The sequence below is a fragment of the Ornithorhynchus anatinus genome, chromosome 4 (genome assembly GCF_004115215.2).
Source record: "Ornithorhynchus anatinus isolate Pmale09 chromosome 4, mOrnAna1.pri.v4, whole genome shotgun sequence".
In the NCBI taxonomy this organism is placed as follows: domain Eukaryota; kingdom Metazoa; phylum Chordata; class Mammalia; order Monotremata; family Ornithorhynchidae; genus Ornithorhynchus; species Ornithorhynchus anatinus.
In genome coordinates this window covers 2,684,935-2,807,034 of record NC_041731.1, presented here as the reverse complement: position 1 = coordinate 2,807,034, position 122,100 = coordinate 2,684,935, and the positions used below count along the sequence as shown (strand labels likewise).

The following is a 122,100-nucleotide window of genomic DNA, read 5'->3' as shown; positions in this document are numbered from 1 at the left end:
GGGTATCGCTACGGGGAAAAAGGTATTTCTCGGCCGCTCCCCGGCCACCCCTCTAAGATTAAGCAATCAACAAGGAATTAATCTTAGAGGGAGCTCTACCCACGTCTTGTGACAGATTTTCAAGGTGTTGAAAAGATCCCTGAGCCAGTAACTAAAGAAGTCGCTGAACTGCGGAGGCAGCTAAATTTAGAAATGCACGATGCAGATGTCTATGAGGCAACTGCATCTCATTAGGACTGTTGCCCAATGATGAGCCTTATCAAATTTTGGCGTCATTGCCAGATGCCAAAATAAATGGAGAAGCTGTGGTTTCTCTACCACCAGCGAAGTTTTAGGCATTTAAAGGTTTCTGCAGCAATTTCTAACAAAAGTGGATGAATTTATAAATATGATTAATGAAGAAAACCCTGAGGGAGAGAAGGAATACATCTCCTGTGAGGTTCTCCAAGGAGAAAAGAAAGCTGATATTTCCTCTAAATTGGACACATTCTTCACTGAAATTTAAAACCACTTGCCCGCTGTGTGACTTAGGGCAGGTCACAGAACTTCTCTGGGTCTCAGTTACCACATCTGTAAAATGGGTATTAGGACTACGAGCCTCAAGAGGGACACGAACTGTAAACAACTTGACTAGCTTGTACCTACCCCAGGACTTAGTATAATGCCCGGCACATCGTAAGCACTTAAATTTTATATATGTATAGACGCACACACCAGTAAACAGAACAAGCTTCTCTTTCAATAGAGACTCCTAATCATATCTCAAGCAGTGGCATTTATTGAGCACTAACTGGGTGCAAAGCCCTGTACTAAGGGTCTAGGGGACTATAATAGAGTAACTTGAATATCTCCTCATTTATTTTAAATTGCGAAGCTACGTTTTGAGTTCCTCTCTGGCATTTACCATTCCGCCATATAGCATGTAGAGGAATTTCTTCTTACTTTTTCAGCAGTTCTGAAACAGATGCTAGTTCCTAACATATTCAATCTAGGGGGAAACCGACCCCATGGTGTAACCATTCAAAGCATCTCCACATTGTCAAGGAACATAACGCTGCTCTGTCCCGAGCCACTCCTGCCGTAGTATTTCTTATGGTTCTCAACCTTGGATACCTGTTAGTAGTCAGGAAAGACCTGAATTGCTGTAGCACAAACAGGAAGACAGGGAAAACTTCGGCCCTGGCTGGTCAAACCACTTCACTCTCCCTGTCCTAATCCTACGCTTTCTTCTCCCCATCTCCTTCACCTAACCTCCTTCTCCTCCTCCAGGAAACTTGGAGATATTTTGGGAAGGTAATTTTAGAAAACAGGTTATTGAATTGCATTTCATCTGGCAATTCTGATGGGCTCCGTGAGTCAGCAGAGTTGAAACGAGGAGCCTGCCGAAGAGCAAATAGGATAGAAGGGAAGTCATTGCCGGGAGGCAAGCGGGCATAGGCAAAAGGGCTGAGAAATCAGGAAAGGGATGAATTAAGGGCAAAGAATAAACAAGATGCCCTTCTGGAGACAGTGCCCACAGAGCGATGGAGAAAGAAACACGGTATTTCCCAATTCTCTCGGGTAAGTGCCAAAGGCTCCCTCTGCCCAAACTTACCTTGAGCAAATAGGACCGAGGCCTTCTGCCACACACCTCTAGACGTCTAACAAGCTCCAGGGAAACCAACTTCCAGATTGTAAATTCCCTGAAGGCAGGGACCTTGTCTACTACTGTGCTCTCCCAAACACTTGGTATAGTGCTCTGCATAGGGTAGGCACTCCAACCCCAGGACTTAAATAGCACACAGAGAAAGAGGATGGTCTACTGGTTAGAACACTGGCCCGGGAGTCAGAGGGACGTGGGTTCTAACCCCACACGTTTCGCTCCTCTAGTGCTAACCTTCTCAGTGTGCCTTGATCTCGCTCTCTCGCTCTCCACTTCCTGCCTCTGGCCCGAAACGCCCTCCCTCCTCAAATCCAACAGACGGTGACTCTCCCCACCTTCAAAACCTTACTGAAGGCACATCTCCTCCAAGAGGCCTTCCCTGACTAAACTCTCATTTCCTCTTTTTCCACTCCCTTCTGCATCATCCCGACTTGCTCCCTTTGCTCTTTCCCCCTCCCAGCCCTACAGCACTTTTGTACACATCTGTCATTTTACTTATTTGTACCGATTCCTGTCTCCCACCCTCTAGACTTGAAGCTCGTGTGGGCAGGGAATGTCTGTTTATTGTTGTATTGTACTCTCCCAAGCTCTTAGTACAATGCTCTGCACATAGTAAGCGCTCAATAAACGATGGAATGAATGAATCCTACCTCCACCACCGGTCTGCTGTGTGATCTGGGGCAAGTCACTTTACTTCTGTCCTCAGTTAACTCATCTGTAAAATGTGGAATAAGATTGTCAGCCCAATATGGGACATGGACACACCCTGATGAGCTTGTATCTACCTCAGTGCTTAGTACAGTGCCTAGTACAGAGTAAGAGCTTAACAAATACCATAAAAAATATGGTTGATAATTGATTGCCTTTGAGTAAAAGGTACATTAACTTTGTTATGGCTTCGTACCTTTGCCCCGGTTGTATATGCTAGCGACATATTAGAACCAAAATCATTAGGAACAAATAAGTATCCATAACCACACCAATAACCCCAATCTTCAAAACTGGAACTGAAGGTGCATATATTTATTGCCACAGAAACAAAACAACTCTCATGACAGCCAAACCATCAGTTTAACGGGTAGAAAAATCAAAGGGACATTGAGAATTTGCAAGCCAGTATTCCACTCTCACTCTGTTCAAGTCCAACAGTCGTCCGAAGTGATCCATTTGCAGAGAGAAGCAAGAATCAGTGACTGCTTAAAATGACCTTTCCAGAATTTCCAACCCTACAATACTATACAGAGGTGTTTATTTTAGCCTGTTCACATACTTGCTTTCATTCTGGCATATAGAGTAAAAGACTGAGAATTGACTGCAGCATTTTGAAAGTGCTTGCAAAGAAACTCTTCTTATCTAAGCATCTACATGTAAGATTTACATATTCGACTTGCCCTGGTACTTGTGTAGACCTTTGTTTGGAGACGGTAAAAGGACTTCATTCTAAGAAATATAAAGAGGGAACTCTCAATTGTTCATTTTAATAGAATGCCCAGAAATCTAAGGAGGATCTAAAAGCCACATTTCACTCCCTAATTGCAACTCTTTCTCCGGCTAAACATTTCCCTTTCAACCAAAGCGGCTAGCAAGTAGTATAGTGACAAAATTGAATTTCACCTCCTCTCCGGGCACACTCTCCTCGGGGTGGGGTAGGGTCGCAGAACAACCTGTCAGTCAGCAGAAGGACAGAGAAAGAGAGAAGGGAAGAGGTACTTAAGAAAACCCCGCACTGAAAAATTAGCAACTTGATTAGCAAGAGCTGGGATCCAGCAATGTTCTCTCCGGCTGGAAATGAGTAGGGGTGGGTGGGGGATATCAGCAAGATCCTCCATTCAATCAATCATATTTACTGAGCAGTACTTGATGCAGGGCACTGTACTAAGAACTTGAGTAAAGAAAGTGCCAGGCTGGTGCAGGTCAAGGAGAAATGGTAGCTATTGTCACTGAGTCCAGCTCTATGAGAGCGAGGCCTAGTAGAAAGAACATGGGCCTGGGAGTCACAGGATTTGGGTTCTAATTGCAGTTCTCCCAAGTACCTGCTGTGTGATTCTGAGCAAGTCACTTAACTTCTCTGTGCCCCAGTTCCCTCATCTGCAAAATAGGGATTCAATACCTGTTCTCCCTTCTACTTAAACTAGGAGCCACAGGTGGGACCTAACTATGTTGTATCTATGTGCTTGGCACATAGTAAGCACTTAAATACTACTCATTTCTCACACAATGAGGAATGTGCAAGAGAGAACAGCTAGAAGCAAACCACCAACATGGCCTAGTGGAAAGAGCACGGGCCTAGGCTCTAATCTCGGTTCTTCCAATTGCTTGCTGGGTGACCTTGGGCAAGTCACTTAACTTCTCTGTCCCTCGGTTACCTCATCTGTAGAACAGGGATTAAACTTCCTCCCTCCAATTTAGACCGCGAGCCCCATGTGAGATAGGGACTGTGTCCAACACGATAAATTTGCAACCAGTCCAGCACTTAGAACAGTGCTTGACACGTAAGGGCTTAACAAATACCCTGAAGCAAAAAGTAGGCACAAGAGGCCCAGCTGGGGCCCCGCTCAGCAAGTCTTAGAGGAGGGGAAAACCCCACTTGATAGTCTTACACAGGACTCTGAACCAAGGGACTTTGAGAAGAGGAAGAGAGACCTGGGTATCCCCAGGAGGAGATTTCTCAACTAGTCTCTTAGGTCCTGGACTAGGGGAACGAATGAGAAGTTGGGGTACAGTGGGGAAGGGAGGGACTAATCCTACCTTAGAGTGTCCCCAGGGCAGGATGTGTGTTGGACTCCCCAGTGGTCTTTCAGCAACTCAGGGACATAAGCAGGGAGGTCTGGTGGAAAGAGAACAGGACTGAGTGTCGGGACACCCTGGTTCTGATCCCATCTCCACCACTTCCCTGCTGTGGGACCTTAGCAAGTCATTTAAATTCTCTGGGCCTCAGTTTCTTCAAGGGGGGATTAAATACCTCCTTCTCCCTCCCCCTGGACTATGAGACCCACTTGGTATAGGGATGATGTCTGATTTGATCATCTTGATCTATACCAGCACTTAACACAGTGCTTAGCACCTAATAAGCACTTAACAAATACTAAAGTTATGAAGGTCTAGATTAAGAGAGGCATTTTAGAGCTGTAGTCCAATGCCTTGGACTAAATGATGAGAGGCTCCCGGCCATATCAGCTGTAGTACCCAGCTGAAGGAGCCTTTTTATTTAAAAAGCCGAAGGGGCCTGCTTTTTAGCCTTCCCTAGGGAGCCCCCAAAATCAAATCACTCTGGGGTCCGAGAAAATGTTGTTCCAGACCTGCAAAGGTCACCAGATCATAGGCTCCTCCTTGCACTCAGGATCCTCCCGGCTCCTAACTGCCCCCCTGCAATGGAATCTTAATTCATGCCCCTTCACCAGCAACTCCAGATTTAACCGTCCATCTCACTAGCCGCAATCACTTGGCAATCTGGTCTCAGGGAGCACTGTTTTCTTAAGTGCGATCAGCTGGAGGCCAGGCAGACCTGCAGTCTAAGGCAGAAAGCCTTTGCCTCCCTGTTAATGGTATGTCCTACAAAGTGAGCAAACCAGGGGCCTGAAAGCTGATTTAAAATTAAAAAAAAAATCTGCCTAAGAGAATGTGCAGGAGCTTTTAAAATCATATTGTTGTGTTGTGATTACACAGTGTTTCTGCCTTGCGTTTGCTGTAACTAAGGGATGGGAGCTTAGTAATTCAGCTGTTCTATCAGCTGGGAGCTATTCATACTCACAATTCTCATGCGTTGCTAAGACAGTACCTTAGGCAAAGTTATTTTCCACAAATGCACGTGATTGGAATCAGGGTGCCTGAAAGACTGATCAGACACAGCTTCCTTTCCTTTATAACTTTTAGGAAACCCTAAGCTTCTCCCTCAGACAATCTACTGAGGCTCCTGGTATTTCCCTCCAGGTGATTCCATGCAGAGTTTTCCCAAATGTCATAATTTGAAGAGTGTAGTTAAGTGATAAAGGGTTACTTGGCTGAATTTCAGTGCATAGGTCTGAGGGAGCTTGGGGCCTTCCAGGTTTTGTCAGGTTGGGGGTTTGGGAAGCGCCAGGTATGGTGACGATGATAATGGCAGACTTGGAGACACATGGCTGATCCAGCTTTCTCCTCCACCTCTTGGGCCCCACCCCTCCATGGCTTCCCTTCTAACCTTGGGAGACGCAGTACGCACTGAATAGTTTAGTGGAAATGCATGGGCCTGGGAGTCAGGGGGCCCTCTTCTAATATCAGCTCTGCCTATTCATCTGCTGTGCTGCCTTAGGCAACTTAACCTCTCTGAGCCTCAGTCTTATCTGTAAATGGGGGATTCTACCTCGTTTTTCTTAGATTGCGAGGCCCATGTGGGACAGGGACTGAGTCCGATTACATTATCTTCGGTCCACGTCAGTGCTTAACATAATACTATGTGCATAATAATAGTTGCAATTCAGAGAGGAAGAGTCGCTCGGTCGACTGATCAGTCCACCCACCAGAGGCATTTACTGAGCGCCGACCGAGTGCTCGCCATCCTCCTAAGCTCTTGGGAGGGTACCACAGTAGCAAGGCACACACTCGTTGCCCACAAGGAGCTGACAACCTAATGGGGGAGACACACGGAAGTTCTCCGGAGAAAGTGAAAGCCAGAGGAACAAAAAGGAAAAGCAACAAGCAAAACAAACCCATCAATATGAAACAGTGGAAAAAAAATTGTGTGTACAGATAAATATGTAGCTAACACATAAACGAAGAAATCATAATATGCATGTTTATGTGAGTGCTGAGGATATGATAGGAGTACATAGATAATAATAATAATAGGGTTGGTATTTCTTAAGCGCTTATTATATGCCAAGCACTATTCTAAGTAGTGGGGTAGAGACAAGGTAATCAGGTTGTCCCCCGTGGAGCTCTCAGTTTTTATCCCCATTTTCAGATGAGGTAACTGAGGCACAGAGAAGTGAAGTGACTTGCCCAAGGTCACACAGCTGACAAGTGGAAGAGCTGGGATTAGAACCCATCAGCTTTGACTCCCAAGCCTGGGCTCTTTCCACTAGGCCACACAGATTGTCACATGAGAAGGTACATGAGAAGCAGCATGACCTAGTGGAAAGGGCATGGACCTGAGAGTCAGAAGACCTGAGTTCTAATCCCGGCTCCGCTGAATGCTTGCTGTGTGACCTTAAGCCAGTCACTTAACTTCTCCGTACCTCATTTCTCCATTTCTCCGTAGACTCTGGGCTCCAAGCAGGTCAGGGACTGTGTTCAACCTAATTTACCGGCATCTACCCCAGAACAAGGTTTGACACCTAGTAAGAAATTACAAGTACCACGAAAAAAAAAAGTGCCAAAGGAAGGGGTCGGTCTGATGCGACTGAATTAATCAGGGAAAGCTTCCCAAAATAGATGGGAATTTAGGAGGGCCTTAAAGGCCGGGAGACCTGTAGCTGATATGGGAGCAGACACTTGGATAGTTTCTCAAATAAATCCAGCAAGAAAACCCCCCAAAATACTGGAAGAATTAAATACCTCACCATGGCAACAACTGAAATCCGAATCCGAAATGTAGGCTGGTGAGTGGCTTCCCTGCAGAATCTTCTGGAAAGTAAATGCATTGACTTTGGAACTCTGACTTTCCACCTGCCCTCCTCTGACTTCTCCCCAACTTCATTTTAATCATCACACCGCACTAGCCCACCACCACCTCTTAGAACAGGGCCTTACTTTCAGTTGCATTTACTGAGTGCTTAGTTTTGGCAGAGTACTGTACTAAGCGCTTGGGAGAGTACAAAATAACAAATAAACTGACACATTCCCTGCCCACAATGAGTTTACAATAGGAAGGACAATGGATCCAGATAGCTGCAGGTGAGGTGTTCAAACAAGGGTAACAATTGAGAGACTGGAGTTGGATCCTGAGCTGTTCGCCTCAGTGCCCAAAATGACAGTTATTTTCCTTCTCAGGAAAATCATTTATTCCTTTCTTTAGGGGTAAACAATCAGAATTGATGGCTTGAGGACATATTCAGTTGTTGCTCACTCTGTCTTTGAAATCCGAAGAGACTCTGGGGAAATGGTTGGCCGTGTTGGAAGTCAAACCCTCCCTATCGAGGAGATGGTCTCTTCCACTCTCGGCCTTTATTAATTTGGTTCTTTGGCCCCTCTGGGCCCAAACCAATTCTAGGCTGGAGAGTCCCAGGCCTTGGTCGTTTGGCCTTCCAATCCACCGTTTAGTCAACAAATACTTTCTGAGCTCCCAGAGGGTAAAACAGTGTTGAAGCACTGGGGCATTGGTGAAATAAACACCCGTTCCTTGGGGCCGAAATATCTGGCTGCATTAGCAGCTGTCACATCCTGGGACTCAGAGCTGGACCGAGTCCCCAAGTCCCTCCCTCTTCTAATCTTACTACGGGCGACAATTATCCTGCTGGCTTGGAGCCAAAGCCCTGAGGTTAGCATCTTGACTCTTGCGGAAAGCGACAGAGGCTCTTGAAAATATTCAATTTTCCATCCCTCAAGATATCGAGGACCCCTTGGGCACCCCACGCCCCTCAAGGCAGTGGAAAGATAGCAGCCCCGAAAGTAGCTTTTCTTAAAATGTAATAAGAAGGAGTTTCCTGCAGAGAAAATCCTCTGCTCCGAATGTGTGCAAGTAAATCGACCCCAAGGTTCTCCATTTTTTCCATAGCTGATGATTCTGATATTGCTATATTTACTTCTCCGAATCCTTACCTCCTACAGCTGGTGTATGAGTAGAGATTGTTCCCCCTACACACTGTTCATTTTTCCTATTTATTTCTTTGTTGTGTGAGAGAGGTAAATTTTTTTTTCCATCAGGAAATATTTTTCATCTCCCTCAGACCTCAAAATATTAGGGGTCGATTTAATTGTCTTATACCGGTGACTGGGCTGAGAGCTTAGTGACCTATTGGATGTCCTCTCTCTCCTGAGTATCAGAATGACAAAGATTATCAAGGCCTCTGGGCGGAAACTTGCTTATCTTCTCCCCTCTGAATGAAAGCCCCAATCACTTGATACTCTGCAGGTTTCACCTTATAGATATACGGGAATAACTACTTTTCTCTCTCTCTCTGTGTCTCCTAATTAAAGTGCAGGAACAATAGAGACCATCCATTTTCAAACAACTGATTAGTTTCTTTTCCTTTTGCTCTTCAGGAATAAGAAGCAGTGTGTCCTAGTGCAAAGAGCATGGGTCTGGGAGTCAGAGGACCTGGGTTCTAATCCTGGCCCTGCCTCTTGTCTGCTGTGTCTGCTGTGATTTGGGGAAGTCACTTAACTTCTCTGTGACTTAGTTTTCTCATCTGTAAAACGGGGATTAAATCCTTCTCTCTCTCTGATTTAGATTGGGAGTCCCACGAGGGTCAGGGACTATGTCCAACCTGGTTTCGTATCTACCCCAGTGCTTGGCAAATAGTAAGTGCTTAACAAGTATCATTAGAAAAAGAAAAGGGGGAATACATGGTTCTTTTCAACATTGCCGGAATAATTTGCTTTTTCACTTTTTTTGGAGAAGTATAACACTGCAGCCAGAAAAGCACATGCACTTTGAAGACTTCATGTCTCCATCTCACTGCGAAGATATAATCTGGGCTCACCAGACTGACTGAATCCCTATGGCATACAGAGGCATTTTCAATAGGTCGACTGTTTGAAAAATTGTGAATTTTCTCTTAGAGATTTCTGAAGGACTTTCCTGGGTACAAAGAGCGCAGCTCAGAGAACACTGTAAGCAAAGACTGAACGCATATCTTTTATCTCAGGAGCCTCTGAGAAAACCATCAGGTTGCATCATACGAGCTCTCAGCTTCAATTAGTCACTGTTCGATTAGATCAATGCTCCCACTCTCCTTTGCCTCTGGGCTAACATGTAACTACATTGCAAAATTACCCACAGTTCATAAAGGTACTCCAGCCCACCAAAATTAATGACAACAAGCTCCAAGGATGTTAGACCATAGGTTAAGGATATTTCAAAGGAAAGGGTCCTTCCCCAAAGTCACCTTGCCTCACAACCTGCCACAGTCAGTAAGCATGAGAGGCCCAATCCCCCTCCCTGCCTTTTTTTAAATGGTATTTGTTGAGCGCTTACTATGTGCCGGGCACTGTTCTAAGCACTCAGATAGAGACAAGCTAATCAGGTGGGACACAGTCCCTGTCCCATATGGGGCTCACAGTCTTAATCTCCATTTTACAGATGAAGTAACTGAGGCACAGAGAAGTTAAGTGACTTGCCCAAGGTCAGGCAGCAGACAAGTGGCAGAACCAGGATTAGAACCCAGGTCTTCTGATTCCCAGGCCCGAACTCTATCCAATAGGCCGTGCAGCTTCTCTCTGTGTTTTCCCTGGTGTCCGTTTCGGGGAAGGATCCCAAACTCGGCATTGCTGTTCAACGCTGGACTGATCCATATCTCGTCGAATAAAAGCTTTGGAGTCAGGGCTCATGAGTTCGAATCCCAGCTCTGCCACTTGTCAGCTGTGTGACTGTGGGCAAGTCACTTCACTTCTCTGTGCCTCAATTCCCTCATCTGTAAAATGGGGATTAAGACTGTGAGCCCTACGTGGGACAACCTGATTCCCCTGTGTCTACCCCAGCGCTTAGAACAGTGCTCTGCACATAGTAAGCGCTTAACAAATACCAACATTATTATTATTATTATTATTAAAAGCGTCAGGCACGGGCCTCCATCAGAGGGCCAGGGACACGGCGACCCCTTCTAGAGAAGGTGGTCCTAACTATCATTAAAATAAAAATATCCAGAAAAACAGAGACTACCTTTCATCCCGACTAAAGTGAAATATAATTTGAATCTTTCTTATTACAAATATTTTCTTCTAGTTTTTTCCCGGGGCAAGTGCCTTGAGGGTACGGATCATTCATTCATTCAATCGTATTTATCGAGCGCTTACTGTGTGCCCTGGACTACGTGTTCGGGAGAGTACAATACGGCAGTAAACAGACACACTCCCTGGCCACAAACTCTGTTTTACTTCCAATGTTCTGCAGAGCACATCGTCAATTAATACTGCCATCGATGGATGGATTATTTAGGATAACACAGGGGCTGCCCCTCCGATTGGCCCTGAGCATGTGCTCTAATAATTATTCATCTTCCCCCAACTAAAAAGGTAGAAACCATACTCGGCTAAGAGTTTAGTTAGAGCACAAGGATAAAAATACTTTTAACTCCCCGCAACAAAACATTTTTATCAGTCTCAGAAGGAGGGGAAGCGGCTAAGAGTTGAAAGAACAGGCTCAGATCCTCCCACTCCCAATCCTCTTTACTCCTTCTGGCTCACTGAAATGGAGGTGGGTACAAGCGGTTCAGAGGAGAATAAAAGATCCATGATCCTCTGCCCTGAAAAATGCGTAAGTAAGATGGCTCGGGGAGACAAGGTGGTAGCCTACTTTCATTCTCAAGGGCCTGTCAGACTCAAAAGCTTATTGTGAAAGTCACTGCTGCTGTATATTTGATATCCTGTGAGAGGAAACTGATGGAAAACACAATTCTTTAGTGCTTTGTCTGCGAAATAAACGTGCTGCACGGGGACACGGTATGAATACGACAGTTCTTCTGGGCAGCATTTCGAGGTCTCTCGTTTCTGTACTATTTCTCCCACACTCAACACCTCTCGCAGTGCGTGTAATCACATTACATTTGCTCCACATTCTGTTCTCTCCTTTAAAGTTGCCTGAAGGACCCAGTTTCTAGAAGCTCACATCCGAGCATTTCAGCCCGCTAGCTACTACAGCAAACATCAGGATAACCATGCACCCAGATGGACCGTTTCCGGGTCCGGTACCGATCCTCCTCAGTTTCCCTCTGCCTCAGCCCCCGCCGTCCAATTCCTTGGCTCAGAAACGGCGCCTGTGTTTTCAGCGCCTCGAGGGGAGAATGGTACGTCTCTGGACCAATGGAGGGGGTCGGGATTTTCCCCAAGGGACACCCCACTAGGTTCTGCAGATGTCTGCAAAGAAGCCTTCTTACGTGTCCTCATGGATCGGGACTAGAGCGGGGACTGTTTGGCCCCAGACCCTCTCTACCCTATTCTCCCTCCTTTCTGCATCACCTTATGCCCTTGGATCCGTACTCAGTTTACCTTGGCTAAATTTATCGAATTTCCCATCTGAAAAGCCCCTAGGCCATAACGCTTGTGCCTGGGATTATAAGAAGGTAGAAGATTTATAAGCAAGATTTGTGCTGCTAACCATATTTATTCTTTGTCTTCTTTTCAGACACTGAAAAGCGGACCAGCCAATAACATTTGAGTTAAATCATGTTTCTTATCCTCTTTTCCAGTGTTCCAACATCTGTCACTTTTGCATCATGCCTCAATCCCATCTCTGGGCTGGAGTCCAGTTTGTTCAGAAGATTTTTATTTCTGGAAAAGCCCTAATAGTTACAAATCATCCTAACAGGTCTAATTCAACAGCTGGCCTGGCTACACACACACGAGCTTTTAAAAAATACCAACATTGAGTTATTCTCATGCCTAGGACTAGAGATACTCATTTGTCCTTGGTTCGTGCTTTTTTTAAAAATAAACTCTGGAATAATATATTCAATATATTTGGTTATCCAACCAGGCAAAAACATACAGAGCTCAGCAGGCCAAACGAAAAACGGAGCACCACAAAACAGTGACTTGCAAGTGGCAGCCGATCGATAAACGACGTTTACTGAGCGTCAACTGTGGATGGAGCTCCGTATTAACTGCTTGAGAGAATACGATAGATTTAGGAGACACGTTTCCTCCCCTCGGGAAGTTTAGACCCTAGCAGGGGTTACCAAAGGACCCGTGGCCTAGTGGATAGAACATGGACCTGGGAGTCAGAAGGGACTGAGTTCTAATTCCAGCTTCGCCTCTCATCTGCTGTGTGCCCTTGGGCAAGTCGCTTCACTTCTCTGTGCTTCAGGTATTCGTTCATTCAATAGTACTTACTGAGCGCTTACTATGTGCGGAGCACCGTACTAAGCGCTTGGAATCTACAAGTCGGCAACAGATAGAGCCAATCCCTGCCCAAAGACGGGCTCACAGTCTAAACGATGTCATCTGTAAAATGGGGATTAAGACTGTGAGCCTCTTGTGGGATAGGGACTGCGTCCAACCTGATTAACTCGCTTCAACTCCGTTGCTTAGTGTTTGTCACAGAGTAAGCACTTAACAAGGACTATCGCTGTTATTCAGAAGATGGGCGGCATAGCTCTGTCTGAACACCTCTGAGACGAGGAGAAGGAAGTCACTCAAGGAAGCAAACTGCACGTGTGAGAGCAAAACAAGACTTTCCTGGTCCCAGGGCACAGGAATCAACTAATGATATTGGGAAACTGCAGTCAGTCTAGTCCAGTCCCCCGATTGCACCCTTCCTCCTGCCTGGAACTCCCTCTCTCTTCATATATCCAACAGGCCACCGCTGTCTCCAACTTCAAAGCCCATCTCCTCCAGGGAGCCTTCCCTGACTAACGTCTCCCCAGGCCTCTTTATTTTTCTCTCCCTCTCTTTCTCGCTACCCACCCCGACCGTTCTCCCTCCTCTCTGTGTCCCAAGCACTTGGGTCTGTACTACTTTAGCACTCTGAAACTCACTCCATCCCAGTCCCACCGTGCTTCCGTGGATAGCCTCATCCTCTATCTGTAATTTATTTGAATGGCGGTCTGCCTCACAAGATTATAACTTCCTGAGGCCGGGGATCATGTCTATCAACTCTATTATAATCTCCCAAGTGTTTAGAACAGTGCTCTGCACCCAGTAAACATTCAATAAACAGCATCAATTGATTTCAAGACAGGGCTGCACTTAACCAAACGAAATTAAGCATAACTTCCATGCCGATTCTTAAAATCTTCCAAGGAAGATTTGACTGCTTCCCGTGATAATGCTCTTCCCAACTCTTTCATTGTTTTGTTTTGCTGTCTCCCCCTTTTAGATTGTGAGCTCGTTGTTGGGCAGGGATGGTCCCTCTCTGTTGCGGAACTGTACATTCCAAGCGCTTAGTTCAGTGCTCTGCACACAATAAGCGCTCAATAAATATGACTGAATGAATGAATGAACTCTTTCAAGTAAAGAGTTTCTATTAGAATTTAACCACCTTCAACTCTTTGGCGACAATCTAAACCCAGTCCCTTTCGCTCAATCCTCCCTCTTCATCATCACTGGAGCTGTTGCTGTTGTTAAATATTAATTAACAATTAATATCTGTTAAACAACCACCGATGCTTGAAGTCCGGACTAAGTTCTCCCTCAGTCTTCCCTTCTCTACGATGTTAACCTTGTTTTTTTTTGTCGTTCTGATTTGAGAATTCCCCTAAGTACTGTATCCCAGAATAAGATCCCACACTGTACTTCTAGACATTGGAAGGGCTGGTTAGAATGGGGAAAAGGAAAGCAAGACTCATTCACAAAAAAAATCTTGCGTCCACTCTCTCAACCTAATGCTTTTCAGCCTTTCTGTGCTGACCGAAACGATCAACGGCACACTCCCTACTTTTGGACAGAGGGAGAAACCACTGGGACCATTAAGGCAATGAAATTGAGGGAAATTATTTTCAATTTTCCACTGTAAGCTCTTCTGCTACACCGGAAGCCCTTTGAGACCGGGATCTTGTCTACTAAGTTATGTAACTCTTTCGTAAGCATTTAGTACAGTGCCCTGAATCCAGTGAGTGCTCAATAAGAATACGGATTGATTGAGGATTGTCCCACGCTGACCCGCTCATAAACTCCAAGTTTTCTAACTGCTGTTTAACCATCTGGACCTTGTGACTTCCCAGTCTGGAAGGTAGAGGAAGTAACGGAAAATGGGGGAATCTAGTAGCCATGAAGGGCAGTAAAGAGGTTTTTTTCAGTTTTAAAGTACAAGATGAGTTTTAATGTTCCTGAGAATAGGCAGCACTAAATCAAAAAAACCCAAACACCCTTTCGTGCAAAGTCACAAACAAACCAAAAACATTCCATTTGAAGGTGCTCAGCAAAAACTTATTTAGGGACTGGCATATTCAGTGAAACAGATGTTTCAGAGACAGCCATATTCTTTTAAATCATTATCAGCAGTAAAATCTGCTTGAAAATAGCTGTCCCTTCAGGGAATACGTTTCTCATTCTGTAGTTTTAGGAATGCAAAGAAAAATTAACATTCTGTCTTTCATTTGGAAACTAGATTTTCTTCCTGAAATGACTGGCAGGGAAAAAAAAATATAGGCTACATTTAAGCATTCTCTGAGCACGCACAATTTGGGTCGCCACATACTGCAATGGTGGAGTTCCAGTGAGGGAATGCTGGACAGACTTTCATTCATTCATTCGATCGTATTTACTGAGCGCTTACCGTGTGCGGAACGCTTGGGAGAGTACGATGTAACGATAAGCAGACACATTTCCCGCCCACAGTGAGCTCACAAATCTAGAGGGGGAGACAGACACGAAGATAAACTACAATTATTACAATAAAAACTTATTACAGTAAAAATTACAATAATAAACTTCAATCATGAAGCTTCGGAATTGTGAACCCGTCCAGAGGAACTGATTGTAGCGTAGTGATGCGAGCCATTCCTCTCCTATTCTCTCTTTTCTGCCGGTTTTATTCCCACTGGGGCACAGGTGGTAACGAACAGGTAGGCAAGCAGGAGTGGAGTACGTTATGAAGGGCGCTCGAAGAAATTTTACCCGAAAAGGCCTAAACGAAGCCAGCGCGGTGCTAACGTTGGGCTATGTGACCCAGCCGACGGCGGCCTCGGTAGAACCCGCGGTCTTCACCTCCCTCGGGATTCCTGCTGGCCTATCCACCTCGTGGACTGCCACGTGGGATTCTTCGATCAGAAAACTTTACCCCGGCGGGCACTTGCCTACTTTCGGAACTGGGGCTAGAGGCCCGTGCCTCTGATTCCCAGAGCCAATCAGTCAGTCGGTCGTATTTATTGATCCCTTACTGTGTGCAGAGCACTGTACTAAGCGCTTGGGAGAATGCAGCGATAACAGTAAAATGGTAAAAGTAAAAATAAAGCAATAAAAATAAAAGATTCCCTGCCCACAAAGACCTTACGGTCTAGAGTGTTCTTTCCACTGGAATAACAGCGGGGCTGCTCTAGAAAGGACAAGGCCCTAAGTCCAATCTCTGGTCAAGGGACCAACCCAAAATCCTAGAGGAAATGTTCAGGTAGACAAGTTAGATTAAACAGCTCAGAAAAAAAAAAAAAAATAACGGTACCTGTTAAGTACCGACCACGTGCCGTGCACTGTTTTAACCTTTGGGGTAGATACGAGATGATCGGGTTCGACACAGTCCTTGTCCTGAATGGGGCTCACAGTCTAAGTCAGAGAGAGGAGGATTTAATGCCCATTTTACAGATGAGAAAACTGAGGGATGAGAAATAAAGTCCAAAGTCACGCAGCAGACAAGCGGAGAGCCCACTCGTTTCACTGACCCCCAGGCCCACGATCTTTCCGCTGGGCCACACCGCTTCCCTAGGGAAGCGAGAAGGAGGATGGGTGGATGGCCTGACTTTCTCTCTCCATTTCCAAAGAGAGAATTATGACGGACTAGCAGCTTCCTTCCAAATAAGTCTACGTATCTGTCACCGGTTAGTCCCTTTGACATTCCTACCGACCCCCACAAACCCCAATTTAAAGGTAGGAAGACTATAACGTGCAATGCCTTCAAAGTCACACAAGTCTGGGGAAAGCCAAAAATGGAATGAGTTTCTAGTTTCCTGATTTCAAATCTTTCTTCTAACCTTCCTCCGAGGTTACACTTTACAAATAAATGAGGGATTATGCCCAGTAGTTAGAAGAACCGGTCAATAAATAATTTCCTTACTCAGTGGAAGAGTTAGCCAATGGGAGCTGATTCTGGTGACGTAAGAGTTTCAGTTTAAGTAGGTTGTTCGGTTTTCCTTTGGGGGTGGAGTGTCTACAAGATCTCGCAGAACTGGTTTTTTGGTTCTTGTGCCCTCATTTAACTCATTTCAGTACAGCTTCTCCGAAACAAAACACAACAAAACAAAAAACGAAACCGCATCAGTGTATCTGACTTCTAAATGATCCACTGTCCCTCTAAAAAAATACGCCTCTCGGCCGGGTTATCCAGAAGAGCTAGCCATCAGTGGTATTTATCCACTGCGGGCAGGGCACCGTACTAAGCGCTTGGGAGAGAACAATACAACCGTGTTGGCAGACAGGAGATCTGGCCCCAACAAGCCCTTTGAATCACCTTCCCCCAAAATACAGGCTACATTCAAGCCAAATTTAAAGGGTAAAGTAGAGCAAAAATTCAAAATAAAAAAAAAAATCTCGTCTTTTTTTTAACTTGTGGTAATCCCATCTAAACGTTTCCCAGTCCAGCTAATAAAGGGTCCCTTTTCATTTTGGCCTGAGCGATTTTTGAACCTTGGAGGATTGCATGTGAAAACGCTTGGATCTATAATTAGAAAACGGAGAGAGCAATTTGGTGCTGTCTCTCATTTTGAGGAAAGCACCCAGGTCTGGGTTTAACCAACTGCAGCCACGGATATCTTCGCTCGCGGCTTTACAGGCGCAAACACTTGCAAATATTAAAAACGGAAAACCCGTGAGGAATCCGTGCCGAAAACGTGCACTCGACGTGATTATCCGCAGTGTCTTTTGATGCCGTTTCGATCATCTTCCTGCCAAACCCCGAGCGTAAAAACGGTTTCAAGATAAAAATGTCTCACGCTAGCAAGTCGGGAGGGGAAGGAGAATCTTCCCGAAAATCGAGTGAGCCATTTATAGACGGCCCTTCCGGAGCGTCCAGTACTGTGTTTGTGGAACACCTCCGTAAGGGTTCTAAAGAACTTCAAAATGAGCCCGGGAGGAGACGGTCTGCCCTTCTGGAGAAGACGGAGCGTCTGTCTCTGAAGAGTTTGTAAGAAATGAGGGATGTAGCAAACGGCCACCAGCCTTCTCTGCTGAGCAGGAGCACGGTGAAAAAGAGCCCACTGATCCTCAAGAAAGGAACGAACATATTTTCGGTGACGTACGTCTGACCGATTTAATCGATCGGGCTGACAGGTCCCAAAATAAACCACGACTGGCTGTGCCTGCTCAAACACACCTAGCAAACGTATTAAGCACGATTTTAAGGATGCCTCACTGAAGACCGGGTCAAAGGTCGGAAACAGATTACCACGCTATTTTAGCATTCCCTGTGACACAACAGGGTGGCCACCCGTCCGTATACGTGAGAGGAAACGGGTTTTCTGTAAAACCTGTAAAAAACACTTCAGGGTTCGTGAATCCGAGGGACCGCCTCTCTGGGATAAAAGGAGGATCTCTGGAGTTTCATCACTCCCACCACCTCCGCTGCCGCTTCCTCGCCGGGAAGAGGCGGCTAGCGGATAGAGCACGGGCCCGGGAGTCAGAAGGAGCTGGGTTCTAATCCCGGCTCTGCCGCTTGCCTGCGGTGTGACTTTGGGCAAGTCGCTTCACTTCTCCGGGCCTCAGTTTCCTCTTCGGTTTCAATACCCGCTATCCCTGTTAGAATGTGAGCCCCTTATGGCACAGGGACTGTGTCCAACGAGGTCATCTGTATCTACCTGGGTCCTTATTAAGGTTCTTGGCACGTAGTAAGCCCTTAATAAATACCACCGTCATTTTCACTCGAAGCAGCGGATGCCTGGAGGCGGGATTTATCGTCAGTCTAAGCCAGCCCCCAAACTGCATTTTCACAGCATTTCATTCACTATTTTTAAAGAACTTCCCGGTACTTTAAGATCACTTCTAGTAACGATTCCTCCAAACAAATATACGAGTCATGTGAGTAATGCAAAACCCTTATCTTCTGGGACTTTTCCGCGGCCCGCCCGTCTTTTAAAATTAGACTCGAGTCTCTTGGAAAGGGCCGGCGTCTCTTTCCATATTGCGTACAGCACGAAGCACATTGCTAGCGCTCGAAAAATAACAAATAATAACACGGACCCTCTCCAAGGTCATTCAGTGAGAGCGGCAGTGAAATCGAGAACACCAGGGCACTGCTCATTTATTGCTCAGATTAGACCTCTGGCCACGCTGTGGGCATGAATTGAATACTGGACGACCTCTTTTTGGCCTGCTGCCCACATACCTGCAGCCTGAGTGACGTCGTATTGTCCAGGAGTTTCCAAATTCAGAACCGATACGGGCCGCACCACGGAACACTTGCAGAATACGGACAATCGCGCTTACTTGGAGTAAACTCCCCGCGGTGCCTCGTTCTCGCCCGTCCCGCCGTCGACCCCCGGCCCGCTTCCCACCTCTGTCCCGGAACGCCCTCCCTCCTCCGGCAATCACACTTCCCCTACTCCGAAGCCCCACCGAAGGCTCACCTCCTCCGAGAGGCCTTCCCAGACTAAACACCCCTTTTCCTCAGCTCCCCCATCCCTCCCCGTCGCCCCGACCCGCTCCCTTCGCTCCACCCCCCTCCCCGCCCCACAGCACTTGTGTATATATTTCTCTATCTATAATTCTATTTATTTGTATCGATGCCCGTTTACTTGGTTTGATGTGTATATATCGGTAATTCCATTTATTTATATTGCTGCCTGTTTATCTGTTTCGATGTCTGCCTCCCCCCTCCTAGACTGTCAGCCCGGTGTGGGCAGGGATTGTCTCTCTTTATTGCTGACCTGAACTTTCCAAGCGCTCAGTACAGTGTTCTGCACACAGTAAGCGCTCAGTCGAATACGATGGGAGGAACGAACGAATGAACTGACTGGAGTTAGGACCACATCGGTGAGGAAGTCAGCCTCGCAAGACTTCCCGATGAAACTCAACGTGAAGTAGGAGCCAGAACCTTCAGTACTAACGGGGGAAGTGTAAGGCTGCTATAAGGGTCAGAATAAAAATGAAAATGACAGCAATTATTTAGCAGTGCAGCCTATTGGAAAGAGCCTAGGCCTGGGAGCCAGAGGACCTGGGATCTAACGCTGGCTCTGCTAGTCGATTGCTGCGTGACCTTGGGCAAGTCATTTAACTTCTCAGTGCCTCAGTTATCCCCTCTGCAAAATGGGGATTAACTCCTAACTCCTACTCCCTCCTAGCTAGACCTGGAGCCCGCTGGGGGATAGGGACGGTGTCCAACCCGAGTAACTTGAATCTACTCCAGCGCTCAGGACGGTGCTCGACGCGTAGTAAGCGCTTAACAGATGACACGATAATAATCATCATCATAATACTTTAGGCTAAGCATGACACTAAGCACTGAGGTAGATAGAGGATAATGGGATCGGACACGATCCTTGCCCCACCCAGGATAATGATAATTATCGTGCTAGTTGTTAGGTGCACGTTACGCGCTAAGCACTGGGGTAGATAAAGGATCATGAGGAGGGATGCTGTTCCTTTATCACAAGGACTCAGAGTCTAAGAGGGAGAAAAAAAAAAACCAGAACCTTATCCCCGTCTTACAGATGAGGAACCTGAGGCCTAGAGAGGTTATGACGACGACAGAAGATTTGGGACAGGAAAGGAGAAAAGGCAGAGTCAGAAGCAAATACCGAGTCGGGGACTAAGTGGTTCTGACTCAGATGAGGAAAATCCAAATTGCAACCGAATCTCTTTTTAAACACACTTACTCGTACCTCCTTAAAGGACGGCATTAATCTCTATCAGGAGCCGGACTGATATTATCTTCCTCGATACTGTGATCATTCCTTAGTCTCTCAAAGTACTTAACATGCCACATTTACTATGACTACAACAAATATCATTTAGGGTCAAAATCCAACTGCAAAAACGAAAACTCCCTGAAAACATCCCCACATCCATCCCTGGATCTTGTAAGCGGTTCTGTCTCCCCGGCAACTCGACGGCAGTCTGGGGTTTTTGGTTTTTTTTGTTGGTATTTGTTAAATGCTTACTATTTAAGAGCTATTACTATTTAAGTGCTATTAAATAGTACTTACTATTTAATCACTAAGCGCCCAGGTGGACACGAGCTGATTACTTTGGACGCAGTCCCCGTCCCGCATGGGCCTCACGGCATCGATTCCCATTTTGCAGATGAGGCAACCGAGGCACGGAGAAGTTAAACGATCCGCCCGAGGTCACACCCGGCAGACGGGGAACGGGGCCGGGATTAGAACCCCGCCCCTTCTGACTCTCAAGCCCACGTGCTAACCGTTAGGCGCGCCGCCCCTTCTTTCTCGGCCTCGGCGTGTCCGAAGCAACAAGAAGGAGACCGGGGAAAGGCAGAGGAGAGCCAAGCGTGTCTGCGGTATAAAGGGGAAACAAGGCCCGGGGGCCAAGATGTGAACCTTGGCCCTTCAGAATGGCGTTTCTGTGCCTTCACAGGGATCGGGGCCCCGGCGCTGACAGTTCCAGGAGGTCCCAAGTTAACTAAACCCAGCATTAAATGGCACAGTTTGACCCACCCTAGGGAGAAAGACGTGGCCAGAAAAAGAACGCCTTCAGGCCAAAGACACCAAGAGTAAACGGGCCTAACTCTACCTCTTCCCACCTTCTTTCTCTTTCTCTTTCAACGGTATCCGTCAAGCACTCGCTCTACGCCGGTCACCGTACCGAGCGCCGGTCACCGTACCGTACACAAGCTAGTCGGGTCGGACACAGTCCGCGTCCGGCGTGGACCTCGCGGTCTTGCTCCCCATTTTACGGATGAGGTCGCCGAGGCCCAGAGGAACGAAGCGACCCGTCCAAGGTCACGCGACAGGGACGGACCCGGGATCAATAATAACGTCGGCATCTGTTAAGCGCTCGCCGTGCGCAGAGCACCGTTCTAAGCGCCGGGGCAGACACGGGGCGGTCGGGTCGTCCCACGCGGGGCTCACGGTCTTAATCCCCGTTTTACAGACGAGGGAACCGAGGCCCGGAGGAGCGAAGTGACTCGCCCACAGTCACACGGCCGACGCGTGGCAGAGCCGGGATCTGATGAACCCATGACCTCTGACTCCCCGGCCCGGGCTCTTTCCACTGAGCCCAGAGGGCACATCCTTCCGACTCCCAGGCCCGGGGTGGAGCCCCCCGACACCACCCTGCTTCTCGTGAACATCTGGGGGGGCGAGGGGGGAGGAGAACCTGCGGTGGAGACCAGGGCCGACTCCGGCAGCCCCCAGAGCGGAGCGTAGGCCAGAGAGGGGACCCGGAGGACGTGAGCCGATAACCTCTCCCTCGGTGGCGTTCTGTGCCAGGGGACAGTCTCACATGTCAGCAGACACCTCGAGGACCCTTAGGCGGATAAACTATGTCGGCTAGGGGAGACGGGGGGGGGGGGGGGGGGGAAGGGAGGGAGAGAGACGGAGGGAGGGAGGGAGGGTTTGCAGTGGGGGGGGGGGGGATGTGGGGCAAGAGGGAAGGTTTGTAGTTGGGGGGGGGGGGGATATGGGGGAAGGGAGAGAGAGAGATGGAGGGAGGGTTTGCAGCTGGGGGGGATATGGGGGGAGGGAGAGAGAGATGGAGGGAGGGAGGGTGTGCAGTCGGGGGGGGATGGGGGAGGGGAAGGGAGAGATGGAGGGAGGGTGCGCAGTTGGGGGGATGTGGGGGAAGGGAGAGAGAGATGGTTTGCAGTTGGGGGGGATACGGGGGAAGGGAGAGACAGAGATGGAGGGAGGGAGGGTTTGCAGTTGGGGGGGATACGGGGGAAGGGAGAGAGAGATGGAGGGAGGGAGGGAGGGAGGGTTTGCAGTTGGGGGGGATGGGGGAAAGGAGAGAGAGATGGAGGGAGAGAGGGAGGGTGTGCAGTTGGGGGGGATGTGGGGGAAGAGAGAGAGAGAGAGACGGTTGGCAGGTGGGGGGATACGGGGGAAGGGAGAGAGAGAGATGGAGGGAGGGTTTGCAGTTGGGGGTCTGGAGAGGGTCGTTCCGCTCCCCCACCCAGTGACCACACTGCCTCTCCAGCCTCCTCCTCCCTCTTCTTTCCCCGGGCCTCCGGCCGAGATCCGAAGGGATGGAGGGAGAGGGGAAAGGAAAAAGAAAGGGGGGGGGGCGCTGAGCCGCAGCTGCTTCTGGGGCCAGAGGGCGGGCCGGGCAGGAGGAGGAGGAGGAGGAGGAGGAGGAGGAGGAGGAGGAGGAGGAGGAGGAGGAGGAGGACCTCGCAGCCCGGTTTAAGGTTTCCACCGAGGCGGGATTGTGCAACGGCCGAGGCGGAGAGAGCGGGGGGGGGGGGGGGGGAAGGGGAGGGAGGAGGGGGGAGGAGGGGGGAGGAGGAGGGAGGAGGAGGGAGGAGGAGGGAGGAGGAGCAGCCAACCAAAGCGGGCGAGCCCGTCAACAAAGCCACGTGGCCCCGAGCCGCCGGCTCTTCCGGCAACAAAGCGCCGCGGGGCCGGATAAAGCCCGCAGCCTCCGCCGCCCCGCGCCCAGTCCCAGGCCCGGACAAGGACCGGCTCGGCTCGGCTCGCCCAGGGCCCGCTCGCTCCCGGACACGAGGCCTTCGCGGCCTTCCTCTGCGCCACGCCGACGCCCAACCGATCCACCGATCCACCGATCCACCCACCCACCCACCCCTCCCTCCATCCCTCCCTCCCTCCCTCCCTCCACCCCTCCACCCCTCCACCCACCCGGGCCCCGGTCCTCCTCCCGGCCCCCTCCGGGCCCGAGCGATGCCTTTCCTCGGGCAGGACTGGCGGTCCCCCGGGCAAAACTGGGTGAAGACGGCCGACGGCTGGAAGCGGTTCCTGGACGAGAAGAGCGGGGGCTACGTCGACGATATGGACGGGTGAGGGCTGGGGGGGCGGGGCGGGGACCCTCCGGCCTCTCCGTCCTCCCCCTCCTTCATCCTCTCCCTCCCGCCTCCCCACCCTCGTCCGTCCCCACCCTCGTCCGTCCTCTCCCACCGTCCCCTCCCTCCTCCTCCCCAGACCCCCCGCCCTCCCTCCCCGGCGAGTCTCCGGCTGGGGGAGGGTGGCCCCGAACCCCCGAGCCCCGAACGCGGGGATGGCGATCTGTCGCTTCTGGGGGCCCTCCCGAGGCGCCCGGGCCCCGGGCGCTCGGTAAATACCGTCGTCGATGGACACGATCGGGAGCTGGAGCGTTGGCGCGGGGCGGGACGGTGGGCCGGGGGAGGGGGAGTCGATGTCCCGGCGACGTTGGGGAACCGTCCCCGATAGTGCCCGGCCCGGCCCGGCCCGGCCGAACGATCCCTCCGGAACGGGGAGGGCGGGCGTGGGAATCCCCTGGGCATCGTGGCACCCCAGAGGAGGGGGCGGGGGGATTCGTCTGGCCGGGAGGTCCCCGGGGCTCCGTGGACCTTCCTCTGGCCCGGACGCCCCTCGGGCCTTTCCTCGCGGCTGCCGTCGCCTCGGCCCAGACCCGGCTCCAATCGGGCCCACCTCCAGGCGAGGAGACCCTCCCGCCGTCGGCCCTCCACGCCGTGAGCTCGACGTGGGGTCACTGCGCTTTCCCGAGCGCTCGCTTCGGCGCCCGGTGAGCGCCCGATAAAGACGAGCGGATGAGCGAGCGGGAGGACCAACGGACGGGGCCTCGGGTCCCGCCCGGGCCGCGGCCCCGTCTGGGGCGTGAGGGACGGTCTGCGGGAGCGGACCCCGGGCCCGGGGAACGCCGTCCGGGACCCGGGGGGTGATGCGAGTCCCCGACCCTGTCCCGACCCGGCCCCGGATCTCCCCGTCCACCAGCCCCCTCCCGGGCCCGGTCCCGGCCGTGTCCCCGTACCGCCGTCCTCGTTGGGACGGGAGGGTTGGCGGTGCCGACCGGGCCCTCGGGGCACCGTGCCCGAGGCCGGGTAGGGGACGACGCGACCGGGCCGGCGGACGCGTCCCCCCCGCCCTCGTCTCCCCGGGGCCGCCCGCTCGGGTCCGTGGGGTCGCCTAGGCCCGGGCGGGAGCCCGGCTTCCCCGTCGTCGGGCCCTTTGAAGTGGCTCTCGGGATGGCCGCCGGTTCGCCGCCGGCGAGCCGGCCCTCGGGGAGATGGGGTCGTTTGGAAGGCTCGACCTCCGGGGCGCTCCGTCCGTTCGTTGCTCGCGGTGGAGCGGCCTGCCTCCGTCTTCCGATGACGGGGGGCGAGTTATTCGACGCCGGGGTTGGTCGGGAGGAGAGGGAGACGGGCGCTACGGTTGTCCGTGGGTTTGGGGGGCGAGAGGACACCGTGACGGCCCCGTGAAGGGAGTTCGGGTGGGAAGACTAGAAAGGAGCCCGTCTCGATGAAGATCCGACCGCATTTAATCGCGGGGAAACGGTCGTGACCCGGGTCCTTTTTCCCGCGTTCCCCGAATGGGTCTTCCGGGAGTCCGCGACGAAACGCGGGTGAATGCCGAAGACCGACCGACTGGAAGTTCCCCTTGACCCCGAGGAACTTCCCTGCTTTAGAATCTGCCCATCTGCGTGGTTTGGGGGCTCTGACTGTTTTGGGGTCGGCGAGGGATCGTTCGAGAGGGGGCGGTTTTGAATGTCGCAGAAATGAAACGGGAGGAAACGGCCCGTTTCGGCTCGTCGGTGCCAGCTCTCGTGCCCCGGGTTTCTAGGATCGATTGCGTTTTTCGGAAGTAGACGCTGTGGTCTCTCCCACCTCCCCCTCCTCCCCCCCAGACCCGTTCTCGTGAAATGCTTGCGCCGTACTGGCTCGGAGGGATAGGTTGGCGTCGGGCTCCGTTGGAAAACAGTGGGGCCTCTTTTACAGATCGACCGGTGGGGTGGCACGGGAGTAGGGCGGTTTTAATTTACCCGAGAAGACTCAGATGGAGCCGCTGACCTCCCCGCATCTCCCCCTCATCTTTTTCTCCCCTCCTCCCGGAGGTTGTCTTACAAGAATTGAGGCCAGAGGCGATCCAGTGACTTGCGTGGGGTCGCTTACTGATTCTGTTGCCTGGTTCCTTCTGGTCACCTGAATCTAAGCCTCCTGCGGGTGCCCGTTCCTTTGGGCTGGCCGTTTTTGTCTTGGTCTTTTACGCGCGATAGGCGTGTCCGCTTCGGATGGAGAGGCTGCCGGTCGGGATTAACGCTCTTTAAGCCTTGGTTTTGGCATCTCGAGGGTCACTGCTGTTTTCAGTCTTGGTGACGTGGCCATCTACGGTGTCGTGCTTGGGCCGAGTGCCCGAGTAGGTGATGTTGCGGGCATCGTTCCCTAAAGAGAGGTCGCAGAAGGTGAGCCCTCTCGTGAGAATGGAGCGGCGGGGAGGTGTTCGGTGGTGGGCAGGTGAGCCTGAGTGTTCTCCTTACGGCCCCCCCCGCCGTCCAAGCGAAAACAACGAGGTGGATGACTTTTAAATGTGCCGCCGTCCCTCGGACAGACAGCCTGCCGAACCCCGGCCCGCGATTTTGACAACCGGCCGATCTCTCTTCGGCCGCAGGATATCCCGTCGGGTCGGGTCGGGGAGGCTGGGCTCACGAGGCCGAGAGATTTGAAGCACCTGAGCTGACCCTTTTCGCTGAGAGTTAATCCTCGAACTACTTTGCTTGGTTTCAGGGGCCAGACTCAGAGACGGTTTCATCTTTCCTCAGACCGAACCAGCCCGGAAGTGTGGGAAGATCGGGCTATTTCGGTCGGCGTGACGATCGGCGGGTCGCCGGACGGAAACGGTCCGTCATCCTATTCGCGGCCCTCTTTGTGATTGGCCAGGGTTCCGTGCGTCGTGGTTCAGGAAGTCAGTTCTCTTTTGGGGACCCCCTTGGGGACCCGAGGCTCATAAGCCACAGTCGTGCCTCAGCGGTTTCCGAGTCAGGCACGTTTCCCTCCTGCCGAGGCTTTCAGAGATCCTTAAGTGGGAAGGTAGGCTTCCTTACCCTTTCCTGATGGTTCCTTACCCTTTCCCGAGGTTTCCCGAGCGAATCCCGTGGCGAGGAAGAGTCGGTCACGTTCGGTCTAGCTGACTGCTTGCCGGGGTTGGCGTTGGCCGATGCTGCCTGCAAAATAATAATCGTGGTATTGGTTAAGCGCCCACTATGTGCCCGGGCACGTGGACCGAGCGCTGGGGTAGGTACGGGGTAATCGGGTCGAACACGGTAGTCCCTGTCCCGCACTGGGCTCACGGTCTTCATCCCCGTTTTTCAGATGAGGTCACTGAGGCACAGAGAAGTCAAGTGACTTCCCCGAGGTCACACGGGAGACAAGTGGCAGAGCTGGGATTAGAACCCGGGACCTTCTGGCTCCCGGGCCCGTGCTCTTTCCAGTAGGCCACAAAATAACTACCTTGCTGCAGTTCCTGAATCACTGTGGGGGAGAATGCCGCTTACATTTGGAACTGCAGATTTCAAATTGTTTTAAAAACATCAAATCAAATGATGTGGTTCCCGAAGAAGAGAGACCTTTCCTTTGAAGGCTGTTGTGACTTTTCCATTGGTTTCGAGTTCGTTCGAAAAGAACGTCACTGGGCTTTTGAAATAACATTCATCTGAATATATTAGCGATTGAAAGGGAACGCGTCACCAAACGAGACAAACGATCCCTGAAGCCATTCTCAATGCCATCCTTCTCCTCCCCCCCCCCCCCCCCCCCCCCCGGACTCTGGAAATTAACACTAGATTAAAGTTGTGGGGGTTCTTTTTGGTTAAATCGTCAACATCTGGCAATGGGTGATCACATCAGTTATCGAAAAGTCCTTCTTAAAACTTGCTTTTGTAATGAGTCACTCGAACTGAGCGGATCGGTGCATTTTGTAGGGGTAGACGGAGTATTCCCGTTCCTTTTGGAAATGAGTTGGAAAAGAACCGAAATGAGCACATAGACATTTAAAATTTCTATAGACTAGTTCACGACTCCCCAGATTGCACGAGGAATATTTTGCGTTGTGCAGTCAGGACTATCCGTTCCAGTGGAAAGAGCATGGACCTGGGAGTCGGAAGACTTGGGTCCTAATCCCAGCTTCCCCGCTCGTCTCCCGGAGTGACTTCGGGCAAGTCACTTGACTTCTCTGTGCCTCAGCGACCCCATCTGTGAAATGGGGATTAAGACCGGGAGCCCCCTCCGGGACATGGACTGTGTCCAACCCGATGAACTCCTGCCTATCCAAGCAATCGGTGCAGGGCCCGGCACCTTGTAAGTACTTAGTAAATACCATAAAAAAGGCCTTTTCAGGAGCACTCACCCCCTTAGGTAAACCTCCCCGTCAGTGGGATCATCTTCAAATCCAAAAGATTACGCACATCACAACGATAGCGTTTATTAAGCGCCTTCTCTTTGCCAAGTGACGGGGTAAATACAGTATAATCAGAGAGGACGGGGGTCACCGTCCCACACGGGGCTCGCTGTCTTAAGAAATAAGGGAGAGGGGGTAGTATCCCCCCTTTGACAGATGAGGAAACTGAGACCCAGAGAAAAGTGACTGGCCCAGAGTCACACGGCAGGGGAGTGACGAAGCTGGGACTAGACCATGGGTCTCTTGAACCCCTCCACTTCCATGCTCTTGTCACTAAGCCTCAAAGGAGAGAGGCCTGCTTAATTTGTCTTCGGAAGAGAAGGAGGAGGAGGAGGAGGAGGGGTGCGTATCTCCTTGTGTGTGTGTCTGTGCGCGCGAAAACATGCTCGGGAGGGTGTTGGTGAGAAGGGGTGGCATTTGTCCTTTAGACGTTCTCATTGTACTTTCTCCTTGCCCAACCAACTGGTCTGTCTTTTCCATTTCTCGTCTAACTTTCAATCTCCTCCCAGAGACCTTAGCGTATATTCCAGCTCCGGTACTGTGATTCTACTGGAGCCTAAAAATAACATCTGCTTCCTACACAAAGGAGAGCAGCCTGTACAGACCTTAATGCAGCGTACCGGCCTTAATACTGCATTTCAGAATCTCCGTCCAAAGGCAAATGAACACCGCTTTTCCGCCTGCTGCTAGGACAGGAAAGCAGTACCAGGCTGGGGGGGGGGGGGGGGGGGGGCCTGTTGCAGGATACAACGGGCGAGAGAATGAGTTTCTGTTGTAACGGTGGAGCGAAAGAAATGACTGTGGGAGCAGGAACACTTCGCTGTCTCCTCTTCAACGCCCGGGGCCTGGGGTCGCAGTCAGAGATGGCATTCTCCTCGAGGACGTCCTCCGAAATAGCCCACCCTCACCCCGTCTCTGCAGTTACCGGATGAGGTAACTGAGGCCCAGAGAAGCGAAGCGACTTGCCCGAGGTCACGCAGCCGACAGGGATTGGAGCCCGTGACCTCTGACTCCCAAGCCCTTGCTCTTTCCACTAAGCCGCGCCGCTCGTGCCTTCGGTACGGTGCCCGGCCCATAGCGAGAGCTTAACTGATACCATAAAAAGGGTCTAATCCCTGATCCGTAGCCTTTGCTGCTAACAGAAATAAACAGACTCGGCCTCGGTTAAAACTGCTAGCCTGCAGGATGTACAGTGAGTGGTTCAGAATGTTCTCTCTCTCTCTCTTTCTCTCTTCCCCCTCCCCCAACCTTTATGGTCGTTTCTGTTGGTTAGGAGCCCAGATCCTTCAACCGAAGCTAGATGCCCCGTTTCACTGCAGTGCCCCCCCCCCCCCCCGTCATCCCCTAGAGTTATTAGGATCCACCCTTCGAAAGAGGAAAGAATCAAACACAAAAATCGTAACAAAAGAAAATGTGTTTCTCCGCTCACTGATAAGACTCCCCCCCCCCCCCGCCCCCCGCCCCCGCCGCCCCTTTCACTTTTCAGGGAGAAACGGTAAATATAAACAGGGAAGAGAAATGGCATTTGGTGAAGAAGCAATCATTACGCTGCTCAGAAGCAATGGCTATGTCTACTCAAAGGACTCATAACCTCTTGCTTCTGTCATTCCCAGCTTCTGCAGCAAGGACACGTACAACAAGGAGAACCTTTTCACCAGCCTGAACTACGACGTTGCAGCCAAGAAGAGGAAGAAGGACCTGCTCAATAGTAAAACAAAAATTCAATGTAAGCCGTCTTCAGTGGATGTAAGCAGAAAATGTTTCCACAGAAGTTGGGAAAACGCTTCGAGAGCCAGTCAGACTAAGACCAGTGAACAGCCGCTCGAGTGTTTACCGGGTCATTTGCTGAGGGTGGTTCTTTGAATATTTGGACTATTATCATTAATATCATTATGGTTGTTGGCTCCGGGATTAGAACCCGGGTCTTCGGACTCCCGGGCCCATGTTCTTTCTACTTATGCCATGCAGCTAAGTAAGCTTCTTAATGATTTAAGAGAAGCAGCGTGGCTCAGTGGAAAGAGCACGGGCTTTGGAGTCAGAGGTCAGGGGTTCGAATCCCGGCTCGGCCACTCGTCAGCTGTGTGACTTTGGGCGGGTCACTTAACTTCTCGGTGCCTCGGTTCCCTCATCTGTAAACTGGGGATGAAGACTGTGAGCCCCACGTGGGACAACCCGATTCCCCCGTGTCTACCCCAGCGCTTAGAACAGTGCTCGGCACATAGTAAGCGCTTAACGGATACCAACATTTAAGAGGTTAAGAACACCCCCCCCCCCCCAACCCTCAATAAATCTCCTCTCCAAGTCCCCTCGATTGACCTTTCTTCCCCTTCCTCCCCAATCCCCCACCCTTGTCATTGGTCTCTGGTTTAGCTGGAATCCTTTTTTCCTGTGGCCCATTCGAACCAACCAGTTCCATGAGTGTTTTTGTTTGGGTTTGTGGTTTAGGAGTTTTTGTCCCTTTCCCTTTATTTATATAACTTCTATGTACATTCCTGGGAGACATATGTGAATTTTAGGGGAAACAGCATAGTGACATCTTATCCTGAACATGAAATAGAAAATCTAATTTAAATTATACAGTGTAAATTGTTTAGAGCCATCATTTTTTTAAGCACTCAGCAGTTTTCAGATTTGGCGTTTACTACAAACGAGAGAGAGATGTGGGGTTTTTCTGGAATCACAGTTCTGCCATTTAGTGTGCTGAATTTGGGTAATCAGACAAACTTGATTGTCCGATTCGGCAACCAATGTAAATTGTGCTCATCTTTCCCCTCCTTTCTATTCCTCCCTCCTCCTCCTCATCAGAAATTATTGAGCACCACTAGTGCGGAGAGCTCTGTACTAGGTGTTTGGTAAGGTCTAGTAGAAGTAAAATACCTGTAAGCTCCTTGAGGGGAGGGATCGTGTCTACCAACTCTACTGTGCTCTCCCGAGCACTGAATACGGTGCTCTGTACACGGTAAGCGCTCAGTAAATACCAGTGATCGATTTCATCTAGGAGCTTTCAGTCGACTGGGGGAGACAAGAGGCACTCTTGGTCCTCTCGTTTTGTGAGTGTTTAGGTAACAGTCACATGAAAAACAAAAGTATATCACTAGATAAATGAAAAAGAAAATGAACAGATTTACCCATGAGTACTTCGGGTGACTGATGGGAGGAAATGACCGAGAAGGTGGAGTTTGTTGAGAGAATAGAGGAATGCCTCCCAGAGGGGGATTTTTCTTTGTATTTTATGGCACGGTTTGAAGGCGGAGAGGAATTAGTTTGACAGATTTGAGCGGGGAAGAGGGTCTGTGCAGGGGGAAAGACAAGCCCAATGAGACGAAGGACGGGGAGAGTCAAGAGTGGGGTAGAGTTGGGAGGTTAGCTTGGGAGAAGCCTCGAGTGCCACCTGGGATGTAAAGTGAGAAGAGAGGGGAAATGGAGAGGGGAGGCAGTTGGTGGAAAGCCTCGAAGCCAATGGTCAGGAGTTTCCATTCGACACAGGGAAACGTGGGGAGCTGTTGGAGGTTTCTGGAGAGGTGAGTGATAGTTTCCGACTGGTGTTTTTGGAAGATGATCCCGGCAGCTGTCTGAGGCTAGGCTGAAGAGAGGAAAGGCCAGAGGCAGGGAGACCAGGAAGGAGGCTGATGCAGTCATCCCGCCGAAAGGTGACAAGGGCTTGAATCAGGACGTTTACCAAAAAGGAGGAGAGGAAGGGGCGGGTAGGAGGTAGACTAGGAAGGGAAAACTGGCAAGGTTTAGAGACCTACCGAGCGAGCGGAGAACCGTCAGAGATGATATTAGGGTTGTGGGCTTCTGGGAGGGAAGGAATGGCGATAATGAGTAGGTTGAGGAGCAGAGAGGAGGAGTTCATTTTTCATCATTTTGAGATGGAGTTTTAGGGGCCTGAGGGACGTTCACGTGGAGATGTCCCGGAGGTAGGAGGGAACGCGAGATTGGGAAGCAGGCGAGAGGTCAGGGCTGGTGAAGTTGGCCAGTCAATCGATGTTATTTATTGAGCACTTAGTCCGTGCAGACCAGTGCAGACGCTTGGGAGAATACGTCGGCAGGCACGATCCCTGCCCACAGGGAGCTTACCGTCTAATCGGGGAGCTGGACATTGAAATAAATTACAGGTAGGCGAAGCGACAAAGTATAAGGATATGTACGTACGTACGTGCTGTGGGATGGCGGTGAGGTAAGAATTTAAGTGCTTAGGGGATAGGACTAAGTGCAAGGGTGCGGCGCTAAGGAGGGGAAACAGAGAGCTTAGTCAAGGGAGGCTTCCTGGAGGAGTTATGTCAGCCGAGACCAAGTGAGTGGATGAGCTCCTTCGGAGCATGGGGTCTGTGAGACACTTCCTATGCGCTAAGCGCTGGGGTGGATGCAGGATAATCAGCTGAGTCACAGTCCCTGTCCTGCAAGGGTCTCACAATGTAAGCAGGGGACCACGGGCCCTCGAACGCAGCCTTGAGGGATGCCCACAGATATAGGCTGAAGGGAGGACGAAAAGGCAGCAAGAGACCGAAAGAGCGTTGAGTGAGACAGGAAGAGAACCGTGAGCCTAGTCTTAATTGAGAGGCAGCACGGCCCAGTGGATCGAGCACAAGCCTGGGAGTCGGAATGATCTCGTTCTACCGCTCGTCTGCTGTGTGACCTTGGGCAAGTCTCTTAACTTCTCTGAACCTCAGTCACCTCATCCGGAAGATGGGGATTAAGACTGTGAGGCTCATGGACGTGGACCGCCTTCAACCTGACTAGCTTATATCTACCCCCGGCGTTTAGTACGGTGAATGGCATGTAGTAGGTGCTTAACACGGGCCATTAAAAAAAAAAAAAAAGTGAAAAAAGCGAAAAACAGGTACCAGAGAGTGGTAAGAGAGTTGGAGAAGAAGGAGAGGAAGAGGCTATACGCAGTCTATTCAAGGAGTTTGGACGGAAACTGGGGCAGGGAAGTGGGTTTCAGCGTGAAGATCAAGAGAAGGTTTCTTAGATTGGAGGAGACTTGAGCCTGTTTGGAGGGAGCCAGAGGAGAACGAGAGGATGAAGATAGCAGTAAGAGGGGAGATGGAGAAGGTATTTTTAATCAGCGAGAGGGAGCGGGGCCCACGGAAAATTTACACATTTGATTTTTAAGAGCAGCCTGCAGATCTCCTTTGGGTTGACAGCTGGAAAGGAGGAGAAATATGGGAGTAGGAGAATTTTGAAGAGGCCAGGGTGTCCTCGGTACGTTTAAAAACTGTAGAGATGAAATGCTCACATCGCTGTACCGATTCGACCTAGAGCAATCCGGCTGTCTTTCCAAACTTCGAATGTGGGAACAGATGCGAAAAAAATACCGTGTGACTAATGCAGCAGGTTTGTTACAAGTAATTAAGAGGAATGTCTCTCTCCTTTACAGATTTCCATCAAGAAAAATGGATCTACGTTCACAAAGGAAGTACCAAAGAGGTGAGTGGATCGATTTGACAAAACAGTCAGCTCTTAATCACCCTAGTTGGGAGTTCTGAATTTTCTCCCCATTGGATCTGGTCAAACATCAGACAGCGGTACCACAGACCTCTACTCTTAGTTATAGGAAAACTGAGACGGAATAGTAAGTTGATATAGCAGTTTTTGGGTCAGGGGAAGGGAGGAAGTGGGGGTCTTGAGGATAAGCCAAACCAGGAAACCTCGTAAGTGTTCTCTGGCTTCAAACGCAACTTGTTTACTTTGATTGATATGACTCTAGGAAACCCAATCGGGCTAATGGATGTGGAATTGCAATAGGCTAATTTTCTGCCCAGGAGCCTATTACCACTTCATGTTCTTGGTCTGTAGGCCTTGAAGTTTTGATTAATTTCTACTGAAAATAACCCCTGTACCATCAAAGTAACCCAGTTCTCCCCCTCTCTCTTGCTCCCTCTCCCCTCCTCTCTCTGCTTCTCTCTCTCTCTCTCTCTCTGTGTCTCATCCCACCCTTCATTTGTCTCCCTTTCTCCCTCTTCAGCGCCACGGCTACTGCACCTTGGGTGAAGCTTTCAACAGGCTCGATTTCTCAAGCGCCATTTTGGATTCGAGACGGTTCAACTATGTTGTGCGGGTAAGGCCGAGGAGGATAAGATCTTGTTGAATTTCCTTCCAACTGGGCCAAGCGACTGCAGTGTCCTCTGACAGTGTCACCAGAGCCCTGGGGTGTCTGAGAAGCTGTATGGAAACTTGGAAGTCATGACTAAAAATAGAACTGCTTTTAGGCAGGTTCTGGTAGCCCGTTGCTCAGTCTTGGCCTCAACGGGCTCACTCAGACACAAAACCGCTCTTTCCGTTGAAGGGGCAGTGTGGGTTTTTTCTCGGATGTCATGTTTCAAAAACCCCTGCAAGGCGGAGAGTATGCTTCAGATTAGTTCTACCTAAGAGAACTAAAAAAAAAACCAAAACAATGCGATGAGGCCTAAGGAAAAGATCAGGGGACTCTGAGTCAGGAGATCTGACCTGCTGTGTGACCTTGAGTAAGTCACTGACTGGGCCTCAGTTTCCTCATCTGCAGAAGGAGGATGTAATGTCTGCTTTCCCCGCCCTCTTAAGTTGTGAACCCTGTTTGGAACAGAGACTGTCCAAGCTGGTTAGCGTTTATCTGCCCCCAGCGCTTAGCACATAGTCAACACTTCCCTTGGACTTTAAGTTCCACGGGGGACAGGGCCTGTGTCTGACCTGATTATATTGTATCTAAGTCAGCACTTAGTTCAGTGGTTGGTCCACAGTAAATCCTTAACAAATACCCCATTTATGACAACATCTTTATCATTATAACTAATAGAAGTAACTCGATTGACGGGTGCTTAAGAAGGGGTTTAAGTTCGAGTCCCTCTGGGAGTATCCTCTGTTCAAAACCACGTGTTTTAATTTGGGTTCTGAAAACCCTTCTGAGAATTTACTACCTGCTCATTCAACTGAAGGCCTAGAGATGGAACAGTTCTCCAAAACCAACATCTCTTCCTTTCCTGCGTCGATGGAACCAACAACAATTGAGTGTTTCATTTTAATAGATTATCGCGGCAGAGAAGTGGGAGTGATAGCTAATTTTTTAAGTTACCGTTCGGAAGATTTTGATCAATCCGTGGCATTTATTGAGCGCTTACTGTGTGCAGAGCGCACAGCACGGTTGCAAATGCCGTAAGACACAGTTGGGAGACGCATTCCTGTCCACAGTGAGCTTAGAGTGCAGAGGATGCGGCTGGAGTTTCCCAGCGGGAACAGAAAAGGAGGGGAGGTCAGGAGATTGAAGGACCTGAGCAGAGAGGAATTAATGCTAATTCCAGTGACCGTCATAGCAGTGTTCTCACTCTGACTCATCTTTTCTAGATGGCATAAGAATGATAATAATAATAACTGTGGAATTTGTTAAATGTTTACTACAGCCAGGCACTGTTCAAAGCACTGGGGTGGATACAAGCAAATCGGGGTGGACGCATTTTACCGCTGAGGTGACTGAGGCCCAGAGCAGTGAAGTGACTCGCTCAGGGACACACAGCAGACGGGTGGCAGAGCCGGAATTAGAACCCAGATCTTTCTGACTCCCAGGCCCGTGCAGCGCGGCTCAGTGGAAAGGGCCCGGGCTTGGGAGTCAGAGGTCATGGGTTTGAATCCTGGCTCTGCCACTTGGCAGCTGTGTGACTGTGGGCAAGACGCTTCACTTCTCTGTGCCTCAGTGACCTCGTCTGTAAAATGGGAATTAACTGCGAGCCTCCCGTGGGACAACCCGATGACCCTGTATCTACCCCAGCGCTTAGAACGGTGCTCTGCACACAGTAAGCGCTTAACAAATACCAACATTATTATTATTACTATTATTATTAGGCCACGCCTTCCAACAGAAGCTGTGAGCGTGTAGGCGGGCCAGGGTGGAACACATAGCAGAGTACGTGCCCGGTCTTCGCCCCCGTTAGCCAACTAAGATAAGAGCTGGGCTGAGAACCCCGGTCTCTTGATTCCCAGAGCGGTGCTCCGTCCCCTGAACCTGACTCGGGGCTCGGATTTTCCCCCAGAGCTGACGGTCTAGAAGAAGGGATCGTTGGGGGAGTAGAAAATAAAGAGGTCATACAATGGTTGTGAAGCCCTTTCCAAACTCCTTTTTCATCCAGCACCTATTACTGCTCTCTCCATCCTTCTCCCCGCTTAACTTCAGCTGAACTTTCAGCTGACCCGAACGCATTCTTGGCTCCGGCTTCAGAACTCTATTAGCGTTCAGAGCATTTGAGTGTGGTTGTTTTGCTCAGCATGTGATACGCTAGCAATCTGCCGTTGGAAAACTACCTGTTCGCAGCTGCTGTCTGGGATTTTAAAGCCCTTTCGATTTCTTGATTTGAAATCTGTAGTACGGTTATAAACCGTAAAACAGAATGGGGGGAAAAGCAATGGAACGCAAGACCCTTGGACCGTAACTTTCAAGATGGGCCTAGATTTTGGGTTTGGTTTTTTTTTTTTTCCTTCGGTGATGGTGGTGGTGGTTTATCTTTTATTTTTTTCCCAGAAAATCCTGTTGGGCATTTTTGTCAGTGGTTAGGAAGCAAACAGCTGTTTGGGCTTCTGGTCCCGAAATGGGAGCGTTTGCCGAACTGTCAAGCTTTCCAGTGCGGTTTCCCTGAACCAAACGATCCCGAAGATCTGGCCGAAGAGGCGACGTCCAGGGGAGTTTAGCCCCAGCTCACTCAGCTGCTGTCTAGGCAGCGGTGGACCGAGCATCTGAAACCCATCTGACCACCATCCCACCTCTGAGTTGGGTAGGGAATTGTACTAAACCTTTATTAACCTCATGAGTGTCTTCATACACTCTTAATTTAGCCTCCTGTCCGGTTGAGGCCTCGGGCCTTGCGCTTAGACGTCGTTAAACAGGAGAGTTCCCCAGCCTCGAGCGGTTGTAATGTTAAGGATGAAGGATCCAGAGAGTCTTATTTTGCCAAACCTGACCCCCGTCCCCCCTCATCGGGTGTGCCGGGGATGGAAGGGACGTAGCGGACAGCTCTATAGATTTTTTTTTTTTAGCTTGGCCTTTGGCCAGGAAAGTGTTAGAGAGCTTCCCCCAACCAAAATGTTTTTTGTAGGAGATGGGCACAAACCACCGATTCAGCTTGTGGGGACCACTCAGGTTGAGCCCAAACTATAAAACTAGATAATCATAATAACAGCCTTAAGCTCCTCGAAGGCAGGGATCATGTATACTGATTCAATCAATCGTATTTATTGAGCGCTTACTGGGTGCAGAGCACTGTACTAAGCGCTTTTGCTATTGTACGAGTACCGAATAGACTAAGCCCTCAATCAATGCTATGATCATGTGCCAAGCACTGTGTTCAGTGCTGGGGTAACTTGAGGGGCACAGAGATGTATCTAGCTGTGGTGAGAAGAGGATGAAAATCTCAGAAAGAGGGAGAGGGAGGGAGAAAGAGAGCGCCAACATCCCCAGGCTACCTGGGTCCTTCTTCACTTCAAGAGCAGTTGTGGTCTCGGGAGAGCACTCACCAGGCGGGAGAGTTGTCCACGGCATAAAGCAGCCTCCCTTGTTTAGGATGCCGAAAGGACATCCCACTCGGCTCCGATTTCTGCCCCGACCGCCGCCAGGCCCTCAGTTAAGTTGAGAAATTGCACTGCTGGAGTCGGACGGGAACGAGAGGCAAAACAGAGCACGGTTACGGGCGGGCGGGCCAACCTCCCTACTTTCTCCTGAAGGGGAATTATTACTCACCTTCAAGGACTAGCAAGGGAACAAAACTAAACTTTCCCAGGAAAGATAATAATAGTAATCGTTATTTGTTACGCGCTTACCGTGTGTCGGGCCCCGAGGTAGAGCCAAGTATCGTCGGATCAGACACGGTCGCCGCACCATAAGAGACGCACGGGCTAAGGGAGAGGGAAAACGGGCTTTTGACCCCCATTTTGCAGATGAAGGAAATGAGTCCCAGAGAAGTCAAGGGTCTCGGGCAAAGTGACAGAGCAGGCGAGCGGCAGTCGGGATTAGAACCCAGGCCTGCGTTTCTCTCCACGGGACCAATCCTGAGAGCGGAGGGGCAGTTGTTTCAAATCGTTTCTCTAGGTCCTTCCTGAAATATCCTAAATTAGCCTCTAGCATCTCAGAGAGGCCAACACTTCATAGCAGCCCTGACCCAGGTGCCAAAGAATCCAGGTGGCCCAGGAATGTCCACTGCCAACCTCGGAGTCACCCCAACCACAAGCTTTTGCGCCCAGAGAGAGATGCAGCATCCTTTTTTTTTTTTAATGGTATCTATTTAGCACCCACTGTGTGCCGGGCACCGTGCTAAAGGCTGGGCGAGATATAAGCTAATCAGGTTGGACCCAGTCCCTGTCCCACATGGGATTCCCAGTCTTCATCCCCATTTTACAGATGAGGTGACTGAGAAGTGAAGTGACTTGCCCACAGTCACACAGCTGACAAGTAGAGGAGCTAGGACCATTATTGTTATTATTCTTTCCTAATGCCGGTAAATCTAAAGAGAAAACAGAAATGAATCAGGATGGGAAAGTCAAGGATCATCTTCCAATAAGCTCCCAGGTCCCGCTGATTCCCGGGCCCGTGCTCCGTCCACGAGGCCAGCTCCTCCACTCGTTTTCCGGACCCCCCGCCAAAGCCCAGCGGAGTCTCTTCGGCAACCTTGGGCACACGTCCCCTAAGAATGCGTTCGAAACACGAGCTGTTTTAACTCAACTGGCGGTTTGGCAGATGAAATGCCGAAACCCGGTGCCGTGATTCAGATCTTAACCCGACGCCTTCAATTAAAAAGGAGTCCTCGGGCCAAGTCCCCGGGGGGATGGTGGCTTCCAACTGCAGCTTGGCTCCCCAGGCAGGTACTTACTCGGCGGTGAGGTTCTGGCCGACTTGGCATGGCTCTTCGCTCTTCCTGAGGGTGGTCTCTCTGGACCTCGGGCGACCGGGATTTAAACTTGGGAGGAGGCTCTTTGAGGGGAAGAGGGGTCGGGATGGCGAAATACGATGCCCTGAACTGGAAACGCTGGTGGGAGCAGGGGGACATCTCGGTCGCTTTGGGAGGTTGGGATAATTAAAGCCACATCCTCACTGGAACCCAGTAGATGGGCTTCGGGTTAAGCAGGAGAAATGTATACTGATAAATTGCTCGGTAGCCACTATGGCCTATAAGTCTCTAGACTGTAATCGCCCCGCTAGACCGTAAACTACTTGTGCGCGGGGATGCGTCCGTCAGTCAGTCGGTCGGATTTATCGTGAGCACTTGGGGAGAGTGCGACGCGACGATCGTTGTCACCGTTTATTGTCGTGTTGTGCTTTCCCCAGGGGTCAGGACAGTGCACTGCACACAGTGAGCGCTCAGTGAATACGACTGAATGAACAATAAAGCAGACACATTCCTTGCCCACGTACAGCTTACGCTTTAGAGGGGGAGACAGATATTAATATAAATAAATTCTGGATATGTACATAAGCGCTCGTCACGGGCAGGGAACGTGTCTGTCGTTACAGTGTACTCTCCCAAGGGCTTAGCACGGTGCTCTACACACGGTAAGCGTTCAATAAATACAATCCATTCCATCGTATTTGTTCAATCGTATCTATTGAGCGCTTTCTGAGCGCAGAGCGCCGTACTGAGCGCTTGGAAAGCGCGGTTGAACGAATAAGTGCTGTGGAGCTGGGGGGGGGGGGGGCGAATAAAGGGAGCAGGTCAGGGTGAGGCAGAAGGGAGCGATATAACCAACTCGGTTAATATCGTACTCCCCCGAGCGCTTGGCACAGTTCTTTGCCCCCACTAAGCTCTCAATCGATAGGATCGATCGATTTCAGATGAGCGTATCGCCCGTGTAGGAGACGCCTCGACTTAGCGATAGATAATCTTATGGAGGGGTCCGTGAGCCGATCCTGGGTCTGGACTAATTTGCCAGGAGGGTAGAAGCGAGCAAGACCGCCGACGCTGGAAAATACAATTCCCGACTCCAGTCTTGGCTCTTCTTTTAAAAAATAACTGAAGGGCTGTTTTACTTGCAAATAATATTTACCTAGTTTTGACACGCACCGGGTTTATTAATGTAGTTTAAAATAAGCCTCGTCCAACCTGGCAGGGGTTAAGGCTCAAAGTCAAAGCAGAACTTTCCAGATTTTTAATTTGTGTTATCCACTGAGTAAATAAGAGGCTTGGAAGCACACGGAGCTTAATGTAGGAGAGCGCTGTGAAATATAAACCACAGTTTGTTATGAAAGCCAAAGGCTTCTTGACTGTGCTTAACTCTGGTACTGATAAAATTTGGAAATGTGGGAAATCACATATAGTAAAATGCGGCTTCTCAAAGCCGTGACCGTTTCAAACTTCTGATAACACTGGAATGTCTCTAATCAGGCCTGCACTCTAGGCTGCAAAATCTCACCGTCCTATAGGTTCTGGAGGAATTTGGAATATACTGTGCCTCAGAGAATTTTTGTGAGGACAGAATATGCTTTCGATCTATGGTTTCGCCGAGTCTTACCTCCACATAGCCGTGGAAACTCAAAGCTCTCTTAAATAATATCCTAATCGTGGTTATTTGCTGAGCGCTTCCTTGGTGCCGAGGAAGGTGTTGAGTGCTGAGGTAACGTCAGTCGGATCAGACATGATCCCAACTCCACATGGGGCTTGGAGTCGGAGTGGGAGGAGAAACGGGTGCCCAATCCTCATTTCAGATGAGGTAATTGAGGCACAGAGGGGTTAAGTAATAATAACGTTGGTATTTGTTAAGCGCTTACTACGTGCCGAGCACTGTTCTAAGCGCTGGGGTAGACACAGGGGAATCAGGATGTCCCACGTGGGGCTCACGGTCTCCATCCCCATTTTACAGATGAGGTAACTGAGGCCCAGAGAAGTGAAGTGACTCGCCCACAGTCACACAGCTGACAAGTGGCAGAGCCGGGATGCGAACCCATGACCTCTGACTCCAAAGCCCGGGCTCTTTCCACTGAGCCACGCTGCTTAAGTGCCAGGTCCAAGGTCACGCAGCAGAGGAGCAGGGGAGTTTCGATTAGAGCCGGGGCTCCCGACCCCCCCCAGGCCCAAGCTTGTTCCGCTAGACACGGACGTATGTAGTGGAACGTAGTCTCGTTCCGCCAGACGTAGGTCTGGATGCCCTACCGCCGCTAAAGATCCTGTAAAACGTTTTCATTTCAGATTTCACTGCACATATGGGATCACCGTGTCAAAACGAAATGGTAGAATGTAGCATTCATTGATGGAAAGGAGAAAGGAGGAATCATCTGCAAGAGGGCAGAGGGGTGGATATCACTCACACGGTCAACTTCTAGACCCCCCCCGCCTTGTCCCCTCAATTTACTGTCCTGGTTCCAATCTGAATTTCGGTGCGTGGATGGAGGGAGGCTAATCTTATTGAGAAATCTCTGAAGGAAGAGCCGGAAGCCACTCTGAAGGACCAGGAATCAAGGGCAGGATGACGTCCTGTGATTGGTGTTTCTTAAGGACTTACACCGTGTCATGTGGTATATGGATACCAGATATCAGGGCGGGCACATCTGTGCTCACAGTGTTCCCTCACCTTCAAAAGCATTTATGCTAGTATAAAACATCTGTCATGTAGAGGGGGTTTTTTTAATGGTATTTGATAACCGCTAATTCTGTTCCAGGCGCTGTTCTAAGCGCTGGGGTAGATACAGGGTAATCAGGTCCACATGGGGCTCCCAATCTTAATCCCCATTTCACAGATGAGGTAACTGAGGCACCGAGAAGTGAAGCGACTTACCCAAGGTCACCCAGCAAGCAGTTGGCAGAGCCGGGATTAGAGCCCAGGTCCTCCGACTCCCAGCCCCGTGCTGGATCCACTGAGCCACGCTGCTTATTGCGGAAGTCACCCGAGTCGTGGGCTCAGAACAGAAAATCACAGAGAGGTGACTTGGTTAGATTTCTTTTCGAATGGTGAAAATTTCTGGTTTGGCTTCTTGTCTCTTTCCTTTGTGTTTCTCTAATATCGCAGAAGGTTACGGACACTGACCCCCTCAGAAACCGTCCTCTCTGTGTCAGGTCCGCGTCGTGGGACCGCGTTCCGCAATCCGATACCCTGAGTGCTCTTCACAACCTAGCATTCGTATAGAATTTCCGACTTTACATATCCGTTCTTTCGGAGTAAACAATTAGCCTCGCTACTATTTTCAGAAGGTAAATTGATCCTGGATAAGGATTCAGAAAAGACCTGACCTTACTTCAACCTCATGTTCACATTCACCGTTCTCTGGACTCGAGAGCCAGACCGTTAGCCCTTGAGGTCTCAAAATACCATTTGAGCGCTTTTACTGTTTCCCCTATTCCTCATCTCTTTTAACGTCCGTCCCCCTCTTTAGACTGTAAACTTTTCCACAAGGAAAAGGGAGGAATCATGTCCACCAACTCTGGGGCATTGTACTTTTTTCCCAGGTGCTTAGTTCGGGGCTGAACGTACAGAAAGCGCTCAATAAATACGACGGATCTGGGCGCTCGATAATGATAATGTTGCTATTTGTTAAGCGCTTCCTATGTGCCGAGCTGGGGTAGGTCCAGGGTAATCAGATTGTCCCACATGGGGCTCCCCATTTTACAGATGAGGGAACTGAGGCACAGAGAAGTCAAGTGACTCTGCCCCAAGTCACACAGCTGACATGTGAGGGAGCGGGGATTCGAACCCGTGACCTCTGACTCCCAAGCCCGGGCTCTTACCACTGAGCCACGCTGCTAAGATTGAGTCTCTGTTACCTTTTCCCCCTCTGGTTTGCACCCGCGTGGCCATTAAGAGATTTTTCTTCTCCTCCTTCGCAGCATTCTTAGAGACCGTTCGACCCGGCACCCTCAGGGGACAGTAGTCGAAATGGAATCTTGCTTTTATGTAGATTTCTCCATCAGACTCTGTCTCGGGTCTGGTGGTTTTTCTGTTTTGTTTCGTCTTTTTTCTGTTGAGTCATACGCTGCCCTTCTCGGGAACGACTCTGGGATTTTGTTCTCTTTCATCTTCACGCTAGTCATGGGAGCCGCCGGCTATTATTAGAACATCGGCTCGGCCGTCTGAGTCGTCTTGCCGGGAGGGCGGATCCGTCACCCTCCTCGCTTGACAGTCACATGTCGGTGACGGCGTTGAGCAAAACAGACAAGTGGCAGAAATAATATCCCGTGCGTGAGCTCGCTGATCGTGGATCGGGCCACCACTTACATTTACAGATCCCCGCTGCCCTTAGCCAGGAAGACCATCCGGATCACGACTTCTGAACTCCTGGTCACCGACAGTCTTGGCTAGTCGGATGCCGCAGCCTCTCGTTTCGTGGCCGTGCCTGTTGCCGGAAAGAAGGTTCCCCCCTTAAATGTCACCGATTAAAGCCAAACCGGCCATCTGAAGAGGAGAGTCCGTAAGGGTAAACTTGGGATGTGAGACCTCGTTCGAACGGCGAAGGTTAAAAACGTCCCAACTGGTGGAAGGCCACGCAGTGTCCACCTGTCGGCCCCCGAGAGGGCTGGGGGAGAACACCGTAACAGTGTAGGTAATACAGCAGTCGATCGATCGATCGCATTCGCTTCTCTGTCGCCGTCCTTCTCGCTGTACCTCCGTCTCGTCCATCTGGCCGCCGACCTCTCGCCCGCAGCCTGCCTCTAGCCTGGAACGCCCTCCCTCTTGGTGTCCGACGGACGCTCCCCCTCCCCATCTTCAAAACCTTATTTGAAGGCCCACCTCCTCCAAGAGGCCCTCCCTGACTAAGCCCTCCTTTCCTCTTCTCCCACTCCTTTCTGCGGCGACTCGACTTGCTCCCTTTACTCATCTCTCCCTCCCCGCCCCGCGGCGCTGATGCACCCGTGTCGTTTTATTTCTATTAACGTCTGCCTCCCCCTCTAGACCGGAAACCCAGCGCGGGCAGGAATGCGTCTCTTATTTTGTTAGAGCGACCTGTCCCAAGTGCTCGGTACAGTGCTCCGCACCCAATGAGTGCTCAACGAACAGGACTGGCCGCCTGACTGGTGGTATTTACTGAGTGCCTGCCGGGTGCGGGGCTCTGTACTGAGTGCTCGGGGGAGTACGACAGAGGTGGTAGACACGTTCCCGGCGCACGACGTGGCTAAGCGAGGCGGGTGACGGGTGGAGGGGAGGGAAGGGCCGACAACCGGTCTGATTGCTCTTTCCTCCAGAGGGAGGCAGCCGGGCTTAGTGGAAAAAGCACGAGTCCAGGGGCTCGGGTCTGAGACCCGGCTCTGCGACCCTTGGGCAAGTCCCTTCACTCCTCCGCCTCAGTGCCCTCATCTGCAGAATGGGGATCCAATATCCGTTCTCCCCCCTACGTAGGCCGTGAGCCCCACGTGAGACCCGATTCTCTTGTATTTATTACCACGGTCCTTGGCGTATAGTAAGTGCTTTGAAAATACCGCAGTAATTATTATTAATATAGGGTGCTCACTTGAAGGCGAAGGAACGCTCCGACACCGAAGTGAAAAGGTTGTCTGTTCCTCCCAAATGCATCATTCTGACCGTTAATCCGAAGAGGTTGGATCTGAATTTAGAGGCAGAAACTTTTCATTTTCAAAGTTGGCATTTCACCATTCAGCTCCCTTCACTTGGGGTCTTAATTAGTCCGACCGGCTTTCATTTTCGGCATCTGGTTCTCGTCGCGGCTTTGCCTACCGTTTAGCTCTTCGGCGGTAAACATGTATCCCTGCTGACTTTCCCGCCTCACGTGATTAAAAGTGCAGATTAGAAAAATAGCTCTGTACTCTAAGGCTGGCAACTTCTATTTTTAACTACAGCTGTTGGAGCTGATATCCAAGTCGCAGCTCACGTCCTTGAGTGGCATAGCCCAGAAGAACTTCATGAACATTTTGGAAAAAGTCGTCTTGAAAGGTAAAGATCCGTTTCCCTTGATGAAGAGGGAAGGGGGAGAGGTCTGCCCACTTGGGAACTTGGTCCGGTTAGAGTTGAAGGCGTGGTCGGGGAGGGAAACCGGACGGGCAGAAAACCACCGGCCCTCGAACGGTTTTTGTCACTCACGCCTTTGGAGTCAGGTGGCTGAATTTTGCGATCCCTCGGGGCCTCTCCAGCTCTCCGAATAATTGTAGGCACGAAACTGGAAACCTTTCCGGTGGTTGGAGTCGACCCAGGTCCGGTCCACCGAATTACGCAACACGTCCTGTCGTAGGGTTGGAAGGGACCATCGCCCTGCCCTTAGGCGGGGTGAGCATTTATCCCGGGCCGCCGTCGAGTCCCCCGTTGTCCTATTTTCCGCCGTCCGAGGTTCTAACCGGTCGGACGAGGTTTTCCTCATACCGGTATTACGAAGCAGGGCTCGAGTCCTCCTTGGAAAAATCCCCGGCCAGTTCACGGGAGGAGATGTGTGAAATGCTTATTAAATGGGTAATAACAGCTGTGTTTGTGCGGCGGGCTTTTTTTTTCTTTTTCTTTTTCTCCTTTCCACCCTAGTCCTGGAAGACCAGCAGAACATTAGGCTAATAAGGGATTTGCTCCAGACCCTCTACACCTCCTTATGTACCCTGGTTCAAAGGGTGGGCAAGTCGGTACTGGTCGGAAACATAAATATGTGGGTTTACCGGATGGAGACGATTCTACACTGGCAGCAGCAGCTGAACAATATCCAAATCACCAGGGTAAGCCGGAACGTCGACCCTTATCCCTTACGGGAAAAGGGTCCTTATCCCCTGCCCGGCGTCTTATCGGAACGCCGGTGCTCGAGCGGTTGACAGACGGAGACTCTGCGGCGGATGGCCCGGGGAAGAGAAGGATCTCGACTGTTACAACCCGATGCCTAAGAGGGATTCGACGTAGTTCGTCCCAGCAGAGCAGGTTTAGATAGGGGTAGAGGCGTGGGGTCGAAAGGGTGAGAGCGTGATGGAAAACTGCATTTTCTCTGAGTGTCTGACACGAGGCACCGACTCTACAGCTGACGCGTTTTACCGGGGTTCTCTGTGCCCTGACCTTTCACCCTCTCCTGCTCTTCCCAACTCCCTGCTTAACAGGTTTTTCTTCACGTCCAAGACAGTGTCTCGGGTATCTGACGTAGTGGGAGGGCAGCGTAGTGAGAAGCAGCGTGGCCCAGTGGACCGAGCGCGGGCACGGGAGTCAGAGAATCTGGGTTCTTATCTCGGCTCAGCCACTTACCTGCTCTGTGACCTTGGGCGAGTCGCTTCAGTTCTCCGTGCCTCGATTTCCTCATCGGCAAAATGGGGATTCAGTACCCATTCTCCCTCCCACTTGGACTGTAAGCCCCACGTGGGGCCTGATGATCTTGAATCTACTCCAGCGCTTAGTACGACGCTTGGCACATAGTACGCACGTGGTATTTAATGTAATTCAATCACTCACCTTGCGTCCGGCACTGTTCTAAGCGCCGATCAGACCGGACACGGTCCCTGTCCCACACGGGGTCATGGCCTAAGTAGGAGGGAGAGCAAGTGTTTAATCCCCATTTCACAGATGAGTCGACTGAGTCACAGAGAAGTTAAATGACTTCTCCAAGGTCACACGGTAAGCACCTGGCAGTACCGGGATTAGAACCCATGCCCTGCGGCTCCCAGGCCTGTGCCCTTTCCACGAGGCCGTGCGCAGAATAGGAGCGGAGTACTTAATAAGCGGCACAGACTTTGTTGCCGACTAACTTATTTTCCTCCGAAATCTATTTTTGACACCAGCCATCAGGTTTCGCCTCCGCTGGACGGCGGATGGTGAGTGGAGCCTCTAAAAGCCAGGAGGAAAGAGTTCATGGGGCCACTTGGGTTACTCTAGTGGACAGATAAATACTGGTGATCCTCTTGGTCATCTTATCGTTAGACCGAGAAGGATCGGCAGTTTTCCCAACAGAATTGTTAGGGCTTCCGTTCGCGCGCTGTCGGTCGGAGCTAATACGGACAAACATGCCTGTCTCCGCTACCTTTTTCGGCAAAGATAACTGAACGTTTCAGAAGCTGTCATGAACGGCCAATGCTCTGTCGCATAAAACCCTCTTGGGTGTCAGTATTATCTCCTCAATCTCTCGGCTCACTCACAGAGCGGATACGTGATTTTCTCACTCTGGCCGACCGTTTACCCCGTTGAACTGTGTGACCTCTTTTGCTCTCTTCCTAGTGCCCCGTAAACATAATTTTAGGTCACCAGAAAATCCCCAGGCCGATGCATTCTGGTTTCTTCCTCCCCTCCAGGAAATATCCGCGGTGGTGCGTCTTCTTGGACGCCCGGCTCCATCTTCCTCCTTTCCTTCCGTCCACTCCTGCACCTTCCCACTGCAGCTCTGAGAGGAACTGTTTTAGAAAAATTAGCAATCCAGCAGCGGCCCCATCTCTGCCCCCCACAAGTCTTCGTGGTTTGAGGAAAGGGTAGGAGGAAGGGGAGAAAGAGTTCTAACTGATTTCAATGGTTAAGGTGGAAACAGGTGTGAATGAGCCTTTGAGAACCAAAGCACAAGAAGTCGTCGGATCAAAACTTGGATCAGTCAGATTAATCAGTGATATTTATTGAGTGCTTGTTGCGTGCTTGGGAGAGAACAATAATTGAATTAGTAGACATGATCCCTTCCCTTAAGGAGCTGACAGTATACGGAGCACTGTAGCGGACACTTAAGAGAATGCATCAGAAGAGGCAGACACGATCCCTGCCCTCGGGAAGCGAACAGTTGAGCTCCGAGGTTGAGCTCCGGCGTTTTTTACAATTCGGCCACGGCCGCGTTTGGGCCTTTGAGGGTAAAAGGAGGGTCAGAGTAAACCTCGGGCCTGATCCGGAGTGATACTTCTGCGCAGTTTTCCTATCCAGTTTTTTATCCGTTCGGATGGTTACAGAGGGTGAATGGAGAAATAAACAGGGGTTGTGTTTGCTTTTATACTTTGAACAAGTAAACCCAACATTCTTAGGATGTGCAAGGCAAGTGTTCTGGAGCTCGAGTGCTCTGTGGAAAAAAAACAAAAACGTAGTCTGATGGATCGTAGCCAAGCCCTGGTTTAAAATAAAAAGCGGAGACCTTGTTTCTGCCTAGTGTGTTTATACTGAAAGAAGTCAGGCGAGCGTTTAGCCATTTCTAGGGAATCTTAAGCGTTCGAGAGACTTGGCCGGGGGTCGAGGCAAAGATTAGGGAAAAAGTCAGCTTGGAAAGGCTGACCGAGTACCCTCTGCCCCATCTGCCCTCTTTTGAACGAGAATTAATGTCATAATCAGCTCTTGGGTTTTATCCCAAAAGAAAATAATCAATTCTTTGAAGTCCACCGGAGAAGAAAGAAAGAAATATCATGTGGCTGTTGTAATAGCTCATGTGGCTGCTAGAGCCTAAACGCTTTTAAATTGTAAAATAAATCATTGCATCTGTTAAGCACTTACCCTGTGCCGAGCACTGTACTAAGCGCTGGGGTAGATAGGAGATATTCGGGTCCCACGTGGGGCGCCCAGTCCGAGTAGGAGGGACGACAGCAGTCAGCCAAGCAGTTGGCCGAGCTGCCCCTTGGGTACGACCCAAGTCCGTAAGATCTACGGCAGTAAGAAGTACGGTGTCTGAATTAACTCATGCAGGAACCCAGAGGTGTTCTCGGGCGAATCCTTCCCAGGATCAGATTTCGACGATTCGCGTTGGGTTCGGACGAGTGGGTCTCCGTCCCCGTACGATGAGTTACCTGGAAGGGTCGGGGGCCGAGCCTGGCCTTTGGAGGAGACCATCGAGCTGGGTTTCATTTCCTTTTTCCTCTCTGTATTAAAGTGCATCCTTTTTCCCTTCCAGCCCGCTTTTAAAGGCCTGACCTTCACGGACCTGCCTCTGTGCTTACAAATGAACATCGTGCAGAGGTTGACAGATGGCAGAGACCTCGTCAGCCTGGGCCAAGTAGCGCCAGACCTCCAGATCCTCAGTGAAGATCGACTGCTGTGGAAGAAGCTCTGTCAGTACCATTTCACGGAGCGACAGGTAGTTGGGCGGATTTCTGTTTTTACCCCTCTCCCCTGACCTCGGCATTAAATGCTCAAAGCCTTCTCCCTCGCGCTTCCGTCGTGACGTAATCGATTGATAGTATTTATTGAGTTCCTCTGGGCGGCACATGGATTACCAGAGAGTTATTAGTCGTGACAGTCGAACATGGGCGACTTACTAGATCAGGCCGGGCCTTGGCTTTCTAGCTTCAAGAATCTTTCGGTCTTGACAAAGGATTGCCTTATCTTCATTGCGTCAGAGCAGCTACGATAATGGAGGGGTGCTTGTGAAGTCACCCCTGCAGGTCCGCCTGCGAGGTCACCTCATAGTGACAGAACGACGTGGCGGAGGGTGACTCCAGTTCTTTGGAAAAATCAAGATTATTAAATAAAAGGTTTTGTGTCCTTGGGAATTATACTGATCCCTCTGCACTGTAACCCTTCCTGTGAGCAGGGCAAGTGTCTTCCAACTCTTCTATTGTACTTATATTCTCCCAAGGGCTTAGTACAGCACGCGGCGAGCGCTCGATAAATACCACTGATTGACTGATGAAAGAGGTCAGCTTTAAAGCCGTTGAAAGTTAACGGTCTATAAACGAAACGCATCAGGAGGGTAGGGATCGCGTCTGCTGATTCCATCGCATTCTCCCAAACGCTTACCACGGCGCTGTTCACACGGTAAATGTTCAGGTAACACTGATTGGTCTGGTGGTTAGCGTCACGAGTCTATCACCTAACCGCTCTGAGAACTGGCAAGAGACGCAGGTCGGTTGAGATAGGGAAGAGGGAGGGACTTTGAGGGGAAAGTAATACTTCAGTAGAACAGAAGACCTCAAAGGCTGGCCTCGACTTATTTCTTTGCACCCGCTTCATTCCTTTTAGATCCGCAAGCGCCTAATCTTATCCGATAAGGGCCAGCTGGATTGGAAAAAGATGTATTTTAAGCTTGTACGGTGTTACCCAAAGAAAGAGCAGTACGGAGACACTCTTCAGCTCTGCAGACATTGCCATATACTGTCCTGGAAGGTATGTGTTGGAGGAGACCTTGAAAAGCCCACTCCCGCTCACCCTGCCCTAGCAGCTGCATGGAGAGTGACATAAACTTAACCCCCCGTGACTTCATCTCCGGCACAAGCCAAGGCTGAACTCTGGGCAACTCGCGTAGCTCGGCCCCTGCGGAGAAGCAGCGTGGCCTAGGGGATAGAGCACAGGAGTCAGGACATCTGGGTCCCGCCGTGCGACCTGGGGCGAGTCACTTGACTTCCCCGAGCCTCACTCCCCCCCTCCGTACAATGGGGATTCGATAGCCGCTCTCCCTCCCGATGCGGTCATCTGCCCTGTCTGGGCCCAGGGGCCGTGTCCGATACGATTACCCGGCACCTACCCCAGTGCTTGACGCATAGTGAGTGCTTAACGCATGCCACAATTATTATTATTCGTACTAGATTTAACAGTGAGCACTGGTAAAACCTCTGAAGATTCCTTTCCCACACTCGCGTCCCTTCTCTTCTGCCCTCCGTATTGAACGTCCCAAATTCCAGTACGCAGGGCACTCGGTTAACCCAAGCAGTAAAAGTATCGATCGGGCTCTCAGTGCACGCAAAGCAATGAACTAGAAGCTGGGAAGAAGTTCCCGGTTGAGAATTAGGCCTGGCCCGGGCCGTGGCCCCGCAGGGGTTCACAAGTCCTTCGACTCACAAATCCCCTTCTAGACTTTAAGCTCCTTGTGGGTAGAAATTGTGTCTACCAATTCTATTAAATTGGACTCTCCCAATCACCTGGTACGGTGCCCTGCACGCAGTAAACGCTCAGCGCCTGACGTTGATGGATCGCCTGATTGACGACAGACCCGTAGAACGCTTTGCCTTGGAAGTGGGGTGCTTTCTCTATAGCAGGGGAACTTGGAGACGTTTACCTAGATGTGACGTTCCTCTTTCCAGGGCATCGACCATCCCTGTACGGCCAACAACCCCGAGAGCTGCTCCGTCTCTCTTTCACCCCAAGACTTTATCAACCTCTTCAAGTTCTGACCACGCTTCGGACTGTCTAGTTCTCGGCGGACTCTAGGTTACTGATCTCGGACGCTTCGGTTGTAAATAGTGTACATTTTCGACGTTGGTGTGAAACCTCAGCATCCGGCTAGCAGTGCGGACCTGGGAGCCGCCTCCCGACTCTGTAGGAACGAGGACGTTTTGTGTTCCAAGTGGTGAGGAAGAGCGGTAGCGTTCTGTAAATAGGCGTTGTTTTTTTTTCACGATTAGCCCGCAAGATGACAGGAGGAGAAACCGTGTTTTAGAAGTCAAAACCGAATCCGCTCTGTGCTCTCTACGGACCTTGCCTTGGGTTTCTAAAAATCGGAAAGACATAAAGCGTCAGCATGAACTTCCTTGACCTGTTTACGACTCGGAAATTTAAAAGAAACTAAACATCAGAGATCCCTGTAAAAATCATGGAAAATTCACGCGATGGATTTGGATGTTTCTTAAACTTACGTATAGGGCTTATTTTGTAAAGCCACAACACCACACTACTTTCTACCTCTGAGATCAAACAGTACCTTTTTCTGACACACGAAGTAAGTTATCCAGGGTGCACTGTTCATTTTTATACTTTCGACGGCGATAAGAAAGGAAGACCGTTCAGCGTAGGCAGACCTCTTCCTGGTTCGGCCTTACTCTGGTGAACAGAACGGTCTTTTGAGTTGCCGCTCCTATAAAACACTAGTGGGAAATGCTTTTCCTTTCACGTCTCCAGCTGGGGAAGCAACGGCAAGATTACCGAAGAGTCAGTTCCGTGGCCGTGAGGAGACGTTCCTATTTGATTTCCATGCACGTAGGTACCACCTTAGTCTGACTTCCGTTCAAGAGTTGGGATCATTTCTACTTATCAGACGGGTACAGTAAGGTGGGTGTACTTAATGAAGTCTTGAAAATAAGTACAGGATACATTGTACCATGCAACATCTCTTCCAGCCCTCCTGCCCCACGGAAGTATACCAGTGGAGAAAATGGAGATTTCGTTCCTACTGCTTATTACTTTAACATAAATTGTTATCCTGGGTAATACGTGTGAAAATACTTCCAAGGCTGGCTTAAAATATGCAAACAATTACAGCATAGTTCTAAAAGGAGAAGGAAACCACTCCCTGTAGCCCCTGTAACCGAATGTACAGTTCAAATTCAAGGATTTATCTTCAATCCTGGACAATTGTGTGGCTATGCATTTCTGACGAAGTAATGAGGGGATAGGAAAGCTCAACTTAGTCAACTGTTAATGGGTCCTGGTTCTGTGTGTATGTGTGTATGTGTGGTGTTTTAAGTTTTATAAACTCTTCCATTTCTGCAACTGTGTACTTTTGCCCCCTGTGTTTGCATTTTTGCAATTCAAATCACCCTGGCACGCCTTGGGAAAAATATGTAAAATAAAATGACAAACTTAGATTTGTCATAAACGCTAAGGAGCAGACATCCTAGAGGAAAAGTCCTTCTAGTGCGCAGCGCTCGGCAGAGATCAGCACGGTGCCCTAAAGTGGGAGGTGTGAAAAACTGGACAAGGAAGCTTCTCTTTGTTAACCTTTCCCTTCCGTCGTGCCTAAGTGTCATCCCAGGCGGGGAGGTGAATCTTTCTCCACTTGCCCGCTGGGTGACCTTGGGCAAGTCACTTAACTTCTCTGTGCCTCAGTTCCTTCATCTGCAAAATGGGGATTCGATACCTATTCTCCCTCCTAGTGAGATTGTGAGCCCCATGTGGGACCTGATTCTCTTTTATCTACCCCAGCGCTTGGTTTAGGGCCTGGCACTTTCTAAGCGCGAAACAAATACCACACTTATTATTATCATTGTTTCTATTCATTGGAATATTCATGGGTGAGTCACCGCTGCCCTGACTGATGAAAAGTGCTCTTCCATAAACTCTTGCTCCCTGCTGCTCTCTCCGCAGTTTCTCATGGGAAGCATCTCTATTTCATCAGCCCGTCACGTTGAATTGGGTGCTTGGGTTTCCTTCCCTTTTTCCCATCTTACTTTCTCTCTTTCATGCATTTACCAGCTGCACCATTTCTCATTTCCTGTCTTGTTAGGGATTAGCAAGCAACAGTATTGACTGAGCATTTATTCTGTGTGGAGGATGGTACTGAGCGCTTGGGAGAGAAGTAGTAGACCCAATCCTTTCCTGCAAGGAGCTTACAGTTTAGTGGGGAAGATGCTGAATATTCTTATCGACAATTTAGGAATCCACTTTCTCTAAATCCATCTCAGTGATTTAATCGATTTTATTGAGCGGTTACTGTGGGCAAAGCACTTATCTAGCTAGCGGGTCACGTTGCCAACCTGAGGTCTCAAAGCGAGTTAATGCGAACCTGGTGTCTCTTTAGAGTCGTCAAGGAATTTTCTCAAAGTGTATTTGAGAAAAGTGTATTTGTATTTGAGGTCAGAAGGTGCTGGGGACAGGAGAAAGACGAAGGGAATGTACTGAAGGAGAAAGGGCTGGTAGGAACTTAAGGTCAACGGGAGGCCTATAGATAGATGGTAATAAGCAAATCAGTTGGATAAATATTTATGGTATTAAGCAGCCCTGCTAGGACTGGTGCTGGGGCGAAACAGGTAGACTGAAGAAGGTACCCGCCCTCAAATAATTTAAATTCTGTAGGGAGGCAATACATCTTAACGTGCATAGACCCGGTAATTACAAAAATGAATTGAAGGGCAGGGGATGATCATGAACTATGCTGGTGGGTTGAAAAAGAAATGAAGTTAACCAGGGAAAGCCTCCTGGAAGAGGTGGCCTCAGGCTGTGATTTAAAGGAGGGGAGAGATGGGGACATCAGGGAACAGAGAACAAGTCCAAGAATACAAAAGGGTTGGCAAATCTACCCACGCCGATTGACATTTACTGGATTGCACTCTGTTTGCCTTCTACTACATGATAACTTAAAGCAAGGGTTTACCGTGTCAGGTGCCCAAGAAAGCATCCTTGACAGAAAATGGCCGGGAACCACTGGTCCGACACCTGTTCCCTAACGGGAAGTTGAGGAAGAAATGGGGGTCCATTTCTTACTCCCATCCCTTCCTATACATTATTCTATATGCGATATGAATCGATTACTTAGCCCAACGGAATGAGGCGGTCAGAGAGGCTCCCGCGATCATCTCGGACGGTCGGCCGCTTAGGCCGCGTGTCCGAGGCTAACGTCTCGTGCCGTCCTCTCCTCGTATCGCTCTCTCCCGAGCGCCTGATATAGCGCTCTGCACACAGTAGGCTCTCAGGAAGTGCTACTGGTCGATGTTCAGAGACATAACTAGGTAAAAGAAACCCCTTGTTAGGACAAATCAAGATCCTTCACCTCGCGTCGGTGATGAAACTGGGACGTTATACTGTAAGAAGACTGAATTTCCAACAGGCCAGACCAGGTTCACTGATTGCTATCTTCTGAGAGAGCGGGGGTTTCCGGTCCTATTCCTTTCATTTCCTGCCTCTTCTCAATTATAACAGGAGGTGAAAAGAGTGCAAGATTCAGGGCAGTGAAGAAAAGACTTCAGGGAGATCTGGGGGGAGAAGACTTCAGTCTGGCCAATGCTGAAGCGGGGGTAGATCTCGTTGGGGTTCGTATTTCCACCGTAAAACTATTTTAAGAGAGTGGGCTACATTTATGAATGGAAGTACCCCGCAGGGGCTCTAAATATATACCAACAACTACTAGTTCCTCCGAATACTCGGAATGTTTCCTATGAGGTAGTCTCACAGGGACTCCTTGGGTGGAAGAGGACGGATTTGCTTTTCTTTTGATAACCTGTTAAAACCTCTCTTCTTCTCCCAACAAGAGAGAGGATTTCCAAGTAGAAGTTAGTTTTCGCGAGGATAATGTTGGTTATAAATGCACACCTGCGTTTGTTTTTTTATCTGCTATTCTCTAAAGTCCACACCAGGTATGTTTCTCCACATTTTTCTGTTTTGTTAACCTTCTATTTCCGAGCTTTGGCATCAGTAAACACATCCTCACTAAGCTGCTTGCTAACGTTTCTGTGATACTCTAATTATTCCACTTCTTGAACTCCCAGGCAAGGGCAAAGAGATTTCTCTTCACTATATCTTTGGCCCTTAACATCTCGAACCGAAAAAGGACCAGAAGTACATTCGATTCCGTGAAGTCTCTATACATAGTCTGTGCTATAAGCTTGATGTTGGCCAAAATAAACCCTTCCAATCAGTTCCGCAAAGAGGGAAAGGAGAAAATTAGTAATCCTCCGTCTGGCCAACGACTTCTCGCCGCTAACTTTTCCGATCCTTTTCAGTTCCCTCTCCGTGCTGTCTAGCAGCCGGAATCACTGTGAATAGATTACCAGCACCTAGACCTTATTAGATTTTGAGCAGATTAGGTTCTACGCGTTTGACTTGCTTTAGCTACTTGTTCTGACAAGCCTGTTTTAGACCTATTTAATCCTTTTTTAATTAAAAAAAAAATGGCAAAGATGAGCAACCAGGAAGCTTCTTAAAACGGGCTTGTCCTCACAGCCTTAAATGCACCACCCCCAACCCCAGAGTTATATCCCAAAACTACCAGATACCCTCCCTCCCACCAAAATAAAACGCTGGACCTTTCTAATTTAAGAAGCTGAATCAGTATTAAGGGCCTCCTTATTTTGAGAGGTCTCAACTCACCCCATTCTTCCCTCCCTTCGGTAGTAAGATAACTACATGACATGTAATACTAGTCAGACACCTGCATGGTGGTTTTTTGTCGGTTTTTTTTCCCACTCGCTCTGCTATTATCAGATAGGGGAGGTAATGGCAGGGTTTCTGAACTCTTTCCACCAACGAGAGTTCCCAGCGGCATTAGTTGTGAAGTCCCGAGCTCCTGCCACACAAACGTTCGGAGTGGATTGGCCCGTAGATGCCGACTACGAAAAGGGGGCAGGGATTTTAAGCGGGGTGAGAGCTGAGCTGAGTAAGGCTCAGCTAGACTGTAAGCTCACTGCGGGCAGGGAAGGTGTCCGTTTACTGTTACGTTGTGCCCTCCCAAGCGCTTAGCTCCGGGCTCTGCACACAGTAAGAGCTCAATAAATACGACTGAATCAAATGAATGAATAAGGCTGGAAATCTGCAGCTGTACGATGATCACCCCCATCGCGCTTCCCATGAAGTAGCAGCTGAGGGTGAGATCTGGATGCGGCCGGTTCTATTTTCCAGAGGGAAAAGAAGTCTATTTCAGCCGTGACGTGCATCCTAAATTCAGGAATCACTCGACACCTAGCCAATAAGCCATCTTGGGAGCCTGGCTGCTTTGAGGGAATGTACTAAGCAAGGAAGTTATTCCACAGGGTTAAAAAAAAAGTATGCGTATTTATAATGTGGAGGTCCGTGGGGGGCGGTGAAAAATAATAAACTATGAGGGGTTTCCCACGGAACTTCTATAAGGACTTGTACTGTATCTAATATTTCTGTGTGACCTGAATTCTCCCTTTATAGATTTGCACTCCTTCCTTGCATGGAGAACTGATCTGTACAGCTGTTTGTACTGAATGGTGGCATATTTTTGTAAAGTTTTTTTTTTTTGGACACCAAATTGCAATAAATACTGTTCCGACTATATGAATTCGTGCTTTCATTGAGATGCCCCAATTAGGGTCTTTTAGAAACAAATGTTGATCCAACTGCCAGTAAAGTCCTATTTACTGATCACAGAAAGCACCGTGCAAAGCACTTGAGAAGGTATAACAGAAGCAGAAGACGCTTACCCACAAGCAGATTATAATCCAATAATAATAATGTTGGTATTCGTTAAGCGCTTACTATGTGCAGAGCACTGTTCTGAGCGCTGGGATAGATACAGGGTAATCCGATCGTCCCCCGTGAGGCTCACAGTCTTAATCCCCATTTTACAGATGAGGTAACTGAGGCACAGAGAAGTGAAGTGACTTGCCCACGGTCGCACAGCTGACACGTGCCCGGCTAGACTACCGTGTCAGCCTTCTCTCTGACCTCCCTTCCTCCTCTCTCGCCCCGCTCCGGTCTATCCTTCACTCCGCCGCCCGGCTCATCTTCCCGCAGAAACGATCTGGGCCTGTCACTCCCCTTCTTAAACACCTCCAGTGGTCGCCTGTCGACCTCCGCTCCGAACGAAAACTCCTCACTCTAGGCTTCGAGGCTCTCCGTCACCTCGCCCCGTCCTACCTCTCCTCCCTTCTCTCTCTCCACCGCCCACCCCGCACGCTCCGCTCCTCCGCCGCCCGCCTCCTCGCCGTCCCCCGGTCTCGCCCGTCCCGCCGTCGACCCGGAAGGCCCTCCCTCCTCACCTCCGCCAAACTGATTCTCTTCCCCTCTTCGAAACCCTACTTAAAACTCACCTCCTCCGAGAGGCCTTCCCAGACCGAGCTCCTCTTCTCCCTCTGCCACCCCCCCTTCACCTCTCCGCAGCTAAACCCTCTTTTCCCCCTTTCCCTCCGCTCCTCCCCCTCTCCCTTCCCCTCCCCTCGGCACCGTACTCGTCCGCTCGACTGTATATATTTCCGTTACCCTATTTATTTGGTTAACGAATTGTACATCGCCTCGATTCTATTTAGTCGCCATCGGTTTTTACGAGACGCCCTTCCCCTCGACTCTATCTATCGCCATCGTTCTCGTCCGTCCGTCTCCCCCGATCGGACCGTGAGCCCGTCAGACGGCGGGGACCGTCTCTATCTGTTGCCGACTTGTTCGTCCCAAGCGCTTAGTACAGTGCTCTGCACATCGTAAGCGCTCAATAAATACTACTGAATGAATGAATGAACGTGGTGAAGCTGGAATTCGAACCCATGACCTCTGACTCCCAAGCCCGGGCTCTTTCCACTGAGCCACGCTGCTTCTCTAATGGGGAGGGAGGGACAAGATATTTATAAACAGAGGGAGAACGAGGAACAGAACAAAGTTGTAGATCGAACACTCCAAGTCCGCAAAGACCGTACCTAGGGAATGTGTCGCCCGACTCCGTTATATTAGGGTCTCCCAAGTGCTTAGTACAGTGCTCTGCGCGCAGTAAGCACTCCATAAATACACTCGGTCCATTTCCCCGCACTTTCTAATGTAGCTCTCCGCTGGTTCTTTTCACGCCCAAATAACAGACGTGAAAGTTAAGTTTGTAGATTTTCGAACACTATAATTTCTTGTAAGTCATCTTCCTGGCTCCGAGCAACCAGAGTCCGAACTGCCGCGGGAGGGATTCATTTCAGAATGGCCAGCGACCTCCGAGATTGAAATGACACCAGGGAAGGTGGGTTTAAATTGTATACGCTCTGTGGACATCGACTTGGCCCGTCCCTACTAATGTGGCGGTCACCGGACTGATTAAGCACTTGTGTGTGCTGCGCACTGCGTTATAAGCACTGGGAAATAATTCATGGGGGCGAAACACACACGGTCTCTGCTATCGAGAAAGGGGGACTGCAGGGTGAAAAACATCCATTTGGATGGTGGTAAGATAGGGCGGGAGGAGAAGGCAATTTGCTAAAAATCACTCAAAAGCCATCTGTCATCGCACCTTTTATTCGCCACTCCCCCGGCCCCACAGCGCTGATGTAACTGCTAAGTACGTCGATTAGTACGGTATACTGTATATTACTATAGTAGTAATTTCTTAGTATAAATCAGTATTGCTTATACTAATGAGGATGATGGCATTTGTTAAGCGCTTACTATGTGCCAAGCACTGTTCTAAGCGCCGGGGAGGATACGAGGTCTTCCCAGTCTTCCCCCCCATTTTACAGATGAGGGAACTGAGGCCCAGAGAAGTGAAGTGACTTGCCCAAGGTCACACAGCTGACAAGTGACAGAGCTGGGATTCGAACCCATGACCTCTGACTCTTAAGCCCGGGCTCTATCCATTGAGCCACGCTGCTTCTCACTAAACGTCTGGCTCCCCCTCTGGACTGTAAACTCGTCGGGGTCAGGGGGTGTGCCTATTTGTTGTATTCTCCCAAGGATCTGGTACAGTGTTCCGCACACAGTAAGAGCTCAATAAGTACACTGCCTGGCCTGATCAGGAACTACCCCATCAGCTATAATAATAATAATCCTAATGTTGGTACTAGTTAAGCACTTACTGCGCGCAGAGCACCGTTCTAAGCGCTGGGGTGGATACAGGGTCATCAGGTCGTCCCACGTGGGGCTCACAGTCTTCATCCCCACTTTACAGATGAGGTCACTGAGGCACCGAGAAGCGAAGCGACTTACCCACGGTCGCGGAGCTCCGCTTACCTGCCCTGCCACCAAACAGCCCACACTGGGCGAGAAAGTCCCAATTTGGGCTGCGGCCCCGTCAGGCGTTCAATTACAGCCAGAGGGGCCAGCGGGGAGCCCGCAGCCGTGACCCGGGGTGGCCCGGCAGGAGGGTGGAGGACAAAGGGAAGGAGGAGGAGGAGGGGGAAGATCGGGAGAAGGAGACGGAGAAGAAGGAACATGAAGAAAGGAGAAAGGAATGGAGAAGCAAGGGAGGAGGAGGAGTAGGAGGGGCGGAAGAAATGGAAAAGGAAGAGAGAGAGGTGGAGGAAGAGAAGGAAATGGAGGAGGAAGGAAAAGGAAGAAAAAGGAATGGAAGGAGGTGGCTCTCACCCTTCGGCAGGAAGGAGCACTGAATTTGGTTCACGGCTGCTCCTGCCCTGATGGACTTTAAACCGTGAGCTCCACGTGGGACAGGGACTGTGTCCAACTTGGTTTGCTTCTCTCTCCCCCGGTAGGCCCTGTAGTGTTTGGTACAGAGTAAGTGCTTCATAGATAATATTCTTCTCATCCCATTAGAGTAGGATCGTTATCATCATGAGAGGCAGCGTGGCTTAGTGGAAAGAGCCCGGGCTTGGGAGTCAGAGGTCGTGGCTTCTAACCCCGGCTCTGCCACTTGTCGGCTGTGTGACTCTGGGCCAGTCACTTAGCTTCTCTGTGCCACGGTGATCTCATCTGTAAAATGGGGATGAAGACTGTGAGCCCCACGTGGGACAACCCGCTTGCCTTGTATCTACCGCAGCCATTAGAACGGTGCTGGGAACGGAGTGAGCGCGTAACAGATGCCATACTTATTATTATAGTGGACTGTAGACTGGATATCCTAGACCGTGAACTCACTGTGGGCTGGAAACGTGTCCGCTAACTCTTTCGTATTGTACTCTCCCAAGCCCTTAGTACAGTGAAAAGCACTCGATAAATACCATTCATTGATTATTACTGATATAAGCCTATACTATCAATCAGTTTTTCCACTTGGTCGGGTTTGGTTTCCCTAGTCGTCTACTAATTTTAATAACATCACACCGGTGGAACGTTCTGCTGTTCTAGAGGATTCTCTGCGGGGATTATCTTGCACCTACCCCAGTGCTTAACACACAGTAGGTGCTTAGCAAGTACTATTAATAATTATAATAATAATAATAATAATAAAAAAGGCTTTTTTCACCGATTTTCTCTGAATGACGCTCCCAGGAAATGCTCACTGAGCCTTGAAGGTGGAAGGTTCAAAACAAATCAAGGGAGTATATTTCCTCCCGGCGAGGGGGTAAGGGGAACGGATTTGGTTACGGTGGGAAATGGTGCACGGAGGGAAAATCAGGGGGTTCAGGTCAGCGTATCTACCCACGGAGGAGTAGTCTGCAATGGGTTACTAGGACATTAGGGGTGGAGAGGGGAAAAGCAAGGCACGTCAGACGGTTCGACCCTCCACGCGAAGCCAAGGCCAGGAGGCAGGGACCACAGGGTTTCCTCTATCCATCATTCACTCAGTCGATAGTATTTACTGAGTGGCGTCTACAGAGAGCAGAGCACCGTACTAAAGACTTAGGGGAGTCCAGGGGCGTCAGTAGACGTGATTCCCTGCCCTCAGGAAGCTTACGGTCTAACAAGGGAGGCAAGCACTAACCTATGTGAGATCTTCTAGACCGCGAGCCCACCGCTGGGTAGGGACCGTCTCTATCTTTTGCCGAACTGTACTTTCCGAGCGCTTAGTACAGCGCTCTGCGCACAGTCAATGCGATCGAACGAGTGAATGCGTACACCGTGAGCTCTCTGAGAGCCCGGTCCTAACCCGACAGCACTTACGTACACGTCCTCCGTGACCTCCCCGATGGGGGATCGATTTTAGCGTCTGTCTCCCGCACTAGATCGTAAGCTCCTCCAGGACGGGGATCGTGAGTACCAACTCTGTTGTATTCTTCCAAGTAAACCGTCAACGAACGTCATTAATTTGCACGGACGGGGAGAAAGGAGAAGGGGGTATGTACACGTACCCAGAATCTCTTGCCTTGGGTTCCTTCACGGCCCGCATCTATCACTGCTGCACTACCAAGAGAGGAGAGTAAAACTATCCCTCCCGGGTGGCTCTATTTATTTAGCAGTTGCTTTTCTGCAAGTCGTCTTTATTCTCCGTAGAGGCCGTATTATTCCGATCCCCTTAAACTCTCAAATTCTCTGGAGAGGAGTAATTTTTCAATTAGGCCCAGATAGCGACCAGAAGACAAAAGGTTAAATCATCCTACTTTACGACGGTGCGACTCATTTCCCCGTTTTCCTCAACCGTCCAGACGATAATCTAGCTCCCGTTAGCCCCGAAAGCCCACCGCGGGGTTAAAAATAGAAGGTTTAAATGTGGAGAGTGGGTGGGGGAGGAAAAATAGAAGATTTCTACCTTCTCCCGAGAAATGACCATTTAGGGATTCGAGCGTTCTAGCCATCTCCCTGGGAAGAGAGCAGCTCGGCAGAGGAACTATTTCAATAGGAGGAGGTCGGGCGGTACGAGGAAGAGTTATCCGGGAATAGCTCAGGTTAGAGTCTCTCGGTCAGGTTAAACAGGCTAGACTGTAAGCAGTTAAGGCCGCATACCTGGCAAGGGTCAGTCGGGAAGCCGGTGACTCGTTCCGCGCTTCGATCCACAGTACTGATTGTCTGCAGGGCGCCGTACTGAGCGTTCGGCTCCCTGGGGGTTCAAACAGTCATATTTTCGTTCGAATAGTAATAGTCCCAGCCGTGCCCTGCCGATCTCGAGCGAACGGCCCCAGGGAGCTGGGGGCGCGTGGGGCCGAAACTCCCGGATTTGACGTCCCTCCAGACTATACTGTGGGCAAGGCGCTTAACTTCTCTGTGCCTCGGTTACCTCATCTGTAAAATGGGCACTAAAAACTGTGAGCCCCACGTGGGACAACCTGATCACCTTGTATCCCCCCCAGCGCTTAGGGCGGCGCTTTGCACACAGTAAGAGCTTAAGAAATACCACCATTATTATTATTATACGTCGTAAGATGCCCGACGCCGGCCTCCCTACTCCTCCGATCCGCGACCCTCCCCCCGTTGAGTCGGATATTTCGACTGGGGGGCAGGTACGGGGTCGAAGGGGAAGGGGCGGGGAGGGAGGAAAGGCTGCCGGGTGCCCCCCGCCCCTACCCCCCCGAGTCTAACTCAGGCCACCCCAGATTACCCGATGGGTATTCTCGGCTACGCTGTTTTCGCACCGGGGAGCGGCGGGAGAGGGGCAACAATCGGAGAACGGCTCTCCGCTTGTTGAGGATGTACGTGATAACGATGATAACGTTGGTATCTGTGAAGCGCCTACTCTGTGCAGAGCGCTGTTCTAAGCACCGGGGTGGGTACGGGGTGATCGGGTCGTCCCCACGGGAGGCTCACAGCCTCGATCCCCATTTTACAGATGAGGTCACCGAGGCCCAGAGAAGCGAAGTGACCCGCCCACGGTCACCCGGCCGACGGGCGGCGGAGCCGGGATGCGAACCCACGACCTCCGACTCCCAAGCCCGGGCTCTCCCCACTGAGCCCCGGTGCTTCTCTGAGCAGGTAGCCAGATTTGAAGAGAAATATTTAATTGCGTTCTTCCGTTCGTTGTTTCTTTTTTCAGCCGCGCGCCCGGTGACGGAAGGCTTCTGAAGCGATGTGGCCCAGCGGAAAGACGAGGGAGTCCGCGGACCCGGGTTCTAATCCCGGCTCCGCCACGTGTCCGCCCTGGGACCGTGGGCAATTCCCTTGACTTCGCGGTGCCTCAGTTCCCTCGCCCGTAAAACGGGGATTCAACACCACTCCCCCCAACTTAGACTCCGAGCTTCCCGTGGGTCGGGGCCCGCGTCCGACCTGATTATTTCGCGTGGACCCCGGCACTTGGCACGGAGTTAGCGCTTAACGGGCGGCACGGTTATGGTCGCGACTGCCGTCGCGGTCGCCGAATCCAAGAGCGACGTTAAATAGGGACCGGCGGCGAGCGACAGCGTCTCCTCTTTCCCTTTCCCCTCTGAAAACGACCCCGCGAGGATTTCCCTTCCGACTCGGGAAAAAGGAAGTGCCGGAAACGAGGGCTTCCCTCGCTGTAAATCCCCGACATTCGGTCTGGTAATTTCGGAATCTAAGACCCCAGAGAGCGGGGACGGAGCAGCTGATCCTAAACCCTCGAGAGAGGAATTCGCCGGCGAGAGGCCTCTTGGGTGGCCCGGGACGGAGAGGCCCCGTGTGGGGTCTTCACGGCTCGCTCGTCCGCGACACGAACCCGGCCCGCCCGACGCAACCCGACGATCAGAACTCGAGCCCGCCTCCCCTCCCGCCGCTCTCTCCGCCGCGGCCCGCCGAGCGAAGGGCCCTGCCCGCCGTGGGAACGTGCTAAGTGTCATCACCGGACTTAAGGGAAATGGCTCAGGCAAGGACGGTCGGCGGGCACATCGCGACTCCGCGCTGGATCTCGGAGGCAGCGCGACCTACTAGAAAGAGCCCGGGACTGCGCTCCGCTCTCAGTGAAAGCTGGGCCATCCTGGGGAGGACAGAAGCAGCGCGGCTGGAGAAGCGGCGTGGCTCGGTGGAAAGAGCCCGGGCTTGGGAGTCGGGGGTCACGGGTCCGAATGCCGGCTCTGCCGCCTGTCAGCCGGGTGACTGCGGGCGAGTCGCTTCGCTTCTCTGGGCCTCAGTTCCCTCATCTGGCAGATGGGGATTAACCGGGAGCCTCACGTGGGACGAGCCGATTCCCCCGTATCTACCCCAGCGCTTGGAACGGTGCTCGGCACCTGGTAAGCGCTTAACAGATACCGACATTATCATCAGCCTCTCTGCGCTTCGATTTCCTCAGCTGTCAAACGGGGAGCCTTTTAGACTGAGGGCCCTGAGGGGAACGGGGACCGCGTCCCATCCGACTGTCTCGCGTTGATCCCCCCAGTCGGGGGTATTCATCGAGTGCTCACCGTCGGAAGAGCACTGTACTGAGCGCTTAGGGGAGCACGACACAACGGTAACACCGACACATTCCCGGCCCACGACGAGCTTACAGGCCAGAGCTTACCGCCCGCTGAACGTGGCACATGAGCGCTCAATCGATACTGTGATTACGGCGTACGTAGGATCGAACCTCCTCTTTCCTCCTCCGATCGACGGATAGGAATGATGACGTTGGCATCTGTTAAGCGCTCACTACGTGCCGAGCGCCGTTCTCAGCGCTGGGGTAGACACGGGGGAATCGGGTTGTCCCACGTGGGGCTCACGGTCTCAGTCTCCATTTTTACGGATGAGGTAACTGGGGCACCGAGAGGTTAAGCGACTCGCCCCGAGTCGCACGGCTGACAAGTGGCCGAGCCGGGATTCGAACCCACGGCCGCCGACTCCCAAGCCGGGGCTCTCTCCACCGAGCCGCGCTGCTTCTCCACATGATCGCGCTGAATATTGAATCAATTAAGTGGTTACTGTGTGTCGAGCGCTGTCCTAAGCGCCGGGGTAGACGCAGGCTGATCAGGCTGAACTCGGTCCCCGTCCCACCCGGGGCTGGCGGTTTTAATCGCCGGGTTACAGATGAGGTGACCGAGGCACAGAGAAGCAAAGTGAGCGCCCGGGCTCGCACGGCAGACGAGCGGCGGAGTCGGAACTAGAACCCGCGTCCTTCTGATTCCCGGGCCCGCGCTCTGGCCACTGGGCCGTGCCGCTTCCCCGTCATACCTCTGCCAGAATCGGGGGGTCTCTAGCGAGATCGAGTCAAAGACGGGTTTTAAAACTTGTCCTTCTCTGCGAAGGGTTAGCGGAGTCGGTGGTGGGCACCGAATAATAATGGTATTTGTTAAGCGCTCACTATGTGCCGAGCGCCGTTCTGAGCGCCGGGGGAGTTACAGGGTCATCGGGTCGTCCCGCGTGAGGCTCCCGGTTAATCCCCATTTTCCAGATGAGGGAACCGAGGCCCGGAGAAGCGAAGCGACTCGCCCACGGTCACCCGGCTGACAAGCGGCAGGGCCGGGAGTCGAACCCGTGGCCTCTGACTCCGAAGCCCGGGCTCCTTCCGCTGAGCCGCGCCGCTGTGGCCGCCAACTCTGTTGAACCGTACTCCCCCAAGCGCGGCCTACGGTGCTCCGCACGTAGCGAGCACTCAACGAATGCTCAGTGGAAAGAGCCCGGGCTTGGGAGTCGGAGGCCGTGGGTTCGCATCCCCGCTCCGCCACCTGTCAACCGTGTGACCGTGGGCAAGCCATTTGACTTCTCTGGGCCTCAGTTACCTCGTCTGTAAAACGGGCATTAAAGACTACGTGAGCCTCATATGGGACCACCCGATTACCCCGTGCCTACCCCAGCGCTTAGAACGGCGCTCCGCACGTAGCGAGCGCTTAACAGATACCGACATCGTCACTGTCGTTTTCGTCCGGCTCCCCCCATCAGACTGTAAGCCCGTCGTTGGGCAGGGATCGTCTCTGTGGCCGAACTGTATATTCCAAGCGCTTGGCGCAGTGCTCCGCGCACAGTAAGCGCCCGACGAACGCTACTGAACGAATGAACGAGTATCATCATCGATCATCACTGACACGTACGCAAGACACGCGCCTAGAGAGATGTCCTTTACACTCGAGACCTGGTGTGACCCGTGGGATGGCTGGGGACAAGTCACTTCCTGGGCCTCGGTTTCCCGCTCTGTTAAACGGGAGCAGTAACGCTGACCGCCTCCCCACGGAGGGGAACCGACCCCAACATCTCACAACCGCAGCGCTCTGCCTAGGAGGTGAGCGGGTGCACCTCTGCCGCGCGTCGCCGTCCGCCTAACGCAACCCGGCCCGCACGCTTCCCACCTCTAACGCCGACCCCCTCGCCGTACCTCCACCTCCTCCGTCTCGCCGCCGACGTCTCGTCCTCGACCCGCCTCCGGCCCGGAACGCCCTCCCTCCTCCAATCCCACGGACGATGACTCTCCCCGCTTTCGGACCCTTTTTGAAGGCACATTTCCATCGGCCCTCCTTTTCTCTTCTCCCACTCCCTCGCGCATCGCCCCGACCTGCTCCCTTCACTCGCGCCCCCCCCCCCCCCCGGCCCCTCGGCCCTCACGTCCCCCCCTTTCCCTCTGCTCCTCCCCCTCCCCTCAGCACTGTGCTCATTCGTCTATATTTTATCACCCTATCTATTTTATTAGGGAGTACAGTGGCTCAGTGGAAAGAGCCCGGGCTTCGGAGTCAGAGGTCATGGGTTCGAATCCCGGCCCGGCCACTTGTCAGCCGTGTGACTTTGGGCGAGTCGCCTCACTTCTCGGCGCCTCGGTCGCCTCATCTGTAAAATGGGGATGAAGACCGCGAGCCCCACGTGGGACAACCTGATTCCCCTGCGTCCACCCCAGCGCTTAGAACGGCGCTCGGCACATAGCAAGCGCTTAACAAGTACCGACATTATTACGATTATTATTTCGTTGATGAGGCGTCCATCCCCTTGATTCTACTTATGGCGATTATGCCGTCTCGTCTCCGTCCGTCCGACTCCTCCGATTAGACCGTGAGCCCGTGGCTGGGCAGGGACGGTCTCTAACTGTTGCCGAACTGTCCATTCCGAGCGCTTAGTCCGGTGCTCTGCACATAGTGAGCGCTCAATGAATACTATCGAATAAATGGACTGTTGTACGTCCCTGAAATTTATTTATTTACATTCTTGCCCGTCTCCCCGTCTACACTGTAAGCTCGCCGTGGGCGGGGAACGTGTCCGTCGTACCGTACTCTCCCAGGCGCTTAACAACAGTGCTCCGCACACGGCGAGCGCTCAACAGATCCGACCGGCCGATCGAGTCAAGACGGTGGGGACTGGGTTTCCCGGGAGGCAGAGCGACAGCAGCCGTGAGTCCCTGTTTATCTGTGGCCTGGATCCATCGGTTGTTTTCTCTTCAACCCCGTCCGGAGCCGGATGGCCACGGTCTCGTGTCCTCGGCGTCGCGCATCCGGGCGCGAGCGCGCGCAGCTCGTAGGCCTCGAAGCCGGCATTCTTAGGCTAACGCTCCCTCTTCTGAACGGAAGGAGCATTTATCTTTTCCTTTTTTTGAGGAAAAAAAAAAAAAAAATCACGCCGCAAGGGTACCGACTTGCACCCTGTAATTTTAACCAAAATGGGGTGGAACGATTCAAACAGGTTTCTTGCGGGATAGTGGTTTAGACGGTTTTCTCTTCATTCTTGCTTGCACGGCTCGTTTTCCCGGGTATTATTTTTTTTTCCCCGATCGTTTTGGGTTTATTAAAACCCAACGGTCCCCGGTGCCAGCTGGGTTCGAGGGTCAGTCATTAAGAAGCGGGGTGGCCTGGTAGAAGTCGGGGGACCTGGGTTCAAATCCTGCCCCTGCCACTTGCTTTCTGCGGGGAGGGTGAAAAGGTGAAGGCGGGGAGGGGCAGAAGGGGAAAGCGAGGCGGGGGGGGGGGGGGGGAGAAGAGGAAGGTGACGAAGAGGTGAGGCCCACCCAGGGTTTCTCTGACCTGAGTTTCCTCGGCTGTAAAATGGAGATGAAATGCCTGTTTTCTCCCCGCCGAGATCACGAGCCCCGCACGCGATACGCCCCGCGCACAGTGAGCGCTCGACGGATGCGACTGATTGACTGAATGAATGAATGAGAGCGACTACGTCTGATGTGATTGTTTTGTACTTACCACCCGGTGCACGGTAAGCACTTACTGATTACCACGACTCTTATTATTATTGCGATCATCATCATTATCAACGATCCCGTATTCCGATCCCTCCTTTTCGGTACAGTTCCAGAAGACAGAAACCAGGCAAACAGATTACAGCGGACGGACACCTTCGTCTCGTCCATCGAGAGGACCGTACCGCTCCCCGGACGGACCGTCATTCGCCGAAGGGGGAAATCGAAACGACGGAAATAAAGAACAACTTTCTCGGACACCCTTTGGGTCCGGTCCCCTCGATGTCTCCCCCGTCCAGTTTATGATCTCCGCCGGACTCCCCGTTAACCAGGAGGGGTTAAAAGGGGGATGGCGCCGAACGTCGGGCCACCTCCTCCAAAGGCTACAAAGGCTCCGCGGCACCGGATCTGAAGTCGTCGCGGAGAGAAGGCAGGCGCCAGTCCCCGCATCGCTCCACGCTTCCACGTCCGACGGCCGAGCTCAGCGCTTGCAGCTGAATCGCCGCACGAAGTCGGGGAGGGGGTACACAGCCCCCCACCCCGTCTCAGGATTCATACTGATAAAACTGTCCAGGTTCATCTTGCTGTCTACGGAAAATACCACAGAAGGGGAGGACGTCACCTCACGTCGTCTACTCTTTCAATAAGACGGACGGCGTGAGTCTGTTCGAACGGAATCACAGTAAACGGACGCGCGTCGATACGGGATTCCTCAGGTCCAGGACTGGAATGACTGATCGCCGACGATGAGGAGGAAGACTATCATAAACGTTCTTGCCCCGTCAAACTGACGCCACTGAGGGAGCGGCTCAGCCGCTCGGCGTATTTTCCATTTTTTACAGGATGAGAAAAATCTACAGGACTCTGGCCAGTGTTTTTCTCAAGTATGAAAAAGCGTAGGAAGGGCTTATAAACGTGGCCCAGCCTCTCCGCTCAATACCTGTTCCTCCCACGACTGGAATCTGGGTCTCACGCGGTTTGGCTCCGGGACAGCTTTTTCCCTTTTTAACAGTGTCGGTATTTGTTAAGCGCTCTACGTGCGGGGCACTGTGCGAAGCGCGGGGGGAGATCCAGGGTCATCGGGTTGTCCCACGTGGGGCTCGCGGTCTTCATCCCCATTTTACAGATGAGGGAACTGAGGCCCAGAGAAGTGAAGTGACAGTCCCACAGCTGACAAGCGGCAGAGCCTTTTCCCTTCTAGAGGGAAATACTCTTCGGGGGGACAAGAGAGGTGGACCTCACGCAGGGCTACGAGGTCTAGAACGGCCCGCCGCCGGGGCTTAGAAGTCGGGGACCCTTTCTGGGCGGGGAACGGGGCCGCCGACTCTGCGTATTATACTTCGCAGAGTGCTTAGCACCGTGCCCCACACCCACAGAGCACTCAGTGGATGCCATGGGTTGACTGAGCTGTGGAATGAGGCCAACCCATCCGAAGAGGTGATAAGGCAGTAAGCTGGGTAGGAGCGCTAAGTCACTCCGCCTTTCTGGGCCTCAGTTTCCCCGGCAGTTTTTCATAATTACGCTCGTAGCCACCTCTCAACATCTTAAAGACACCCAAGGCGCGCCGGACTCGGTCGGGAAAGTGATCTGGAGTTCCTCGGGGGTAAACGGACGGCCCAGAACCGAACGTTTATCGCCGAACGCTGATAAATTCCAGCCGTCGACGTTTCCCCCACGTAAATTCAACCCAACGGCGTCAGCGTTAGTGGTCGAGTTAAGCTCGTTTTGCATTCGCCTGAGCACTTAGTCCGGCGCCCCGCACAGATCGGTTGCTCGATCGATACCATTGACTGACTGATTGGTTTAAGACGGGCGAGGAGTAACTGGGTCTTGTGGAAAACCGTACCTTCACCAGGCGAACAGTGAGAGGTAGAACGGCCTAGTGAGAAGAGAGTGGGAAAGACCTGGGTTCCGATCTTGCCTCTGCCACTTGCCTGATGCACGACCTCGGGCAAGTCACACAACCTCTCTGTGACTTAGATACCGTAGCTGTGAAAAGGGACGATACGCCTGTTCTCCCTCCTACCTAGGCGGTGAGCCTCATGTGGGAAGCAGCGGGGCTCAGCGGAAAGAGCCAGGGCTTGGGAGTCGGGGGTCACGGGTTCGAATGCCGGCTCCGCCGCTCGGCAGCTGGGCGACTGTGGGCAAGTCGCTTCACTTTTCGGTGCCTCGGTGACCTCATCTGTCAAATGGGGATGAAGACCGGGAGCCCCACGTGGGACCACCCGAGGAGCCCGTATCTCCCCCAGCGCTCAGAACGGTGCTCTGCACATAGTAAGCGCTTCACGAATACCGACATTATTACGTGGGATAGGGAACGTATCCCATCCGATTACGTTTCATCCACCCCAGTCCTTAGTACCTACTGAGCATTTAAACACCACGATTATTACGGTTATCGGGGATGATCTTTCCGAGATCTTTCACCACCCGTTCCTCGGCCTCGGAGAGATCGGAACCGTCAAGCGTCGGGACTCACCCGCCGTTTCGATGCAGGGGTAGAGGGGAGGGGGAGCCCGCCAGTTTCCGCTGGAATCTTTCATGTGAGATCGGTCGGAGGCAAAGTTCTTCAGATAACAGTCTGCCGGAATCACTCTCAGTTTCCTAGAGACAAACCGGAAGCGTCTTAGCTAGGCCAACCGCCTCGCCGGCCATCTCCACCGCGTCTCTCCTCGTTTATTCCCATCCCCGGCACCTGCGCGTCCGCTCGTTCGACCGCGCGGTCCCTTATTTGTCTCGATCGCGCCATTCGTCAACGCGCGTCCGTCTCCTCTGTCGGAGCGCGGGGGCCTTGTGGGAGGAGGCTGAGGGACCTGAATCGCTACAAGTAACAGAGACAGACTTTACAGTCGGTCAGAGGCACTTATCGAGTGCTCACTGCGAGCACAGCACCGGGCTAAGCGCTTGGGAGAGCTCACTACAATAAAGTAGATAAATACGATCTTCTCCCGCAAGGACCTTACAGGCTACAGAGGGAGCCGGGCAATAAAATAAATTACAGAAAGATACGCGCATAACCAAGAGGAGAAAACAGATCGAAGGAAGGACAGAACCCAGGGACGGCAGTGTACGGCCAGAGTGGAATACAGCACTATATGAGAAGCAGCGCGGCCCGGGTTCTAATCCCGGCTCCGCCACTCGTCTGCTGTGTGACCTTGGCCGGGTCACTCCTCGGATGCCCCGGTTTCCTCATCACAGAATGGGGATTCGATACCCGAACTCCCTCCTACTTTGGCTGCGAGTCCCATCTGGGACAGGGACCGTGTCCGACCTGATTATCTCGCATCCACCCCGGCCCTTGGCGCGGTCCTCGGCAGACAGTAAGCGCTTAACCAACACCGCTGTCATTATTTCTAGTACCGGACCGTACACGATGACAACCGGACGGACTCCACCGCGTGCAGCAGCGGCAAGACGAGAGGCAGGGGAGGGACAGAGCAGGAATGCCGCCGTGCGGATCCCTCACGTCCATCTCCTCACACACGTCCTCCCCCCCCAAAGTCCCCGGGATCGGACCGCGGCTCGTCCGTCCCTCGCCCCGGCGGGGTCCTTCGAGGGTGACGCCGGGACCGAATGCCGGAGAACGGCTGGCTATTCGGAAGAAGAACCGAGGCCGCTCGGCTCACCTTCTAAACCGAGGCAGAATGTCGTCGTCGGATTTAAAGCTGTCCTCTACGTACGCGTCGAAGGCGCACGGAAACGGCAACACGGTGTCGAGGTCATAGACGAAGCTCTGTCCTCCACTGGAAAGGTGAAGCAGAACTACGTGGTAATCCTAGGAGCGAAGGGTCCTTCAGTTAATGAGGAAAACTCAAATTATAGGTAAACCGAGCGGTGAATCACTACGGGTGGAGGCCCGTACTTGCTCCGGAAGAGCATCTCCACTACAAAGAGGACTAATTTGAGACTCGCCCCACATGAGAAGATCGACTTATCATAAAGCTGCTTTCCTCGACTAATCTGTTCTTCGAGATGCAAGAAAATCAATCGTAAACTGACAGGAAATCTATTTAAGGTAAAACCGAGCAAGAAGGGACTAGCTGAAGGTTCTTTCTCTTCAATAACTGCCGCTAACAGGGCCGGAGTTGGAGGAAAGCGCCTCGCCAGCCAGAGGCTTTTCCGATGCCTATCTGTAGACAGTCGAGACAGACGGAGTTTAACCCCCGAGGAGTGAGCGCCGAAAAACTAACTCATCCGCTGCATAATTAGCACATCCGGGAGATCACCTTTCCGGACATACGGTGCCCATCTTTGACTCCCGTCAGTCACGTACTCCCACCCTGATCGTTCCTAAATATCGTCACGGATGCTTCCTTTCCTCTAACGCCCCGTGACTATCGTCACCCTGGTTCAAGACCTCACCTCCACCCAGCCGGTTTATCCTAACAGACCTATCGGCTCATAGGTTTCCCCGCCTTCGGCACTTTCCGATCAGCGGCGGGGCCGTAAATGACCACCCGAGCAGCGCCGTACCGCAACGCGGTATTCGGCGAGCCGTGGTGATCCTCACCTGCTTCGCCCCGCCCAGGCTGACCAAGAGGTTCCCCGCTCGAGATTCTCAATCACTCGATCGTATTTACTGAGCGCCTACCGCGTGCAGGGCATCGGTAGACGCGTTCCCCGCCCCAGACGAGCTCCTAGAGCTTTATTATTCTCGACATCCCAAGGCCCCGGTCCGGTGCACGGGCTACTACCCGGGCTCTTCTCCTCCAGCCCGTCGGGAGGAGAGTGGGAGAGGCGGAGAGGATGACGGTAATAATAACGTCGGCATCGAAGCGCCTTCTACGTGCAGAGCACCGTTCTAGGCGCTGGAGTAGATACAGGGTCATCGGGTCGTCCCACGTGAGGCTCACAGTCTTCATCCCCGTTTTCCAGATGAGGGAACTGAGGCAGAGAGAATAACGCTGGTATCCGTTAAGCGCTCACTACGTGCCGACCACCGTCCTAAGCGCTGGGGCGGACACGGGGGAATCAGGTCGTCCCACGTGGGGCTCACGGTCTTAATCCCCTTTCTACAGGTGAGGGAACCGAGGCACAGAGCAGTTAAGCGACGCGCCCACCGTCACCCAGCCGACGAGCGGCGGGGCCGGGATCTGAACCCATGACCTCTGACTCCAAAGCCCGGGCTCTTTCCACCGAGCCACGCTAGTGAAGTGACTGGCCCACAGTCACCCAGCTGACGGGCGGCGGAGCCGGGGTTCGAACCCGTGACCTCTGGCTCCCCAGCCCGGGCTCCCTCCGTGGAGCCGCGCCGTTCGGCAGAACGGTAGGACGCCCCGTCGGCTAGAGGAATAAGCCCGTAGAGGAAGGGAGGCCGCTTCCGGATATCGGCCGGCGACCCCGATCCGACCCCGTCCGTCGGCTCCGGGTGGGACCGCGGAGGGGCGGTGCGGTCTCGCGGAAAGAGCCCGGGCCTGGGAGTCGGAGGACCCGGGTTCTAATCCCGCTCCACCCCCGGCCTGCCAAGAAACCACGGGCAAGTCGCTCACCTCCTCTGCGTCTCGTTACCTCCACTGTAAAGACGGGGATTCGGTGTCCCATCTCCCTCCTACTCAGACTGGGAGCCTCAGGTGGGGCGGGGCCTCCGTCCGAGGCCGGGATCGTGGCTACCGACTCTCTGACGCTGGACTCTCCGGAGTGCTCAGTACGGCGCTCCGCACGCGGTAAGCGTTCAGTACGACCGACCGACGGATCATCTTGCAATCAGAGAAGCGGCGGGGCTCAGCGGAGAGGGCTTGGGGGGGGGTCAGAGGTCACGGGTTCGAATCCCCGCTCCGCCGCCTGTCAGCCGGGTGACTGTGGGCGGGTCACTTCACTTCTCTGGGCCTCGGTCGCCTCATCTGTCAAATGGGGATGAAGACCGTGAGCCTCACGTGGGACGACCTGATGGCCCCGTATCTCCCCCAGGGCTCAGAACAGTGCTCCGCGCCTAGTAAGCGCTTAACAGATACCAACGTTATTATTATTATTATTCTTATTGCATTCTACTGCGGGGCCTAAAACAGTGCTTGACACCTAGAAAGGGCTTAACAAGTACCATAACTATTATATTAAATCTAGGTGTGCGTTTGGGGGGGGGGGGGGTCCTCACTTTAGCCACCGCTGAGTGAGAAGAAGCAAAGTTGGACTCTCATTTCTGGCAGCGTCTTTGCGCCGTGCCTTTCCCAGCCACCAGTTATTAATAATAATAATAATAATAATAATGATAATAATAATGTTGGTATTTAAGCACTTACTATGTGCAGAGCACTGTTCTAAGCGCCGGGGTAGACACAAGGGAATCAGGTCGTCCCCCGTGGGGCTCACAGTCTTCAACCCCATTTTACAGACGAGGGAACCGAGGCCCAGAGAAGTGAAGTGACTCGCCCGAAGGCACACGGCTGACAAGCGGCAGAGCAGGGATTCGAACCCATGATCTCCGACTCCAAAGCCCGGGCCCTCTCCACCGAGCCGCGCTGCTCCTCGCCATCCGTGAGCCCGGGGATGAAGACTGTGAGCCTCCCGTGGGACAGCCCGATGACCCCGTATGTACCCCAGCGCTTAGAACAGTGCTCTGCACCTAGTAAGCGCTTAATGAATACCAACATCATTAACATTATCATTTCCTGGAACTGAGCAGGGAAGAAGGGAGCTATCGCAGCGAGGTTTTCCCACTGCTTCTGGATAACTCTTCCCTAACACTCCAAGGTATCTGCCCATCCCCACCTCTGCGGGAGGCAGGAATTTCATTTGACTTCTGGCGCCTTTACTCTCCAAATGGAACGAAACCCCCCCCCCCCCCCAAGAAATGATTCTCATTACGACTCGAGCTTTGAATTCTACCACAGGCGGGGAAAACGATTTTGGTCTTGACACTGATAAGCCCGCTATTCAATAACTCGGTCAGGCCGGCGACTTCAAACCGTTCCTTCCGGCCCACGACTGAGCAGCGTGGCTCGGCGGAAAGAGCACGGGCTTTGGAGTCAGAGGTCATGAGTTCGAATGCCAGCTCTGCCGCTTGTCGGCTGCGTGACCGTGGGCGAGTCACTTAACTTCTCTGGGCCTCGGGGATTGAGACCGCGAGCCCCACGTGGGACGACCCGATTCCCCTGTGTCTACCCCGGCGCTTAGAACCGTTCTCTGCACATAGTAAGCGCTCAACCAATACCAACATTACGCCTAAATTCTTTTAGGTTTTCACAGTGAGTTTCGTTCGGTCTTAGCCAGGAGGCCGCGATCGCTCTCATCTTACCAGACGGTGCCTGTCACCGTCCTCTCTCCTCTGAGCCCAGGCAGGCCCGTGTCCGATCTAATTCATCCGTACCTTCCCCGTCGCTCAGGACGGCGCATCGCGCACAGTTAAGCGCTCAACAGATGCCGTTAAAAAAAGGTCACCACCCGAGAGCACGATTTCACGAGCATTTTCGGTGCGTACGGGGATCGCCTCACCCAGATTACGGGTCCGTCTCCTGGCTCGGCTCGTTGCTTCCAGATCGGAACCTTCAAAACGCAGGGGGATTAACGTCAGTTTAAAAATTTTTACACCTCTTCAGTGACTATAAACCCGGAAGGCACACAGACTAGTCCGCTAGGGTAGAGAGCGTCACGTCGTCCTCTTTGGCACTGATTTTCGGTTTTTAAAGAGATACAGATTGGCTGGAGGTTTTCCTTGACCTCTAGCAGCTCTAGAGCATCTACAATTAAAAAGCCAATCACTAAAAAATGAGTGACAGAAGAGATCTCCACTGTAGGTTCTTCCCGCCACAGATTAGAGCTTGGACATGAAGAGGGCCCCAGTACTTGCGCGGGAATGTCCACGTATCATGTTAGATTTCTAAGACTTCATCTTTAAAAACCGAAAAGATGGATGAGAGAAAGAGAGCTATTTAACGCGAGTTTTCAAAAGTCGCTCGTCTGGAAAAACCTCACGGCATCTACTTTAACGGAACCACTCAAGCGGCGCGGCTCGGCGGAAAGAGGCCGGGCTTGGGAGTCGGAGGTCGTGGGTTCGAATCCCGGGCCCTGCCACCTGTCAGCTGTGTGACGGTGGGCGAGTCATTTCATTTCTCTGCGCCTCAGTGACCTCATCTGGAAAATGGGGATTAAGACCGTGAGCCGCACCCGGGACAACCCGATGACCCTTATCTCCCCCAGCGCTCAGAACAGCGCTCTGCACCTAGGAAGCGCTTAACGAATACCAACGTTATTATTATTATTCTCTGCGCCTCGGTGACCTCATCTGTGAAACGGGGATTAAGACCGTGAGCCTCACGCGGGACAACCCGATGACCCTTATCTCCCCCAGCGCTCAGAACAGCGCTCTGCACCTAGGAAGCGCTTAACGAATACCGACACACTTATATACCAACACACACGTACGCGTATGTACACCAACATATATACTTCCGTATAGCCCGGAGAGGGTATTTTTCTTTTTTCCACCAAAAATCAACCACTTACCATCCTTCTCTCATTCGATATGAAGACGGCATAAAATTCTTCCAGAGGATACCGATTACGGTTTTGGATGTATTCGCACAGCTTCCAGATATTTTCCTCACTGAAAGGCAATTCCTTCATTTTCAATACTTCGACATAGGCTGGACGCAACCTGACTCTCTTGGGCCTCCCCCAGCGCTCAACAAACCCCACCAAAAGCTACGACGATATATAACGCGCGCATCCGAACGCGAGGAAGGGAACCGGGCTGCCGGGTGGCCGCTCCGGTCGCCGACGGCGTGGCTCAGGGGAAGGAGCCCGGGCTTTGGAGTCGGAGGTCATGGGTTCGGAGCCCGGCTCGGCCGCTTCTCGGTGCCTCGGTCACCTCATCTGGAAAACGGGGATTAAGACCGCGAGCCCCAAGTGGGACGACCCGATTCCCCCCGCATCTCCCCCCAGCGCCCGGCACAGAGTAGGCGCTTAACAGATAGCAACGCTATTATACAGAGAGGCCGCAGGTAGGGGGTTATCCGATCTGCGACCCGACAGAAAGAGCTGGAATGCTTCACACGGTGCTCTGCGCCATAGACGCGCTTAATAAATACTAATCATGCTGGCATCTGTTAAGCGCTTATTAATGATAACGACGATGTCGGTGTTCAGCTCTGCACCACAGATGTGCTGAATAAATACTGATCACGTTGGTGTCTGTTAAGCGCTTATTAACGAATAATAACAACAATGTTGGTGTTTGCTCAGCTCTGCCCCATATACGTGCTTAATAAATGATAACCATGTTGGTATCTGTTAAGCGCTTATTAGTAAATAATAATAATGTGGGTGTTTGTTCAGCTCTGGACCACAGATGTGCTTAAAAAATACTAATCGTGTTGGTATCTGTTAAGTGCTTATCAGCAAACGATAATAATAATATTGGTGCCCGTTCAGCTCGGCACCATAGACGCGCTTAATAAACACTGACCATGTCGGTATCGGGTAAGCGCTTACTAATAAATAATAATCATAACATCGGTGTTTGTGCAGCTCTGCACCACAGACGCGCTTAATAAACAATAATAATAATGTTGGTATCTGTTAAGCGCTTACTATGTGCAGAGCACCGTTCTGAGCGCCGGGGGAAGATAAGGGGGATTCGGGTCGTCCCACTTGGGGCTCCCAGGCTTCATCCCCATTTTCCAGATGAGGGAATAATAATAATGTTGGTATTTGTTAAGCGCTTACTATGTGCAGAGCACTGTTCTGAGCGCTGGGGTAGACACAGGGGAATCGGATCGTCCCACGTGGGGCTCACAGTCTTCATCCCCATTTTCCAGATGAGGGAACTGAGGCCCAGAGAAGTGAAGTGAAGTCGCCCACGGTCACGCGGCGTGGCTCAGAGGAAAGAGCCCGGGCTTGGGAGTCAGGGCCCATGAGTTCGAATCCCGGCTCGGCCCCTTGTCAGCTGGGTGACCGTGGGCGAGTCGCTTCACTTCTCTGGGCCTCAGTTCCCTCCTCTGGAAAATGGGGATGAAGACCGGGAGCCCCACGTGGGACGACCCGATTCCCCGGTGTCTACCCCAGCGCTCGGAACGGTGCTCGGCACAGAGGAAGCGCTTCACAAATACCAACGTTAACATTAAGTGGCAGAGCTGGGATTTGAACTCATGACCTCCGACTCCAAAGCCCGTGCCCTTTCCACCGAGCCACGCCGGGTTGATGCCCATTTTAGAGAGGAGGGAACTGAGGCCCGGAGGAGCGAAGTGAGCGGCCCGAGGTCCCCCAGCTGCCAAGGGGCCGAGGCGGGATTCGAACTCCGGGCCCCACCCAGCCGGGGGGGGGGGGGGAGGGAGAGGGGGGGGGGGGGAGGGAGTGGGGGGAGGGGAGGGGGTGTCTCACCAGTAGCAGCTGCTGTATGCGCATGCGGCGGCGGAGGGGACGGGGCCCGACGCTTCCATGGCGCCTGCCCGACCCGGGACTGCGCCGGGGGGCGGGGCCCAGGAAGGGGCCTGACCCGATTGGGCGGTGTCCGAGAGGGCGGGGCCCGAAAGGGGAGGTGCCGAGGAGCCGCCTGACCCGATTGGTCGGTGTCCGAGGGGGCGGGGCCCGGGAGGGGCGGGGCAAAGGAGCGGCCTGATCCGATTGGGCGGTGTCCGAGAGGGCGGGGCCCGGGAGGGGCGGGGCCTAGGAAGGGGCCTGACCCGATTGGTCGGTGTCCGAGGGGGCGGGGCCTGGAAGGGCGGGGCCCAGGAAGGGGCCTGACCCGATTGGTCGGTGTCCGAGGAGGCGGGGCCCTGGAGGGGCGGGGCCCAGGAAGGGGCCTGACCCGATTGGTCGGTGTCCGAGGGGGCGGGGCCTGGAAGGGCGGGGCCCAGGAAGGGGCCTGACCCGATTGGTCGGTGTCCGAGGGGGCGGGGCCGAGGAGCGGCCTGACCCGATTGGTCGGTGTCCGAGGGGGCGGGGACCGAGAGGGGCGGGGCCGAGGAGCGCCTTGACCCGATTGGGCGGTGTCCGAGAGGAAAGGGGAGGTGCCGAGGAGCGGCCTGACCCGATTGGTCGATGTCCGAGGGGGCGGGGCCCGATAGGGGCGGGGCACAGGAGCGGCCTGACCCGATTGGGCGGTGCCCGAGGGGGCGGGGCCTTACCTGATCGAGCGCTGTACGAGCAGGCTGGGCCTGACCCGATTGGACGGGGCGAGGAGTGGGCGGGGCCTAAGAGGGGCGGGGCCCGATCCCCCTGAGGCGAAGGACCCCACCGAGCCCTGTCAATCAAACTAATAATAATAAGGTTGGTATTTGTTCATTCATTCATTCAATAGTATTTATTGAGCGCTTACTATGGGCAGAGCACTGTACCGAGCGCTTGGGATGGACAATTCGGTAACAGATAGAGACGGTCCCTGCCCTTGGACGGGCTTATAGTCTCATTCATTCATTCATTCATTCATTCATTCATTCATTCAATAGTATTTATTGAGCGCTTACTATGGGCAGAGCACTGTACCGAGCGCTTGGGATGGACAATTCGGTAACAGATAGAGACGGTCCCTGCCCTTGGACGGGCTTATAGTCTCATTCATTCATTCATTCATTCATTCATTCATTCAATAGTATTTATTGAGCGCTTACTATGGGCAGAGCACTGTACCGAGCGCTTGGGATGGACAATTCGGTAACAGATAGAGACGGTCCCTGCCCTTGGACGGGCTTATAGTCTCATTCATTCATTCATTAGTATTTATTGAGCGCTTACTATGGGCAGAGCACTGTACCGAGCGCTTGGGATGGACAAGTCGGCAACAGATAGAGACGGTCCCTGCCCTTGGACGGGCGCCCGGTCCGATCGGGGGGAGACGGGCGGACGAGAACGATGGCGATAAATAGAGTCGAGGGGAAGAACATCTCCTTAAAACCATAGCAAATGAATAGACTCGGGGTGATGGACATCATCTCGTTAACAAAATAATAGAATCGAGGCGATGGACATCTCATTAACAAAATAAATAGGGTGATGAAAATATCGGTTGTCGCTCTTTTTCGGGTTTTGCCTTAGGATTTTGCTCCGCTTAGGCTGTCGCTGCTTCCGACCAGGCTCGGACCCGGCTGGGTTTCGTCTCCCACCTGGCCCTGCCCGCATTTTGGGGGGGATTTTTTGGTCGCCTCTGGGAACCGGCCTGTCCTCCATTATTAAACACCGTGCCCTGTTATGTGTCGGCCCTCTCTCATCCCCCAAATTGTCTCATTTGCCTGACAGTAGTGATTGATGCGGCTCTTACTGGGCAATTTTTGCCTCCCGACAGACCAGCCTGGACAGGCAACAGTTGGGATTCTTGAAATGCAAATAATAATAATTAATAATACTGTTGGTATTTATTAAGCGCTTACTACGTGCAGACCGCCGTTCTAAGCGCTGGGGTAGACACAGGGGAAATCAAGATGTCCCACGTGGGGCTCCCGGTCTTCATCCCCATTTTCCAGATGAGGTCACTGAGGCGCAGAGAAGTGACTGGCCCACGGTCCCACAGCTGACGAGTGGCCGAGCCGGGATTCGAACCCAGGACCTCTGACTCCAAAGCCCGGGCTCTTCCCACTGAGCCCACGCTGCTTGAGGCACCAAGAAACCGTCCCCAAAACAGGCCTCCCTGGGGGTGGGCGTGTGACTCGTTTAACTTGCCGGTAGGGTGGGGAAAATATTCCCAAATTTTCCTAGTTTCCACGGCTCCGAGGGACGAAAGTTTCACGGGTGAGACGAAGGCAGCCGGAGGCCCCGATGGTGGGAATCCCTGCCAGATTGTGGCCATCGGGCCTGGAACGAAGATCTCCGCTTGGTTGCGTTCCCCATCTGGTGGCTAGACGGCCACGTTCCTGTAAAGGAGATGAAGGGAATAATAACGTTGGTGTTTAATAATAACGTTGGTATTTGTTAAGCGCTTACTATGTGCAGAGCACTGTTCTAAGCGCTGGGGTAGACCCAGGGGAATCGGGTTGTCCCACGTGGGGCTCACAGTCTTAATCCCCATTTTACAGATGAGGTCACTGAGGCACAGAGAAGTGAAGTGACTCGCCCACAGTCACACAGCTGACAAGTGGCAGAGCTGGGATTCGAACTCATGACCTCTGACTCCCAAGCCCGTGCTTTTTCCACTGAGCCACGCTGCTACTCTATTTGTTAAGCGCTTACTGGGCGCGTAGTTCAGATACGGGGTTATCTGATCTGTGACCCGAGAGGAAGAGCCGGAGCGCTTCACACAATGCTCTGCCCCGTAGATGCGCTTAATAAATACTGAGCAGGTTGGTATCTGTTAAGCAGCGTGGTTCAGTGGCAGGAGCCCGGGCTGGGGAGTCCGAGGTCATGAGTTCGAATCCCGGCTCGGCCGCTTGACAGCCGTGTGACCGTGGGCGGGTCACGTCGCTTCTCTGGGCCTCAGTGACCTCATCTGTCAAATGGGGACTCACCGGGAGCCTCCCGCGGGACCACCCGATGATCCGGTATCTCCCCCCGGGCGCTTAGAACAGTGGCTCCGCACATAGTAAGAGCACGGGCTTGGGAGTCAGAGGTCATGAGTTCGAATCCCGGCTCTGCCACTTGTCCGCCGGGTGGCCGTGGGCGAGTCGCTTCACTTCTCGGGGCCTCAGTGACCTCATCTGTCAAATGGGGATTAACTGGGAGCCTCACGCGGGACGACCTGATGACCCTGGATCTACCCCCGGCGCTTAGAACGGTGCTCGGCACACGGTAAGCGCTTAACAGATACCGACATTCTTATTATTAAGCGCTTATTCATGAACGACAACGTTGGTGTCCGTTCAGCTCTGCACCGTAGATGTGCTTAAGTGGCTGTTAAGAAGAGGAAGAAGTTATCATCTCCATCAATATCATCAGTCATAACGTTGGTATTTGTTAAGCGCTTACTATGTGCAGAGCACTGTTCTAAGCGCTGGGGGAGAGACAGGGATAGAGAGAAGCGGCGCGGCTCAGTGGAAAGAGGCCGGGCTTGGGAGTCAGAGGGCGTGGGTTCGACTCCCGGCTCTGCCACTTGTCAGCCGTGTGACCGTGGGCGGGTCGCTTCACTTCTCTGGGCCTCAGTGACCTCATCTGTCAAATGGGGATCAACTGGGAGCCTCACGCGGGACGACCCGATGATCCGGTATCTCCCCCCGGCGCTTAGAACAGTGGCTCCGCACATAGTAAGAGCACGGGCTTGGGAGTCAGAGGTCATGAGTTCGAATCCCGGCTCTGCCACTTGTCCGCCGGGTGGCCGTGGGCGAGTCGCTTCACTTCTCGGTGCCTCAGTTCCCTCATCTGTCAAATGGGGAAAGTCTGTGAGCCCTATGTGGGACAACCTGATTGCCTTGTATCTCCCCCAGCGCTTAGAACAGTGCTTGGCACATAGTAAGCGCTTAACAAATACCAACATTAACATTAAGTCACTTCACTTCTCGGTGCCTCAGTTCCCTCATCTGTAAAATGGGGATGAAGACTGGGAGCCCCACGAGGGACAACCTGATTCCCCCCGTGTCTACCCCAGCGCTTAGAACAGTGCTCGGCACATAGTAAGCGCTTAACAAATACCAACGTTATTATTATTATTATTATAGTAAGCGCTTAACAAATACCAACCAATACAAATACAGGGTCATCAGGTCGTCCCACGTGGGGCTCACTCCTTTTTTAATCCCTTTTTTTACAGATGAGGTCACTGAGGCCCAGAGAAGTGAAGCGACTCGCCCAAAGTCTCGCAGCAGACAAGTGGCGGAGCCGGGATTGGAACCCACGACCTCTGACTCCCCCGCCCGGCCTCTTTCCACTGAGCCGCGCTGCTTCTCTATGACAGTGGCTATTAAGGAGAGGAAGAAGTTATTATCTCCATCGATAGCATCACCCTAACGTTGGTATTTGTTAGGCGCTGACTATGTGCAGTGCACCGTTCTAAGCGCCGGGGTAGACACAGGGTCATCGGGTTGTCCCACTTGGGGCTCCCAGTCTTCATCCCCATTTTCCAGATGAGGGAACTGAGGCCCCGAGAAGTGAAGTGACCTGCCCACGGTCACCCAGCTGCCAACCGAGAAGCAGCGCGGCTCAGTGGAAAGAGCCCGGGCTTGGGAGTCAGAGGTCGTGGGTTCGAATCCCGGCTCGGCCCCTTGTCAACTGTGGGACTTCGGGCGAGTCACTTGGCTTCTCGGGGCCTCAGTTCCCTCATCTGGAAAATGGGGATGAAGACCGGGAGCCCCACGTGGGACAATCTGATTCCCCTCTGTCCACCCCGGCGCTCAGAACAGCGCTCGGCACATAGGAAGCGCTTAACGAATACCAACATGTATTGATTTTTTAAGCGGCAGAGCCGGGATTCGAACCCACGACCTCTGACTCCCAAGCCCGGGCTCTTTCCACTGAGCCGCGCCGCTTGGATTATCAGGGGATGGTGATGAAGAATATGAGTGCTAATAACAGTGCATATTATTAATAACAACAATAACGATCAGTGCTACTAATAAGGGCGATGCGGGGGGGGGGGGGGGAGGAGGAGGAGGAGGCCGTTGGTGGGGGCGGGGCGGGCCGTTGGGCTCCGGGCTGGCGGGGGGAGGGGAGGGGGCGTGGCCTCGGGGCCGCCGACCAATCAGCGCCGGCGCCGAGCCCCGCGCCCGCCACGCGCCAAAATTCTAAACAAGCCGCCTCACGCCCCTCGCCTCCCTCCGCCGCGCGCGCCGGGACTCGCGGCGGCGGCGGCGCGCGCGCCAAAGAATCCCGGCGGGCCGGGCCGGCCCCCTCGCCTCCGGAGTCCGGGCTCCTCCCCGGGCCGCGCCGCCCCGGCCCCGGCGGGCGCAGGGCGGGCGGCGGGCGGGCCGGCGGCTTCCCCTGCCCCGGCGCGGCGCTCCGGCGGCGGGGCTCCGTGACGTCACGGGGAGGGGAGGGAGGGGGGGGGTCGGCGGAGGGATCCGGGCGGCGGCGCGGCGGCGGCGGGCGGGGAGGCTCGTGGCGCCAGAATTCGGAGGGGCGGCCGGCGGCCGGGCCGGGGCGTCCATCCTCCCCCGTCGTTTTCCCCCCCCCCCCCCCCACATCGATCCCTCATTGATCCGGGCGGCCATGGTGATCCTCCGCAGCGGCGCCGACCCGCCCGGCCGCGACCTGTCGGACCTCATGGACTCCAGCTCCGAGTTCCTGTCGCTGGGCTCCCCCGGGGCCCGCAGAAACCCGCCGCCCGCCCTCGCGCGCGCCCGGGGACGCCTCCTCCGCGCCCCCCGCGCGCCCCCGCCCCCGCCCCCCGCCAGGAGGAGGAGGACGACGACGACGACGACGACGACGACGACCGGCCGCGCCGCGCCACACCAGGTCACCGAGCAGGGAGCGGCCGGGGGGGAGGCCGGAGGGGGGGGCCGGGGAGGGGGGAGGAAGAGCAGGGGGAGGAGGAGAAGGAGGAAGAAGAAGAAGAAGAAGGCGGGCGGGCGGGGGGAGAAAGGGGAGGAGAAGGAGGGGGAGGAAGAAGAAGAAGGGGGAGGAGAAAGGGGAGGAGGAGGAAGAGCAGGAGGAGAAGGGGGGAGGAGGAAGAAGGGGGAGGAGGAGAAAGGGGAGGAAGAGCAGGAGGAGGAAGAAGGGGAGGAGGAAGAGCAGGAGGAGGAAGAAGAGGAAGGGAGGAGGAGGAAGAGCAGGAGGAGGAAGAAGAGGAAGGGAGGAGGAGGAGCAAGAAGGGGAGGAGGAGAAAGGGGAGGAAGAGCAGGAGGAGGAAGAAGAGGAAGAGAGGAGGAAGAAGGGGAGGAGGAAGAGCAGGAGGAGGAAGAAGAGGGAGGAGGAGGAAGAAGAGGAAAGGAGGAGGAAGAAGGGGAGGAAGAGCAGGAGGAGGGAGAGGAGGAGCAAGAAGGGGAGGAGGAGAAAGGGGAGGAAGAGCAGGAGGAGGAAGAGGAGGAGGAAGAAGAGGGAGGAGGAGGAAGAAGGGGAGGAGGAGAAAGGGGAGGAAGAGCAGGAGGAGGAAGAAGGGGAGGAGGAAGAGCAGGAGGAGAAGGGGAGGAGGAGGAGGAGAAAGGGGAGGAAAGGAGGAAGAGCAGGAGGAGCAAGAAGAATCAGTGGAAAGAGCACGGGCTTTGGAGTCAGAGGTCACGGGTCCGAATCGCAGCTCTGCCACTTGTCAGCTGGGTGGCCGTGGGCAAGTCGCTTCACTTCTCTGGGCCTCAGTGACCTCATCTGTCAAATGGGGATGAAGACCGAGAGCCCCACGTGGGACCACCTGATTCCCCTGGGTCTACCCCAGCGCTCAGAACGGGGCCCCGCACAGAGTAAGCGCTTAACGGATACCGACATTATGATTATTACTAAGAAGGGGAGGAGGAAGAAAGGGAGGAGGAGGAAGAAGAGGAGGCAGCTAAGGAGGAAGAAGGAGGGAGGAGGAAGAGCGGGCAGGAAGAGGAAGGGGCCCCGCAGGTGGCGGGAAGGACGGGCTGCCCACAGCCAGGCCGACGGGGACGGACAGGAACAGGGGGACGGGCCGACCGACCCGCCGACAGGAGGATGGGCCGGAGGAGGACGGGGGGACGAGCAGGAGGAAGGACAGACAGACTGATGGACGGGGGGGCCGGCAGACGGACAGGAGGACGGACGGACGGACATCCCGGGGGGGCGGATGGAGGGAGGATGGGCGGCCCAGCCCGCCATCTCGGCCCCTGGGCCGGTGGAGCCGCCACCCCCCCCCCCGGGCTCCCGGGGCCGGGATGCCCCGGGAGCGGGCGGACGGACGGACGGACGGACGGGCCGAAACCTCCCCCCTTCCTCCCCTTCTCGCCCCGCCGAGGAGCCCACGGCACCTGCCTTCGACCCATCCCGCCGGCCGAGGGCCGAGCGGACGCGGGCCCCTCCGCGCGCCGCCGGGCAGAGGACGCCGTAACAGTTGGTAGACGCGTCCCTGGCCCACGGAGCGTTTACGGTCCGGAAGCCCGTCGGTCATTTCTACCGAGCGCCTACTCGGGGGAGGGCCCCGCGCCAAGCGCCGGGGAGAGCGCGGCGGCACCGAGGCGGGGGACGCGGCGGGCGCCCACGGCGGGCCGACGGGCTGGGGGTGGGTCGATAGTCCTTACGGAGCGCTCTCTCGGCGAAGAGCACCGTGCCGAGCGCCCGGGAGAGTCCGGGGTGACCGTCGGTAGATACGTCCCCCGCCCGTGACGAGCTGAGAGCCCCGTACCGAGCGCCGGGGAGAGTCCGGTATAATGGAGTCGGTAGATATTCCGGCCTGCAGGGAGCACGGAGAGAGAGACGGTGAAATACTCTGAGGGGTAGGGGGAGCCGCCGAAGGGAAGGATTTGGCCCAGAGTGTGGGGAGGGTGGAAGGGCCAGCGTCTGAGTGCTTAGGGGGTTACAGAGGCCACAGTGGCGGGGTGGGGGAGGATCAGTCAGGGAAGGCTTTCTGGAGGAGATCCAAGTTTAGGGTGGCTTGGAAAATCGGGAGTCCCTCACGTATGCCGGGGCGGGGAGGGCACCAGCGCGGGTTCCACCGACAGCCGGAGAAACCAGATCGAGGCGCGGCGAGCGAGCTGGCCACAGAGGAGCAGAGCGTGCGGGGCCGGGTTACGGTGGAAGCGGAGAGGACGGGAGGGAGCGGCACGGCGTGGCCTCGCGCGGAGAGCGGAAGGACCTGGGTTCTGATCCCGGCGCTGCCCGCGTGACCTCGGGCTGATCGCTTTACCTCTCTGGGCCTCGGCCAGCTCACCTGGACCGTGGGGATGGGGACCGTGAGCCCCACGCGGGGCACGACCCCCCCCCCCCCGCCCGCCCGACTCGATTAGCTGGTATCCGCCGCGGCGCTTAGCGCCGTGCCCGGCCCGTAGTAAGCTGGGGACAGATATCATGAAAGAAAAGACGGAGTTCCCTTTTGGATCCGTTAAGCCGGAGGGGCCGGCGGGTCGTCCCCGAAGGCGGGAGGAAATGGGATCTTGCGGAGGAGAGAGGTCGGGACTGGAGGGGTAGGTCTGGGAATCATTCATCCGCACGGTTGAAACTCTGGGAGCGAGGGTAAGTGGAGAGCCTTCAGGGATTCCCTCCTTTCCCCCCGACGTTTACGGTCTGGGTGGCGGAGGAGCGGTCGGGAAACCAACCCAAGAAGGAACGGCCGGAGAAGGAGGGGAACCAGAGGAGGACAGGGAGGAGAACCGGAAGAGGACAGGGACGGAGAAGCCAAGAGGAGACTGTGTTTTCGGGAGAAGGGGGTGGATCCTCAGTATCCAAGCCGCCTGAGCGGATTCGGGAAAATTAGGATCGAGGAGCGGGTTAAATCTGGCAAGGAGGAGGCATCGGTGACTTGGGAAAGGACAGTTTCAGTGGAGCGGAGGGGCAGAAACCGGACAGGAGGGAGGTCGAGGAGAGAACCGGAGGAGAGGAAGCAGAGGTAGAGGGAGTAGACCCCTGGCTCCAGAGGCGTCGGGCAGGAATCGGAGGAGGGAGGCGGCGGTGGTAGCCGGAGGGTGCAGTGGCATCGAGGGACGGTTTTTTGAGGTTAGAAGTTAGAGGGATGCGTTTGAAAGCGGAGGGGAAGGAGCTGTTGGAGGCTAGCGGCTACAGATAGGAGTCGGGGAGGGAAGGGCGGATGCGGATGTTTTCGTAAGGTGTGAAGGGATGGGGTTGGAGCAGGAGGAAGAGATGCATTTGGAAAAGAGGCGGGAGATTCCCCCCCCCCCCCCGGGAACGATGGACGGGGGCTAGGGAGTTCAATACCCGACTCCCGTGGGTGGTCGGAAAGTCGATGCGGTTTGGGGCGGCGGGGAACGGTCTGAGGGACTTTCAGCCGGGTGTTTCGCAGACGGAGAGAGCTGTGGTCTGGAGGATTCGGATGGGGAGGGAGTTTCCAGGCAAGGATGCGGAAGCAGGGGTCTCACCGGCAAGGTACTGTTAGGCGAGCTTGGGAGGAGCGAAGGGGGCGAGCTGGGCGGGAGCGGGGAAAGAGAGCCGACGTGCAAGCTGCAGAGAGCCGGTGGAGAGCCGCCATCCCAACGGGAAGGGGTTTCTATTTGACTCGAGGTGGGATTTTGCAGGAGAGAAGGGCTGGAGGGGGAAAGAAGCAGTCAGATTCGGGAAAGGGTGAGACTTGAGTCAATCGATGGTGTTTACTGAGGGCTCACTCTGGGCCGAGCACCGTACTGAGCGCTTGAGAGAGTACGCTACAGAAGAATCGGTAGGCATATTCCCTGCCGCAGAGAGCTGACGGTCTAGAGGGGGAGACACGTTAATATATAAATAAAAATATTATGGGTATATACAGAAGCGCGGTGGGGTTGAGGTGAACATCGAGTGCTTAAAGGGTACAGATCTTAGGGCCCAGGCGGCAGAAGGGACGGGGAAGAGGGGACGCGAGGACTTAATCGGGGAAGGCCCCGTGGAGGAGGTGAGATTTTATAAGAAGGCTTCGAAGGTGGGGGAGAGCGGCGGCCTGGTCGAATGGGGATGGGGGGGCGGGGGGAGTCCCAGGCCGGAGGGAGGACGTGGGCCAGGGGTTGGCGACCAGATAGATGAGATCCAGGACACTGAGTAGCTGGGCATCAGAGGAGCGAAGGGTGCGGGCCGGGTTGTAGTAGCAGATCGGAGAGGAAAGGTAAGGAGAGGGAGGGAACGAGGCGATTGAGAGCTTTAAGAGCCGAGGGTCGGGAGTTTCCCCTCGATACGGAGGTGGATGGACCGCATCCATCCTGGAGGAGTGGGGAAACACGGACCGGACGTCTTTCTACAGAATGATCTGGGCAGCAGAGTAAAGTATGGGTTGAAGTGGAGAAAGACAGGTGGCGGGCAGGTCATCATGGAGGCTGAAAAGTGCCTGGATCTGCCTAATAGTTTGGATGGAGAAGAGAGGGCAGAGTTCAGCGGCGTGGGGAAGGTGGAACCGACGGGATCCGGTGACGGATCGAACGTGGGGGTGGAGCGTGAGAGAAGAGTCGAGGACCGCGCCGAGGCTACGGACTTGTGAAAGAGGGAGGACGGTGGTGGCGTCTGCAGCGATGGGAGAGACGGGGGGCGGGTGGGCAGGGTTTGCGTGGGAACCGAGGAGTTCCGTTTGGGAACAGAACAGTAGTGCCCAAAGTGTTCGGGCCACCCACCGAAAGACCTTGATGACCCAGGCCAGGAAGTGCAGAGTGAGGGATCTCGGTGGGGAGAGCTCGGGCCCAGGATTAGGACCCGTAGTCTGTGCCTCAGGAACGTGATGGGTCGTAGCCCGCTAGCGGTTTATAAAATCGGCGGTCGAGTGTATTTACGAAACGGTTAGAGCTCCTTGTGGGCAAGGATCGTGCCTACTTACTCAGTTGTCCTTTCCTGGGGTGGGCAGGGATTGCCTCTATTGCAGAATTGTACTTTCCAAGCCCGTGGTACCGTGCTCAGCACACGGTGAGCACTCAAGGAATACGACCGAATGAGCGCACGCAGTAAACGCTCAGTAGACACCGGTGAAATCACTTGCGTATTCAGTGTGATGCCCACGGCGCATATGTTTTATACCGGTGTATATATGCACTTTATCTATTGATATATCTGTCTATATTAACGTCTGCCTCCCCCTCTAGACTGTGAACTCGTTGCGGGCAGGAACGTGTCTGTTTAGCTGTTATACCGTCCTCTCCCAAGCGCCTCGGACAGCGCTTTGCACACAGTAAGCGCTCAATAAATCCGATCGAATGGAGAAATGAATAATCGGAACCCTGGCTCACCCGCTAACGTTCCGGCTGGAATTAACAAAGCATAGATAGAGACTTTTTAATAGATCCATCAGTTTTAGTGGGGGGGCTTTGTGTAGGAGAGTTTTTAAAGTTTGACGTTTCTCTTTAAAGGATTGTTCTCCGGGTAAGGAGGTCAAAAACTTCAATACGCACTCTCTGAGATCGCTGAAGAAAAATGGTCAACGCTCTTCAGATTCCAGCTTCGACAAGAATACGGAGTTGTCAAGTGAAAATAACATTAACGGAAGGCACTTTACCAGGTAGTGGAAAAATACCGTGTTTTTGAAATTCTAGATTAGCTATCGGTCCAAAGGGTAATTGGAAAGAGTTTGGGCTCAATAGCGCGTTTCCGTCGTCCCGGCAGAAGAAGCCAGTGTTTCCCAAATATAACCGTTAGCAATACGTACGGTCTTCTGGAGTTTATGTCGAGGTGGAGGAGGGGTGGAGGGCCCTCAGAACAGTTCTAGATTTTTCCTTTATTTGGTAAGAATAATGGTTCCCATTCTCACCGAGCGACCGGCTGCCTCACCCCTCAGACGGTGGACAGCTGCTCCGTCGAAGCGTTGCGATAGTTTCTCCGTCGGTTTTAGGAACACCGTGGTTCATCTCGATAGGGACCCCAGTAGCTGAGAGTTTAAGGCAGAAGGGTTCATTTCTGTTTTAAGGACCGTTCACCTCCTCGTAATGTTCTTCGAAGCCCGTTTTCCATTGCTTCTCAAGATTTTCTTCCGCCGTGTAAGTTTGGGGGTGTCTCTTTTAAATACATTTGGAAGGTTAAAGCGGTTTAGTTTGGCCTGTGGAATGAAGAGAATTTTTACATCTGAGGGTGAAATTTATGCGGTTGTTTTTCAAACCGCTCGAATAACTTTCTGTCTCACGCAGGCAAACTGCCAGGCTACAGGCTGTCAAGAAAAATGAAGATCGCAAAGAAGGTAACATTAAAGACTTTTTAAAGTACGTAGTGTCTACACCCAACTCTTTCTAAATCGGACCACTTGAGTTGGAATATGGGTTGCCTAAAGAGTCGCTGCCGGATCCATAGTCCGACAGTATTTGCCGCTGACCGGTGCGTTAGTGTTAATTCTTTTTTTTTTTTTTTTCCTCAGTGGTCTTTGTTGAGCATTTACTATTTACTTATTGTAATTATTTACTAATTACATTCGATTAGACTGTGAGCCCATCATTGGGCAGGGATTGTCTCTATCTGCTGCCCAATTGTACATTCCAAGCGCTTAGTATAGTGCTCAATAAATACTATTGAATGAATGAACTATTTGCCAGACACCGTGCAGTGGACCGGGGGTGGATACAAGGCCAGCAGGTTGGACACAGCCCAGGTCCCACCTGGGGCTTACAGTTTTGACCCTCATTTTACCGACAAGGTAGCGGAGGCGGAGTAGTTTAGTAGTTTTTCATCGCTGTGGTATTGCGATACTCTAGAAAACATTCTCAAAAAAATACCCAAGGTTATCCATTCAGCTCATCGCGAACATCGCTGATTTTTGTTTTGAGTGAAGGAGTCACTCTAAAATCTCATTTCTGTTGGTTAAGAAGGAAAAGAGTGAATGCCGGGAAGCTTTAGGACCATTCTGGATAACTTTAACTTCAGCATTCCTAGTATTAAAAAGCCACTCCAAATCATTTAATCGTCAGTCTCCAAGGTGGAACAGAGCTTTTTGAAGTATGTAATAGTAAAACCCACTCAATTGTAAATTCAGATGTTCACGGGCATTCAGAGCATCTTCATCATCAGTGATACTGCTTACAGAGCACTTTACTAGGCGCTCGAGAGAGAGCGTTTCACACTATTAGTAGTTCTCCTGCGAGATTTTTGGGTTCTGGGGAACAACGGCTCTCGATTTTGTTCCCACAGACAAAGTCGGAGCTTCAGAGAATCTTCACGAAGAGCATGGCGACGTGGAAGTTCGCCGAAGTTGCAGGATCAGAAGTCGCTACAGTTCGATGAACCAGTCCGTGCTGTTTGACAAACTTATAACAAAGTAAGTACAGTCCGTGAGAATGCTGAAGCAAGCTCATAGTCGTACCCACGGGGCGGTAAATGTTTCCAATCAGAAAACGGCAAGTTAGGAAATCTGGATTCTCTCTACCCTACGTGCTGCGATAGTTGGAGATCTCAGATTTCCTGCTTGAAGAAGGGGTGAACGTGACTGCTCAAAATCCAATCGGTTTTCCGTTTTGCTTCTTGTTAGACCGTGCGTGTTCCTCTGGGTTTGGTGTAGTCAACAATTCCAGCTCAAAGAATAACAACCTACGCATTTTGAAATGCAGTTGGATCTGTGGTTCAGAAGTTCCTGTTGTTTGGAAGGGAGATGGGTGGTGTGCTCTTTGGTCTTAACATGCGCAGTGCTACAAAAGTTACTTGAAAGCGTGGCTTCGTCAAGACTTTTTCGGGCAATTTGTTGCGGCTCCCTCGTACTGTACTAACCTGACACTTCTCCGTTTTCATACGTTCCAATTTTGCGTCTGTTAAATTTCCCCCCCCCGGTGGTTTGTCGGCCTCTTTTCATCTCAAGTTGTTTTCTGATAAAGCACCGCAGAAGCCGTTCTTCAAAAAATGGATGACATGAAGAAGATGCGCAGACGCCGAATGATAGACTTGGAAGATTTAGGAGTGTTCAATGATGCGGAAGAAGTAAATATACATTAACTTTCATTCACGGTGCAAAATTAAGTCTTCCAACTTAGCTTTCTTTCAACCAGTCTGTCAGACGTCCTCGGCGCCGGCCCCGTCGCTCAAGGCGCTCAAGTCGGACGTCACCTTTTCCCAAAGGGAGGGTGGGGAGGTGTGGCTGTTCTATCGTAAAGGACGTTAATCACGAAAAGGTTAACCGTTATGGCCAACTCTAGCCCTTTTTCAGTAAGACTGAGTACCCTCATATGTCAAGGTAGATTTAGGATGCTTTTTACTTTGGTTTTGTGGGGTCTGAGACCGTTCTGTTTTCAACTTCCTAATAGTCTCCGTTAAATCGCTTTTAGGAGAATCTAGATATGTACTCTAGGGGAAAACAGAAAAGCGTTCAAAGAACGGATGAAGAGACCACTGATAATCAAGAGGGCAGTGAAGGTTAGTGTTGCCGTTGGGTTGCTTCTGTCAGGTCGTGATCCGTTTGAGTACTCTCTGGTTTAGTTGCAAGTGGCTCCGTACGGCAGCCAGGCCGCTTTTGACGGGCAGTTCCGTAGGTCGAGACAGACCCAAGCAAGTGAACCGAGCCCAGCAGTAAGAAGCCCGTGTCCCATCTGTATCCACCCCAGGGCTTAGAACAGTGCTTGACCCATAGTAAGTGCTTAACCGAGACCGTAAAAGAAACAAAACACGTTGGGCTTAGCTGTATAGCACTGGCTGACGCCAGTGACCGAGACCCAGCGCCCACTCACGTTAACACGTTCCTGGAACCACACGTCTCCAGTCGCTCCCGATCGCTTCCTATTCACCGACTGTTCATCTCAACACTGAGAAGATAGGGAATTTTCAGTAAAATGCCATTTTCTTCCAGTCTGCCTTTGCAGAACGCGTCGTGGGCAACGCTGGATGGGGGCAGTTGTACACACGGACACCCCCATCTACCCAGGGATTTGTACTGTTCAGAACCACCCGCCCCCGTCCCCTTCATTTGAGGTGGAGATAGGAGAGTATCTATTCTATTCATTTGCTAACCCGGGTTATTTAACAGTTGAGGCGGTAGAAGGGTTGGTGGATTTCTGGGGTTTTTTTTTTTGCTTTTTGGGGGGGAGCACAGGTGTTGGGGATTTTTGGCGTTCAATTGTAGAGAAGTTCTTCCCAATATTAATTGCTAAGCTGAAGGCTTTTCTACAACTTTTGTTTTTGCTTCGTCTTTGCTTTGCTTTTTAACACCGACAGCCCAGTCGTGTTGTAGCTTGAGCGTACTTTCTTGACACTAAAACAGAGTATTCCACAATTCCAGAATCTTCTGAAGAAGGTGAAGATCAGGAAGATGAGGATGAAGATGGAGGAGATAATCAGAAACGTTATGACCTCCGCCAGAGAAAAGCCACTGTACTTTACCAGGCACCATTGGCAAGTGAGCATCCTGCGCCCGTGTGGGGACAATGGAAAAGGGGTTTTTTAAGAAGCGTTTATCTTCTTGTTGTTGACGTGAAAACGTCAGCTTGGGGAGAGGCTTATTTTACATTTCTTTTTATGCAGTTTTTCAGGGCTCGCCGCCCTTTGGCTTCTCTCTCGTCAAACCACTGAAGCTGCTCTAAAGCAGCAAAATTTGACGGCGTGAGATCAGTATTAGATCTCTGCGGTCAGCTTTTAAAAGGTGTGGTTCTGGTGGGGCTTATTTCGAAGAACTATGTGTATTCATTTCTTAGCGATTTTTTTGAGGCTGTTTCTGAGTGAGCTTGTAATTATAGTTCCTTTTAACTGCTCTTAGTAGTCACGCACGTTTTAATTATTTTATATTTCCTTTTAACTGCTCTAAGTAGTCACGCCTTACGTCCTGGTAAGCATGAATCCCTGTAGATACATTTTTGTATCATTTCTCTTCAGCCGTTCATAAGCAAGGAAGGTCATTTTAGGATCTCCTAAATAAGCACTTGTGCATTTGAATGCGAAATGCTGAAGTTCAACGTACCTGTTGTAACAATTTTTTTTTAATATATATATGTAGAGCCCCAGCACCAGAGGAAACGCAACATGTTTTATCGGGTCCCAGCCTCTCCTCAGAGACAACGATACCGGTTTGGTTCCGCAGGACCAAGAAGCCCCTACTGTAAAAGGATGAACCGGTTAGTTGTTGGCGGCTAATTGGCCTCCCGGCTATCGGGAGCCTATTCCGTGTAGTGGGCAGTTCGTAGGGTTCTCCCTTCCAATCGATGACGACGGGCTTATGGTCCGACGAAGCGAGAGTCCGAGTCAGCGAGTGTTCCTTTGCCGGCGCTCTGCCATTTAAAGAGAGCTCCGCTGAGGCGCTGGACAGGAAGAGGGGAAGTGTGCCCTTAGAACGGGAGCTTGACGTCGTCTGGGCAGTAGTGCCGATGATCCGCACTGCCCTCCGTCCCGGCCCCCTCTCCTCGGCGGTGAGTGCCGCGAGACGGCTGGTAGGGAGAATTCGGGTGTGCCGTGTGGTCCTGGAACAGAAAATCCCAGGCCTCCACAGGAGCGATCAGCCCTTGGCCCTGACTCATCTTGCAGGTCGTCACGGGGTGTGATATTTAGAGTGACTTCAGTGAGGACAGGGATGAAGGATTGAGGGGTTCCCACTTTCTTTGGAAAGCGGAGGCCGAAAGCCAAAGCGGTACGCGGGAAGACAAAAAAAGAACAACAGGAAAAGAATACGGTCGTCCTCGGCGTAACTGGAAGAGAGCGGGAGTTGCAGAGCCGGGCATCCGGGGATGGGAATTGCCGTCGCCCTGAATGCCAGAGAGGGGCGAGGGGGTTAGATCGAGTCCTCTAGGAAACGAGTTAACTCTGTGGCGTGTCTTGATTCCGGTCCTGATGAATCGATCATTTTATTGAACCCTCATGGTTCTTCTCCAGCGTGACAATACAATAACCATTTTGCAGACGAAGGCATGCCATCCACAACAGCGATTCGACGTCTTCCTCCTCCTCGGACGACGAGCAACAGTTTGAGAGGCGAAGGAAAAGGAGCCGCAATATAGCCATAAGCAGGTAAATGTTAAACAGCCGCTTAGGACTGGCGACGGTGCAGGTCCGTGTTCTTATCACCGAAAAAATTCGCTGAATGAGTGTTTAATCGGAGAACAGGAGCAGTTTCGGTGTGTTGGTAGTTGGTTCGCCCAAAACACGTGTATCTTCGGGGGCGGTTTATACTTTTAATTGCAGCGTGACTTCCCCTCTCCAAAATCTTGACCTCAACTTTTCTTCTGCCTGTAGTGCGTTCCGTCCTTGATTTTAGGCAAGGAAGGGACTTTGGTGACCAGTGCCCTGTTTCTAAAAACAATGAGATGCATTTGCCATCTTTTTAGCCCAATTAGTCACTACTCCATATCGTTGGTCTCTGCGTAGTCTTTTAAAAAAAGATCCCTTGTTCCAGATTTTCTGTTTTCTTAACTTTAGTTTAATTTTTAACTATTTTCAATAGATGCCTGCCACTGAATTTTCGGAAAGATGACTTAAAAGGAATTCATAAAGACCGGATGAAGATTGGCGCAAGTTTAGCTGATGTTGATCCGATGCAAATTGATTCTTCAGTGAGCGCTAACATCTCTTTGGTTCAAAGGGTGGTCTAGAGGATGGTTTTGTTTCTGTGGAAGGCTAAAGGGAGAAGTTATTTCAAAAGCAGATACTTGTGAGCAGAAACCGTCATTAGTTTCAAAGCGCTCTAAATCCAAAGCGATTTGGTCTTTTTAGGTCACGGGTTCTAATGCCCAAAGTCGAATCATCTAGGAAATGTTATATTCGGTCTGATTTCTTTTTTCTGTGTGGTGTTGGTTTTTTTTTTTTTTTTTTAATTCCGAATTTCAAATCTTCACCCCCGTAATCAGGTACGATTTGATAGCGTCGGGGGCCTCTCTAACCATATTTCAGCACTCAAGGAGATGGTGGTTTTTCCGTTGCTTTATCCAGAAGTCTTCGAAAGATTTAAAATTCAGCCTCCAAGGTAATCTAGCTCTCGCTTGCGTCCGTGCCCGAAGGCAGTCGTACGTACCGTTATCTGTTGTCGAAATGGCTGGTGTTACTTAAGAGTGGGGAGCTACACCTTAGCTGTAACTTCCCTGTCGAAGGTGGCCGCCAAAACGATTTAGCCTGTCACCTGTGAAAACTGAGGTATCGGACCACAGGATGCGTGAATGTTTCCCGCGATTTCTTTCTCCAAAAACAGACTCTGAAGAGCTTGATTCAGTAGTTCCCTTTCAAAATTTGATGTGTTACGTCTCTCGTTCTTAACGTGCAGCTAAAATATTCAATGCTGTCTTTCAGGGGTTGCTTGTTCTACGGCCCTCCGGGTACTGGGAAAACCCTTGTCGCCAGGGCCCTAGCCAACGAGTGCAGTCGGGGTGATAAAAGAGTAGCCTTCTTCATGAGAAAAGGCGCCGATTGTCTGAGTAAATGGGTAGGAGAGTCTGAGCGTCAACTGCGCTTGTTATTTGATCAGGTAAGAAAAGTAGATGGTGTGCTCGTGTCCACTCGTGGCCCTCCTTAGAAGTATTCAGATGAGATGAGGGCTGATTATGCCTGTAAATCGTAAGCCGGAAAATCACTCTAAACCTTGCGGTCCCGTCAAACACTGAACAGTCTCGTATCGACGTATTCCATCAATGTGCCACTTGGCAGAAGCTCTTTTCCTGAGGAGGATGGGCTGGATTGAAGTCAATTCATTTTATTGATGGACTGAAGTTAGATTTTTTTCACCATCCTTTTTTTCTGAGGGACCGTGGTCGTTAGTCACTTCCATTATCACAGTTTGATACGTAAGGTTGCAAGTTTTCTTTCTCTCCTCTCCCTTAACTCTCCGTCCCAAAAAGCTCTTCAGTTTCATTTAGGGTTGGGCAACTAACTTGGGGGGGGTAATTAAGTGAAGACAGGATCTATTTCAAAGATGTATTTGAGAGTGTCAAATTCGATATTCAATCTCGTCTCTCAGGCTTATCAGATGCGCCCTTCCATCATCTTCTTCGATGAGATTGACGGCCTGGCTCCCGTTCGATCAAGCCGGCAAGATCAAATTCACAGGTACGGCTTCGTGTGAAAGAATCTCGACAGTAAGAGATGACAATTGTGGATGACTTTCCGCAGCTCTGGGTTTCGCATGAAGCCGGGAGCTGGACTGTGACCTCTTGGGAAACGGAGCCATGTGTAACGCTCTTTTTAAATATCCCCCTTAAATAGGGGCGTGGGAGGGCACCAGTTAAGACTGGGATGGATTCAATTATAAGTGGCTTCTTGTAACTGCAAAGCTTACGTTTGTTCCGAACTTGCCGACCGAAGCTTGTTTCTTCTTCAGTTCCATCGTGTCTACGTTATTGGCCCTTATGGACGGATTGGACAGTCGGGGAGAAATCGTGGTCATCGGGGCTACCAATCGGCTGGATTCTATCGATCCTGCTCTGCGAAGACCCGGCCGCTTTGACAGAGAATTCCTTTTCAATCTGCCAGATAAAGATGTAAGGACTGTGAATGGAATAGATTTTTATACTAAGACGTCAGTGATGTTCACCAAGGCTTGGCACAGTGGAGGCTGGGAGACTTGGGTCATGAACTTGGCCCAATAGAGGACTGTTTCTGAATATTGTTGCCCTTTAGTAATCAGGAGTGAGGACCAGAGACTGTTTCTTGTAAGTTATGAGAAAAAAAATGCTCCAATTGAGGGTTGCTCAATGAAAAATGTAAATGTCTGTTCTGGCTGCCTTTTCTTCCCTCAGTTGCTTTTTAGGTTATTTTTTTTAACAATATCTGTTAAGCACTTACTATGCGCCAGGCCCTACATTAAGGGCTGGGATAGATAGAAGCGAATTAGGTTGGGCGCCGTCCGTGTCCCACATGGGGCAGACGGTCTTAATCCCCATTTTACAGATGAGGAAACTGAGGCACAGAGAAGTTGTGACTTGCCCCTGGTCTCACAGCAGACAAAGGGCAGAGCCGGGATCGGAACCCACGTCCTTCTGACTGTCAGGCCCGTCTCTATCCACCGCTTCTCTGTTCTGTATAGTTGTACGGTGTAATCAATAGATCGGTTCTTTGGCTTTGTTTGAGCAGTCTGCTGGAGGATGACCTTTTTGATAATACGCAGAAATCCTTGGACTTGAGGTCTTAATTTGGATTATCTAGCAGCATTTTTTGGTTTCTAAAAAGAGGAACGCTTTGTTTGTAGGCTCGAAAAGAAATTCTGAAGATTCACACGCGAGATTGGAATCCTAAACCACTGGACCTCTTCCTTGACGAACTGGCAGAAAAATGTGTTGGTAAACATTTTTAGAAACCAATTTTTAAAGAAACGTTATGATGAATCACACCGAAATGGCCGATTTTTGATGAGTTCTGATATCCAGCCCATACATTTCAATAACTTTTTTCTTCCCCTCGATTATATAACCTGTTTTCTCACAGGAATGAAAGATTATATCCATGTTTTTAGCCACCGTTATTCATCTTTGCACATCTGTAATCAGGGTGACCCGGGTGCAGTCTGTACACATTATTTAACAACTGAGAGGTTGGGAAAACTATCGCGAACATCAGCAAACATCGGAAAACCCATAATCTAGGCGATACCCAGAATTCGGTAGCCAAGTGTCAAAATGACCACATCCGGGGAAATCTTAGGTAGCCTCCGTAAGCCTCTTTAGTTTTGATATCAAAGTAAGAATGGGTTAGTAATTCAGAGGGATTTATGAGTTGTTCGAACGGACCGGAGGAAAACGAGAGGGGGCGAACCTAGATTTTGGTCGGCTTCAGTTAATGATTTGATGCGGTTGAGTTAGGGCAGGTTAGATTTGCCTAGCTGGAGCAGAGAGCGCTGATCAATACATTGATGGTGCTTATGGAGTGCTTACTTTGTGTAAGACACCGTATCAAGAGCTTGAGGGACTACATTATGGTTGATAGATATGATCCCCGCCCCCAGGGAGCTTACAGTCTAGCCGATGGCTTAGGAGGGACCAATTTTAAGGAGTTAGTTGGTGGCAGGGTATCGGAGGCCCTTAACTTGCTACTAAGAGTTTGCCTTTAATCCTTTGGCTAACAAGGAGGGATTCGACGAGGGCTCTGGTGCGATCAAAACAGAGAAGACTTGGTGATCATCTGGCTAGAGCCAGAGAGGGAAGAGGGTGAAAGTGGGGACTTGGCCAGTCCATAGTATTTGTTGAGTGCTTTCTGGGGGTAAAAGCACTGTGCCAAGTGGTTGGGAAACCGCAGTACGATAAGGTGGTAGGCACCATCCCCTGAAAAAGGAAGAGGTTTCGTGTGTCCTTGAGTTTAAAAAAAAAAAAAAAAAAAAGCCTGGGCAAGGACCGTGAGGGTGGAGAGGAAGAGACAGATCCAAGAGTAAGTGCTGAATCACTAAGTTAGCGGGGGCTGGGAGAGGAGGAGGCAGAGGGCGTTGAAGGGCAACATAAATCCCATTCATCACGGTTTTTTTTTTTTTATCTTCCCTTACCTCTTTCCCAAAGTTTGGGTCGATTGCTTCCTGTGAGGCTTCCTGTGATCACCTTAATGCAGATCATCTCTAGGTTGGTGGAGAACTAATTTTCCCGCTCACGTACTTACTCGTTCTGCTCCTAGGATACTGCGGTGCAGATATCAAGTCCATCTGCGCTGAGGCCGCCCTGTGTGCCCTACGTAGGCGTTATCCTCAGATATACACAAGCAGTGAAAAGCTGCAGTTGGATCTCTCTTCCATCAGCATCACGGCGAAGGATTTTCTGGTCGCCATGCAGAAGATCGTTCCCGCCTCCCAGAGAGCCGTGACTTCACCTGGACAGGCCCTCTCCGCCATCGTGAAACCTCTCCTTGGAAGTACAGTTAACGAGATCTTAGGGGCTCTACGAAGAGTTTTCCCCCATGCAGAGCTTGGGATAAAGAGAAGACAGGAATCAGGTATGCAATTGCCCCGGTTTTGACGTGGGAAAATAGAGTTGCCCGTGAAAACATCCTGCCGGTGAAGCGCCGGAGTGAAACTAGAGGTCGTCAGGAGGTGAGAATGTGGGGAAATAATTTCAGAAGAAAAGGAAAAGTGGGAAAACGACCCAGGCAGAGCATGAGTCTTCTACTCACCTTTTAATTATCTGCTTGATACTTCCCAGGAGAGTGACTAACGTCATGTGTGTGCTTTGGGATATTTTGTTTTAATTTTTAGATTTCTTGGGTCCTCTCTTGGAAAGCGACTTAGCCTACAGCGATGAAGAAACTCTACCAGTATGTGAAAATGGACTCTCTCAAAAAGCCTTGAATCGGCATAGAGAACAACTTAATTTCCTGAATTTTAATAGGTAAGTTTTCTCTGTCCTTTTTTTTCTTTTTAAGTTAGTTCTCTGAACTGAAAAGATATGATTAAAATTACCAAGATAAAAATGCGCCAGTTCATAAATGAAAGCTAATGGATTTTAAATGAAAACATTTTGATTTACGACTCTTCTCTGATGTCGGTCTGCAGAGCCGTCAAACGACTCCACGTAGGGAATGTTCTTTAGCTTTATTTTCTGCGAGACATTTTAGAACTGTCGTTCGGCTAAGTCCTACTACCCTGGTCAAAACGGCAAGCGCTCTTGCTGAATTTCCACGCAGATTGTCTTCAAACTACTTTTACTTTCCAAAATGGCAGATTTATCTGTAGTTGAGTGAAAATCCGCCGTCAACAGTTTATCTTCGTATTTCCCAAACCCTTTCTGCTTGTTAAGACCCGAGGTGTAGGTACAGTCAGTTCAGACGTTATTCCCGGCGATAGGAAGAGTGGGTATGTTATCCCCATTTCGCAATGAAGGAAACAAACCCCAGGTCACGAAGCTGGCTAGAGGTAGAGCTGGAATTAAGAGCCTAAATCTCCTAATTCCCCGGGGCTTCCTTCTAGTCAACACTGCCACATGCAGAATAATATCGTTATGGCCATCGCCGTGGAGTTGTTTTGTTTTCAGTGGTGTAGAAGACTTCAATATCGACATTAAGGGGGAAGGATTTTAGGAAACAGATGATCCAAGCTTCCGTTCTCTTCTTAGGAATGCTAGGCACCAACCTACATCTTTCCGACCGAGGATCTTGATAGTGGGAGAGCCGGGATTTGGGCAGGGGTCTCACCTAGCACCGGCTGTAATTCACGCTCTGGAAAAATTTACAGTATATACCCTGGACCTTCCTGTTCTCTTTGGAGTAAACGCCACATCCCCCGAGGAAACATGCGCACAGGTAGTTCACGGAAAAGACCGGAATGACGGGCTGACTGTTAACGTAACTCCCTGTAGGTAAAATTGGGATTTCCACGTCCTGTTTTAGTTGTAGTGAACAATTGTTTTCCCATTATCTGCCCTGCTTAACTTCAAACTTTTGTTGAAAAAAGTAAGCAGATTAAATTGGGTATTTTACTTTGGTCATCATTGTAGGGTGTAATTTGTTTTGTTTTGTTTCCGCTGACCGGGACTCTTTTCAATCCAGGGAATTCTGTTTCTCTGTTCTGTTATTCGGTTCCCAGTCATCTGTTAAGTCAAAATTTCTTGTAATGGGATATCGACCCAGCTGGTATAGTAGTGATAGTCTCGTTTTTACAGCGTCTACTTCCGTGGTCTTCTGTGGGTCTTAAAATCCACCTGAGAGACGGCCACCACTCCAAACAGGAAGGCTGATTATTATTAACGATGGAGGTGATTTTAATAACTGTGGTATTTGTTACTTCGGGCCAAGCACTATACTAAACGCTGGGTAAATATAAGACCATCAGGACCCACGTGGGGCCCGCAGTCTAAGTAGGAAGGAGAGCAGGTATTAAATTCCCATTTCTCAGATGAGGGAAGTGACTTGCCCAAGATCACACAGCCAGCAAGGGGCAGAACCGAGATTAGACCCCAGGTCATCCGACTCCCGGGCCCGTGCTCCTTCCGCTAGGCCACGGTGCTTCTCCGACATGAATCTCGACATTCAGTCCCATCTGACGGACTCGATGCTCTTCTCCCCGTTAGGTGATTCGTGAAGCGAAGAGGACAGCACCCAGTATTGTGTATGTGCCACATATTCACTTGTGGTGGGAGACCGTCACACTCACCCTCAAAGCTACCTTTACCACGTTGCTGCAAAACATTCCATCTTTTGCTCCAGTTTTGCTGCTGGCAACTTCCGACGAAAGCTACCGTAATCTTCCGGGAGAGGTATGCTTCCCAGTGTTTCTAAACCGACCTTTCGAGAAAAGAGATCTGGAGTTAGTTTGTGGGATTCAGGACCTGCGAGTTTAAGGAACAGAATTCACCAGAAAGGATGTCGTCATTAAGGAGACCGGCCTCCTGCTCCCGCGCTCCCCTCTGCCTCTCCACCCCGCAGTGTGGTAGATCACCACCCTTTCCCTACCCTCAGAGGCCTGCTGAGATCCCATCTCTTCCGGAAGGCCTATCCCTAAGATCACGCTCACGCGCCGCAAAACGTTCGCAAGCCTCGTCTCCTCTTCTGCTGTCAGAAACGTCTCTTTCTGGGTTTCAGGTTCAGGACTTATTCGTTAAAGATTACGGAGAGGTGTACGACGTCCGGTTGCCCGGTAAAGAAGAAAGAACCACGTTTTTTGAGGATCTGATTCTAAATCAAGCCGCTAAGCCTCCGGCATCAAGGAAGAGAGCAGGTTAGCTGTTTGGGGAAATGTGAATGATTTTCCAGTCCCCTCGCCCAAATAGTCTGGTCTGTTTTTCAATCTGCCATCTGGACGTCTTCATTCTGCTAAATCAGTCGGGTGTCGGACTCCTAATGCTCTTCCTCGAGCTGTTATTCACTGTTATCCAAGTTTGCACCCTGGGGCTTCAGAGTCCTGTTTTACTATGAAGATTCTTTCTCTGCTTCTCCACTTCTCCTCTCGTTCACTCACAGTGCTGCTCTGATGGAGTAAGGGACAAAAGCTGAAATGCAAATTGCGCCCATCGCGACCTGCAGAGTTCCTCTGTTTCGTTACACGTTAGAGGATGCTTTTGGATAATTGGAATAAACGCCACAGGGACTAAAGCATCTTGTTGACATAGATGACTAGGGGGATGAGGAATTGAATTTACAGCCTAGAAAACGGAGGTGTTTGATTTTGAACAGAGACTTCTGTGTATTTAACACAACGGCTCCCTCGTCCACGCCGAACCCGCGAAGTGTGTTTGCAAACGTTTGCCTCACGTCCCTCGCTTTGGGCTGGGGACCTGTCCGCCAGCTCTGTTGTATCGTGCCCTCCCAAGCGCTTAGCACAGTACACGCTTCAGAAAATCCTTTGATTGATTTCTAAACGCGGCTTCTAAAATGTTCTGATCTGGCAAAGTTATGCAGGCATTGGAAGTTCTACCCGTGGCCCCACTTCCTGAGCCAAGGCAACTGACAGCAGAGGAAGTGAAACGGCTCGAGGAACAAGAAGAAGACACGTTTCGGGAACTTCGGATTTTTTTAAGGAACGTCACCCACAGGCTCGCTGTCGACAAACGCTTCCGAGTGTTCACCAAGCCCGTTGACCCCGATGAGGTATTAGATCGCCATTTGGGTCTAAATCTTTGATGAGTCCTCTGAGCGCCCACCCCTTTGCAGATGAGATATCCACCCTTGCACGACAGGCACTTTCTTTAGGTAGAATTTCTGAGATCGGGTAGGAAGGGGACTTCCAGGTTCGTCAGTGGGTTTTTAGGTGGTTTTTTCGTCGCCATCTCGAACCGACTAAAGGAACGAGAGTTCTGGCACACCTTCATGGTCTGATAGTGATTCCTGGAGTAAATGGCTAGAATTTCTCTACTTCCTGCCCCTCGCTGGCAGAGGAGCCCTTTCTCCTCTATAAAATTGGCAGGCAGCGATCACCGTACCCTTGTGCGTGTGTGTGTGTATTCAGAATATGTATAACTGTACACGTCTCTATATGTACATACGCAGGTACACGTCTAGACGGTTTACAGAATTTCCGGCTACGTGAAAATAATTAGCCACGTTCCTCTTTTGTTGAAGAGACTTTTCAATGAGAAGTTACCTTTCAACACTCGGTACCGTTTCAGGGTAACACAGATGGATATTAACTAGCTGGCCCGCGGGAAAGCTGCCTGAGAGCGGTTGCCCGATTTCTGTTTCGTGTCCTTTAAATCACAGGTTCCTGACTACGTTACTGTCATCAAGGAGCCGATGGATCTTTCGTCCGTGATCAGTAAAATCGATCTTCACAAATATTTGACCGCCAAGGACTACCTGCGAGATATCGACCTGATCTGCAGCAACGCTTTGGAGTACAATCCAGACAGAGATCCCGGGGGTGAGTATAACGCCTTCCCGTTTCTACATCGAGCGCGCGGAGATCACTGGTGAGCAAAATCAGGGACTTCGGAAGGCTACCTGCGGGGTCTACGGGGGATTCAGAGGCAGGTAGTGATCCCCGCGGGGGGACGGGGATCTATTTCCACGAGGGGCTCGGTGGCCCCGACTCAGCTGCCGGGTCTAATTTTGGCCCATCTCAGAGCCACAGCGAGGTTTGAGTTCAAAGCGGGGAAGAAGCGTGACCTAGTGGATCTTAGAGCAGAGGTCAGGAGGACCCAAGTTCTAAGCCTGGCTCTGCCACCGGTCTGCTCTGTGACCCTCGGGCAAGTCACTTCACTTCTCTAAGGCCTCGGTCACCTCATCGGTAAAATGGGGATTAAGACCGTGAGCCCCGCTGGGACAGGGACTGGGTCCAACTCGATCAGCTCATACCTACTCCAGCGCTTAGAACGGGGCCTGGCTCCATAGTAAGCGATTAACAAATACCACCCAAAAAAGGGGCAGCAACTTACGCGTTCACCGTCCCCCGAGACAACACGCGCAGTACAGTGGCAGAGGAGGTGGGACCGAGCAGGTGGTGGTTCCCTACCCTCTTAAAGGTCACGGACTTTAAATTTCAGTCAGTCAGCGGACGCTTACCTGGTGCGGAGCACTGTACTACGTGCTTGGGAGAGTACAGTGTAACGGAGTTGGTAGATCTGTTCCTTGCCCACAAGGAGCTCCGTCTAGGGGGACCAAAACTGAAAACACCCCTATTCTCTATTTGTACAGAATAGTCTATAATGGAACCGTAGTTGAAAACCGATACCTAATTTCCTTATTTACCCGGGGCGGCGACCTTTACGCTTTCCGTCCTGAAAGTCGTAACAAACTAGAAGAAGAATGAAAAATGAATGGTAGGAGAATATTTTGAAACGCTAGCGTTCCGGCAGTACTTGTGAGAACTCAGAACTTGGGTGTTCAATTTTTAATGTTTTCATTTATTTATTCTCATGCTCTTCGGCCACGGTGTTCCCCTAAGGATTATCCCTTTAAAAACCGAAATGGAATCACTCGAGCTTCCAGGGGCCAATTACAACCAGAATATCTGGTTTGATCTTTGTTCTTTAGATCGCCTCATCAGACACAGGGCTTGTACTCTAAGGGACACGGCCTATGCGATAATTAAAGAAGAACTGGATGAAGACTTTGAAGTGCTTTGTGAAGAAATTCAGGAGTCTCGCAAGAAAAGAGGTATGACATTTCTTGGCGTACCCTACCCCCCGAACGTATTCATGAGGGGTTTTGAAACCAATCACCGGAGCGATCTGGAGAAAGTGGAAATCTTTAAGCTGCTTTGTTATCTTTTGAAGGCTGCAGCTCTTCCAAGTACGCACCCTCCTACTATTATGTGATGCCAAGAGGAAACCCCACGTCGGAGGGGAAGCGATCAGACACCGAGCCAAGCGACAAACTGAAAATGCCCAACGCACCTTTGGCCTGCAGCACTCCTTCCATTCACACAGGTGGGTGAGCCACGAGAAGCAGCGTGGCTCAGTGGAAAGAGCACGGGCTTGGGAGTCAGAGGTCATGAGTTCGAATCCCAGCTCTGCCACCTGTCAGCTGTGTGACTGTGGGCAAGTCACTTCACTTCTCTTTGCCTCAGTTACCTCATCTGGAAAATGGGGATGAAGACTGTGAGCCCCACGTGGGACATCCTGATTCCCTTGTGTCTACCCCAGCGCTTAGAACCGTGCTCGGCACATAGTAAGCGCTTAACAAATACCAACATTATTATTATTATTATTATTATCTTTGGGTGAGAGGCGAGGAGCGGGGACGACAGGTTCTTTCGGGGCCGTTGGGCCGTTTTTAACTTTTGGTCTGTGAAGTCGTTCTACACTAATGAAACAGCAGACGGAATTAATATATAAAATGCCAGCGCGCTTGAGGAGAACTAATATAATACGGCGGTAGTCGTACTACCCTTTGAAGTGTATATAGACTCTAGCAGGCAGAAGTCCTAGATGAACTCTCTCAGAAAAATCCCCATCTCCCTAGAAGGGAATAATGGGGGAAATGTGCCGTGTTTCTAAATTTGCAATAGCAGATCTACACGTTTGCAGTCCAAGATCATAATCTGAAAATTCTAGGGGTAATAGCCATTTTCTCCATCTGCGAATCTACTTGCGGCCTCAGATAGGAAGGTGAGAATTTGCACCCTAGAAAAAATGCTTACGTTTTCAAAAGTGTCGAAAGTCCATTTGAGTTGTGGGTTTTTTTGTTTTTGTTTTTTTTTTTAAAAAAAAAACAACAACTTCTGTAGCCCAAGCAAAGAGGAAAATTCGCAGAAAGAGTAAGTGGTACTTTGGTACCATAACCAAACGGAGGAAAACTTCCCAGGCCAAAGATGACAGCAGAAATACAGAGGATGACAAAATGGAGAGCGACGGTGCTGATCAGGAAAACCCTAACACAAGTATGGATCCCACGGAAACCGAAGCCACCGGGGATTCTTCAGTCGAAGAAGGTGGAAAGCAGCAAAATAGCGCCGAAAATAAAAAGGATGAAGAAAACATAAACGTTAAGGCTGCCTGCCACAAGACTTCGATTGGTCCCGACAAGGAAAATGCGGAGTTGAGAAGAGAGAACCTGGCCTGTAATGGAGACTGTGTCAGTTCTCAGACAGAAAATTCTGAAGAGAGTGAGGCAAAAGGTAAAGTGGATTTCCCCACTGGTGAATTTCAGTGAGCCGCCTTTTCCCGTGGTGGTTCCAGGTTACGAGACCCAGTGCCAGAACGCCCCACCTTTTTCTGTTTGAAGCCTAGCCAGCACCTGAGACGTGGTCTTGGAGCTTTGCTCTTCCCAGAATCGATCGATCGATGGCCGGTATTTACTGAGCAATTACCGTGTGCGGAGCACTGTGCTAGGCGGTTTGGGAGGACGCAATACAGTTGATAGACACGGTCCCAGGACTTGAAAAGTTTACCTTCACGGGGGGGCAGACGAAGGAGAAAGTAAAGTTTCTCCCAAACTATTCCTCCCATGGTCGGCCTCTGATCTCTCCACACCGCCTCTCACTTGACTGAGGCCGCTTTGCTGAAATCCTCTCTGTCAGCAGCCCCAGATCCTCAGGGCACACAGAACGGGCACCTCGGGGAGAGAAATCCTTTCATTTTTTTCTCCTCTCTAGCGTGAGATGGCATCGAAGATGATGGCATGTGATTCCAATCAATTTGAAGATGGGCCCTTGAGTTGCAGAATGCGCATTTTCGTACTGCTTTTCTGAGTAGAATTTTGGGCTGCAGGTTAAGCTGGGTTTTTTTGTTTTAACCTATTTTACCTTAGGGAACCTCTGGGTTCTTACTGATGTCAGACTTGAGTTCTGTACTGCAGCAGTGTTCTAAATGTACGCGTGCCTATTTGAATGACATTCAACAGTTTTACGGGGAAAGGTGCTGCTGTGGAGCTGGCTCTTTAGCGGTGAATGTCATAGTCACCAGTTCAGATAGACGTATCTTCGTCCTTCGCACCTTTCTCTTGTACCTAGATTAGATTTACTTAGTCTCTTACTCTGTGGCTGGGGTTTTATGCTCAGTACGTTTCGCTCTCCAAGATTTAACTTTGATCTGAGGCCTGAAGTATTTGAAAGAAAAGCTGATTTCAATTTAAAATGAGCCGACGCGTTTCATCTTAAGCGTGGAGAGATACTAGTAACCGTCCTCGAATAATTCGCGTCGGGGGGAGTCGACCTCAAGTGGTTTGCTTCCTCTTAGCCCTGATCTTTCCTCTCTTTAATGGCGCTATAACATTTCAAACGTTCTCCCTTTTCCTAGAAACGTGCGTTCTTCGGATGACTCGTGCCCGCCGTTCCCAAGTTGAGCAGCAGCAGCTCATAGATATTAAGAAGGCCATGGTGCTTCTCTCTGAGCCCACCCCGCAACTGATCGTAGACCACGAGCGGCTGAAAGTGCGTAGAGAGATGGCGTCTCCGTTGCAGTTTACCTGCCCCTTCTTGCCCCTCTTCTACCCCCGTGTCCCCGACTCTCAGTCCATTAGGGAGTTCAGCTGGGTGGTGGGAAGAGTGATCATTTAAGAGATGCCATCACTAAAATGCTCAGGGATGAGAGGAGCAGGTCACGTCGCTTCTCCGTGCCTCACTCTCCTCATCTGTAAAACGGGGATGAAATGCCTATCTTCGCTCTGCCTGAGACTGTGAGCCCCAGGTGGGGCAGGGACCGGTGTCTGATCTGGTTATCTCGTATCTACCCCGGCACTCAGTACCGTGCTTGGCACCTAGTAAGTGCTTAACAAATGCTATTATTATTAGTACTATTGTTAGGAGTAGGAATTTAGGGTGAAATTAAAGCCGAGTGGCAAACTATAGGATACAGCTGTGATCCAAAAGTAATATACAGTCCGTTTGGGTCTTTTTCACTCTTAGATCCCTGCTTCGTTCAGTCGTATTTCTAGTTGTGGTTTTCATCTCCTTCCTTAAGAACATCCCTCCGGGACCCCCCCACTCTAAAAGCAATTTTCAAATAGTGCCCAAAATGTCATCCTACCTGCAGAAGCCTGGGTGACGTTTTGTCTGTGGGACCTTCTTCCTGTGCTCACCCCGAGGGTGCATGCCCACCCAGCTCTCAAGGACTCCTGGAACACAACTGGAATGGGGGTTGGGAGTTGGCAGGAGGAGAGAGAGGCCTAGAGGAAACTCAGGAGAAGGTCAGGGGTCATCGAGCCGTGAAGAGGGCCCTTAACAAGCCTGGGCTAGGATCACCCTGACTTAATACCATAGAGTGCTCGTTATTAGCCCTCAGGGGCCAGTTTTGGTTTCGTTGTTATTTAGCCTGAGAATTTTGGTGCCAACATGTAGATTCTAGAAGGTTTGCCCATTTTAAAATGCATTTAATAATTCCGTCTCCTTTCCTTTCAGTTTCTGTTGAAAAATGTCGTTGAGAAAAGTAAAGGCTACAATGTGTTTCAGCTGGAAAAATTGTATGCGATAATCAGCCAGTGCATTTATCAACACCGCAAAGACTATGACAAGACACAGCTAATTCAGGTAGTTCATCTAAGATTACTGTGCACTGTGCCTAATGCAGCATTGACATTCTTTCACATAAATGCCTAGTAAGAGGGCTCAAAATTGCGGCCAAATGATGGCTTTCTTAAAATAGAATGAAATCAAGGTCGACAGTGTTCAAAAGCTGCTTTCTTTTTTATATTCTTTTCTTAACTTTGATCATTTAATTTGGTGTTCCTGGGTGGAGTCAGGAGCCATTTGGGGCCCTTTTTGGAATTCATCAGAGAGGCCAGCAGCTGAACTTGTTTTTAATTTTCCTTTGGAGAAATTTCAGGCCCCGGGTGAAAAACATTGGTAGAAAGTGACTGCCTCGGCTTATCCTTTAACCCCTTAGAAGTGTTAGTTCACGGGCTTTGTACAGTCACCGACCGTAGAATAACACTATGGGCTCGGTGTGTTGGGATCCAGTGGGAGGAGACGGGGCAATATTGGGGCCAAATCCATCCATCCTGCCACCAGGAAGTTTCACTCATTCTGAGGCTGTAAGCGACTTGGCATCTGGCAGTATCTGCCCCAGTTACTAGGGTGCTAAGCAGGGCCAAGGAACCAGTTCTTGGTGGTAGCCAGTAACCCTTCTCGTAAGCCACCACCCCAGTCGGGCCACAAGCACAACTCGGGATGTCAGTTCCATTCCCATATCTCACTCTGGTGCTCGACTACACGTCGCTTCACCTTCCTCAAAGCACGGGCTAGAGTAGGGTCTTCAGGACTTTAGTTTTTCTTTTTGGCATCTAATGTTGTTACAGGGAATGGGTGATTGAATATCGGGAGATAATATATCATTGGATGGAGATGGACACCTCTTATATGTGCATATATAGAAAATAACCCATTAAATATATCTATATATACATGTATCTAGATATAATTTATCCTTAGGGTTATTAGAAACAAAGCCACAGCCTCAAGGCGTCATTCTTACACACTGAAACGCGGCGATGCCTCTATGTTCTTTTTTCTGTCCTTTGGTATTGAAATTTATTTCTCTTTTTGTTTCTCCCACTAGAATATGGAACAAGAAGTCAAAACCTTTCATTGTTCAAAATTATGAGATTCTGAGAAAATGGAGCAGTCTTTTAAGTTCTGCATTTTTTTTACAATTTGTTAATTTTTGCCAGATCTGTATAACTAGTCAAGATCATTTTCCCATATATTTAAAAATGTAATTAAAATATGTTAAGAAAATAAAGTTTTTAAAATTTTTGGTCTTTGTGTATTTGGGAGAGAAGTTAAGGGGTCAGTGGAGACCAGGACGAGGTCATGGGGTTTTACTGATATGGCTATTTAACGTCTTTGTTCAAATAGCCTCTCGGCTCTCTCAGCTCTATTTCACAGGGTCCATTACCTATATTAAAAACCCTTTTTCCTACAGGTGGTTTTTAGTTTGGGCGGGCAGTCGTGTATCAGAACATCATTAAATTTGTTTTCGTAATTGAAAATGTTTCCAGACAGATGACGGTGTTGCCCACTTCCCTTTCCTAAGGAGAAGGTCTAAAATCAAGTCAGCATTTGAATGCATCGGGAGGATGTTTGCTGCCAGGTTTTTCCACTGGATCTGTCCCGTGTCCTGTACCCACCATATCCTCCCCTTCCACGTCACTGCCGCCTTTCCCCCTGCCCCTAGCATTTTAAGAGGTCACTGTTCAATCTCTGAATGCGAAGACACCGGCACACCCTCACGGTAGCTTGAGGATTCACCCTTATTCGAGGCTCGGTTACCAGAACCGTCGAAGTTGTCCTTTGCAAATTTTCAGAATTCTAAATTGGTGATTATTATCAATCTGTACGTTTCTCTGTATCTGTGGTATTCCTGAGCCACAAAGCTCTTTCTATGTGAAAATTATGGCCTTCCAAATTCATACCCTATCAGCATCCAATTTATTGTACAGAGTTGTACAATAAATAAATTTGCAGTGAGTTAATTTTCTATTCTACGAAACGGTAAGAACATCTGCAAACAGTAAATAAAAAACCACTTCATTAAAGTGTTGCAAATTCAGTTTGTTGGGAGCAGCGGGAGAAGTAAGAGAAGCAGCACGTGGAAAAAAGCAGGAGCCCGGGAGCCAGAGGACCTGGGTTCAACTCCCTGCTCTTCCACGTGTCTGCTGGGCGACCTTGGGCAAGTCACTCCACGTCTCTGTGCTGGTTACCTCATCTGTAAAATGGGGATTCAATCCCTAGTCTCCTTCCTACTTAGATGCCGAGCCCCGGGTGGGCCAGGAACGGTGACTGACTCGATTATCCTGTGTCTACTCCAGCGCTTAGGACAGCGCATAACAAACACCGGTGTTATTACTATGAGAGCAGGTGCCCGCTGTGGGGTAGAGGGCTTTACTGGGGTGGGGGTTAGAATTGAGGGATGTGTTAGCTCTGAAGAGGGCCTCCCCTAATGGTTTGAGGCTTCAGAAACCAATTCAGGTGAAAAGAACATTTGGCTTCCTGAGTGATCTCTGCCAGCTAGCCCCTCTATAATTCTTCTAAAGGATGCTGAAAGGAACTCACTTTACAGATACAATTCCACACTAAAAAAGTGGATTTTCTGCAGACTGGAGTATTTTCAGAAAAGTGAGGAAGGACGCACAACCCTAGAACGCCGGTCTACGTTCCTGATAAAAAAAACCCTGTGGATGGAAACTTGCGGCACAGGGCACACACGCGTCTTTCTTACACTGCAGCGGTATTAGAAGAACGTTACCTAATCCCCTCACAGGAGTCTGTTGGGAGCACAGAGTAAGAGAATGTGGAAGGATTGATCGTAAGCAAGATCCCCCCCGTTCTTGTGGTGTGGTCTTTGAGCACCAACCGCGTGCAGAAAACCGAACTAATTACTTGGGAGAGTTCAATAAAAATAAGGCACTTCCTGCCTTTGAAGAGCTTACGGCTAATGGCGTAAGCCTCACTGTGTTAAACAACATCAATGGTGATATTTTGAGCTAATGGTCACACGCTATACAGGTTGCAGAGGACGTTGGTTGGGTGTGTGTGTCGGAGAACTGGTTACGCTTGACAACGGTTGCCTGTCACTACTTTCCACCATCCTGAAAGCACAGTTCCCAAGGGAGCAATTGATCCTATTCATTTTTACGGATCAATCAATCGTTATTGAGCATCTACTGTGTATAGAGCCCTGTACTAAGCCCTTGAATACCCCAGCTTGAAAACACACTTCCTGAAATGGGTTACTCCCTGATCACAAGTAAAAGCAATCTCCTTTCCTTCGTTTTATAGGAAAGTACGTGGGTGAGCTAGTTTACGCCTCAACTGCCAGAGATAAACATAAGCGTAAGGGCGAGAGGTGTACAAAATAATTGCAGGCGCCGGCTTCTCTTAAAGCAATAAGTAAAATGCTCATCATTTAGAATTGCACAAAACAGCAAGATTGACCTTAATTCCGTACGTGATCACTACCATGAGTAGAAGGCAGTGAGGCCAAAGAGAGCCACATTAAATATTAGCGGTGCTACGCAAACTAAAGGTCGGAACTATTTTTAAATCTTTTTCAACTCCTCCCAGAGAGGAGTCATATCTTCTGTGACTCTATGAGCCTCTCCTTCCAGTCAAGCACCTTCCCGGGGAGTTGTTATAGAGGTCGCGGGTATTCTGAGCAAATAGAAAGCATTTCAAGAGTAGTATCTCTGGCAAAGCTCATCTTAGGTAGCCCTTCTGAAGTCACTTTTTCCTTCCGTTAGCCTTTCTTGATTAATCTTTCTCCCCCAGCCCGTATCCCCATCCAAGCATCTAGCTGCTTGTATGCACTTTATATATTTTATTTTGTTAATGAGATGTACATCCCCTTGATTCCATTTATTGCTATTGTTCTTGTTTTTCCGTCTCCCCCGATTAGACCGTAAGCCCGTCAGAGGGCAGGGACGGTCTCTGTCTGTTACCGATTTGTACATTCCAAGCGCTTAGTACAGTGCCCTGCACATAGTAAGCGCTCAATAAATACTATTGAATGAATGAATATATATCCCAGCTCTGCCGCTAGCGGGATTAGAACCCATGACCCGACTCCCAGGCCCATTCTCTTTCCGGTACTATTGCAATGTAGCCGCAAGATTGTAAGTTCCTTGAAGGCAGGGATCGTGCCTAGTAAGCACTGTTTTCTCCCAAGCACTTAGTAATAATATTTAAGTGCTTACACTATCGACCACACGAGATAATCGGATTTTTGAGAGGGGAGAGTCCCCTGTGTATTGAGTTCTAACAGAAGCACACGATATAGGGTATTCACTTTATAGTACAGTTGTGGTGAGCATTCAAGTTGGAATAATTGATTACCAATCAACATTCATTTTTTTTTAAAAAAAGGACAAAGGCCTCATATAAAGATCTTCTGTTTATAATTTAGCTAAGCTGATATATAAAACTTAAAAATCACCCAGATGCGGGTCAACTTTCTTTTTTACTGCTACAACAGGCCAGAGTGATAGATGTCACTTAGCTTCTCTGAGCCTCAGTTACCTCATCTGTAAAATAGAGATTAAGACTATGAGCCCCACGTGGGACAACCTGATTCCCCTGTGTCTACCCCAGCGCTTAGAACAGTGCTCTGCACATAGTAAGCGCTTAACAAATACCAACATTATTATGACTAGATCTGTTTCGGCTGAGCATCTGCTGTATTGTAAGCAGAGTCATCTTTCTCACAGAATCCTCGCCGTTTGGGCCTCCAGCAGATCCAACTGCAGGTGCTAACTTGGGCCAGTAGAGAGAGCTGAAGGATGTGCGTAAATACAAAAAAAATCCATAATCCTCTAGATTGCATTCTAATTGTTTTTATTTCTCCTTTTAAGGCTTGAAAACCATTTAGAATAAAGGAAAAGAATACCCCGCTCACAAATCATCCATGCGGCTCAGTGGAAAGAGCCTGGGCTTCGGAGTCAGAGGTCGTGGGTTCGACTCCCGGCTCTGCCACTTGTCAACTGTGTAACTGTGGGCGAGTCACAACTTCTCTGGGCCTCAGTTCCCTCATCTGTAAAATGGGGATTAACTGTGAGCCTCACGTGGGATGACCCGATGACCCTGTATCTACCCCAGCGCTCGGAACAGTGCTCTGCACATAGTAAGCGCTTAACAAAGACCAACATTCATTTCATACTCAAAGTTGGATTTTTTTGTACTCATGGGCGGGGGATAGTTCTACCGACTTATACTGTACTCTTTCGAGGTCTTCTGTACGGTGTTCAGTAAATATCACTGATGATGACGGAGTGAGTTTCACTTGATAATAGCGTCGGCTCCTGACAAAACAGTCAATTCTCAAAAATCTTTTTGAAAGGGGATAGTCTCAAAGTTAATAAGGATAAATTTGTAGGAGGGGAAGAATGGGAGATCTGGGTTATGAACCTGAACTTAAAATGGTGCTAATGAAATACGGGATAATGATGACGATGCTACTGATTAATCATGTACTCTATGCCGAAGATAGCACTAAGCGCTCGGGTGGATAAATTTAGTCTCTCCCTCACGGGGCTCGGATCAGCGAAATGATAAGGAGAGCAGATATTCTCACTTTACGTAGGGGGGAAAAGGGCACCGAGAGGCAAGTGACTTGCCCGGGGTCACCCAGCAGGCCACTGGCAGAGCTAGGACTAGAATCCAGATCTCCTTATTCACAGTTTTACACCTTTTTCAGGGGATTCCCCCAGCTGAAGGTCTACTGGGTGGTGAGGACGTCGGCGGAACGGGAAGTAAACAGGAGGTGGAGTTGAGCGGTGTTAAGGGAGGAATGAAGCATCTCCCTTGGATGTTTTGTCTGGAAACAAAATGGGGAATGCCGTGGGCGGCCCAGGGAAGAGAAGCGGCGATGGGGCCTGGTGAAAAGAGCGTAGGTGTTGGGGAGTTCCCCAGCTCCGCTACTTGCTTTCTGCGGCGACTCGGGGAGCTTCTCCGCGCCTGTTTCCTCATCTGTAAAATGGAGATTCAATACCTGTCTTCCCCCTCCCGGAAACCGTGAGTCCTACGTGAGACGAAGACTCTGTCTGACTTGATTATCTTGTATCTAACCCAGCGGTGCTAGGCACATAGTAAATGCAATTATGATTACTAAGTTTAGCGTGGGGCAGAGGAAATGAAGGCAGAAGCGGAGGGGCGGGTGGGTCTGTGGCTCAGGGAACCTCACAGAGGCCGTGAGGTGAGCAGGGACAGGAGACCGGAGGTGGAGGAGGGAAAGGAACGCATAAAAATAAATCAAAGGGTTGCCTGGGTGGTGGGCAGAACTTCCTAAGCATGTTATTAAAGAATAATGTGTTGTTGCTTAATTTCAAAGTTGAAAAATGATCACATATAGCGTGGCTTAATGGAATAATAATAATAATTATAATGTTGGTATTTGTTAAGCGCTTACTATGTGCAGAGCACTGTTCTAAGCACTGGGGTAGATACAGGGTCATCGGGTTGTCCCACGTGAGGCTCACGGTCTTCACCCCCATTTTCCAGATGAGGGAACTGAGGCCCAGAGAAGTGAAGTGACTTGCCCACAGTCACCCAGCTGACAAGTGGCAGAGTCGGGATTCAAACCCGTGACCTCTGACTCCCAAGCCCGGGCTCTTTCCACTTAGCCACGCCGCTACTCACAAGTGGAGAGAACACGGACCCGGAGGTAGAGGACCTGGGTTCTAAACCTGTCTTTGCTACTTGTCCGCTGGGTGACTTCGGGTGAGTCATTTTTTTAGGGTATTTATTTAGCGCTTTTTGTGTGTTAAGCCCTGTTCTAAAGTGCTGGGGGTAGATACAAGTTTATCGAATTGGACACAGTCCCTGTCCCACATGGGGCTCAAAGACCAAGTAGGAGGGAGTAGGATTTGATCCCCATTTTGCAGCTGAGGAAACTGAAGCCCAGAAAAGTCAAGTTCACAAGTTCAGGTTCACCCAGCAAGCAATTGGCAGACCCAGAATTAGAACCCAGGCCATCTGACTCCCAAACCCTTGCATTTCCCACTGGGCCACGCTGCTTACCTGTGCCCCGATTTCCTCATCCGTACAGTGGGGATTCAATATAGCGTGGCTCAGCGGAAAGAACACGGGCTCGGGAGTCAGAGGTCATGGGTTCGAATCTCACCTCTGCCACTCGCCAGCTGCGTGAGTGTGGGCAAGTCACTTCGCTTCTCTGCACCTCAGTTCCCTCATCTGGAAAATGGGGTTGAAGACTGGGATGCTCACGTGGGCCAACCTGATGACCCTGGATCTCCCCCGGCGCTTAGAACGGTGCTCTGCACGTAGTAAGCGCTTAACAGATACCAACATTATCATCATCAGTACCCGTTCTCCCTCCTATTAACCTGTGAGCCCTATATGGGACGGGGACTATGGTCGACCCGATTATCGTCCACCTACCTCAGCGCAGAGTATGCCCTTGATTATTACGATGATTTTTATTATTATTATTACGGTGGGAAGGAGGAGAAAGTATTTTCTCAGGCGGGATGCTGGAAGTCGGCTTCTGGGAAGATTTGGGGGGCTGGCCAGCAGAGGGAAGTAAATCTCCAGAAATACAGGGCGAAGAAGAGGGTGGACAAGGCCACGGTTTGGTGGTCCCAGGGAGAAGGAAGGTCCTGCCCGGTCCGGAGGCCGAGGCAGCTGTTTCCTCCAGGAAGCCCTTCTGGAGCTAATGACGGGGCCTAGGACGAGAGGCACTGGCCTTCTGCCCTCTCGTAGGTGCCCCAGCCTGCCCTGCTTCCTTTAAATGAGGAGTAGCGCGGCTTGGGGAGCTTACAATAATAAAATAAAAATAAGTGTTGGTATTTAAGCGCTTACTATGTGCCGAGCGCTGTTCTAAGAGCTGGGGTAGATACAAGGTAATCAGGTTGTCCCACGTGGGGCTCACGGTCTTCATCCCCATTTTACAGACGAGGGAACTGGGGCACAGAGGAAGTGAAGTGACTTACCCGAGGTCACACAGCTGACAAGCGGCGGAGCCGGGATTAGAACCCATCACCTCTGGCTCTCTAGCCCGGGCTCTTTTCACGGAGCCACGTTGCTTCTCCTAATAATTGTGGTATTTGTTAAGCGTGGCTTGGGGACCTTACAGTAATAATTGTGGTATTCGTTAAGTGCTTACTATGTGCCAGACACTGTTTTAAGCACCGGGGTAGATACAAGGTAATCGGGTTGGCTACAGTCCACCTCCCACCAGAGGCCTCACAGATGATTAGACTGTCAGCCCGTCGATGGGCAGGGATGGTCTCTACCTGGTGCCGAATTGTATATTCCAAGCCCTTAGTACAGTGCTCCGCACATAGTAAGCGCTCAATAAATACTATTGAATGAATGAGGGCACTGAGGCCCAGAGAAGTTAAATGACTTGCCCGAGGTCACACAGCAGACAAGCGGCAGAGTGGGCAGGGGAGGAGACACGTTGAAATCATTTACGGGGAAGAGGAGGACGAGATTGATATGCATGCATTATTACTGCTTGAAATAGAAAGGATACAGGTTGGTCTATAAACAGAAGCAGAGTGGCTCAAGGGAAAGAACCCGGGCTTGGGAGTCAGAGGTCATGGGTTCTAATTCCGGCTCTGCCACCTGTCAGCTGGGCGACTTTGGGCAAGTCACTTCACTTCTCTGGGCCTCAGTTCCCTCATCTGGAAAACGGGGATGAAGACTGTGAGTCCTACACGGAGCGACTTGATTACTTGTATCCCCCTCCCAGCACTTAGAACAGTGCTAGGCACATAGTAAGCACCTAACAAATACCATCATCATCCTCATCGTTACAGCAGTGCTCAAGATGATGGTGAATACTCAACTGCATAGCTGATGCAAAAGCACTAAATCCAGCAATCGGTAGCATTTATCGGGCACCTACTGTGCTAAACACCTGGAAGAGCCGAGTAGAATTAGAAGACAGGATTCCCGTCCTAAAGAAGCTTGCCGTCTAAGATATGCAGGGTATTCTCCGAAGTACTTGGGAAAGTTCAATAAAATTAAAGACACGATCCCTGCCCTCAAGGAGTTTATGATCTAGCAGGGGAGGCAGACGCTGAAATGAGTTACAGATAGGAGAAGCAGCACGGCCTAGCGGAAAGAGCCCGGACCTGGGAGTCACAGGACTTGGGTTCTAATCCCGGCTCCGCCAATTGCCCGGAGTCTGACCTTGGGCAAGTTACTTAATTTTTCTTCACCCCAGTGACCTCATCTGTAAAATGGGGATTAAGACCGCGAGCTCCGTGCGGAACACGGATCGCGTCCAATCCGATTACTTCGTATCTTCCCCAGCGCTTAGAACGGCGCCTGGAACACAATAAGGGCTTAACAATATCAGAAAACAAAAGCAAAAAACCTTAAACCGTGAGCCCCACGTGGGACAGGGACAGCATTCAACCTAATAACTTGCATCTACCCAGGTGGTTAGAACGAACGGTAGTGGCTGATACATAGCAAAAGCTTAACAAACACTATTAAAAAAGATACGAGGAAGAAGAATAGGAGATATATACGTGAATCAACACCTTAGTAACACGGTATAGAAGATCGGTACTTACGTGCTAAAAGAGGCGGAAAGGAATGAAGTCTCTGGGAGGTAAGCAGCTCTGAGGGAGAGTCAGACTCCACTTCGTCCGTCGCCCGCCTCTAACCCATCTAGGGAAAGTGGGATCAGTGGTGAAGGAATCGCCACAGGCTCTGGATCACGGCGAGGAAGTCCATCCTGACCTCTCTCTGGGAAATTGAGGAGAGGAGGCCAGGTGGCGAGGAGAGCCCCAGACAAGAGGTCGCTCCAGATTTCTGAAGGGAAAGGGGAAGACTGTCTCCTTTCGGAGGAAAGAGAGAACATGGCTCCCTCACCCTGCCCTGGGGAGGGGCTTGGGCCGGCCCCAGGTGCTGGAAGACCCCTTCTCCCCTCTTTGTCCACCTGGCCTGGGATCCCAATCAAGGGAAAGGTCATTCTAAGGCCGGTAGGAGCTGTTCTGTCACCATCTCCATAGGCGGTGCTCTATCTCCCTCCCTGAAATAAAGAGTCTTTCTGGGAGTCGGGACCTGGATTTTAATCCCCACTCCACCACTTTTCTGCTGGATGACCTTAGGCAAGTCACTTCACTGTGCCTCAGTTACCTTATCTTTAAAATGGGGATTAAGACTGTGGGTCCCATGAGGGGTATGGACTGTGGCCAACCTGATTAGCCAGTATCTGACCCAGCTCTGAGTACAGTTTCTGGCAGGTAGTAAGTGCTTAACAAATGCTATAGAAAAAAAGAAATAGGAGACACTCTTATCTCCCTCCCCGCAGACTTCTGGGCCTGAATTCTAGGTCTACAACTCCCCTGATCTGAGTTAGGATTAATTTCTGATCTCCCAGTTACCGTGATGACTAATTAAAATGTCGCTGCTAATTGCCCAGGCTGGATATCTCCCATCTCCACAGTGTTCTGGTGTTACAATGACTGGGATTATCACCTGATTGGGAGTCTCAGAGGGTTTGGAAACAGGAACAGGGAGCGAGCGGGAAAGAGGAAGGGGAGGAGTTGGTCTGGGAAGAGCTATCAGCTGCCCTGCATTTGCTCGACTTTTTCATCTGCCCCCTGAGGCAGTTTTCCACGGGACACTGATGAAGATAAGAAAGAAAAAGAAGAGGAAAAAAGAAAGAAGCTCCATGTGACTGTAAAACAGGAAAATCAGACGCTAGTTCCACCCTGCTTTATGACCTTGGCTAAAGCACTTGACCTCTCTGGACCTCAGTTTTATCATCTGTAATAAATACAGATATATTGGGGATAAGAAACTGTTCTCCCTCCTCAGATTTTTGAGTTCTGTATAGGGACTGTGGCTTTTCTGATGATCTTCTACCTACTTCAGTGCTTAGCACAGTGCTTGGCATAAGTACTTAATGAGTAGTCTCACTATTTGGGACCGTGACAGATCCGATTATGTCACGTCTACTCCTCTGGTTCCAATCCTGGATAAATAAGTGCCTAATACATTTAATTATCATCACAATAATCAATCTCCTTGAGCTACAAGGATTGTGTCTACCTCTATTGTCATCTCCCAATTGCTTAGTTCAGTGTTCCACCCAAAGTAGATGATAAATATAATTGATTGATTGAAAGAGGAAGGCGATGAACCGGAAAATCAGGGAGCAGTCAATCAATCAACGGTTGTTAATACGACGGCTTGGAGATTTAGGGGCAAGACACAACCAGCCTAAAATAAAAAAGTCTACAAGGTTAAATGGGAAAATAGTAATCCTGACAATCCGGTCCCAAAGTGGATGATTTCACCCAGTGATCTGGTGGGACCATCTTGGCAGCTAATCACCTGGTAGCCCTTTGCTTTGTTCCGGAAAGACCCGACCAAACCGAACTCAGTTCAGACCGATGGCTGGCAAAGGGTACAGCCGTTTGGACGTTTGTAAACCAGGGAAGAGATGGAGAGCAGATGCTGTCAGCACATCCCTCTCTTTCCTGGAATTATTGACTCAAAAAGGAGTCCCAGCGTTTGCAAACAGCTGAGCTCCTCACCTGCTGTGAACCCCACACTTGATTCTGGAGCTTAGACCATGGTGTTGATGGAATCTGTAGAGCCCTTTCACACCAATCCGCTCACTTTATCTTCACAGTGGCCCAGGGGCAGAGGGAGAGACGGGGATTATACTCCTTCGCAGATGAGGAAACTGGGGCCCAGAGAGGCTGTGCCTTTCCCAGAGTCACACAGCAAGCCAGGGGTAGAGTCAGGATTCAAACCCAAGTAAACTGACTCCGGACAGGGGGACTTGCAGGGGTCTTCCAGGGAACTGGGGAATCCTCATGCCATGAGATCCAACTCGGTCCTACCTTCCTCCCAACCACGCCATCAGTTTCCCCCTAACATCCAGGAATTTCATCCTCTTGTGCACTCTTCCCATTCCACCGTAAGCCCGTCATTGGGCAGAGATTGTCTCTATCTGTTGCCGAACTGTATACTCCAAGCGCTTAGTACAGTGCTCTGCACGTAGTGCGTGCTCAATAAATACTACTGAACGAATTGAATGAATTCCAATACTCCCAGCCTGGAGCAGCACGTGATTCCAAAGCCCCTGGAAAACTCTCACCTGCTAAAGCATTAATTTATTCATTCATTCAGTCGTATTTATTGAGTGCTTACTGTGGGCAGAGCGCTGTACTGAGCACTTGGAAGCGTACGATACAGCAAACAACAGACACATTCCTTGCCCACAATGAGCTGACTGTCTAGAGGGGGAGACAGACATTAATATGAATGAATAAATAAATAAATTATAAATAGATACGCAAGTGCTGTGGAGCTGGCGGGTGGGGGATGAATAAAGGGAGCAAGTCTGGGCGATGCAGGAATGAGAGAAGATCGATCGATCAATTGGTCAATTGATGGATCGACTGAAGGGGAACAGTCCATTAGAGTGGATCCTCCTGAATAATAATAATAATGATGATGATGATGATGGTATTTGATAAGCACTTACTATGTGCCAAGCACCGTTCTAACTGCCGAACAGGGATTGTCCTTTTTTTTTTTGAAAGTATCTGTTAAATGCTTACTATGTGCCAGCCACTGTACTAGGCCCTGGGGAAGAGACAAGGTATCGCTACAATCCATGTCCCACATGGGTTTCACCATTTTAATCCCCATTTTAATAATAATAATAATTGTGGTATTTGTTAGAGCACTGTTCTAAGCGCTGGGGTAGATACAGGATACTCAGGTTGTCCCACGTGGGGCTCATTTTTAAATCTCCATTTTTGCAGATGAGGGAACTGAAGCACAGAGAAATGAAGGCACTTACCCAAGGTCACACAGCAGACAAGTGGTGGAGCTGGGGTTAGAACCCAGATCCTTCTGCCTGCCAGCCCCGTGCTCTATGTCCTGGGTGTTCTCCCCAAGATTTTAATGCGGTGCTTTCCTTAGACCCTCAGTGAGTAGAATTGAATGGGAAGCTAGAGCACCAGTTTGGTACAATTTCCCCCAATTAAAAAACAAAGAATGGTAGAGTTTAGAGAAGACTTTCCCCCTCCACCCTTGTTCTCTATTGACATTTCAATTTATGCTAATATATGCTACTTGAAAAAAATGCAGCAAATCACTGGGGCAGGCGTGAAGAGAGGATGAGTGTGAGGAGATTTAAATAAGAAAGTTGGTGTCGGTG

The 122,100-nt window shown here is 51.2% G+C and overlaps 3 protein-coding genes and 1 long non-coding RNA gene across 14 annotated transcripts; 2 read left to right on the top strand and 2 right to left on the bottom strand.

Annotated features, from left to right (window-relative positions):
- Positions 1-2,323: 2,323 nt before the first annotated feature.
- On the bottom strand, positions 2,324-7,270 carry LOC114811345. Of its 2 annotated transcripts, XR_005659979.1 has the most exons (4): positions 7,180-7,270; positions 4,391-4,469; positions 3,257-3,306; positions 2,324-2,357 (listed from the first exon to the last, which is right to left on the bottom strand). It is a non-coding gene; the product is annotated as an uncharacterized LOC114811345 (long non-coding RNA). The 2 variants fall into 2 exon arrangements; XR_003759033.1 differs by lacking the exon at positions 2,324-2,357 and having other exon boundaries at positions 2,664-3,306.
- A 15,895-nt stretch (positions 7,271-23,165) lies between these two features.
- FBXO32 (F-box protein 32) lies at positions 23,166-52,039 on the top strand. 5 transcript variants are annotated; one of them, XM_029064103.2, is made up of 9 exons: positions 23,166-23,327; positions 29,313-29,425; positions 33,083-33,132; positions 33,671-33,763; positions 44,436-44,529; positions 45,106-45,290; positions 48,398-48,580; positions 49,465-49,608; positions 50,523-52,039. In XM_029064103.2, the coding sequence occupies exons 1-9, from the start codon at positions 23,212-23,214 to the stop codon at positions 50,610-50,612; spliced, it is 1,068 nt and encodes a 355-aa protein (XP_028919936.1). In that variant the 5' UTR covers positions 23,166-23,211; the 3' UTR covers positions 50,613-52,039. The 5 variants fall into 5 exon arrangements, with proteins under 5 accessions (XP_028919936.1, XP_039767609.1, XP_028919938.1 ...); XM_039911675.1 differs by lacking the exon at positions 23,166-23,327 and adding an exon at positions 26,017-26,143; XM_029064105.2 differs by lacking the exon at positions 23,166-23,327 and adding an exon at positions 26,171-26,333.
- A 15,378-nt stretch (positions 52,040-67,417) lies between these two features.
- Positions 67,418-77,832, bottom strand: NTAQ1 (N-terminal glutamine amidase 1). 6 transcript variants are annotated; one of them, XM_029061924.2, is made up of 6 exons: positions 77,753-77,832; positions 75,878-75,977; positions 74,867-74,917; positions 71,065-71,213; positions 69,918-70,042; positions 67,418-68,026 (listed from the first exon to the last, which is right to left on the bottom strand). In XM_029061924.2, the coding sequence occupies exons 1-6, from the start codon at positions 77,809-77,811 to the stop codon at positions 67,920-67,922; spliced, it is 591 nt and encodes a 196-aa protein (XP_028917757.1). In that variant the 5' UTR covers positions 77,812-77,832; the 3' UTR covers positions 67,418-67,919. The 6 variants fall into 6 exon arrangements, with proteins under 6 accessions (XP_028917757.1, XP_028917758.1, XP_028917761.1 ...); XM_029061927.2 differs by having other exon boundaries at positions 67,931-68,022; XM_029061926.2 differs by having other exon boundaries at positions 67,933-68,101.
- Positions 77,833-83,437: 5,605 nt separating this feature from the next.
- ATAD2 (ATPase family AAA domain containing 2) lies at positions 83,438-110,205 on the top strand. Its single transcript, XM_039911884.1, has 28 exons — positions 83,438-83,683; positions 89,146-89,294; positions 89,917-89,966; positions 90,908-91,034; positions 91,585-91,687; positions 92,032-92,119; positions 92,979-93,095; positions 93,690-93,807; positions 94,586-94,693; positions 95,127-95,235; positions 95,530-95,645; positions 95,966-96,140; positions 96,630-96,718; positions 96,990-97,149; positions 97,857-97,947; positions 99,266-99,580; positions 99,840-99,972; positions 100,696-100,882; positions 101,650-101,835; positions 102,161-102,296; positions 102,969-103,165; positions 103,775-103,934; positions 105,047-105,169; positions 105,289-105,441; positions 106,242-106,631; positions 107,752-107,885; positions 108,852-108,980; positions 110,008-110,205. The coding sequence occupies exons 1-28, from the start codon at positions 83,438-83,440 to the stop codon at positions 110,050-110,052; spliced, it is 4,134 nt and encodes a 1,377-aa protein (XP_039767818.1). The 3' UTR covers positions 110,053-110,205.
- The last annotated feature ends 11,895 nt before the right edge of the window (positions 110,206-122,100 follow it).

Excerpts from the sequence above, each read along its gene's own strand:
- FBXO32 (XM_029064103.2), top strand. The coding sequence starts at position 23,212 with ATGCCTTTCCTCGGGCAGGACTGGCGGTCCCCCGGGCAAAACTGGGTG. Across the intron at positions 29,426-33,082 it reads TAGTAAAACAAAAATTCAAT|ATTTCCATCAAGAAAAATGG; the intron begins GTAAGCCGTCTT and ends TCTCCTTTACAG. Across the intron at positions 48,581-49,464 it reads ACCATTTCACGGAGCGACAG|ATCCGCAAGCGCCTAATCTT; the intron begins GTAGTTGGGCGG and ends CATTCCTTTTAG.
- NTAQ1 (XM_029061924.2), bottom strand. The coding sequence starts at position 77,811 with ATGGAAGCGTCGGGCCCCGTCCCCTCCGCCGCCGCATGCGCATACAGC. Across the intron at positions 75,978-77,752 it reads GCATACAGCAGCTGCTACTG|TGAGGAAAATATCTGGAAGC; the intron begins GTGAGACACCCC and ends ATTGCCTTTCAG. Across the intron at positions 71,214-74,866 it reads GAGACGGACCCGTAATCTGG|GATTACCACGTAGTTCTGCT; the intron begins GTGAGGCGATCC and ends CTTCGCTCCTAG.
- ATAD2 (XM_039911884.1), top strand. The coding sequence starts at position 83,438 with ATGGTGATCCTCCGCAGCGGCGCCGACCCGCCCGGCCGCGACCTGTCG. Across the intron at positions 92,120-92,978 it reads TAATCAAGAGGGCAGTGAAG|AATCTTCTGAAGAAGGTGAA; the intron begins GTTAGTGTTGCC and ends CCACAATTCCAG. Across the intron at positions 100,883-101,649 it reads CCGAGGAAACATGCGCACAG|GTGATTCGTGAAGCGAAGAG; the intron begins GTAGTTCACGGA and ends TCTCCCCGTTAG.